Genomic DNA, 144,179 nt, shown 5'->3' with positions numbered 1-144,179 from the left:
AAGCATGCAGTTGATCAGAGTTTTTTCAGTACTGATATCTACAGTATATGCAGAAAAAGCTTATTGATATTTCTTACACTAATTATAAAAATTGTCATGTTGTTCACCACTAATGTAAAGAGCTTTTGTGAATGAAATAGTCTTTAATGATCTTTATACGGGATTTTTCAGCCACCTTTAGAATGGACATCATAATTAGGTCTTCAGTAATTGTATTACAGTTTCAAGCTGTATATGAAATTATATATGTATGTACTTTGTTTTAAGGTACCACTGCATTTGACACTTTGCATTGCGCTTGGTGATGTAAGGTTTGGATGCAGTGGCTCGACCATGGAAACCCATTCTATGAACCTCTGTACGCTGTTCTTGAGCTAAACTGAAGGCCACATGAAGTTTGGAGGTCTGTAGTGATTGTCTCTGCAGAAAGTTGGTGACCTCTGCGCACTATACGCCTCAGCATCTGCTGACCCCGCTCGGTTATTTTAAGTGCCCTACCACTTTGTGGCTGAGTTGCTGTCGTTCCCAATCACTTCCACTTTGTTTTAATGCCACTGACAGTTGACTGTGGAATATTTAGTAGTGAGGAAATTTCACGACTGGACTTGTTGCACAGGTGGTGCCCTATCACAGTACCATGCTGCATGTTTGACTCTCTTCTTAGCCTGATGCGCTCATCACTCTGGTACAGGATAAATCTGGGCTCATTAGACCACATAACCTTCTTCCATTGCTCCAGAGTCTATCATACTCCCTAGCAAATTGAAACCATTTTTGCTGGTTAGCCTCACTGGTAAGGGGTTTTCTTAAGGCTACACAGCTGTTTAGTCCCACTCCCTTGAGTTCCTTTTGCATTGGCCGTGTGGAAATGCTCTTCCACTATTAAACATATCCCTGAGTTCTACTGTTGTTTTTCTACGATTTGATTTCACCTCATTCCTTCCTCTAAGATGATGTTTCCCCACTGTGCTTCCACTTATAATAATGCATTGGACAGTTCTTAACCTGATTTTAGTAGTTTCAGCCATCTCCTTAAATGTTTTCTCTGCTTAATGCAAGCCAATAATTTGACCCTTCTGAAACAGATTAACATCATTTCCACGACCACAGGATGTGTCTTACGACGTGGTTGTTTAACAAATGAGAAGCTACTCACTGCATCAGTTAGGGTTAGGGCAGTGTATATAAAATGTGTATTTATATGCATATATATTTATATGTAACTTGCTCAAGTTGCAGTGTGAATATATATGAGAAAATACTTCCCCAGGTCAGTAAGCTATTTGTGAAGTAGCAGTCATGTGACTCAGCAGTTGGAATGTTTTCTTTTATGCAAATGAAGCTTGAATTGAAACAGATCTTTACAACAGCTCTATAAAATCTAAGATGCCAGGAAAATAGGGATGTCTTTTTCTCTCTCTCTCTCATAGCAGCTCCCAAATCATCACGGCCATATCGAATCCTTGTACACTCATTATTTTCTGGCATGGATTCAACAAGTTTTTTATTTTTAAATGTAGTCCAGCAGCAGTTCTTTGTTTGCATAGGAAAGCTTATCCTCCATTTCCTTTTTTGCTTCATTCTGTTTTGAAGGTCAGTCTATTTTTAGTCTATTTATATGTAAGCAGGCATATTATGAGGGCTGTTATCTCTAATGATGCCATTCAGAGAGAAAAGTATTAAAACTGTCAAACAACGACAAAAAAGTGCTGTAGATTTGCTGGACATGGAAAGTGGCAAATCGGCCGTGTCTTGTTTCCGTACTTTGCTGTATGTTTTTTCCTTTCTTTCCTTCCTTCTCCTTTTATTTCTGTTTTCTGCCTACCTATATGTCTTGTGGGCATTTTATAGTCCTGGGAACTAAAGATCTCTAAACAATAAACCTAAACTTTAGTTTTGGGATAATTAGGCCAAGCAGAGAACTCTCCTGAGCTGCTGCTGTTGGAGGTGGGAGGTATATTCATGACAGCAAAGATGTTTATTCTCCTCCTCATGAAATACTAATGAAGTACAGACGGTTTACTCACAGGGTGGTTTACTGTCAGTATTATTTCAATTGTGCTTGATCTATTTTGATACCAGGTTCATTGTCGTCAGTGAGAGTGGTGAAAAGCCATCACAGTCTTTAATTAATGAACTAGTGAATGTTTGGGTCAGAAAGTCTAAGCTGGTCAGGCTTTGCTTATCTGAATTTAAACATGCTGCTCATTTGACACATCTTCCAAATCTCTGCTGTCTTGGCTCAGCGATCTCCCTCGGCTTTGAGTGACACGCTGCTTAATTGACTGGACTCTTCACCCATAAGACGGCAGGTAATTCTAGAGGAGCTTACTCCGGTGATATTAAAAAGGTTTTTGTGTTTGTCCATAGGCTGGTTTTCCAGCCGCATGAACAAACTCAAAAAGAGGGTCTAAAAACGCTGCGGTAAGCTTCTCTAGAATTACCTGCCTTCTTAGCTGGAGACTTGAACCGAATAGTGCTGTCAGAGAAGATCCTCCATTCAAAATCCTCTTTAGTCTAGGCTTAATCCATGACCAGGAAAACCATCCATACATCGTTTACCTCATTGCTAGCTAATTTCTGCTAATTTAACATCCAGCTGAGGCTTTGTTGTGATACTTGGTATTGGGTGACTGTTTCTCTGGAATTTAGGCCTTGAATACGAGTTGCTTTTGCTGATGGAATCTGCTTTCTGGAAGATTCTCATACATCTCTCTCTCTCTCTCTCTCTCTCTCTCTCTCTCTCTCTCTTACTCTTGCTCTCTCTCTCTCTCTCTCTCTCTCTCTCTCTCTCTCTCTCTCTCTCTCTCTCTCTCTCTCTCTAAGTAAATAAATAAATAACTTAGTAGTGAGTACCTTCACGCAGAGCAGGGTCACTTAGCTACCGTCACTGTTAAAACAGATGGTTCTTCAGTGAAGGCGAGAGAGAATATATTCTTTATAGAAGCATTTCATGCTTAAGTGGTTCTTTGCATGGTGAAATGATTCTTCAGATTGATAAAGGTTGTATTGTGTGTGTATACAGTTCTGTATAGAGCCTTTTTGAAGATGGTTCTATATAGCACCAAAAAGAGTCTGCTTTGGTTACAATGCCAAGTTTGTGACAATAAAAAAACCTTTTTGATGCTATATAGAACCATTTTTAAAAGGGTTCTATATAGAGCCATATACAGCACAATCTCCATCAATCTGAAGAACCATTTCATCATGCAAAGGGTTCTTTGAGTCTCCATGGTGGTGGTCCATGTGGAGCCTTAATGCAGTCCCGTTGGAATTCTCCTGGATTTATGCATACAAGAAGTGTCTTTAAGGTGTCCAAATACTTTTAATAGTTTATGATTACTCTCTGTAGTAGTATTCCTTAGAATACCTGTTCTATCCAGGACCTTGTAGTTCGGTGGTGATTATTTTTCCTGCCTGCTGGTGCACAGTGATGTAATAAAATGTAAGTAAACAAATTCATTACATTTTGATGGACGATTGAAGAAAAGATCTTTTAAATGATACGAAGCATGCTTAGTGTGATGATGGACGTGAGCTAACGAGGCACAAAAGGTCAGTTTTGAATACATTGTAAGGTGGACGCTGGTGTAGGAAGCGGTTTCCGATACAAATCCTCAGGACTTCTTGCCTCTGCGCATTTTGTGCTTTTTTTTTTCTGTTCTGGAACAACTGATCTGGCTGTTAAAAAGCTGGACCATTAGCTAATGAGTTCAGGCAGTCAGAGCAGGGAAAGCATAGAAATGCACAGAGCGTGGGGTCCGGAGGATGGGGAGTGGAAGTGCTGGTGTAGAGAGCAGCATTTCTGCAACAAGACACTGACAGTGTGAGAGATTTTTGAAGAACTAATCTAGATATGAAATCTTTATGAAAGCAATCTGAATAAAATGATTGAGTCCTTTTTAGATTGATAGAAACAATTCTTTCTGCTCCATTTTAAAAGTCTTTTTTCAGAAATCTGCAGAAAGAGGGCACTTTTTGGCCGCCTGGTTGTCAGGTTTTACCAGATGTTGAGGAAAGCCATCGTTTTCTGTCGTGATGCTTTACTGTTTTCCTGTCTGACTTAACGTGGCCCTGCATTTATAGCATCCGGAGTGGAATTTTGCAGAAGTTGCCAGATTGAACTGTGTAGCTCCTGGGATGGATTAAATCTTGAAAAACTGGCTTTTTCAGTCAGGGGATTAAATCCAAATCAGAAGCCAAAATGGATAGCTTTTGAAAAACTGTCACTAGAGGAAGCAGGGGGAGGGTTAATGATTTAGAGGCTCAGGCTAGTCTGAGCTCAACGCAGTATTTAATTTGACAGGGAAATGAAATGTATTACTCGGGTCACTGTGCTCTCTGGCTCCTTTCATTCTGTTGGAGATTCGTTTTGAACTTTGTATTCATTTAGGTAAGCTTTCTGTCTTTAAGGACACTGAGGCTCTCTAGCTGTGAAGGAAGAAAGCAGGTGTGCTGAAATGATATTAAACAGTGGCCTCTATATCTGCTAGGGATGTACAGCTCAATGCACTTTCCTCCTCTTAACAAGTAGACTACAGCCTGTTATATAGCCAGAGGTCCATTAAACTTCACACTCTCCGACAATGGCACAGTAAAGCTCTTGTGTGGAACAACTTTAGCACAGCCTGCGCTTGTTTCTGGGAAACAGATAATGGCTGGTTATAGACGAAAAAAGATTCTCGATGGAGATTCAGTTGGGTGATTTGTGTTTGGAACATTAAGTCAGAAGAAAAAAGAAGAATTTTTGTCTTCATCACTTGTTCTAAACAGTTTTAAAGGTGCTTTTTAGATGGCAGTTCAGCTTTTCTATTCTAAAATGAGCCATTTTGTTATAGCCTTTTAGAGCAATGGAATTGAGGTCACTGCATTAGCCAAATTAATGAATCAGTAATAGCGTAACTCACCAATAGCCGGAACGTTGATGGTCCATGTTTGTTGAAAATACATTCCTGTGCAAAAAGTGCTCAATGTGAACCTCCTCCAGCTGCACAGACAACATCAATGCCATAGTCCGATTCATCCCAAACTCTATAGAGCCTGTCAGGTGTCACTGCACTCATGGCTCTTTCAGTGTAATTTCAGAGATCATCCAATATTGTTGGCAGTGGTGGCACATAAACAGAATCCCTGCAAAAATAGTCACACTGCATGAGATCTGGGGATGCTGTTGACCTTTTTCTTGGAACTGTTGGTACCAACGCCAAATGCTCCGAGTTTGCTGCCGTACTGACAAACTCTGTGACCCCCTCTTTCAGTTGGACTGTGATCGGTTCCTAGGTGCCTCATGGTTGTAAAAATATGGCAATTTGAATTTGGATTAATCTGTCCAATCCCATACTAAGTTACTTTAGCTTTTTTGTAATCATTTGTTAAGACCATTAAAACCTAGTTAAGTTAAACTTGGCTTATGTTAAGACTGTTAAAGCCTTTGTTTTACCATTTTGGTCTTGGCCCGTTTTTTTTGCATGGGAGTGTACATGCATAAAATGGTCAGTAACACTTTACGGCAGGGCAGCATTCATAAGGTTACATGGTGTCTATGTGAGCTCTTTGACAGCTGATGTAGACCTACATGAACATTTATAAACACTTATTTCCACTAATTATCATAAATGTTGCATTTGTCTGCTGCTTCCTGTCTTTTTTCCACTTTAGGTTGTCATATCACTTTCTGGTGTGACACAAATGACAGATTTTGTAGCTCAGTGTCACAATGCTACAACGCCTTGGAATGACAGCAGCATTATGTCACAGTATGTTTCAACATGCTGTCATTTCACCCAAAATAAGTATTCTGATAACCCAGTGTTTAAAAAAAGTTTGTCGTCTGACATCATGTGTTATGTCAGATTGACATCAGTTATCATGATGAGCTTATGCAGGTGTGATGTAGCCTTATGAATGCTTTGCTACAGTAAAGTGTTACTGATGATTCTAATATGATGCTGCTACCCCTTAAATGTAGGTTTCAACTAATCATTTGGAAGCTGTAAAGAAATATTAGATATAGCCAGACTGGTGAACAGAGCTAAAGTTATACAGCACAGAGAGTAAACTATAATTCAGTCAATATCCAGAATCCCTCATACTAAACAGTGGTGATCAAATCGTAAGGCAGATAAATAATTTCTTCATGGTGTTCCCAAAAACGTGAAATATTCAATAAAACATTGTAAAATTTGAAGTCTGGTGTCTAGTGTACAGTTTGCAGTCTACACTGTATCTTATTATTGAATAAAATAACAGAAGTTATGACAAGTGATTCTAAACTTTTGAATACTTGTGTTCTCAATGAACCTGCCTGACTGTGGTGTAGGAAACTGGGAAATACCAATCATCTGACTGCATCATACATTTGAACAGCTGAGCAAGTCATATTTTTAAGTGGGGAAATTCAGGATTCTGGTGATGCACTGGTTTACTAGATGTGACGTTATATGGATATATAAAGGGCAGCTACTGTGCTGAAATGGGGTACTGTGTATATTATATATTATAATACAAAATCGGAGCACAGCAGCTGCACTTTATATTTATATGACATCATCATGATGGGGTCAATAGAAATGCTCAAAAAGAGCTTGGAATAAAATCTCTTTACATTAACTGACAGTTTTTTTTTCTTTTGCTTTTTTTTTTTGGAGAGTGATTATATGCACAGACATTGTGTGCTTCTATGTTATGTAGGTGCTTTTTTTAATGTGACAAAGAAAAAGCAGAATATGTATTATGCAAACCTCCATACTTGCTTTTTTTGCCATATGGTGGGCTTATCTTCCAGCAAGCCCCCAAACACTTACTACTTAACCATCTACAGTATACTGCCTTCCAATGAACACAGCATGAAAGAAAATATCGACACACTTAAATAAGATGGCTCTTCAAAGGTTCCTTAGAAAAGAAAATTAGTTCTATATAGCACCAAAAATGGTTCTTCTGTTACAAACTTGGCGTGGTAATAATAGAATAACCCTTGTGTTGTATATAGAACCTTTTTGAAATTTGTTCTACATAGCACCATATTACAACATTTCCCATCAATCTGAAGATTGATTTCATGATGCGAAAACCGTTTAGGCATGAAATGGCTACTTTTGAGCAATCTTCTAGTGCCCCTGGGCAATGGGGACCTACAGTCTCACATACAGTCAATCTCTATAACACACACACACACACACACACATACACATCTTCTAAGCCGCTTCTCCTTCTGGGTCGTGGGGGGTATAACATACAGTAAAATATAATTTTATAGTAAACTAAAATAAAAGAATATTTCTGTCAGTGCACAAATATGCACAGCAAATAAAACAAAACAGAAAAATAAATAAAACAAGGCAGAAATGAGTAAGAAACATCTCTCTTCTTTTGAGTTATATTACAGTATTTTAACATATATAGCACTAAGGTGCTACTCTTTAAGTAGGCCTAGCTTCTTCTTTAGGCCAACTAGAATTCATGAGTAGACATATCTCTCAAAGAATGCATCATGCAAATTCTCAACACTGAAATAAACAGTTTGAAGATCTAATTTTTAGGTTGCATATGACTTTGATAAAGCAGAAAGGTTTTATCTTCCCTTGCTGAGCCAGCATCTCCGCTGACCTGTATAAGTCTGATCGACTTAGTGTGCACCACCGCACCTGCATACATTAGCCACTACGCTTCATTTCAACTGCGTATTTTATTTAGCGCAAGGCATGGATGTGATGGGGTTTGGTAAAGGGGAGTTCCACCATGTTTTCAAGATTTCTGCATAACTAAATGCTTAAGATGTAAACACAGTCATTCAGAGTGGTTTGATGTGAAATGTTCTGTTCTACAGAAACTTAGTGAGTCAGAATTGTTCACAGAGGTGGTGATGGAAACCAGACATCTGAAGAGTTTAATGCCTTTATAAGCTACCTCACAAAGTTATTAAATAAAGTGACTGTGAATACAGTGCTTGGTACCTGAGATGTAGTTTTAAGAAGATTTTGGCCTGAAATACAAGGCAAAATAATACCCAAAGAAAATGTTTACCATCAAGATTAAGAAAACTCAGAGGTGCATGTAGGTTCACTGGTCATGTTGTGTATTAAATAAAAAGGCTGTATTTGTCTTGTAGACATTGTGACTCCCGGTTCCATCCAGCACCACTGTACCTGGGCTAATAAGTTTCCCTCCAACGAACCTCCTTACTTGACTTTATTTACATCTCAGTGTCTGAATTATGGAGGGTTTTTTTTTAAATAGGCGTTGATTATCCTTTTAATACCTCTCTCTGTAATGAGCTACCTTAACAAACTGAACTTCACTGAATTCCAAATTTATCAGAACAATGGCTGGTTAGGTTTAAATGTCAAAGCCAATTATGAGGTTAAATAATAATTATATAGCTTTTTCCAAAAAGGCTTGTTTACTGCACAAACTCAAGAGAATCGCTGAAGTCTGGTGCTTACAATCCTTTTCCTCCACAAACGCACAGGCCAGATTCTCACAACGTGAGGTACAGAGTTCTATACTCTTCTTACCATAAATCTCGTTACCTAATTGTTTTGCTCTTTTCGGCATCCCTGATCAATGGTGGGCCAGCAGAGGTCCCACAGGAGTGGCCCAGGCTCCACCTGCTCCAGAGAGGGCCACATGTGTGTGTGTAGCTGTTCGTGCTAGCAGCCCATCGACCCAGAACACTCACTGTAAGCCAGCCAGTGCTCTTAAAGCCCAGGAAATGGAAGGCAAAAGTAATGAAATATTAATGTGGAATCACGAGGGCTCCAATGAAATCCATTAAAGAGAGGAAAAATCAATGGAACATGGCCCCCACACTCCTCCCGGCCAGACCAGAGAGGGAACCAGATCTGGAAATGAGACTGCTGTTATCTCTCCTTACCTTCACAGTGATGCTGACGAGGAACACAGCCATTAGTGTGGGCCAGGCCTCGGCAACCCACAGCGGAGGGTCTCATGTAGCTAAGACTACCACTAAAGCCACGTTAGAGCAAATGCTGTGGCTAATATAGTAAGCATGTTATGTTGACTTGGTTATTCAGCAGTAGCCCTATGTGACGATGCTGTCTGCAGTTTTGCTGAACTGCATTACAAAGCTCTAAACTAAAGGGGAATTCTACCGATTTTTCAAAATTTTTGTCATCCAGAGCGGATTGAGGTGAAATGGTTAATTGTCGAGAAAGTTGCAGACTCTTTACAGTGGTGGTGAAAAAATGTTTTCTTTGGGGACTTCTTTGAATTACAACACCATCCACCATGAAAACAAGCAATTATAGTTATTAACAATACGTTTCAGACTAAACCTTTATTGCAAAACTATCATAAAACAGGGGATGCCTGGTTCCTGTTGCCACCACTGTGAACAATTCTGGCTCAGTAAGTTTCTCTAGAATAGAGCATTTCACACTAAAGCAATCTGAATGATTTTGTTTACATAAGCATTAAATTATGTAGAAAGTTTGAAAATTTGGTGGAGGTCCCCTTTAAAGGAGTGTGTGTTTCCCTGTTGTTTTAGACTTTTCTCATCTGCATGTCAGGGTTTTTTCTGTTTCTCCCTGAGGTACCTTTCTGATGTTTTTGGTACTAAAAGAACAGTTGTAATGAATTAATTGGGACATTTACTCACCTCTGTTTATCCCTTAAAATCAAACTGCTTTTGTTACTGTGCCTTTAACAGTGACATATGTAAATGAGGTCTGTTCTGATTGACTACACTGCGTTGTGCATCATCCAAAAAGCAGTCCAGGCTAAAATGATGAATTCAAAATGGCCTGTTTTTGCTGCTGAGTCTCCATGTGTGGACGGCATGTGCTGGAGAAATCAGAATTCTTGTACGCTGCAGTTTTTCCCAGTAGTAACAAAAGCAAGGTGTAGTTTATTATTTCTCACCTGTAGCTCATGGAAACCAGTGAGCGCAGCTTCAGGGGTGTTGGAGGGCACAGCCCAACCTCTTTGCTGGTCATTAGTAGGGGCAGAAGAGTCTGCATTAAAACCAGAAAGCAGCATCTTCTGCTGAATCTTCTTTCACTTCTTTATATTCTTTCTCTTACCAGAAAAAGATTTGTCCGGTCAAACACTGTTTAAAGCTCTTTTGTTAACACTTTACTATAGAGTGCTGTTCATAAGCCTACATGACACCTACATAAGCCTTTCATGACAACTGACATAACCCTGCATAAATGTTTAAGTGCTTATTCCAAAAGGCGACATCTGTCATAAAGACTACTTTTGCCAGTTTTGAGCAAAGTTAGCTAATGTAACCTTTATAGCGAATTACACCTAATTTAATATTAAATAGCATTTATAAATATGTATGTAGGGTTATGTAGGTGTCATAAAGCCTTCTGACCAGTACCCTATAGTAAAGTGTTACCGCTCTATTTTGTGTGCTGAAGTACTGATGTTGATACTTGAGACAGTCTTATTTGCTTTGGACACTTAGCTTTATCTCTCAGTTATTCACAGTGCTCTACTTGTCTGGAAAAAGCCGCCGAATTCTTGTTCAATTGCTTGTTAATGCGAATAGCTAATCATCCAATCACATGACCTGAATGCATTTAGGAATGTAGAGGTGGTCAAGACAACTTGCTGAAGTGCAGACCGAGCATCAGAACGGGGAAGAAAGGGGATTTAAGTGACTTTGAATGTGGTGTGGTTGTTGGTGCCAGACGGGCTGGTCTGAGTATTTCAGAAACTGCTGATCTACTGGGATTTTCACGCACAACCATCTCCAGGGTTTACAGAGAACGGTCCGAAAAAGAGGAAATATCCAGTGAGCGGTCAGTTGTGTGGATGAAAATGTGTTGATGTGAGAGGTCAGAGGAGAATGGACAGACTGGTTCCAGATGATGGAAAGGCAACAGGAACTCAAACAACCAACCAAAATCTCAGAGGAACATTTCCAACACCTTGCTGAAAGTATGCCAAGAAGAATTAAAGCAGTTCTGAAGGCAAAAGGGGGTCCAACCTTTTACTAGCAAGGTACCTAATAAAGTGGCTGGTGAGTGTATTTACATAATTATTTTATGCTATATGATATATTCACAAGCTTGTGAATATAAAAGTTATTAACTGCACAAGGTCACTTTTATTTGATAATAAGATATTATTGATGTATTAAATTTAATTAGTGAGTTTTGACCATGTCTTCAACATGGTAGTTTGTGTGATTGAGGGAGGGGAGTTGGCTCTGAGAACTTGGGTTAAAGTTCTGAGAAGGCAGAACCCCTGTTTGTTAAGTGGTAGGACTGACAGACGGAACTGAGGAACAGGGAGGATTGTTGGGAATGTGAAAACTCAAAGGTAGAGATGTGAAATCATGTAGTGGTAGATTTTAAGGAAAGGGGTGTTTCAGGCTTAGTCCTTCCCCAAACTTCAGTTACTCCTCAACTCCATTCAGACTACATAGTTGCTAGCTTAACCCCTTACATGGCCAGGCTAGGATTAAAAAAAGTGATATTGCCAAACCTTGAGTTTGTAAACTAAAGTTATTAAACCCTTAAATGACAGGGTCCCGCTGGCAGGCCCAAAGTTTTATTACACACTTCTATACTGTTAGAACACCTAAGAACATCAAACCACTTGAAAAAACAACGATTTTATTTACATATAAATGATTTACTTAAGCAGTGCATATAAAATCTAAAGTATTTTACCACATTTACCGAAGTGTTTCTGCATTCCTTCTGCAAATGGATTGAGCTGTTCTTAGATTATGGTAATAAAACCTGGCCTTTTGAGGGGTTAATAATAACTTCCAAACTTTTGGTATTGCAATATCACTGTTTTTTAATCCTATCAAGTGTTATCAACCTGTATTGTCTGAATGGAGCTATGGAGTAACTGAAGTTTGGTGAAGACCCAAGCCTGAAACACCACCTCCTTCCTACCTACCATATAATTTCACATCTCTACCTTCAGTCCCCGCCCCCCCGGTTCCTCAAGGTTTCTTTGGGTGCCTTCCTTCCACCACCGCTGTGAGAGATTCCGACTTGGTAGGTTTCTCTAGAACAGAGCATTTCACACCAAACCACTCTCAATGACTTTATTTAGATCTTAATGATTTACTTAGGCAGTACATATTAGATCAACTACTTTTTACTACATTTACTGAAGTATTTCCACATTGCTTCAAGTATAGGATTTTCCTCCTTGTCCACCACTGTAGTTACATTTGAACAGCAACAGTAAAGAGTATGTGCAACCCCAAAGCTTTCCCAATACCCATCAGAAGGCCTAAAACTTAGCTGCTCTGAGTCCATCAGTGAAGGCCCTTATGGCAATTCTTTGCATGGCCCCAACAAAAGGAGCCTAAAGCCTCTTGGGCTGTGATTTAGGTGACTGACAACATGGCTTCCAGGAACGCCTGACGGAATTTAGTGCAACAGCGGCAGCAGTGAATGCAAAGCTAGGTGGATGATGTTAACAGAGGCTCTTTGGAGCCCAAGCATCACATTCTGTCTGGCAGTCAGGCAGCTGAGTGGCTTTCAGGCCACCACACGTATTTGCGACATACCTACCATAACACTCAAAGCATTGTTATGCGGCTACAAAAGAAAGCTCCTTACTGCCGCAAGCCCATGACAGTCTCGCAAAGCCAATCAAAGTCTGGGCAGAGAGAGAGAAGCATCTACCTAAAACAATAGGGGCCCATTTTATCGGCATGAGATTACAAATGTATTTTTAAACCATGAACTAAGCACAAAGGCCTAGCCAGCCTATCCCTGCGGAGTTTTATTCTTCAACAGGCCCCTTTGCTTCCATTACGGGCAATCCTCTTCAGGAATCATCACAATTACTGCTTTGTTTTTAGAGGCCATTGAAACAAATGAGAATGAATACCCCTCTCAAAATTCAAGCCTAAGGCATGGATGAGGAGATGCTTCGCAACCGCAAAATTAAACGCTTTGCAAGAGAGAGCGATAGACTGGGGAAACGAGGCCATGATGCAATTTGCAATGAGATGGTAAATTTATAAGAGGGGTCTATCACTCTTTTTTTGGACTCCCCTGAGAGAAAGCATGCACTTCTAATTAAAAATAAAAGGCTGATTAAGGACTTGCTTCACTTCTGAGAGATGGTCAGATGGGAGCGGTTTTTAACGCACATGAAACGTCGCTTAAGTAGTTATTATGGTTTTCAGTGGCTTATTCACTCCATCTCGCAGTCGTTACCTGCTCATTAAGTAATCAATGCTTGTCCAATCAACTCAGACTTCGGTCAATACCTTAAAGCCACAGGCTCAGAAACAACAAGGGAATGGAGGCAGATGGCAGTACATATTCTGAAACGCTCGAAGAAGGGGAGCCATATATTTTGTCAAATTCATAGACAAAACCCAGAAATCAATAAATAGCAAGGCTTCATTTTTTGTGCTACCTTAATACACGGTGGCATCCATTAACTGCATGGTTTATTTGGAAAATGATGCATCTAAAGCATATAGCATGTGAAAATTGATAAGAATAAACCAACTGAAACATAGAACAAATGACTTTATTACTAGTGTCAGTGGACCACCACTGGTAGTGTTATGAATGTGTATGTGTGTGTGTGTGTGTGTATGTGTGCATGTTTGTATAAAATCTTGTATCTCCAATGAAAAAAATATTCTTAAATTGTTATGGAAGTAATTTTCAAGGATTTTAAAAGAATTTCAAAATAGTAATAAGATCATTACAGTTCCTTAGTTGAATCCTAGCCTTAAAAGTCACTGATACAGGCATTTGATATTATCTTGCACAATTGACAAAATATTCTTTGGAAAGTGCAGATTCTAGATCTTCAATCCACACCACAGCTGTGTTCATGAGTAGGAGCTATTTTATCATGAAAATGGAATGTAAATTTGACTTGCTCTGAAACAAATTATATTACTGTAATTCCATTTCATTATAATACCAAAAACTCCAGTAAGAATGCTTAAATAAAGTCTGTGCAATTAACCAGTGTTGGACTTTACTGCCTCTAAAAGGCCGCTGGCTGCTGATCTTTGCCCTATTTTTCCAGCAAATTCTAACCTTAGGGCAGGGAGGCTCCTGGCTGGCAGATGGCTGCCCACCGACGACCAGAGGCACCAACCGACACTCTCTGCTCCTCTTTCAGCGCTCTGATTGATCCCATCCTGTGGTTGTCCTCCTGGACCTTTGGGGCGTGTGTCCCTGCAGATCACTGAAATGGGAAACTTCAGAGGCCTTTGATATGAGGTAAGGAGTTTTTATTGCATTGGACCAAAGGATCCACTTCTCCCAGAGACTGTGTATGTGTGAAAGTGAGTGAGAGTGGGAGAGAGAGAGAGAGAGAGAGAGAGGAAGGATGTCTCTACAAAGAAATGTCACTCAATCTTGTCCTCTGTGGTCAAAAGGGAGCTGTAGTCAGGCAGTGTTGCCTTTTGTAATTTCTTTGCGTGTGCAGTGCAGATGTGAATGTAAAGGCGGGCGGAACACGAGCTGTATGAATTATTGAAACAAGAGCATGTGCTATATGTTCACAGAGTGCCATGCATTAAAATGAAGGATGTCACGAGGCCAGTGAATGGCCTAATCACTTCTCCAGCATGACCATTAGCTCACAATGTCTGTAAAGTGGTCTACTTGCAATCTTTTTCTTTGTGGAAAGAGGCTGATGTATTTATTTTTGTACATCTCTTAGTAGGAGGTATTATAATGCTACTGGTATGTATACATAAAGGCCAGTGCACAGATCTGTAGTGAGAATAATTTTGCGTCACTAGTGATCTGGCACATATATGCAAATATAAAGCGTGTATTCACCTCTGAGATGACTAAAAGGGCATTCAGACTCGCTCCCTCTACAGATTTGGCTGACACTTTTATCCAGGGCAACTTTATGGTACACATGCAGGTGAATGTAGCATTAGGAGTCTTTCCCAAGGACTCTTATTGGTGTGCTTGACCAAGTAGGGAACTGAAAAATACAGCAAAATAACGGTACTAAAATGTAATGTTCAAATAATGATGCCTGGATGAATAAAAATAAACCTGAATGATTTCATTGATTTGAAGCTGACTTTTTAGTTCTTATTTGAGTGACCTCAATCTCATTACTGCAATACAATACGTTTTTAAAGGAAAAGTAAGGCCCAGTCCCATTTTAGCCCTCGCCCATACCATTTATCCCTTAGCCGCCCCGTTTTGCTTGTTCAAGCCTAGGGGTAGGGTGTCCTGCTTTTTGTTGAGATAAAGGGGTAGGGTGAAGTGTTAGGGCTACATGGCCCTTTTCAGAGGCACACTCCAGAGTTTTATGAGGGAAAAAAATAGGAAAGCCCACAAATGTGAGTATTTTCTTCATTAAAAAAATACGATAATCACTATTATTTTAGTTTAATGCCGTCTCAATGTACTTTGGTCTTTTTCTTCATAAAGAGCATAAAAAAACACTAGCAGTACGCTGATGTCTCGGCAGCTAGCTCGTTAAATTTCCATTTGAAAGTTTCCATTTAAAAACTGTTGCTCTATTTAAGGTGGAACGGAAGTTTTTTAACAATGAGCTGGCAAATAGCTGAACTCAGCTTTATATCACCAAAGAATTACATGTGGCTGATTTATTTTTTGTAATTTATTACAACAATGTAGATATGCAGTTTTGGGCTTATTTGTGCAGTATAATATTTAGCTGTTTTGGTTGACATCTGTAGAGTTCATGAAGAAAACAAAGTGTTTTTATAATTAAAAAAGTTGAATATCAGTAATGCAGACATTTTGCTGTAATGAAAATTTGTGTTAAGAATGCAAAAAACCCTTGAAATAGAAAAATGAATGTTAACTTTCTGCAGTACCACAGAATGTTGATCTACTCAGTTATTATTCATTTGAAATCCATTTTGTGATAGTTTTTCTCTCATTCTTAATAATTTTAATGAATTAAATGTCTGGGATGAACACAGAAAGTCAAATGAGTAAGTAAGAAGTCCTGTGCAAACGTTTGAACACACAAACTGTAATCATGCCTAAAGTGTGCAGATGACTGTTCTCTGTAGTCATGGATTAAGGTTAGTCCTGGACTACATTGAAACACCAAGTTGTGGGCTGGAGGTTAGGGAACCAGCCCTGTGACCGGAATGTTGCCAGTTTGATCCCTTTGGCTGACAGTCCATGACTGAAGTGCCCTTGAGCAAAGCACCTAACCCCCAACTGCTCCTCAGGTGCCGTGGATAGGGCTACCCACTGCTCCTGGCAAGTGTACTCATTGTCCTCTAGTGTATGTGTTCACTAGTGTGCATGTATGTGGGTGTTTCACTGCATGGATGGGTTAAATGCAGGGGTTTAATTCCACAGTGTGCAAACACAGTTGGCTGATGGTTCTGAATTCTATTCAGCTGTGATTCTCCTTATTAAATTCTTTTTAGTCTTGGTTCAAGTTTAATCGAGTTTGGAAAACTGGCCCCAAATGACCAAAAGTTTGTAGACATCTGCTTATCCAACATTTATTCTGGAATCAAGGGTACAACACTCTCTGCTCTTCTTCTGTTACATCAGCACAAGTGCTTTCTTTAAGCTAACTTCTTTTGGCAATTATTGTGTTCAAGTAATACATTTTATTAAACCGCAAACTTGAATAAAACCTGACATATTTTAATCATGTAAGTTCAAAGCACCATTTTTTTTCACTGTGTGGGGATTTGATTGCATTTGGTCTAGGCAAGGGATGGCAACATGCAACTGTTTAAAAAATAAAACAAACTGCAATTTAAAATAAAGTTCTGCTGGTCATTCTAACACCGTCTTAACTATAAAAGGTCTTAAACGTTGGAGTTAATGTACAACAGCCAAATCATCAACCTTTAACCCTGATGGTTGGTGCACAGACTGCTGTCAGCAAAGCACTGCCGACAACAATCTCGCCTCACTTGTGGCTAAAGAAACAGCAAAGAGAAAGCTTTAAGACAGACATCAATAATTTGGAGACGAGTAAACTTATTTGCAGTTATAATCACTCAAGCTGATTTCCTGATCCATTTAATCTGCAAAGAAAAACTGTCAAACACTAAAAAGTTACAACTTCTTGTTTGAATTTTCCTGTTCCACCTTAAATGGTGCAGCAGTTACATTCTGACATCTCTGGCACCATTTAAGGTGGAACTGAACAATTCAAACAAGAAGCTGGCTTGAAATAAAATTGAATGAAAATCTGACTATAGCCTTGTTAAAAATTACATTAAGAGGCATGTTATGAGAAGCTCTTCTACGTTTCCTGCTGGAGTTTAATCTAACTTCTCATATCAATAAACTTGGTCATTTTAGGGTCCGTAATAATTTTAAAGATCATAAACTAGATACCAAATGGGTAGTTTTAAACGTTTTATTCAGTATTTCAAATCGGCAGCAACAAAATTTACTCGATATTAAGTAACATACTGTAATTGTGTCTACAATATTTGTCAAATTATTGGAATTGAGATTTAATCAACACTTGAAATTACATTCTGAATATTCATTTAATAATTATATTTCCATTCTTGATGCTATAGACATTTTTTAATCATCCAAATATACTGTACAGCTTTGTACTAATTATATGCAACCTGTGAAGCTGAACATGACTAGTATATTACAGTGCTCACTTTACTTGAACCCATTGTCCAGCTACATATACAGACATATTACATATACCATTGGCATAACCATGCCATAAACATGTTATGCAAGATTTCATGACAGCCTTTGCTCATTAGTATTACACAGTCATGTTACCACTGCTGCAAATTGCCATGACACTTGCCAGAATATGTAATATGTGTAACAGATGCTCAGCGTAGAAAGCCATCATAATATTAAACATTGACATTTGTTTGACAATTAATAGTAATGGTTGTATGACATTGTTATGTTACTGAACATAATATAATGTCTATCATGACATGTTTATGTCTGAGGTGCAACCTCTGGGCCTTCCAGGCCTTCAGAAAATGGCCAATCAGGAATTTTATTTTAGTATCTACTAGTTAGATCCAGCTCTACTATTGGTTAGGACTTCAACTTTAGGACTGGGACACCTGGAGAGGCGTTATTGGGAAGAACGGCCTGACCAATCTAAACCCGAATGGTGAATTGTTATTGGACTTCTGTGCCAGGCATGGATTGTCCATGATGAACACCAAGTTCGAACACAAGGATATTCATAAGTGTACATGGTACCAGAGCTCCTTGGGTCAAAGGTCAATGATCAACTTTTTTGTTGTTTCATCTGTCTTGGGATCATATGTTCTGGACACTCAGAGAGGTGCTGAGCTGTCAACTGATCACCATCTGGTGGTGAGTTGGGTCAGATGGCAGGAAAGATTGATGATCAGACCAGGTAGGCCCAAACGAATAGTGAGGAGGCCTATCGGGAGACTGTCGGAGGCCCCTGTTCGGAATTATTTGAACACCCCCCTCCGGGAGAGCTTTTCTCATGTCCTGAAGGAGGTAAGGGACATGGAGTTGGAATGGACCCTGTTCAAAACCTCCATTGTGGAAGCTGCCAGGCATAGATGTGGCCAAAAGCTTGTGGGTGCCTGTCGGCAACCCAAGAACCTCCTGGTGGACACCAGTGGTGAGGGAGGCCATCAAGCTGAAGAATGTGGCCTTTAGGGGCTGGATGGCCCGAAGGACTCCCGACTCAGCAGACTCACAGACATTCGTTCGGCCTCAAGGAGGTTCTGGACAACTGTCTGATGACTCATGAGCGGTTGGGGTGGCTGTGCCCAAGCTGTATTTGGCAAGGGTGGAGAAACTCTGACTTCGAATGAGGATATTGTCAGTCGGAAGAAGGAGCACTTTGAGGAACTCCTTAATCCGGGAGACATGCCTCCCTCACGGGAGTGAGGACCAGAGGCTTCTGTTGTGTCAAGTTCCATTTCCCTGGTGGAGGTCACTGAGGTTGTTGGCAAGCTCCTCTGTGGCAAGGCTCCGGGGGTGGATGAGATTCATCCAGAAATGCTTAAGGCTCTGGATATTGTGGGGCGATTGTGGCTAACATGCCTCTGCAATATTACATGGACCTCAGGAACAGTACCCTTGGACTGGCAGACCAGGATGGTGGTCCCTACGTTTAAAAAGGGGGTCTGAAGGGTGTGTGCCAACTGTCATGGTATCACACTGCTCAGCCTCCCTGGGAAAGTCTATGCCAAGGTGCTGGAAAGGGGACTTCCACTGATAGCTAAACCTCAGATTGAGGAGGAACAATGCGGATTCCATCCCAGCCGTGGAACAATGGACCAGCTTTTCACTCTCTCATAGATTGTTGAGGGGGCATGAGAGTTTACCAACCCAATCTACATGTGTTTTGTGGAGGAGGCTTACGACCGTGTTCCCCTGAGATATCTTGTGGGAGGTCCTCTGGGAGTATGGGGTACCGGTGCTACTACTCCGGGCCATTCAATCTCCGGAAGTGAGAGCGATGTTCATATACTTGGCATTAAGTCAGACTCTTTCAGTGTTAGCATTGGACTCAGGATTGTGCCCTGTCTCCACACTTGTTCATTATATACATGGACAGAGTGTCAGGGCGTAGCTGGGGTCAGGAGGGCATTATGTATGGAGGCTGGAGGGTGGCAGATGATGTTGTTCTTTTGGCTGAATCACATGGACTCACTGGAGAGGTGTGCAGCTGAGTGTGAGGCAGTTGGTATGCGGATCAGCACCTCTGAGTCTGAGTCGATGGTCTTAGCCTGGTGGAGGATGGCACGCCCACTCCAGGTAAGGGGAAAGGACTTACCCCAGTTGGAGGAGTTTAAGTATCTTGGGGTCTTGTTCACGAATGATGGGAAGAAGGATCGTGAGATTGACCACAGGCTGGGACAGGCGGTAGCAGTAATGTGGTCACTGTACCGGACTGTAGTGGTGAAGAGGGAGCTGAGACATAAGGTTTCTGTTTACCAGTCGGGCTACATCCTGACCCTCACCTGTGGTCATGAGCTGTGGGTAATGACTGAAAGAACAAGATTGCAAGGATTTGCAGGGTGGCAGGCTACACTCTATTTGATAGGGTGAGGAGCTCGGTCATCCGGGAGAAGCTCAGAGTAGAGCCGCTACTCCTCCGCATTGAGAGGAGCCAGCTGAAGTGGTTTGGGCATCTGATCGGGATGCCCCCTGGATGCCTCTTGGTGGGTGTGTACCAGGCACGGCCTACTGGAACAAGACCCCGGGGTTGCCCTAGGACCCACTGGAGGGATCATATCTCCAAGTTGGCCTGGGAGCGGCTTGGGGTCCCCAGGAATGAGCTGGAGGAAGTTGCCAGGGACAGGGTCATCTGGGATCCTCTGCTCGTTCAACTGCTACTCTGAACCTATCTGGATTAAGCGGTTAACGTTGATGATGATAATGATGATGGCGATTTTTTGAGAAAGTCACTGTAGGCCTTCTGAAAGTTCTAGGTATATCACTAACTGTGAGCGACAACTTAATAAGGGGGTTAAAAAACGGAAAATATCGGCAACAACTCTTAAACAGACCTTTCTCTGTGTCACTGTGAAACTTCTACAAGGTAAAATATATGCTAATATGGCTGGAACAAGCTTCAAATAAAACTTGGAATGTTTTTTGAAGCCTAAAATGCTGTGTTTAATCTATAACAGCCAAAAAATGAACATGATACTAGAATACCATAAGAATGCTAGCAGAAGTTAGTATTATTATTGCATTTTTAACTGAGTTTTGACATTTATGGCCATAATAGTCACCTGCTTTATGGCATAGTTGAGTGTTAACAAAGGTACTAATATGTATATAATCCTATTTGTATATACAATCTTTATCATAAATATAATATATAATCCCACAGTGTTATTGAATAAAACAGGATTTATTTAATTCTGTGCATCAGATGCAGCATTTATTCCATATTCATACAGCAACACTGATGGTTCATTCATTAGTAATCACTGGCTAGCAGATCCAAACAGAAGCTTATGTATTAAAAATTTCTTTTTATTGACTGAAATATGTATGTGTACTGTAGGCCTTTGGTCAAGCTAACACTGAAACATGGATGTTTTGAGTCGAACATGATTTGTAAGACTCGCAGGCTTCTTGTAGAAGATTTTATTCCATTTTCCAAACTCTTAGGGACAGGAAATTATTTGTGTCCAATGAAATAAAAATCAGTGCTATATGTAGTGGATACAAAAAACTTTGTTTCTGACATCTGTAAAGCAGATGCTCTCCAAAACAGTTTGCTCTTGCATGCTCATGTAAAGTTCACTTTGCAGTGCTCAGATTAGTATTGGCTTCACAGGCTCATCTTTATTGACTCAACATATCCTGAATTTATCTGGTATTTATAACATTTCTAATGTGTCATGAATATTTTCTGTTTATAACTAATTGAAATGTCTCAAACATATTGAGCCGAATCATCAGTCAGACGTATGCACTGTTCAAAACAGAAGAGGAGATATTGGTTGAAGTGCAGATATACGCAGTCATGTGCAAAAGTTTGGGCACCTCTGGTCAAATTGTTTTTTGTTGGTTTTGTAAATAAAAATAAGTTCACACATCCTCTACAGTGAACACACTCTGCATATTTTAATACACAATTACTGTTTATTTGCTGAATTTAAATGACTATAAAATGTGCCATAACTTTTGCACATTTTCCCAATATGGTCGGCATATATATACAGCGAGGAGGGCCTGGGTTCGATTCCCCGGCCGGGCGACCAGGGTCCTCTCTGTGTGGAGTTTGCATGTTCTCCCTGTGTTTGCGTGGGTTTCCTCCGGGTTCTCCGGTTTCCTCCCACAGTCCAAAGACGTGCAGACATGCTAAATTGCCCCTAGGTGTGAGTGAATGACTGTCTGTGTCTGTCTGTCTGCCCTGCGATGGACCTGTCCAGGGTGTATCCTGCCTTCCGCCCGAAGACTGCTGGGATAGGCTCCAGCACCCCCCCCTGAGGGAGAAGCGGCTTAGAAAATGGATGGATGGATAATTAGCCTAATTGAGTTACTGCTAAGATTAATTAAGGAATGATAAAAAATAAATGAGTTACTTACACAACTAATAACCAGTTTGCTGCACTGCTAATTAGCAGCCTACAATATAAAAATGACAAAGCAATTTAGAAAGGCAGCAGCTGCAGTGGGTGGAATTTTTTGATCATAGTTGGTCAACTTACCTTCATTCATCTCTGCAGGCTGAAGGCTGAGGTGTTTTTTTAGGAGCTTTTGTCAGCAGCCACTTCCAAGGTCATTATATAGCTCAGGCAAAGGCCTGCAGTCCCCAGCATGATGACAGTGTTGCCTCACCTTGCTTGAGCTGCAGTAGTTACATGTCTTTTTCTTAACCATCTGATAGTCATCCAGTTCTATATGAAATTGGATGTTGAAGAATTTTATGACTATAAAAGGCCTATTTTTGTAGTGTTTCTTAAGCCAGGCCCAAACTGCTACAGATTAAACAAACTAAACAAAGAGCACAATAAGGAATTTCTGACCTGAATCTGCAATCAAGGAATGATCTTTGAAGCAACAATGATTTGTATTGATGATCCAGTTGATCCAGTGACCTGCAAAATGGAACTAATACTAACTCTTAAGAAGTCAGCGCTAACTTGTGCTGCAGTGCCCTAAGTTGCAGGTATTAACCAGGTAAGTGTACGGTAAGTACTGGGTAAACATTTAGGGTAATGATGGTTTCTTAGTTAAATTAAATTGAAACGCCAAACAGATTGTAGCTACACCTTAAAAAAAAAAAAAAAAAAAAAAAAAAAATATATATATATATATATAAGGACCAAACTGCGGACCATAATTGAGATTGTAATAAGCTAAATATCACTGCTGTTGAAACAAAACTTTGCATCTCCAAAATGATAACTTTATAGGTAACTTTCTGTTGGTGGCTGTCCTAAACTCCAATGTACCCTTGTGGAAATAATACTGTATATATTTAGCTTATTACTCTCTCAGTTAATACCTTGAGTTTAAGCCTCACAGGTCAATGATATTGCAATGTCAGAGGATATTGAACATAAAAGAATTACTCTCGGGAACACTGCATGGTAGAGACTTTTCCCCAGAAGGGTAGTGCTGTGTCATTCCAGTGAGGGCTCCGCTGTGATCGTTTCCCTTTCAGTAGCTTTGTAATCCAGCCTTGACCTGCACTTCTTTTTGGAGACTGTAAAATAAATTCATTATGATAATCAACACAATGTCTTTCATGATTATTTATTATTTATCTGTGCTGAAAAGAGTTATTGTTGTTAGCATGGCTGTTAGCCTTGGGTTGGGTCTGTTGACCTGTGTACCTGACATGTTGACCTATCAGAGGCTGTATTTCTGACTTATTGATGGCACAACGCTGCTCTTCCAGGCAAAATAACATTAAAAAAATGTTGGTTTGCAGTGTTCCTAAGATTTATTCTTTTATGTATGACATTCTTTGGTGTGTGTGTGTGTTTCAGTAGTGTTATGATTGTTTTGGTAGTGTCAAAACAATATTCAGTCCTTTCTTTTAATTGACATATATTTATATGTTTACTTTAGAACTTACCAACAGTACTTTGGAGCTTGGTTGTACCTCACACTTACCTAGAACCCTAGGGCTGTAGAATGTACTAACAATAGTATGGAAAAATACACGGAAAAGGTACTTATTTACAGTTATGAAAGTTATGAAAGCACATTCATGACGGAAATGCTATTTATTTCCTCAGTCTGCATGAATTCATTGCTGTATTTCTGCCGTTTGCATGCCTATATTGAGTATACTCATGACAAAGCAGAAGACTCGAGCGTTTCCAGCTTCCTCTTAGTCATCAGGGATCGGAATACATGAATGGAAAAGACAGAAAATGGAGGAACTCGGTTCTTCATGGAATTCCAGGTAAACAGAGTCAGTAGAAGTGCAATCAGCTAAAACATGTCTAAAACCTAATCAGGTCTAAACATGTACTGGAACAATGAAATGGAAACGTGCAGAACACCAGCCCATCCATCCATCAACAATGAATGAGATCACCACTTTATCAGAACATCATTTCAAACAGGACAGAGCAGCGTGCCTGTTCTCTGATCACCTTCCCCATCCACAGCATCCTCCCCTCGATCCTGTAGCCGTGAACTGTGCGCCTGTGGTTCCGTCCCAAAAGGAATCTCTGAATCATGCTAACATGCTTGCATAAAATCGCATATTCGCTAACAAGCCGACCATACCAAACGCCTAGCCTGCCTTTGATCCCTCCTTTCTTATCTCAGTGAATGCACTTCATGGATTCTTTTAATCTTGCATTGAATTTCAAAGCACGAACTTATGTATCTCACAAAATAGCATGTCTTTGCACCCCGGTTCTGTGTGAGGAATGAAAATGTCCATGCCACTTAAGGTAATCGCCGCTCCATAAAGGCTCAATGGCACATTTCGAGGCAGTTAGTAATGTCTGATGATGAACCAAATGATATCCTGTATGAAAGACAAAGCTAATATAAATGTAGGCAAGAAACAAGAAATGCTTCACTTTCATTTGTACGTTTTAGTAAACATTGTTAAAATTTCAAAACATACTGTTCATCACACACTCCATACATGAAAACTAAGGTGCAAAGACAGCCTGCGTTGACTTCACTGTTTTTGTGACCAATACATTTACAAATAGTTGCTTTTTACAATAGTTGCCTTTAGCTCCACCCATTCACGCTAAGGTTATAAGGAGTGTTTCAGCTCTGACTGCTGTCTGCTTGCACAATACAGGACAGCCAATCAGAACATATCTCAGTCCTAAAAGCACAATAGCAATACTAGCCTGCTTTATTCTAAGGGAGAATGGTTCATAAAACCATACAAACATCGTATGTGAACTTCAATGGAAAGTAAAATGTAGGATATAGACCCTTTAAACACCTCATTATAAGGAAGCTCTATTTTACAAAACTTTTCAATTAAGAACATAATTCAGCTATTTAATTGAACATAATGCAGCTATTTCAAAATCATTCAAGTATATTTAGCAGCAGTCAGCTTCATCAGTGTCCTCCTAAGATCACGTGGTGCCTAAATAATGATTTGACAGTGTTTATTTACAAACTATTGTTATAAGCACATATTGGTCAAAGCTAAACCAGTTTGTATTGAAGTCCCTGTAGTTACTGAATAATTACTTTAGCATGTAGTAAGCCTGAGATGTTAAGGGATTAAATGTGCAGCAAATTTTACATTTATAGAATATTCTTTTATAGAGGTCACACTTCTATAGCTGGTCTTATTAACTTGCTACTTTATAAACAATAATATTCTCAGGTAAGGGTGGCACAACATTACAATGTGTAATACACAAACATTCTCACATAAAGCAATGACTATTATTATTAATTAGCAGTTACTAACCTGATAAGTTAGTCACTACATTCTGATTTGAAAAGGCTTAATATGAGCATATGGACATCTAAAATTTTACATAAAAGATAATGATGTATGAAACAAAAATAATTAATCTACTTAAGTCTGACTAGTTAATGGCTTTATAAGTTACAAACTATTCGCTTAAAAAGGCTCTATAAAAGCATATTGCTTGATAAAATTGTGCTGAACAGCCACTGGATGGTTGTTAAGGCTTAATAAAAGATTTACAGGGCATTATAATGTCCCCCTATATGTCTTCCCCTGAAGTGCTCCCTCATTCTATAAATGTAAAATTTGCCACACATTTCCATTCATTCATATAGAGTTATGTCAGCATATACAATCCATTTACATATTTTTTGAGTGCACACTGTTTACTATTTAATATAAAGACGTGCTGTTATACCGCGGCATCATGAACATTATTTTGTTTGTTTTGTTGCTGTGATGGCATGCTAACTGAACTTTTTCTTACCAACGCTTTACAGTACACTGCTGTTACATCTGCTGCTCATTGTTCTGCCCTGTGTGGGTAGACAGCGCCTCCTCCTTAACTTCTGAACTGAACTCCAGCGCGTGGCTCTGTGTTCTTTTTAGCTGGCGGCCCCACCAGCGTGCTTTTTTAAACGCGTGCCAGAGCCCCACTCAAGTTCAGCAGAGCTCTCGACAGCCAAGTGGCCGTCACTATGTAATTACCGGCTTCCATTTCGGGCCTCTTTTGTCTGTGGCTCTTCTTTAATTGTTGGTAAATTGTAATTATTATTCCAAACATCGCCTGGAAGAGGTTATCAGTGGCGTAATGACTCAGTGACTTCTCGGGCCTTTTGTCTTAGGATGTTCTCTAATGTGAAACGGAGGCTGGTGGGAGAATCAGCATGGGTGGAGGTTCAGATAAAGTGGTCTTCTGCAAGATGCTTCGGTTGATTGTATGTGTGGGCAACTACAGTGTCTTTTGTGTGACACGGGGACTGTGCTAGGGTTATCATTACATCCCCTGCCACCCCCCTCCACATGCGAGCACACACACTTCACACGCATACACACGTACACACCCAGGATAACCCCGTCTTGCCGCCTGAAAGAATTTGTTTGTATTTGAGCAGCTGTTGAAGTGTAAGCTTATTCATAGCAGGCTTTCATCTCGGGGGTTGTAGTCTTTGTTTCTTTCGTGTGGTGATGGCAGCAGGCCAGTTGGGTGGTGCCGTCCGACTGGGCTCAATGGAAGGACAGTGAGATGAAAGGCTGGCTGATTTGTCAGGGTAGCATTATAGATGAATAAGTTTGTTATACTGGCATTTACGTTAGCAGCAATTCCTAGAAAGACGTGTCTCCAGAGCTATTCCTATCAAATGAAAATGCACTGTCAGTAATGAATGATCTGGTAAAGCTGAGTCAAAACAAAGAGGTGTGTCTAAGTATAGAGGTGTGTCTGTTGTGTTTTTTTAATCGTAGGTTCTAACATAGACCTGAAATAATACTGTGATGCTCTGAAGTCACCTAGCATTTGGATCATTTAAAGGCAAACATCACGACTGTACTGCAGTTCGAAATTCATATATATAAAATATGTAATATATATAAAATACAAAGATATTTGAACTCCTCTTATTATCCATTACAGTTTATCCGGCTGATTTTTCCACTATCACTGGATGAGATGTAATCCATTCACTCCATTCAGAGTGGTTTGATGTGAAGTGGTTCATTGTATCAGCTCTGAAATCTTTTCAGTGGTAGTGATAGGAACCAGGGGTCACAATGTCTACAACACACATTTCCATTCAAAACCTACACATATTTCCTGAGCTTTACAGAATGTAATGTTGATATTGGTAAAATACAACCTTTAAATACAAGTTTCCTTTGGGGACAACACCACCGTGCAGGTATCTCTCCACCATTAACTGGTTTTAAAAAATACATTGTAAACAATGTCTCTGCACTGCATTCAGACTCTTTTTGTGTAATAACTTTCTCTGAACTCATTTTTTCGAAGCACTTCAGATGTCTCGTTCTTATCACCATCACCGTGAACCATTCTTAAACCACTCTAAACGACTTATTTATATCTTAAGGCAGGGCAGTTGTGCAAAGTATTTAGGTATGAAAATTATATAGTATCTACTTAAATGTGCATAAACGTGCATATTTAAAGAAAAAGATCTAGCATTTGGATGATATTATAATTACAATGTTTATTTCATTGTAAAGACACACATAATCTCATGTTTTATTGTTTGGATTGTTATTATAAAATGTTTTTAGGTCATTTTGTAGCATGAGGTCCAGCACACATCCAGCTGTGAGCAGCATATTAGGAAATCCTTCTGTAATAACATTCAGAATATTGTAAAGAATTCATATGTAAAGTTTCAAGAAAGCAGGTGTTCTAGAAACACATTTTTGAATGGAGAGCTGTATTTGGGAAACATGTATGAACATTTGTATTTGTATGAACGCTGTCATCAGTACAAAGGAAGCAGACATATTTGGATAGTATATTTAGATTCTACAGGAAAAAGCTTTACAGTGACATATGGCGTAACATGGTTGTGCCGTGTGGGCGGAGCTAAACATTTATTACTGACTTTAAACGTTAACCTTCAGTTTGCTGTTGGAAAATTGGTTTGACACAACTGGATATGCATTAACAAAAGTGCTGAAATAAATATTTCTTTTATATTTTAGACACGTTTTTGAGTTCAGGTTCAGGCAAAGACTTAACCAAAAAGATTTATCCAAAGGTCTAAAATTGATGGGACTAAAATAGTCCAAAAAAAAAAAATCAGAGCAACTCCCTCTCGTAAGTTTTAAGAAGTTTTTCATAGACAATGTGATGTAAAAATTACAAGACAAAAGCAGCTGATGTTGCATCTCACATTAAGGGAAGTGGTGACTAAGCAAAGCTACATATGGATGCATTTCAAAGAAAAAGGTGACAGTCTAATCTGAGTGATAGTTCCAGAGGTCAGTCGGTAGTTTGTTAAACGACAAAGATAAATGACTAAGTTAACAGAACATGCAGTTCATTTCTTATGCTTGCAGTGCGAAATAAAATCACTCAAAAGTTGTATCCCCTTTTTTTTCCTTCCATAATTTGAAACTATTTATTCTTTATTGCCCTGCGATAGACTGGTGACCTGTCCAGGGTGTATCCCCTCCACCCAATGACCGCTGGGACAGGCTCCAGACCCAGTCACCTCCCCCCTCGTGACACAGAAGGATAAGCGGCATAGGACGTGTGTGTGTGTGTGTTCTTTACACTCAAAAATGTCAAAATACCAATAGAAATGATCCAAAATGGTCCAAAGTCAGGGATATGAGATTTTGTTCTGAATGTGAATCCTCATGTTAATTTTGTGTTCATAATAATGTAAATATTTTCTTGCTGATATGTTTGAACTGTTTAAATATGTGGATATTTGAACAGTAAAAAGACATTAACCTCTTATGGTCCAGGCTATATTTTGGTGTGTCCATCTGAATTTACATGACCAACTCTTAAGGCAAATTATTCAGTAACTGCATGAAATAAATGCAAATTATTTAATTTTATTTATTTTTTGTAAAAGCTCCCCTCAAACTAACCAAACATGTTTTATGATCACACATATTGCTATACGCTTGACTTTCAGTAGAAAACAAAGATTGTGAGTTCAGCTTCTTTTATTATAAGGGTTTAAAATGACATCACCATCTATCTGACCGGAAATGTACAGCCTCATATGACACCCTTTTGAATGTAGCTTATGAAATATGATAGTTATGAAGAATTTGAGTCAGTGCGTTTTTGGAACCACCTGTGGTTTTAAGGAGCATAAAAAAGCTACAAGGGCCGCCCCCTAACTAGCCTGCATAAAAAAGAAAGAATCAGTTCACAGAGCAGTCATTGCATTTTCAGTGAACACGTATTTCTGAGTAGAACCGGCTACTGCCGGTCAAAAACGCTCATGTTGGTTGCATGTAGATGAATGACGAGAATCACCAGGATAAAGTTAATACAGTAGTTTTATTTTTTTTTTCTATGGCATTGATGAATGGAGCGAAATCAAGAGTCACACATGTGCCAAGTCGACACGACGTGAAATCCGGGTGCAAATCAAAACAGACCGTTCTGAAGAAAGTAGTCAAGCAGTTGAACATTTCACACTCGATTCTCGTTTGGCCATAGTGGAATTATCATGTTCAAGTGCAATATCGCATGGCATATAGTAACGCTGTGGCATTTTATACAGTATACGTGGTGGTTACGTGTTAAGGTTTGGAATGAGAATACAACAAATATCATATAGTATATATCACATGTTTTCATCAAGTTCAGGGCACCGTTGCCCTTGCCTGTGCTGCACCTCATTGTTCTGTGTAGCCCTTACCCAACTGTGGACTTCGAGGGGCTGCCAATGATGCGTGGCACAGGATGCTTCGTTACACCATCAAGAGATGTTTTGCATAGACGCCAAGTTGAATTCATGCAAATGAGTATGTGAGACATGTTAGTGAAAAGAAAAAAACAAAAACAAACAAGCACGAACACAGGGTCAAAGTTAACCACATCTAAATGTATGAATCAGTGAGTCATCATGGCCACATTCAATTCATAACATCTGGCTTTACAAAAATAAGTGAGTTATATTCGTATATTTATAAAAAGAAGGAACAAAAATAGAACAGAACTAAAGTCTACGTAATATACCCTCGTGGATGAAAACAGTCATGATTACAGTAGCTACAGTTGATGCACGTTTATGTCTAGGTCTGCAGTGTTGGTTTGTATGTGTATGATCAGCACGTTTAGTCCAGTATTGCTTTGCTGTTACACTGCCCGTTTCCTAGGCTGCTGTTTGTTTTAGCTAGTGTATGTGAGAGAGTGGGCCGAGTCAACATGCAGCTTCAGGTTCTGACAAGGGCGTTCACCATGCATAGTAGCCTTTGTAAGCCATCAGTAGACGTAACTAGCCTCTATCCACAGTTCTCTCCATTTAGCCTGTATTAGCTATGTTTCAAAACCAAAAAAGTCCTAGCTTTTAGGAAGTTCAGTGTGTAATTAGGTTATAATACCACATCATGGAAACATTTTCCATTCGACAGTAATCTCTGCGAGTCCGTCTCTGTGAGCGACAGGCTGTATCCCATACCGTGAAAGGGCGGAGTGTCGTTATGGCAAACAAACATTGATCGCAAAAGAAAATGCTCGTAATAAATAAAATAAATAACTCGTTTTCAAATAAACGCGACAAAACACATAAAAAGTAACACAAAGCGAGGTTTAAATATGTTGTCTTCTTTAAAAACGTCTTTTTTTTTATACATCGTTTAAAGATTCTTAAAAAAATGAGAAAGTTGTATACAGAAGCATACACAGACATCGTTGTATAAAAGCTGATACATAAATGTTTAGCATCAGTCACCAGTGTCTTACTTTATAAACTCTTCTGTGGGAATATTTCGTAATCATTAATAAATAAGAGCAGACAATAGATGAATATAATAAGAGTTGGGAGGGAAAAACATAGGGTTAAGAATAGGCTATGGCTTTCGAGGCTACTGCAGCCAGAAAACATAAATAGAACTATCTAAACAGGCTATAGTGTCTTAGTAGTTTTTCGGACAAGTTACGTAACTGAAAAAAAGGAAAAGAAAAACAAACAAAAAAGAAGATAAGGTTTCGTGACTAGACGGCTACAATGGGCAACAGGGGAGGCCCGCTGAAGGAATTCCTCACCAGTTCTTGTCTCGGAACAAGAAGTGCGTTGCTTTTCTCTGGCGATGTCAGTAGGGGGCGAACTTCTGGCGCTCTGGCTTCTTGATGCCGTTGGCTGAGGAGATTTTGGCCGTATAGGAGGCCAGCGTGCCATGGGCCGGGGCTGCGGCGGCGGCGGCGGCGGCGGCAGCAGCTGTGGCAGCGGGGGCGGAGAGTGCCAGGAAGGGGACGGATTTCATTCCCAGGAGGCTGGAGAGGGGGAGGGCATAGGGGGCGCCCAGGATGGGAGCGTGGGGCAGACCGCCCATCGCTGCCAGGGCTGCGGCGGAGGACGAGGCAGGGGAGGCGGGCTGGGTGAAGCTCATGTTCAGGTCTACAGGGGTCGACATGGAGGAGGACTGGGCGGTGGATTTGGCGGTCTCTAAACTGTACAAGGTAGGAAGGAAGGAAGGAAGGGAGGGAAGGAAGGAGGGAGGTACAGGAAGAGGAAGGAGGAGAGGTGTGGGGAAGGAGGGTGGAGGGAAAGGGACACGGATGGAGAAGGGTTAGAAGGTTAAATAAAAGACATGTTAAAGAAAGAAATTGAGAGAAAAGATGAAAATAAAATCAAAACAAACAAAAGGAAACAAAAGAAAAGAAAAAAATCATAAGAGAGGTGTGTTTTGCTGGAGGTTGCAACAGATTATTTGAGGGGGGACCTTGGCACTCATGGGGGAGGTGCTGTTTAATTTGGGGTGATGGCTCGGGTAGGGGCTTAGGGAAAAGAAACAAAATGGTTTTAAATTCATTAGGATTTTTTCCTTAACCTGTACTCGGTGGTAAAGAGAGAAGAAAATGCATTTGGCAATATGGTGTCCATTGCAAATGCAGGTGAAAATACGCACTACCACCTTGATGTTTGTGTTTTTGCTTTCAGGGCACACGCTGACCTCGTGACTTTGAGGTCAATGGACAATATGAAACAATGCGGTGTGTTCAATATGCAGAGCTTTCTGATGCAATGTTCTGTAATGCAGCGTCTGGTGAAGGAAGCGTTCTTTGACAGCAGTGCCAATTGGGGGTGATGCTCGTAGACTGGAGCTCCAAGACATGAATAAACACTTTGAGATGAAAGAGTCTGATTGAATCAACTTGTTAATGAAACATTGTGAAAGTGCCGTGGCTTCACTGTCCCGAAACTACCTTACAAACCAAATTAACAGCATTCCAACTCATGACAAACTGCTAAATCAGACACAAGTGAAAGAAAACTTGCAGAAAGCAAAATATGTTCAAAACCAACACGTGCTCTGGTTTTCTCGCAGAATACTGGAGACTATAACACATTTTGAACTGCATAATAAGGTGCTTATTAGGAAGACTCTGACACTCTGCACCAGTCTGCTTGTTGAACACACCTGGGACAAGAATACATTTTTTATTCATGACTTGCTCTGTGAACCTGCTGAATCAGAATGGAGGCCAATAAACATGACTCTGACATCTGACTGTCTTCAGGAATAATATGGTCTCCAGCTATAAAAGCAAATATCTGAAAACATCCGGAAATACCGCAACACATACATTCAGTTGTTAATCATAAGGAATTGAGCACAGCAATAAGGGATGGATTATAATATCAGAATGTCGGTCAGATAATTGCTTTAGAAATTAAATAGGACAGATGTTTAGGTTTGACCGATACTTCAAAGAGACATTTGATTAGGTATTTAATGTTCAGTTATGGATGCTACATTTACCTGTCATGCTAATCCAGGTGGATTTAGTCCCAGTTTTGAAATTTTAATTATAATCATTTATGCATTAGTATTTATTAGTACATAATTGGAGGTTTGTTATCTGAACAATAAGTAATAATTGCATTGTGTTGTAAAAATACACAAACACAGTGAACATCTTGTTATGCAAAGTACAGAGCATAATCATCTGACGTTACATCTAATTAGTGTAAAGTTAGGCAACATTTAATTCCTGTAAGTTCTAAGTAATGTCAAGTGACTTCTGGGGTTTATTATTAAGAGCAATACGAGTTGAATAAGTTCCATATTCTAAAACAGACTTTAAGTCAGCACTAATTAGAGGTTAAAGCACTAAACAAGTTTTCAGAAAGTCGATTTGCACCAGTTCGTAGCCTTTTACTAGCCAAAATGTACAAGCTGGGAATATTTGCAGTTTAACTGATAAACCTTTTTTTTTTAAAAATATGTATTAAATTTGTAAGGCAATTTTTAAAAATTTTAAATCAGGTGAAAGAAAGACAGCAGAATGCCTCCAAAGACATATTGAAAAACGAATGTGCTACTAAAGTAAAAAAAAAAGAAATATTATAAAAATGTTAAATATTGACTTACTGAGAACTTTTCAGTCTTAAAATAAATGTCTACTTTAGAATATAAAATAAATCTTGAAATGTTAGTAACTTATGAAACTCTGTGTCCCTAATCCAAATTACAGAACACATGACTACCTAATTATTAATGATTTTTGCACAACAGACCTCCAGTTATGCGTTAATACAGTTCCTATTATGCTTAATGCTTAGGGAATAAACCAGTTAGAAGTGTGTAATTTGGGCTTTACTGGATAAAAGAAAAAAAAACGTAATAAATGCCTAATGTGTTCCTTAAAATAGTGTAACAAGTCCCTTTTATTAGCTGAAACGCATGTAGAAGCAAATGACAGGCATCGCCATTGAACGGACTCAGTTTCATTAAATCATCACATTAAATCTTCACTGGGAAACACTCAGAAGCTGCCTGGAATGTACGCCTTTCTTGTCTGACAAAAAAATTGATCAAATTGTGACTGCTGAGATCTCGAGGGACAGCATTACAGTCTGACTACGAGGCAGCCCAAATACTCCTCCTTTATCTCTAACAAGCTGCTGGCTTGAAACACAGCCAATTAATTCTTCGGTTGGGCATATTCTTGCCACCTTTCCCCCACTTTGTTGTTGCACAGTGCTTCTGACTTGGCTATGGAAGCTACTGTAGCCCAGCCTATTTCGCAACAAGAGCTATTGATTGGTGAAGGCCTCAAGTAGCAGATGGCCTGAGGTTGTAATCTAGAATCAGCTTTCCCCAACTGGATCCTTATCTTAAGGCATTATGGGTAAGATGAGACATTGATCCTGGATTAGCATATGGGGTCAGACAACTGCAAAAGCCACATTATAATGGCCAGGCTAGGGGTGCTTACCAGGATGTGATGAGGTATTGGGCCAGGTTGATGCTGATGGGAGAGCCAGTGATGGTGACGTGTCGGTCACTGGTGCTGTCCAGCTGACTGCCGATCTTGATTTGGGCCCCAGACACCTGGCGGATCTCGTTGATTTTTGTACCTTGTCTGCCGATGATGGAACCAATCAGCTGCAAGGAGAGAAAGGAAATGAAGAGAATGGATAAAGTAAAAAGAACCACACACAAATGTGGTTAAAAAGTTGAAAAGTAACACTGAAGTTCATTGCCTGTCATTGCCTCGTCAGTGTTTGGCATGTTACTAAGAGTGAACTGAGTGTTTTTTTCATCTAAAAAGGACCGCTCAAAATGAAGTGCCACCCAGTGGGTACGTATGTTGCTCAACGTGGCCTTTCATAGACAGATAAAGACAAAGCAGACAAAAATTTGACTTACTTAAAACAGCTATTTACTAATACTACGTGTATATCTTGCAACACTGAGCTTCATGTCTTGGTATAAAGACAAAGGGATGAAGGTTTTTAACAAGAATCTGCATTTTTTTTCTTTTTCTACATCATTTAAGCCCAGCAGCTGCTCTTTACATTGTGTGAAAACTTCTTGGACCAACAGAAATGCTCCAAAATCGCTTGGAATAAAAAGCCTTAGGCATTAACATTTACATTAAAAGTAGAGAATACTTTTGCCTTTTCCTGTAAAGACACCGTTTAAGTGATACTTTTTTCTTCTTCTATATTTAGGAAATTTCTACTGTATATTTCTACTGATTATCCTATTTTACTGCAAACCTAATGAAAAATATCCATATTCTTTGAAAATGTAACACAATAAAAAATAATAAGAAAAAAACTGAGTTTCTAAAAGAATATGCCAATTGCACCTATCATACACAATAGAACCCTTTATTTTGGAAAATCTGTATTATTCTGCAATTTCCCTCTGGGGTTAATAAAGGATTCTGATTTTTTCTGAATTTTTTTTTGTATAATTGTAACTGTCAATATAGCCCTGTACCATGTAACCAGACGCAGTCATGAGTGTATGCTTTTACATAACCTCTGGAACTCATCTTTTTTGGAGCAATGTTAAGGGGAAGCTTCAGTCCATCCTTTAATCCAAACGGTCTCACTGTGTGAAATGCATCACCTGTCAGATGTAGTCTATAATCTCTCCAATCCTTTGTCAACTGCAGTCCTGTCAAAATGTGTAAAGCAAGATGACCATGCTGGACCATCTGTGCTGCTAAGTGGCTATTGATTTTCAAACTCTAGTTCGAGGACAAGCTCACAGACCATATCTCGTGCATCTAAGCACATATTAGGAGCGCGATCTCAGTGGTTACGCAATTTCTCCATTTAGCTCTCTGCTACACTAACATCTGCTGTGCTGTGTTACAGTCCCTAATTCAGTGTGCTGTTCCTGAGTCTAGTCATTACCAGCACCCGAAATGGAAAGGCGACAGCAGTGGGGAGCATTGTCTCTGTGATGAGCATTTGTTAATAGCGGTGTTTGCTCTGCAGATCCAGGCGGTTGGTGTGAACCCACAACAGGTGGTGAACTCTGACTCATCCAGTCTTCTTCTTCTTTTTTTTTTTAACTGAGCGCAGCAGGAAAAGTGGCACATTACTCAGAACTTAGACTGCGGAATATATATTTAATAGTTGGGGCCAGAACCACCTTTTGTTCCTTACATCACCTTCTGAGGCATGATAGATTCTCAGTGTTGTTTTCCAGTCATCTGTTTGATTTGAAGGAACTGGTTAGTGCTAAACAGCACTTTATTCTTTTGTTTCATGGTAGTCACTCAGGCCCAATCCCATTTCACCCCTTGCTGCTACCACTTAGCCCTTACCCCTGTTTGCGTGTTCAAGCCTAAGGGTAGGGTGTCCTGATGTTTGATGAGATGGACGGGTAGACAAAAACAAAACAGCAGGACGGCTGCGCAAGCGACCAAAGAAATATTTGAATATATTGTGATCCTTTTCTTCAAAACATGCATAAAAATTGCTAGTAGTATGCTGATGTCTTAGTTAACTAACTAGCTAAATTTTCCTGTTCTACTGTAAATGGTGGAGCAGTTCTGATGCCTCTTTAAAGGCATAGGGTGCTCTTAATTCAACTAAAGCCCAGCAATGAGGTTGCTGAACAGTACCCTCCTCTGCTTTCACTGCAGATGGGCAAGATCGCCTGCAGAGCGCACACAGCAGCCTGTTAATGAAGTAATATTTATTAACCCTTATTTGAGGGTTGTCCCATTTCATGGGGAGGATTTCAACCACTACCCCTTGCAAGTTTCAAGAGGCAATTAAGAAAACATATTAAGGCCATACAGTGTATTTAATACGCTTCTAGAATGGTATAGTAGTTTGTAACTGTGGCCTGATTAGTTAAATCAACATAGATCTGTCATAAAAAAAGAACTCGTTTTTTTTTTTTGCATTCAACATAAAAGAAGGTGGATGCATCTATTTTTCTTCAAAAAAATGGCTGGGATGATAAATTTGCACCATCTGTGTGCAACACATTTGGGTTTTATACAGTAATATGCCACTGAAAAGCCTTCAGCCCACGCTGAAAAGATAGGTTGGATGGCACACCCCATTCCTCAGCGCATGGCTCAGTCCGAATGGATTGTGGTTGAATTCGTAGAAGCCCTGCGGTTTCACTGACAGTTTGCTTCTGCTTGTGGCCTGGGAGCAAAATGGGTTATTGCGTGATGGAGGGGGCTGGGTGCTGAGACCTTGATCCTTAGGGCCTGGTGTCAGGCCTGGACAATGATAAAGCGACCCCGGTGCAGATGCGCTGGCAGTTTGGCATTCGTCTGACAGACAGCTCCCTCTTTTTTTTTTGCTCCCCCTCCCTGCCCCTGCACTCCTCCCTCACATTGAGAGCATTCAAGTGAGTGTGTGTGTCTGTTTCACCCACAGAGCATTCCTTTCCTCACAAGTCATATGGCCGCTGCAGCTCCTGATTTGTCACACTGCTCTCCCTGGTGCCTGAGGCTATTAATGGCTCAGCTGATTATGTCGGTGTCTAAGTGCTTGGCAGAAGATCGCCAGGTCCCGCTACCACCCAGGCGTAGCCCCTTAGCACCGTCCATCCACAGTCATGCATTTATGAAACTAAATTATTCATCCATCTTTAACACACACAGGATGGCACAATAGCGGGTCCCACAAACTCATATTTCACATTATGCAGAGCTGAGACTTGAAACCGCGTAACTTTTTTGACGTCAGCCGTTCTAAGCCGTTCAAAGATTTTCCCCCTGGAAATAACATCAGCTAGGGTAAATCCCCTCGGTTCTAAGGTAGTGGTGGGTCTATTGTCGGGTGAATCCCTGCTGCATTTTGTAATTCAAAAAAAGGCAGGGAGCTGAAGGAAGACACAGCCTGGCGAAGATGAGGCCACTCTCCTGGCTTCTCGCTGCCTCTCTGAGTCGGCTCACTGGGCAGTCGTCAGACTTATAGACCCGACAACTTGTCTCTGTCGCTGTGTTCTCGAGCACCGGGTCTGATCCCAATCTAATTGCAACATGTTCCCGAAGACTTAGAGGGGTGGGCTGCCGTGGAGAAGCAGCTCCTCCAGAGAGTGAGACCTGATTGCGAGTGATAAACAACTTAGTCTGCCAGCCGTTTGATGTCTGTTTGATGTCGCCTAGCTGTGGAATCGCTATGCTGCAAGGGCATTTCAATAATAAATGCCACGTTAGTTCCCTGTTTATAGTCTTTTTGTGGGCATATGAATGTGGATGCGTAGGAAATTTGGCCCTTTGTGGAGGAACATTATATATATATATATATATATATATTTTTTTTTAACCTATTTGCAAATGTTCATAACTGTAGTAATATTTCATAACAAATGCATTAGGCAGATTTGAAATAACATGACCATCAAGATATTCATATATTCATGAATTGTTAGGATGATCTTGCCTAGAAGTCATGAATATTGAAGACTGATGAGTCAAGCAGTCTCAGTACCTTAATGTGCTTGTTTCTTCTTTAGTCAAGATTTTTATTGTTTCTATTTATATGCATGGAAAGAGTCAGTCAGACATTCCAACTATACTCAAATTATTCATTGTGGCGTATCCTTTTTACTGAATCCTTGGTGTTTTATAAATTTATGATTGGGTACGGCGTACATTTTTTATATTATTGTACTGTTAATATTTCTAATGCTGTTTATAGAATAATTAGGTCTATTGAATTCCAGCATTTAACTGGAAGTCAGTGTTTCATTATCAGTTGTTTACAAAAAAAAGAGAATCTAGGTTACAAACACAAAAAACACAAAAAACAAGTGATGCACTTGTTCACTTGTCTGAAATATTCAAAACAACTCCTCTACTATGCATCGCAACTAATAAAAACCCAATACCCCCAAAGCATTGTTTACACTGTCCAAGAACAGGGCCCTTAAAAAAAACAAAGCATGCAGTACACCATTGCGGATCATTGGTCCAACAAGTGTGGTCAGAGCCTTTGGCTGGGCCCAGCGCCAGCAGATTAATCCAGTGATCTCAGAGAGACATAAGGGCAGGGGGGAGTCCCAGTCTGTAGGCATGACAGGTATGTTGAGCTATCCTCCAGAGTGGCGGGCTGCTGTATTGTGAGATGGGGGCTTCGATGAAAGGCTCTGAGGTTGCTTTATTTACTGCTCTGTTTTGACAGCAGAGGAGCTCGAAGTATGTCAGCCACCATGACAGGACTGAACCCGAACCTTCTGATGCTCCTCTGGGGGAGCCAGGCAGTGGGACAGGCACAGATCGACGGATGGATGGATGGCTGTTTGTGTTGACGCTTTGATGAATCTAGGTTATACGCAAGGAAATATGGAAAGCTCGAAGAAGAATGTGCTCTGAGGCCTAACAGGGCTGTGTTGCGCTCTCAGTAATATTATGAACACTCCCAAACCCTCTTCAATGACAAGCCCACAGGTGTATTCCGATGGACCATTGTTGTTAATATATTAAATTTACCTCCACACAGAAGATTTTGTGCCTGTAGGAATTGGCATCGCCTTTGTTTGTGTTGTGTCCTACTTATAATTCTTATCTATGTGCTGTTCACGTAATGTGCCAGAAATCTGCTACAAATCCTGCAAAACCAAGTTATAACACAAAGCTACTGGAACAGATGTTTCATGTTGGACTACATTTACTCAGACTACATCTCCAGCTCAGACTCTATATTATAAGTAAATAAAAATCTAGCTTTAACACCATGAGACTGCAGTTTCAAAAGCATTAAAGCATGAAAATAGAGGAAAAAAAGGGCTTAATGTGGGGCTCTTACGTCATTTGGAATGAGGAGCTCCTGCGATGCCGTCTGGGAATTGGAGTCCATGCCTGCTGAGAGAGAGGAGGGTTACTGAGTTAATGAAGCCCAAGAGAAATTCTGCAAAAGCTGCAAACAATTGCAACTGCATTATGCATCCCAAATTTATACCCTTTCTTTCCCTCATGTTAAATGTTCCCTCCTCAGTCTAGACATGGGGCATGATATTTTGGAGCTTTGAAATCCCCTGATGGAACTTGATGGATGCCAGGTCCTTTTAGTTTCTGTCTGACTGTTTGAGAGAAGAGTTTGCCACTGGCTGTGGCAGATCATTTGAAGATGTTTGGAGGGGTTTATTGGGAACTGTTTTACATTGTGTTAATATATACACTGCCTCTCCAAAGCTTGGAAGCTATGGTCTCGATATGAAAAGTAAAAATGTATTGTGGACACAGTGTGTGTGCCTCACCTCAATTATATGTATTGTATTTGAAGTAAAAAAAGAACATCTGAAGTAAACAAATAATACTTGTTTCTAATTTGATTAACAAATTAGTAACTGTGTTGTGCAAAACATGTGGACACCCTACTAAGTCAGTGCTTACTTCCGCTTTGGCTAATATGGCCACTTGCAAACACCTTTCACCCTTTCTTGCAGAACACATCTAGCTCTGCAATATTCTTAGACCATCTTGCATGTACAGCATTTTTAAGATCTACCCTGCAAAATATTTTGTGAAGTAGCTCATGGTGGATTTTTATGTGTTTTGGATCATTGTCTTTTTGTAGAAGCCAACCTCTTTTCAGCTTCACTTGCTTGTGCAAAGTGTTCTTTTCATCTAATGCTGCTCCTTTTTTCTATTTTCATTCTGGTGATTATGGCCAGAGAGTTAAATTTTTACTTCATCTGTCCACAGCACTTGTTTCCAAAATGCCTCTGGCTTATCGAGATGTTGTTATGCATACTTCAGGCGATGGCCAGGGGCCACGACCAGGCGATGATGCATTGCATGCAATCTCACTAGCCTAGAGCTAGGACTGAGCATCAATGGGTTAGTTTTATACTTAATGAAAGACTTCTATAGTTTGGTATCTTTCAGCAGCACTGTCCAGTACTGATAGTGTAACTCCTTACCATGATGCACGCTTGCTATCTTCTCCAGCCGCCTGGATGCTATCACTTACTGTTTAACAATATCTGCTGCACTTCCTGTCTAGGCCCAAGGCCTGAGCCTATGCTCCCTGCTTGCCCATCAGGAGCCCTTTTTAATAGACTGAAACACTGACTTGACAGATGAGCTTTTACCTCCAACATAATCGAATTCCCCAGCCCTATCATAAGAGGGATATGCTCCCCTAGCTTCGGCAGGAGGAAGAGGCTGCTATTGTGCTCATTTTTGATGCACGGAAATTGCACAGACGCACCCCCCCCCACCCCCCTCTCTGAGCCAAAGTGCTTATTTACCTTAATGTTTACCAATCGCTTGACTATGAAAGAGCCTGCTTGGAAGAGCTTGTATCTAAACAAATACAAGGGATCGGTAGACATGGTGAGAGATGTCTTGGAATGATGTAGGGGTAATATCCCGTGTCTGCGAGTCTTGGGAGGGTGAGAAGATCCCATCCTTTGGCTTGGCTGGAAATTGGTCTTGAAAAGCCTCTGGTGCTTACTGTGAAATCCCTGCTAGGGCTGGACCTATTTTTCCTGGATCTAATCTACGCGTACCATATGCTCCGTGGAGTGCAGGTGCATTAGCTAGACTGGCACAGACACTGTTGAGAGGTCCATTTCATCTACATTTATGCACCCAAGTGCTTTACCCTAAGATGTACTCTAATGTTATGGGATGCAGGGTCAGAAAGAAGTTCCATTAGACTTTTCACCATTAGAAAGTCACAGAGTTCTGTTCCAGTAAACTTCACAGGGATGAGATTGTGAAGCTTACTCCCAACCATTTCCTATTCATGGTTCATGCCAAATAAAGAACCTCAGAGGCATCATAAAGGAGAAGCGCAGGCATTTAAGCACAATCTGGCAACCAGACAAAGGGAAATTCCACCATTTTTCCAAGATTTCTGCACAATTAAATTATTAAAATATAAAAAGTCATTCAGAATGCGAAATGTTCCAGTCTTGAGAAACTTTACAGACTCAGAATTGTTCACAGTGGTGGTGACAGGAACCAGATGTCTAATACCTCTGAAATGGTTGTGCCTGATGTGGGAGACATAGTTTTAGAAAGTAAGATTTTGGCCTAAAATGTGTTTTTAATATCCATTTATGATGTAGACAGCAGGCCACTGTTAGGCTTAAGAGTCCTCTAAAAAACATACGGTCAGTGTCAAATTTTCCAATGTTTTCCCACTAACCATGTTACATTTAAAACCTCAGTGGTTTTGAATAATAAATGAAATGACTATGTTTGTATTGTAGACATTGTGATGCCTGGTTCCCATCACTACCACTGGAAGAAACCTGAGTTGGTATGTTTCTCTATAATGCAGCATTTCATCAATTCATTCTGAATGACTTTATGCAGAAATGTATGCATAAAAATAAGAAGAATTCCTCTTTAAGATTTTTCTGTCTTATGTGACTCTGTGCAAAAGGCAGCAAGCTGGGCAGACATACCAGGCAGGACAGGGGTAGCTGCTGGCTGGGCAATTGGTGCAAGACCCTGTTGCATGGACAACTGGTGTAGCTTGGCCAGCTGAGAGAGAGATATACAGAAAGAGAATGAATGCATGACTGAATGAATGCATGACTGCTACTGTACCAGTCAGAAGTTTGAACACATCTACTTATTTATTTACTTATTATGTTTGTATTTTTATTACAGTTTACAATAATACCAAAGACGTCAATACTAGAAAACACATACTGAATGACGCAGTCACCGCATTAGTGGTGTATTTTAGATGCTTCTGAAATATAGTCGCCCTTTGCTTTGATGCTGCTTGGCATACTCTTGGCATTCTCTCAAGCAGCTACATGAAGAGCCACCTGGGATGCTTTTCCAGCAGGACAGAAGAAGATCCACACCTGTTTCCGTCGTACTTGTAAGGGGATTTCAAATTTCATATTTTTGCTTTGGAAGTGATACACAGACATCAACTCCATTACTTACAATTGTATGCAAGTCAAATTCCATATTTTGTTCAATGTCTGAGTGAAAATGAATACACATCTTCTACAGAAAAGACACTGAAATATGGGATATTTCTGCAAATATTAGTGCATCATTTACATATAACTCAATATATTAACATATCAGAAAAAAATAACAAAATATAAAATGTGCCATAACAGGCCACGTCATATTTTTTCCCTATTTTGTTAAATGCAGCAAAATAAACAGTACCTGCGCATTAAAATGTGCAGTAATGTGTTCCCAGCAGAGGATGTGTTCACTTAGAAAATCAACAAAATGTGTCATTTGAACAGGGCCGCCCAAACGTTTGCATACGACTGCATATTTGTCTTATAAATAAATTTTGAGCACTTAAGCATAAGCCTTTGCATGAAAATGCCTTTAAGTTCATGAAAAACCATCTATTCAGTCAGATGTGTCCAAACCTTTGACAGGTACTATAAATCCTGTAGACTGGATATGAACCACAGCTTAACAGCATATTGTTTCTAAACACAGTATGAAGAAAAATAGATTTGCAATGGTGTTCGTTTAGAATGTAGATCAGAACAGCTGAGTCATGTCTCACTGTAAACTGATCTGTTGTTTGGAGCAAGGATGAGCAATTAATCTTCACAGGCCTTACCTCTGAATGTGGAATGCCATATTGGTTCTGTACAGTGTATGCCTGAAAAACAGAAAACGACAGTGAGGACATGTTTTTTTGGGGTTTGTTATGTTTATGTTTTAGTGACCCCTTTATTTTGAACATAGAGCATCGAACAATGCCATATCTTTTCAGGAGACTTGCTTTCAGTTCTTGAAAGAAATCTGCAATTTTTCCACACTTCCAGAGTTCAGTCAAGGTTCTGGGGCCAGTTCATTGTTCTGAGAACACCAGCAGCTTCTTTGTTTGATGTGTCTGTCTCCTTTTCTTAGTAAGGGCTTTTTATGAGCTACACATCCTTTCAGACCCACAGCGCAGAGTCATCTTCTTTCGGTGCAAGGATGGACAGAAACCCCTGTGGATGTTTTCAGATCTGAAGCATCTTGATTTTCTCCTCTCTCTCAAAGATGAAAGCTTTACATGTTCTTTATCTAATGGGTGCAGTTTCGGTGTCTACTAGGTCTTACATGGTAGTAAGGAGTGCCATTTTCTCTTTAAATAAGTTTTTAAACTGCAGTTTTGGAACGTACAGGATGTTTTATTCATTATTCTTTGACTGTCCCCTTCCTGACACAAGTGGATTATCTCCTATCTAAGCTCCTCAGAAATATCTTCTGAAAATGAATCTTTACCTAAATTTGACTTGGAATGAAATAAATGAAGGGTGGTCTCAGACTTTTGCACAGTCCTGTACACGTCTGAGAAACGTAACCAAAACGGAAGAGTGCAGCCAGATTCAAATTCAAAGTCGCTTTAGCTGAGCTTCAGATCCATTCAGGGCAGAGATGTGTTCACACTACCAACAGTCAATCATTTACAAACCCAAACATGAACCACCAGTGGACAGATCAAATCTGAGCAAAAAATCAGAGTGGAGGAATAAGGTGTAACGCAAACGGAGCCTTTGAGTTTCTGGAGTCCAGTTTCTGTTAGTTGAGCTTTGCCCACAGCTGTGGAACACAAACCTCTTCACAAAACTGGAACAGGTTTTGTGGAGTCAACCTGTGTCGGTTGTGCCCGCTTTGGAGCTTTCCAGACGCCACTGCAGGCTCTCATGAGGCTCACTTTCGTATCGAAGAACTTTTGAGTTCGGGGCCTCGGCATCAAAGAGAATACGAAGCTCAGCGAGCAGACGCAGCGGCTAAAGGGAGCACTACGTGCTATTCCCAGAGGCGCTCTTGTATAAGCCTGTTTAAAAGTTTAAACACACTGCAGAGAGAGAGAGTGTGAGAAAAAAAGAGACAGAGACAGAAAGAGAGCAAGGAAAAGAGATGGAGAGAGAGTGGGATGGAGAGCAGGATAAAGAAAAAGAGACAGCAGGAGAGATGAGAAGGGGAAAGAGAGCTATAGAGACTGAGCGATGCACAAATTACAAGCCACATTGTGGAGGAAGCCCAGTCTGCTCTCCTCAACGCTTCAGTTAATGAGTACGATTGGTCACAGATTTTAAGGAGAAAGTTAGAAGAAGAGGCTTTTTTTCAATATGAATTGAGCATGTTCCCTCTGGGGGGTGGGGGGCTCAGACACCCACGGGAGATTGAGAGAAGCTTGTGTGTATGTGGGGGGGGGCTACCATCTCAGCCCATCATATCTTCTTCTTTTCATCCCAAACATCTCCTTCTTTCTTCACTGGTTCTTTTCATTGTTTCTGTATGTAGGAATGAGTGTGTTTAAATATCTGGATATTAGACCTGGTCATTTCATCCATCTTGACTATCAGAATTATGATGAATTATGATTTACCAATATTTACCACCGCAAATCTTGCTTTGGTGTTAAAAAGTGGTCTTGATTTGCTAAAAGGGGTAACAGCTCTTTAGTGTCTGTAATAAGACCAAAGGGGAGGAGCTGCTCCTTTGTGCTTTGGCCTTATTGCATATTCATTTATAAGAGCTTCCTTCTCAAAGCACAAAACACATGAATGAAAAAGCTGCACCAAATCCTAACACTGTGGGTGTATTTCACACTCAGCAAAGAGTCGAAACGTCTGGGTGTTTAAATGATCTTTCGCAAACTATTGTAACTCTTTTGCCATTGAAATTGCTAAATCACTAGCTACTTTGTTACTTAACACTGTGGCCTCTATTACAGAAACATCACAGGCACTGATTGATGCCGTGCACAGAGCTAAATGGAAGCACTCAATCATACAGTTCTCAACTGAGCAGGAAGCTCTCAGGTATTTTTAAACAGGTATTTTACAATAATGCATGAATTCTAAATGCACAAAGCTTCAGCTCAAACCTCTAAACAAACCCTCTAAAAAGATAACAAGCCCTCTAAAAAAGAAAACCAACCCTCTAAAAAATGTTCAAAGCAAAGTCAAACTAATTATTTATTGTCTCAATTTTTCTACATAATGTCAAAATAATAGCTTATATCCTGAAATAATTACTTATTATGTCAGAATAATCACAAACTTCCCCAAAGAGTAATAACTTGATCATTTTGGCCTACTAGGTCAAAATCTCAAGAAAAAGTAATTGTTTCAGCCTCACGAGTAAATTTAAACCAGCATCAGAAGAAACGTTTTGGCTGCATCCTGAAGCACTTCTGTACTCCACATACCACCCTAAAGAAAGGGCTTCTCCAACCTGCTGAAACCAGGCTTCCATACAACAAGCATGTGAGTCAAACACAGTTAAATTGCACTGCCCGTATGCTATTACGAAGTTATGCCTGTGTTCCTTCACTTGGAAGTTTTTAGTGGATAAGCTGCTAAATTAGCCACACAGGAGCAAAATGTCAGTAGACAGTTGGACTTTAGAGCCTCTTTTAGTAAATCTGAACATATTTCTGAAGTTATCCACATTGTAATGCAGGTGTAAATGTCCCCAAGACCCATGTATAATATATTTAAATCTCACTCTGAATACTTCAGGAGGTGGCCTGAGACAATTGTAAATGCACTTGTCTCTGCAAGCCACATTTATAAACCAAAACCCCTCCCAACACTGACAGCGCCTCCCAAGTTGTTATCAATATGAGGGAAAACGTCCACTGGCTTGACTTAACAGACGTTTGCTGCTTCTTAAGTTCGGCTCATGTTGTGAGTTTCTCCTCGGAGTTCAATTCAGTAGCATTTAAAGGCCTGAGCTAGTTAAAATATAGCTGTAGTTTCTTTAGATCTTCATTGTTTTCCCCTGTCATTGTGTTTTAATGCATGTTTCATGATTTTAATGACTAATACAAGAGGCTAATCACTCTAAACAGGCTCTTTCTTATAAACACTGATGTACCAGCAAGTTTACCAACAAGTAACCTTGTGATTTGGAGGTGGCAACCTTCTATAATTTGAATGCAACTAGAAAAACAAAGAAGCCACACACATGATTAGTGTTTGTTTATGAGCTGATTTTGCATATTATGTGCCGTACAGCAATCTAATTCTAATCTAACTAACCGGAAACGTTTCCTTTTATTAGCGTATTATTTTCCTCTGTTTATCACTACCTGTCTCAGTCAAAGTAGGTTAGGGAGTAGAAAGGAAGGGGGTACTCCATTTAAACGACTTCATTTATTTACTGCCGTTATTTCTCTCTTTCTTTTTCTTCTCTTGCTGTCTAAGCACGGCACCCTCGTAAATAATGTGTAAAAGCATTAATCGCCTTACTGAGGCACTTAGCACAGTGTAATCCCCCCCACCCCCCCACACCCACACATACACACACTCAATGCACTCATGCAGTGCCTTCATTAGCGAGAGCCACTGTGATGCTGACAGTCCCCAGGTTCTTGCCAGGCAGCACTTATCTGAACTCATTTTGGACGCTGCCAAAAGCTTTGGCCCACCTCGCGTCATGTCCCCGCATCAGTCAGTGTGTGTGTGTGTGAGTGAGTGTGTTAGTCTGTGCGGGTCAGATGCCTCCCCTGTTTTAGCTGTAGTCAGATAAGAGCATCACCAGCATCAGTGAGAGCAAGGGCCAAGTACACATACATACACTCATACAAGCAAACTTGTCCTTTATGTTCTGTGCCCCCCCAGGTTGCTCCCATGTGCTTAGCTGCTAACTGTGGAATGGCTGATTTTATCACTAACCACTCCTATAACACTCCCTCCATTAGTCCCAGCAGCCCGGTTCACACTCACATGTACAGTCCCATGATTTCAGAGCTTTACACAATGGCCCATATTTATCAGAATTCTTGTGAAATGCTTAATGAATATGGGTTAATGTGCACAACCTCTACCTCAACTGGAAGGTTATCTCAATTGTCTTTAATAGTGAAGTTAACTTCTTTTTTCCAGCGGCCGACTGTTTTGGAGATCCCTCAGCTGAACTAGGTGCTTTCATCAATGTGACTGATTGAATATATAAATGTAGATTTTGATGAAAATGTTTGATTTTAAAAAAGGAAGTGAACTGGATTTTAAGACTTATTATTTCATACCAAGAAAGCTATGGTCTGTTTCATCTCGACATGGCAGTCTTTGTGGAGAGATGTGCATTGTTTTTACAGCAGGGGTCCCCTTTCACCCCTCATTGCTCATTAGCAGCCCAACAGAGTCATAGCATTTCACACGCAGGGAGCCAACAGTGTCCTTATTAAACAGATTTTTAAAAGATAAAATATTTAAATGTTACATTAATTAAAAATATCCAATGCAATTTCCTTTAAACCAGTGGAGTGGCCACTAGGGGGCCTGCAGAAAGAGGATACTTGTTTGTTGTAGTTCACAGCAGCTACGAGACCTGCTGCACTGAGGGGGACCTTTCCCTGTGCCCATGGAGTCTTTCTAGGCTACAGGGATTCCCAGGCCAGCCGCTTCAGCTATTATTATTATTATTATTATTATTGTTTAGTTTAGATTAGCAACTGTTTTTTAACTAACTCTACAGCCTGAATGCTGAACAGGGGGTGTGTTAGCCTGTAATGGTACATTATGGCCTCCATAATTTGTTTTTATTAGAAACAGACCAGATTGACAGCATATGTTCTGGTCAGCAAAATGCCCAGACAGATACAGACCAAGCTCACAAACACGTCATATAATGTCTGTTACATGATATTTCACACCACGCGCTTGTCCTCTAACTTTTCATGCATAATATATGAGAACACAAATGTCAGAACTTGGAGCAGTAGTTCAAACAAAAACAGAGCATGACCCATTTTAATCCTTCAAAAAAATCAAAGCACGTATGAAAATGCAACAAGTTCTAAAGAGAAGACAAAATGAATGTGAAATAACTCAATATGTTTTCCCACAGGGAAAAAGATACTGAAAGCAGCCTGAAATACCTGCTGTAAAACACATCCTTCTCAAGGACTTTAATTAAATTAGGAACACGCACAGCTCTAATAAACAGAGAAGCCAGGAACAGGAGGGTGAAAAAGCCATGCGCTAACTCAAAGCAAAATGCCAGTCTGCAAACAAAAGCTTTTCTGTGCAGAGTTTCTCTCTGGCTCAAGAGACTGGTTGCAACATGCAGCGAGAAGCATTACAGGAGAATGAAGGTTCGCCTCCTTATTCAGAGGCAGCTGTGTTAGAAAATAAATATGCAGAGCAAAGTGTGCTTAAGGGCCCAACCAATAGGAGAACATCACAGTGGTTTTAATCAGCTAAAAATCCCTTTTAACTGATAATATTAGCTGATATAATTTTTCATGGACAAAAATTACAAATAGTATAACAATATACGGTTTAATCTAAGTTAAGTAGTGCTTTACTGGCTGGTATGATTATGAGTTCTAAATTGACAAATTTCTTAAACTCAATCAGCAGAAACTCCAAAGGAAATATTGCAAAGTCGAGGGTGGAGCTTCCTGGCATTGTCCTCACTTTTGTTCCTTTATGTGAATTAAAAATAACTAATCTTATTTCTTAGTGCATTTGACATTTTTGGGATAATGGCTTTTTGTGTTCATGTTTACGAGTAAATTCTCTAATTCAGAAATAAATGTATCCACACTAAACAAAGTAATGTCTGAGTAAGTCAACGTATCTAATATTTTAATAAGTAAGTAAGAAGAGTATGATGTTATGTAACCTATTTCTATACATGTATTAAGGGGAAATTCCACAGATTTTCAGGTTAAGATGTAAACATCCAGTGGTTTGATGTGAGATGCACTGTTCTAGAGAAACGTCCAGTGGTGGTGATGGGAACAAGATATCCGCTCCTACCAGGCCTGTCACAGAAAGTTTTTACATGACATAGTTATGAATACACTGACACACTGTTTTACAATACCTTTAAGAAAATATTTTGGTTCAAAATGTACTTCTTAAATCAATTCATGGTGGAAAACATTTTTTTTCAGATTTAGCAATTATAAAACTTGTAGGTTCACTGGTGGTTTTGGATGGTAAAAAAGGGCTATATCTGTGTTGTGGACATCATGACCCCGGTTCACCACCACCGTTAAGAAATCTGAGATAGTAACTCCGTCTACAATGAACCATTTCACATCAAACCACTCTGAATGACTTTTTTACAGCTCAACCACTGAAATATAAAGAAATTCTGAAAAGTAGGTGGCATTCCCCTTCAAGTCATTTTATCTGGTGAAAGTGTTTTTTTTACTGGCAAATGTTACTTGTTATTACTTGTTTCAAATAATCTTACAAAGAACAAAACTGTCTGTATTATTTCTCAAAACATGTCAAATTAGTTAAAACAAGTAAAAATGTATAGAAATAGGTTAAATAATATCCCAGGCCTTCTAATAATGAGAAATATTAGGTATACTGGCCAGGTTTAAGATGTTTAGTCTTAGATATCAACTTTTATAGTGTAGTAACTGTCAAACTGTCTCTTTTTTAAAGTGTGTTTGAGGTTTTTGCTGACGCCAAAGCTTCCTCTAGCACATAACTCCTACAGAATTATGCAATATATTGGTCAGGTCCAAGCGTGGTCCTTTTATGACATTTCTATTATGGTGATACTCACTTGTTGCAGATCCAGAGCTCCTTGAGCCACTGAGAAAAGAGGGTGAGAGCCAAACTCAGAAGCTTCGAAAACCTTAAGAAGGTAAAATGGGGAGAGAAAAACACATATTGAGGCTTTCATTTGTCACATCAATGCTGTAACCGTTATTATCATCATCAGTGCCAGCCTGTTATCATTTTCACAAATGTGCCATGAATGCCAACATGTCCATACTAAAACAACCCCCCCAACAGGAAAGACCCCGAACATTCATTTTCTCTGATAGACGTTAATCTCTCGCTTGTCATGATAGGGCGACGTATCAAAGTTAGGCATTATCACAGCTGCATGCGCTCAAACTCGCAGCCTCTCTTTTTTTCCAGCCAGAGAACAGCTCGAAAGCGGTTGTAATGATGATGAATATTCACGAGCCTGATTGATCTTAATGTTACTGTTGTTTCATGCATAGGCGTGCTGGTAATGAATAGCCGTGCCAGGATGAATAAACATTAGAGTCATTCCACTTTAGTCTAGGGGGTGAGTTATTGAGTGGAGATGGCCAGATAATTCAGCGAGTAAAACAGTTACTCGAGACAATGTGTACAAACAGGATGAGTCAAGAGTCAGGAACCACCTAAATATCTGTAAGACGGTTAATGTTAGAACGCTAAATTAGCGGCTTTCAAGATGCCAGAGCAGTACGGTGTACATCAGAGGTACACCCACTGGTCAAGTACATAATGATAATGATCAGTCTAACATTAAATGTCTTACAGTATAGTATATTGTGAGCTTGTTTCCAAGTGCTTCACGATGATTTCTGCTTGCGCTTGTACAGTTTAAACCCTTTCTGCACGCCTCCTTGTGGTCATGCCGGCAGAATAGAAATCGACTTGATTTGTATAAATATAATTAAATAAAATGCCTCAAAATCTAATTAGATGTAAAAATATATTTTGAATAAAAAATATTAAAAGGCCCCTCAAACACGCTGAAGTTGCATTTTATGGCTGCTGTGAAAAACGGCTAAAATCGGCTGAAATAGCGGTTTGCATAAAGAAGAAATCAATGTTATCGCTATCTACAGTGCTTCATGTTCATGAATTTTGTTCAAATTTGACAACTTCTTCTTAAAAAGAATTATTACTGTTGTTCTAGTGTACTATTTAAATGTATTCATGTTATTACAATTCATATTCTGTATTAAAAGATGTGAGACTGCATATCTGACCTTTCCTGTTTATTCTGATATCAAGAGCTAACAAAAACCTGAACGACCAAAGGATGACAATTCTGGACATTACATCACAAACCATGAAAATAAAATAATATTTCCATTCTATAACTGATTCCTGAATGGAACTTGATGTACCAGAACAGAAAAATGATTAAATTAATCAAAACTCCATGACTAGGATTAAAAAACAGTGATACTGCAGAAACTAAAGTTATTACCCACTGAAATGGCCAGGTCCTGGTGGCAGGTCGGTTTGCACTGAAGTCCCTGTAGTTACTAAATATGATTAAATGATAATAATAATAAGTATGTAATAAGCGAGTTGAGATTTTAAGGGGTTAAAACTTATCATTTGAGTTTTCTTTATTTTTTCCTATTTTCAACATTTTACAACAACAGTGAAAACTGCGAACTAACTCTTGACCTTCCACCAAAGTTATTTACCTCACAAGAGAGCTGAGTGAACGAAAAATACATTTAAGTGTACTTTTCAAAAGTGTATTTAACATGAAAAGTACATAATGTAATGTTTCCACTTTAAACATACATTACTTATTTAAAATGGAATTAATTACTCAATTTGTTATTTTGGAACTTATGAAAACTTATATTTAAATGTATTTATACTATAATTAAGCTGTGAGTGCAACTATATTGAATGCTTCTTTTGAACAACTTAGCACTTAAGTGAATTCAAGTGTGTAATTTGTAGAAATAACTAATACACTTAGAATGCATTACATTACACTTAGAATATACTAAAATATACTACTGGAAGCAATGATGCCCTTCAGTGCTACCTCTGGAGTTATACTGCAACTGAAATGCACTTAAATGCTTTTTAAATTGGATTTCAATATCACTAAATACAATTAAATATATTCAACAAATAAAACATGTGTTTGAGTGTACTTACACACTTACATAAATTATTAGCAATAACCAAACTCAGCTTATTCATACTTAAATTCTTACTTAAAATACTTTCTAAATTGGAACAACTCATGTTGCAATGAAGACAAGTTCTACTACACATGAAATATATTTTAAATGTTTTGGGTGTAGCGTATTTGGAATTTCGTATTTAGTGTGACTTATACTGCAACTAATATGTACTGAAGTATACTAAAAAGGTCATTGCTTTAAAATAAACTTTTAAGTAATATACTCATGTTATGAAAATTTAATATACTTTCATTTAAGTGTGCTTAAGTATTGTAATATATATATTAATTTCCTTATATCGTAATGAAGTATAATTTAAAAGGTAACTTGAAAAATGGTTTAAAAATGCAGAAAAAGTACTATTAGATGCATTTCCATAAAATATGAATACATGAAGTAATATAATGTACTTTTAACCTCTATGTGCTTCAAGTACACTACTGACATACTTAAGCATGTTTCTATCTCACAAGGGACATACACTATTCAAATGAGTTTTTAATAAGGCAGATGCAAGATTATCATATATTTAATTATTTCTTGTAAAAATCATATTAGCATGATATGGCATTGATTTAATGCCCTCTATATAAAATAAAGGGGTCACTAAAACATAAATAAAACATAGTTTGGCTTTTTCATGTAAAAAAGTTGTGCAAAATAAAAGAGAAAACAAAAGACCTAATAATCCAAAAGATGGTGGAATTATTAATATATCATCGCTGTCCAATGAAAACCAAGTATCTCCAATACAGTTACTTTACAGGAGAAGTCAAAAACTCTTACCTTTCAATGTAAGTCAATCTAAAAAGGTTTTGTTCCAAGTGATTCTAGAGCATTTCTATTGGTCCACTGTAAAGGACAGCTGGTGTGTTGAAATGATGTAGAAAACAAAAAATCTACAAAAATGGAGATACATGGTTTTCATTGGAGAGCGACGATGTGTTTTTAATTGGAGGCTTAATTAACTTTTTCAGCTCTAAATAAAAACTAGTTGGCTTGTTTAATTCATAGAATTCCCTCAGCACTGATATTTGTCCTAGAAGAAATTTTCATTTAAGCGTCAGAATGTCTACGATTATAAAATATATAATCAGGTGTGTCCAAACTATTGACGAGTGCTGTAAGACGTGGTAGGTTATGACTGAGTGAGACAGTGGGATGGGTGTGACATGGCAGAGATGCATTGTAGGTTTTGAAGTCCTCACCTGATTTCCAGTGAGCAGCACGGCTCCCGGTGAGGGACTGGGGCGGTACGGAATCGTGGCGCCCTTTGGAGGTGACTGCGCAAGATAGAGAAGAAGACAGAGAATTGAATCGTGTTTGCCAAAGTGAGGCGTGACATTCTGTGATGAAATTTTCAGACTGCACTGAATTGAAAGTGATTTGGAAGCATGAGGAGCCACTTCGTTTACAGGCTGTGATTTCAAGGTTTATTTGCCGTAGCCTGTGTATCCAGCGTAAATACAGATGCAACTGAATTCCTGTTCGCAAGGGTTCTCCAATTAGGATCCAAGCAACAGAGCACACATGCTGTATATTGTTCCTAATAAACCTTACACCTTCAAAACTGTCAGCATACCATTATGACCACCTCCTTGTTTCTACGCTCATAGTCCATTTTATCAGCTTATCCATCTGTTTCTCTGATACTTTGTTAGCCCCCTTTTACCCTGTTTTTAAGTGGTCAGGACCTCCATGGACCCTCACAGAGCAAGTACTATTTGGGTGGTAGATCATTCAATTAACTACATCTACAGTCTGTAACTGTAGAACTACAAAGTGCACCTATACAGGAAGTGGAGATGATAAAATGGACAATGAGCGTAGAAACAAGGAGGTGGTCATGATGTTATGCCTGATCGGTGTAAATGTGTGACATGGTTTAAAACAATTAAAAAGGAAAAAAGAGGTTCAATATAACAGCGACGATATGCAATTTTAGAACACAAAGAAACCAAATGCTTAAAAAAAACGTATCTATTATAGTGACTGTGGAAAGTCCCGGATAACTGCGCATTCATTTTAGTAGCTGACGCTGGAGACTGATGTGCTTGTATTACCTTAATGAGTAGAAATGCTGACAAGCTGAACACAAATGTAATGTGCTTATCGATCAGCTCTTCGGCACATTACTTAAGAGTGGCCCATTATCTTTAAACAGGAAGCCATTTGCTCAGATTATTTTCTGTATATTGTTGAGATTGATGATGCTTTCTCGTGCTAGTGCTTGGACAGGGCATTCTCAATTAAGCTTAAGCGGACTGGACAGATCAACATAAAGGCACGACCCAAAAAATGGCACTCATCTCAGACCGTCATCCATTCCTATGCATGATGGCATGTTTTAGTCTGTACTCTGACTAATGGTGTTGATCTACGAGCCGTTTTAGTCTACAAATTTAAACTGTAATAATTATTAACCAATAATTTTACTTTATATTTGTTTTATATATCAGCCTTCTCCCTCAACTCACATCTACCGTGAAGAGAAGATGCTCAGCTATGTCAGAGGTTCTCTCTGAAACCGTTTAACTAAGATATGTTTCACGCTATGCAGGAAAAAATGTGCCATGGTTTTCCATTCACATTAACATTGGGTGTATTTACTGTATTAGAGTTTAGTGAAGTGCTGCACTGTCTTGTGCAGTTCCATGTAATCCGTGTGTTCATTGGTTCATTTTTCACTTGTTCAACTGTACTGGGTGGTCCTGTTAGGTCCTGTTGTACTTGGAGGCTTGGAGGAACATTGTTTTATTCTACTATTTTATTCTACATTTATAGTATAAATTTACTTTATTTTCATTTAGCTAGTTCGTTACTTTTATTAGATTAGTTTGGTTGATATGTTCCACAAATGAGCGGTTTGTTTAGTTTTTACTTCGTTTCAGTTTCATCAGGAATATTTTGTCAGATACCACGGAATACGATGAAACTCAAAATAGGTCTTTATTATTTCTGTCTGACAAGCTTCACGATGAAAAGTTAGAACAGCAGTACACTATGCTCAGCAAGGATGCTCACAGAAGGTTTTGAGCATTTTCTCTGTAATACGAGCAGCACTACTGTGTCTGATCCACTCAGACCAGCACAACACACACTAACACACCACCATCATGTCAGTTACTGCAGTGCTGAGAATGATCCACCACCCAAATAGTACCTGCTCTGTGTCCATGGCGGTTCTGACCACTGAAGAACAGGGTAAAAGGGGGTAACAAAGTATCAGAGAAACAGATGGACTACAGTCTGGAACTGTAGAAAAAGTGCACCTATATAGTAAATGTGTGTGTGTGTGTGTGTGTGTATATATATATATATTATTGTCCCAGTGAACATTAATGTTTTAACTTAGTTTTGTCTTTGAAAGCATTTTTTTTTTGTTTTGTACATTTTTGAACTTCCAATTTCTGTTTTCTTTACTTCTTTAACAATAATAACCTGGATTAACAAAGTTCTTATTGATTTATTTTATTCCTGTTATAAAACACACTGCATACAAACCTACAAACATGTACTATTTGCTTTGATTTGTATTGTTAGCATCATTGTACCATTTGCTGTAATAATATCTAACAGATAAAGCTGATATTGAATAATATAATGGGCCCAAAGAAGAGCGATGTTAACAGAGCTTAAGAGCCAATGAAGCACAGTCTCATCTCTGCTTGGCTGGGCGAAAAGAATCTTTTTAATCATTCATTGGGTCACTTTGCATAATTTGCATCCCCCAGCAGGTGACAACAGCCGCTGAGGAGCATTCCTAAAGCAAGGCCTACAGCTTTCAGTGCTGGGCTTGGTATTAAAAAAAAAAAAAAAAAAGGGCTCCAGCAAGACATCCTGTCTTCCGGTCCTTTAACACTGAAAGGAGCAGAGCGTGTACAAAGCCGGCTGATTAAAAAGTAAAACCTTCCTCCCCGTTTGAGTAAATGGACAATGATTTGAAAGCGAATTCATTTTGGATCTGAGGGAATAAACTCAGTGATCATACCTCAGTGACGGATCTTTTCTGCTCATTTAGAAGCGGCCCCTCAGAAGTGGATGGAAAGTGCATAAAAAAATAACAAATCACTGCATGCACTGCAGGAGATTACTATAACGGTCTTGTAAGCACTGCTCAGAGAAGGAGCAGCAAATACTGTGCAATATTTTAGAGAAGCCTTTTAAAGCTTTGTCAAGCTTTACCGAGTGTATATTGGTGTTTAAAGCCCCAAAGAGCATTGCAAAAGGCCAGCTGTGGCTTAACCTAAAATGACTAGAAAGACTACCACTGACACCAACGAGTACAATATGCAAAAGTTTCTGAACCCCTGGCCAAACTATACGTCTTGTTGAAATAAAAAAATAAAATAAAATGATGTCTTAGCAAGTTAAAGCATCTGAGACGAAGTTCATATATAAAGTTTTTCATTATGAGATTGTTGTAAGAATATCTGTAATGTAAGAAAAGATTTTTAGCCTATTTAATTTTTGATATATTTTTCATTATTTAAAGTAATTTTATCTACTGAAAGTGTCTTATTCTCTTGGCAGAACATCATGCTCGTTTGAAACATTATTTCTTAAAATAGGCAAAATTCTCTCAAAAAAAGTCAAATTATCTGCCAATGGAAAAACTTTCATCAGACAAAAAAAATAAATATGTACAGAAATAGGCTAAATAATCCTAAAATATTCAATATAACAACCTGATAATGAGACATACTGGACTGAAAACATTTAAAATTGTTTTCACTTGCTAACCAATAGATTTTAATAACCAATTACCGGATTTTATTTACTGGATTTAACATTTGTGGCCTCTGCAGAAGATTTACAGAAAAATGCAACACTTAAGTGTCTTCCCTGTAGAGGATGCGTCAACTTAATTTCACTTAGAAAATCAATAAAACATATTTGACATGTTCTTACACAGGCTAAAAGGACTCTGTTATTTTGTTAACAGAATCTGAAATAGTGATTCATGTGAGTCAGTGTGAGTGAATTGTTCTTCTTGAACAACTTTGCTAAAATGCATGTGTGTGCAAAAAACTAAACACAATCTTGCTAAGCTAGCATATCTTAATATTAGATAAAAACCTCCAGCATCTGAATATACAGTGGGGTCCAAAACTCTGAGACCACAGTGAAAATCTGGGATTTTGTTTATTTAAACCTGAAAATAAACAACAGAAAGTCTCAGAATTTTGAGTAAAATGAAGAAAAAAAAGGTCACTACTCAAATTTAGGCAGAATTGTGACTGAAAAGTAACAGAATACATTATGGCGTATGCTGGGATTGTAGCCCACACAACCCACAGTGGATATGATTCATTGAATTGGCACATTTAATTCACTGAAAAAGGCAATCGGTACACTGGATCAAATTTCCCTTCCATAAACTTAGAGTAGCCTTTTTTTCTTTTCCTTTTATTTTGGGGAAAAATCGATTCACTTTTGTGCAGATTCTTTATGTGCAGTAGCTCTTGCTATTGATGCACTAGGCAATGAAATCTGAGGTTTAAATTAAAGTTCAGAATGACCAGCAGTACCTCGAGTATGACAGTGCAGATGAGTTTGACACACTGGATGATGGCCTCTTGGCTTCCAGATATCGTCACTCCTCGTTCTGTGGAGTTGGGAAGCAGGTCTCCTGCTACCTGCACTTGTGCCCCTGTGCTCTGTCAATCATACAAAAATACACACATTTTAACACACAAATCATGCGTTCACCTGGTGGGCTGTACTTCTGTATTAGTCATGACCAAGACGTCTGTCAAGATAATCTGCAAATATTTTGATCAATCTGCATTGACACTGCTGCATAATAAGCATTAGTGATTTTGCAGACACACTACGTCATTGGGTTTCAGTCCCAGCTGTATGGACGATCGCTACAGCATGAAAAACACAGAAATGTGCATAGCAACTTGCAGGATTAAGCAGGGAACCAATATTAGCTGGTTGCCAATAAAATAGCAAATATACATTTGAGATCTTGTTAGAGGTCTTTTCTGTCTACCTTTACTCCCCACTTAAAGACCTGGTGAACCCAAATCCATGCTGACCTTCTTATTAGGTGTTAAGGCTAGTCTTGTGGACACACATATGTAGGTACAACCTAGACATGAAGGACTTCTTCAGTGTCCACATGAGGGGTACCCAATCTATATGTTTTGGGGGGCAAACCTGCAACATTTGGTGGTCCAAAAGCCAAAAAACAGTACATACATATATAAAAATAAATAAACACTCTTTCTTCTAAAGCTATATATATATATATATATATATATATATATATATATATATATATATATATATATATATATATATAATGATAACTTTACAGGAGAAGGAAAAAAACTACTTTACTTTTAATGTAAGTCAATGGAATCAGATTTTTTTTCCAAGTCATTCCTCTTTTAGTTTATTCATCATGAAATTTACACACAATTTAATGGGCAACAGTTATTAGAAAAACAACAAAAATGGACATATGTTTTCCATTGGGCTGCGCATGGGGAAACTTCTTAGCGTGTTAAATCAAATGTCCTCACAGCCCAACTTTGGCCTACGGTCCACACTTTGTGCAGCCCTGATCTATGTGCACTCCCTTTTCAATGCAAATAAAGTACTTCTCATATTTGTATAGAGTTCATGAGCTTTACCCTCACCAAGCACAAGGCTGATGTCACTCATCCTCCTCACATACCTTTTTTAGAATGATGTGTCCTGATATATGTCTTGGTTCTTATTCAGACCATTTAGTATAAACAATTTTTATATTTTACAACACAAATACACCTTCTCAGGGTCTGCTTTTGGCTTTGTTGAGGACTGGAGACCAGTATCTAGTGAAATTGTGTCAAGACAACAATAAAGCCAGGTTAATTAAACAAAGACCCACACCATTTGGCTAGTCTTAGCCAGGGATTCCAAAGCAGCCTCAACAGACTGCAAAGATGGTTCCCAATATGGTTGTTTTGGACAGCAGGAAATGTCACTAATGCCTCAACATAAGCTCGACCTCTCTAAACCAACTCCCCTCTTCGATTAGCTTAACACATTTCCTGCCATCCACCTCCCTTCATTTCCTGCATTAGTGACCACTCTGAAGTTAGCATGACCCAACATTCAGCATTACCTCATTCCCAGGCCGGCAGCGAGGAGACCATAAACGTGAAATAAATGGGTTTTTACTGGCATCCAGAGCCATGAAATATGCAATGGAGCAGGCAGTTTTAACATAGAGCACTGCTCCTAAGACGTCTTCTAGAGTAGGCAGAGGGTGCAGACAGAGATTCACGTCTATTTTTGTGGCACTTACCTCTCTTATCTCTTTGATTTTTGAGCCACCCTTGCCGATGAGAGAGCCGCACTGGCTGGCAGGGATAACCAGCCGCAACGTGACTGGAGGCTTGCTGGTGACTGTACCGTTAGCCACAAGAGCAGTCAGGTCCTGGAATACAAATATGGGTTTAACTAGGGATAAATAAAAATAGAGAGATGTGATATTTCTAACAGTGTTGGGTTGTCTGTGAGAACACGTAATAAATATGCTTGGATCCTATGTGAAAGATCACTGCTGGTGTGGTGTGCTCAAGCATCTTCAGTGGAAGGAGAAATTGACAGTTATTCAGTGATAGAACATGGGCTGTAAGGTACAGTACAGATGCAAAGCTTGTACTGTTGTTTTGACAAGGTCAGTTCACCCTAAAGGCCTTTACACATCAAACTGATTTATTCTGATGTCAACAAATTAATACAAACACGTGTATAACTGATATCTCTCACACCAACTCAATTTTTCTAATGCTGAAAATACAATCAATTTTTTTTTAAATGTTTCACAAACTTTCAGCAGCTCAATCATTCACTGCTGTGAATATTTACTATGTTGTCAAGGTAACAACCAAGCTGACAAATAGGCTGTGTTTTAGCAACTAGACCTCAAATTAGTCTTCCTTTGTCACATGTGGTACTCCATCTCTAAAAGCAGTTAAAAATGAGTTATAGACACACAGACCATTTGTAAAGCCTTATATCATTTTTTAAATATTTTTTGTCATTTCACTTTTCCAAAATTTTTCAGAACTGCTCTGTGGCTGATTCATGGAAATTTCCTATGACATGAAAACAGATTTGGGCACCAAATTTCAATCAGCATCAAAGCGTGAAATCAAGTGCAAACCAGCACCCCATTTATATATTATTGAATAATTCCAATTATTTTCTTATTAATTTGCATTATTCATATCTTACAGTTAACTGTCAATCAAGCATTTTTTTGAGGTGGTAAAACTGTTGCACTCAAGTTTACACACAAGTATACTAGGCATGAGTTTGATTGTACAGATGTGTACACCACATGAAACCAATGAATAACAACAGTTGGTGAAATTTGCACACACTCATTTGATCAGATTTGACCATACACAGCTTTGAAGAATAAGGGCCTGTACAACTGTTTTGGGAAAGGTAAAATGCAGTGTGCACCTGAAGACATGCCTGTTTGTAGAGTTTTGATGCCAAAAAAAAGACATTATTTCATTTATTCGTGCCACATTCAGTGTGTACCAGCACAGTGCACAGTGTCTTCTTTAATGCATTAAAGAGTTCAGAAATCAATCATGGCCCAGTTGAACCCTGATCCCGATTCGTACCTTTTGAAACTAGAACATTACAGAAGACTTTAATTAATTTTGTATGCAACTGATTCTATGCTTGCAAAGAGCCTTTTTCACAGCCTTGCAAATGAATCAATCCCCCTATTCACAGTTTACAAATCGATGCAACCCACCAGCTAAAGGTTACCAGTGATTGAACCAAGTTGAGCTCACATCGATTTCCACCACCACCAGATTATGGACAAATATTTACATCTTAAGCATTCTTTGTGAGCACCAGCTTCTGAACAATTCTAAAGAGTCCTGGCATCTTCCACACATACAATTTCTGACTGACCTGGAACCAGTGACCCTTATCTTAAGCCTAGCCTTAGGCATGACAGGAGGAACTGCAGACGTGGCCTGAGATCAGCAGCCAAGGGCAGTTTTCACTGACATTCTCCGTGCACCGGGAGGAATGGGTCTGAATGACCATTAGTCAGCCGACGCAATTTCGGAGGCTCTTTCTTTAATTAAGCCAGGCAATAAATATCAGTCTGAGTCGTGGCCTACCATCGCGGCAATCAATTAGCGGAGAGCAGGACTCTTGCTGGGGTTTGAAATGTAAATAGCGGCCGCTGTCTTGCTGCCCATCAACTCCCGCTCTCGCTACGTGAATGGAATTATCATGACTTGAGTGGGCGCCTCCGAATGGCGCCCGACAAAGGATTTATTCCTGCGTTTACTGTTTGCATTTGTGCCAGGGGTTTGTTTGGGAGATATTGCCTTTTGCAATTTCTCCGACAGCTACTTCTGAAACCTCCTGAGAATGGACGGGAGGAGAGGAAAAAATTGAGACGTGCATCTGTTCCCAAAAATATAGTGGCATTTTGGAAATAAACAGGTGATGAATACTCAAATGTGTGACTGAGAGATAAATGATTTCCCCTCCCTCCCCACCTCTGCATCTCTCTCTAGTTCTTCGCTGGAGGATTTGCACTTTCACCCCCGCTGCAGCCTCTCCTCATCTGAGTCAGGGAGATATAGGAGTCACCTTCTGGATTTAATTTCACAATATGCTTTGTGTCTTAACAGGCGTGAACAGTACGTGTCTTCCCTCCGCGTCCCCTGGTGTAATTTGAAGTGCTAGCAAGATGTCCAAGCCCACCTTTTCACCTTCCTCCTCCTAATCTACTTTCACAGCCTGGTGAATGACAAATCATGGCATCAATACAGTGCTATGCATTTGCTTATGAGGTGCACTGGTGGTCAGAGAAGCTCAGAATTTACTCTGTGGTGCACTTTACAGCCCTAATCTGGAATCTCCCTAACAGTGTTGCATCCATTACAGGGGTTATTAATAGAAATCACTGTAAATATTCCTAATTATATGTTATGTGTTGCTATTATTTGAAAGTCTGTATTGTTAACGACGCTATATGACCTATAAACTCCTAAAAGAGAGCGAGAACGAAGAGCTTCTCAAACATAAGCTCAGTCCTTTACAGAATTTCTTGACTTTTTGTCTTGAGGCATGCACAAATTGACTGTGCAAAGATCACAAGATCGCTCCCATAACAAGTTTTAGTGCTCAATATCCCAAATCTCAGACAACCAAAGCTGACTGGACTGAACTTGTTTGAGCTTTTAGCACAGAAATGTAGCAAAAGTGCAAACTGTGGTTAAATATGGTGCAGTGAAATCTGGAGGAGCATTTTAGTATGAACTGATAAGCTGACGTTAAACTGTCAAGAGATTTGAACTTGGTTATTAAGGCACTGACACAGAGGGATTCTCAAATATACCAGCATTCAACAAGCAGCTTCACCCTCACCTAATTCATTACCAGCTCTCTTACTGGCTGTAGCCTTAATCACTTGTTTACTTTGCTGACCATCTCACACTTTAGACTCATTTGGAGTCATAAAAATCAAACATCACTGTAGAGTTTACTCCTTTCCTGGTAATTCACTTTAGATTGTGAAAATTCCTTGGATAGAGCAAAAATATGGTGGTTAAAATTAGGCTAAATATCGTGCAGTGTGTGCTTGGGTTATACGTGGTGTATGTTTACATTCTTTAATATAATTTGTACACTATATTATCAGCAAGACATACATCCTCTATTCAGTACAAACTCTGTGTTTCATTATTGTCGGTTATTAAACAAAATTGTTCAAAGTGAAACGTGTGTAAAATACAGAAGCTCAAAGAAATGAATGTCCTTGCTGTAAAGTTTTTCAGGTTTAAAGGCCCTTATCATCAATGAGATCATCAATGAGTCGGATCCTAAAAGGAGCCCCTAAAATTTTACCAACAGTTGTATTATTCATCTCTACTTCATCTGTTGTGTATCTGTGCTCATGCATATAAATTTGAGTGTAACATCTTTAAAAAATGCTTGATTTACGGCTAACTAATCAAATTTATTATCAACATCATTTGTAATAATGCAATAATACAAATAAAAACAGACAACAACAATAATACTAATAATTTGTGCACATGGCAATCCAGAACAAAAGTTGATGCACTTAATTGTATTGTATTTGTTTATAACAAAGTGTATGTATTTTACATATATATTTCCATGTCCCATGTAAACAAGGCACGAGTAGGCCAGTGCTTTCACACATTGAAGCTGATTCATCGTTAGCCCTCAAATCTTGGCTTGCTTGCATCATTACAGACGCTCATGCTCGAATCTGCCCTCCTTTTTATGCATCTTTGTGTCATGAATGTGTAGGCATCAGTTTTAAAGGACACGTTTTATGTAGATTTTCCATCCTGAAATTACATGACCAAATTATAAGGCAAATTATTCAGTAACTGCATGAAATAAATGATTTTTTTATCTATTTATTTTTGTAAAAGCTCCCCTCAAATGAACAGAAAGTGTTTTATCATCACATGTATTGCTTTACGCTTACAATTTACTGCTGAAAGCCAAAAATCTCAGATGCTCTTTGTATCATTTTATAAAAATCATTTTTACAGAGCAGATCACTGAAGAGATGCCATCCATTTATAGTTTATAGCCCAGATTTGTGAATTTTGCGACTTTCAGTAGAAAAAAAAAATTGTGAGTTCAGCTTCTTCTATTATAAGGTTAAAATGACATCATCTATTTGACTGGAAAGAAGACAGTTACGGTCTCATATGACGCCCTTTTGAATGTAGCTTATGAAATATGAAAGTTATGAAGAATACGACAAAGTGTGTTTTGGAACCACTGGTGGTTGCCAAAAAAACTAACCAAGGAGTTAGAAAACCTTCACAAATTCTACTGCCTTTTCACCTCACTCATAAGTGTAGATAATTCAAGTTTGTCACTGGGCTTTTGCTTTTGGAGTTTCAACATAGCGACAGATCCGTCTTATAATAGGACCGAGTTGGGCCATATACAGCAGTTTCCCTTATAAACTTCCATTAGGTGATGAATGTGAGGGTCAGGACACTTCGTTCCACCGAGAAGAACCTCACACTCTCTCATGGATCAGTTTCAGGGCAGGTAACCCTGCAAATGCTTTGGAACTACAGCAGCTCAGAGAAGAACTTCAGTTCTCACAAAATGTTGTTTTGGACATCAAGGTCTTCTGCATGCACTCCACATTTTTTTGACTCCTCCTGTGGGAATGTAACCCACCAGCAGCTTTTGGTTGTGAAACACTGTTCCAATCCTTCCTCTGTGTTCTCTACATCCAAAAAAACAGTCAGCTTCTGAGGCCGGACAAGCCTCTGAATAGAGCTCCTTGTAAAAGCAGTAATGTGCATCATGTGCTCAGCGTGAGCCAAACCTTGGCCACCACCTCGAGGGTTTCTATGACAACTCCTTCCTTTTTGGGTGAGGGGGAACAAGACAGGATCGAAGCAGGGAGGGGCAAAGGGGGGAGATTCCCAAACAGCTGTTTAATGAGCAGCGCCCTGCCTGGTGCAACACGATGTAAAGGAAATAATGGGTTTGTTTTAAGCATTGAGGCAGAAAGGCAAGGTTCTTCTTAGAGGCATTGAGGAAGAGGAGTCATTAGGGCCCATCAGGGAGACTCATTCTTGATATTTGGCCAGCAGGAGAAATGCATGGCACGTTGAGTGGCAGCTGAGGATGATTTGAGAAGAGTGTGTGTGTGTGTGTGTGTACTTAAAAGAGATCAGTCTGTAATAATGTAATACTAAGTGTAATTTGAGTTACTTTGTGCTTATAGTGATTTGAGATTAAATGTCCCTGCAAATGCACCCTCAGTAAAGGGATACGGTCACTGGGCTGGTACCTCTCATCACTAGGGTGGCACCCTAAAGGTTATGTCCTCAGTAGCTTTAGTTCGGGAACGTAATAGTAACATATGCCATTAAAAAGAAAATTTCAATGCTGTTAACACCACATAACCTTCCTTAACTCCAGTCTTTTCATTTTAATGTTTTAAAATATTATGTACAAATATGTACCTTTTTCCTGGAAAAAATCATTTAAGATACACAGGTGGAGCGGATGGTGCACATTTGAGAGTATATTTACATTGTTTATCCCTTTTTAAACAAAAAATGCCTGCACAGTGTTTAAACTCAGGATGGCCCTCTTTGTGGAAAGGTGTGAACGGTTTTCGCTGCAGGTGGTCCTCAGCCCTCCCCTTTTAGTCCTCATTGCGCACCAGCAGCCCAACATGTGAGCTACTTACAAATGGCTCCTCCAGCTGTTTATTAGTACCACTTACATTTCCACTCCCGTCTCAACTTTTTTGAGATGCACTGCTGCCAGCAAGTTCTGAATGAGTTAATGTCTTTCATGAAATGGTAAAATGTCTCACTTTCAACATCAGATATGTATTCCATGTTCTATTGTGAATAAATTATGGTTCTATGAGATTTGCAAATCATTGCAAATCTGTTTTTATTTACATTTTACACAGTGTAAAATGTAATTAGTGTGGTGTGTGTGTGTGTGTGTGTGTGTGTGTATATCGTGTGTGCGCTCTCACCTCCTCTAGCTTTATTGTGATCATAGTGAAGGCTCGGAACACACACTCCGTGGGGCCAGTGATGGTGATGATCCGCTCTGGGCAGGAGCCCTCTGAGATATTGATGCGTGCACTGCTCTGTTAGGACAGACAGATTTAGAGAAAGAGAATTAAGCGACAGCAGTAGACAGACCCGACTAAACAACAGCAAGAGAGAGTGAGAGACAATGTCGATTGCTTCTGCTGCTAGATCTCTGTCTGTCTGTCTCTCTCTCTCTCCCTCATTCTCCATGTCTCTCACCCTATCACCTTCTTCCTCTTGCATTCCCCCTCTCTCTCTCATTCTTTCTAATCTTTCTCCTTCTTTCCTCTCTTCTTTTTCTGCTTCTCTCTCTCTCTCTCTCTCTCTCTCTCTCTTTCCCTCTCTCCTTCTCTCAGCCTGTCTCTCTCCCTCACTCTGCGTCTTTCACCCCCCCCACACCCCTTCAAAGTATTGGTGTGGTAATCACACGGCTGGCTGAGACAGCTTCCTGTGTTCCTTTTGCTTTGTTTAGCAGCTCAACTGAAATATGCATGGGGAAGAAGGGATGTGATCTGGATGTGTGCGTGAAGGGGGGCTGCAGACTAAAGCGATATCTGGTCAAATATGTTTGGGGTGATTTATGTTGTGTATTGTATAATAATATGTTTTTGTGTGTGTGTGTGTGTGTGTGTGTGTGTGTAGGGATGGGCAATATGACGATACATTACTGTTATAATAAATTTGTTGCAATGTGCTTTTGTGAATATATTGTGAATATCATAAGTGCTTAAAGAACACAGACAGACTGCATGTTTCATCGCAAAGTGAGCATAAATAGGCCTGTTTAATTGCATTGGCGGTGCAGTTAGTAAAACACTCAATAAAATTAGTTTTAGGTTTATTGTCATTATTAACATATACATGTGACACTACAGGATTGATTTGTCTTTTCCAACTTGAATCTCAGAAAAACAAAATATTGTGATGCATATTGTATATAATGAAAATGTCTTAAAGTACTGTTGTGTTTTTAGCTATATTGTCTAAAATTAAGAGAAAAAACTGAAGTAACACAAGTTTTATTACTATTGCATATATTACTATATATTACTACATTACATATAGGTACTTATGTATATGAGGCTTTGTGCTATTATATATAACTACCGACATACATATATACACACATAGGGTATATTATTATTACATATAGGTACTGTGACCAAATGCAAACAACAAAGATTGATTAATCTAAAAAATAAAAAATAAAAGCAAGTCTTGAATGAATGGAAGGTATTTCAAAGGTAAAGAGTACTAAGTACTGACAAATGTGATGTTATATTTAGTTGTTGAGGCTATTGTGTAATTTTCTTATTTCTTATATAGTTAAATACATATTTTCTGCGTTTTTACAGAATTAATTTTTTTTTGACTGTAAATGAAATAAATGAAGGGTGGTTTCTGACTGTTGCACAGTACTGTAGGTATTTACATATATACATATGGGACATTAGTATTACATACTGGCATTTACATATCGTCAAAAATTGTACATTTACAGAAGGAGAAAAAATAAATTCTTAACTTGTAATAGAAGTTAATGTAACAAGATTTTATTCAAAGTCATTCTGGATCATTTCTACTACTCCATCATGTTAAACACACATATATTTTATGTTTGTATGCTTTTGTGCTTTGTTCCTGACTTTGCAGGACTACCAGAGAAAAAACAGGTCTGACTTACAGGACCAATAAAATAGTCCTGACCTTGTACATCCTCACATTAACATGTGTTTCACGTCCAGATTGTATCTGGATAAACACTGTCCAGATTCCATTTACACCTTTCAAGAAAATGTATCCCCAGACTGACCAGATGAGATCAGATTGTCCTGTTCTCTTGTAAACAGCACATCAACATGTGCATAGTTTGTGTTTTACTTATATTCAGATTTCCCCCTGTTACTATACAGGTGGACAGACTTGGCTCAGACACTTTCATCTGTCCAGAGTGCAAAAAGGCCTTTGATTTGTTGAACTCCAGCCCTTCATTTTTCATTTGACTTTTTATTCTGTCCTGGTAGTCGAAGCCCAGTGGACACATTCCCGCTCACGTAATTGGGTACAAGTATCAAAAATGCATTCCGTTTACACTTGTGTTAAATGTAGACAAGAGCCGTCTATCTATATTGGACATATTACATATAAAAAGGAAAAGGGCTCAGGTGTGTATGTGTACATTTCAAACCTATATATACACCCATCAGGCATAACATCACAACCACCTCCTTGTTTCTACACTCATTGTCCATTTTATCAGCTCCATTTACTGTATAGGTGCACTTTGTAGTTCTACAGTTACAAACTGTAGTCCATCTGTTTCTCTGGTACGAGTGGATCAGACGCTGCAGTGCTGCTAGAGTTTTTAAACACTGTGTCCACTCACTGTCCACTCTGTTAGACACTCCTGCCTTGTCAGTCCTTGTAAATGTAAAGTCAGAGACGATAGCTCATCTGCTGCTGCACAGTTTGTGTTGGTCATCCTATAGTCTTTCATCAGTGGTCACAGGACGCTGTTGGCTGGATATTTTTGATTGGTGGACTACTCTCAGTCCAGCAGTGACACTGAGGTGTTTAGAAACTCCAGCAGCGCTGCTGTGTCTGATCCACTCAGACCACCGCAACACACCCTAACACAACAGTGTTACTGCAGCGCTGAGAATGACCCAGCACCCAAATAGTACCTGCTCTGTGAGGGTCCATGGGGGTCCTGACCACTGAAAAACAGGGTAAATAGGGGCTAACAAAATATGCAGAGAAACTACAAAGTGCACCTATATAGTAAGCGGAGCTGATAAAATGGACAATGAGTGTAGAATCAAGGAGGTGGCAATAATGTTATGCCTGATGTGTCTAGATATTAGATATTACATATTACTATTGTATCCAGTACATATAATAGCTATGGGTGTGTACAGCTGCACGCCTTAATGAGGAATAAAAGCAAGTGTTTGCATGTGAGTAAGCGCTATCTGATAAAAGGTGTTTGTATGTGTGTGTGATAGACACTGAAACAGACGTGCGTGTACTAATATTTTTATAAATAGCTGTCAGCGCGAGCGACTATAAATATGCATTAATGTGTGCGTGTGTGTTTCCTTCCACTCGTGTGCTCACTGACTCATTCTCCAGTGTTAACTCTGTGAATGTGTGTGTGCTTGTGTGTGAGGATGACTAAAGAGGCTGGGCTGGAGTGTGTGAATCATTGTCCTTTAGGCCCCCCCACTGTCTCTCTACATTAACACCCGTCTCTCCATCACTCAGCATCTCTCACGCATGCACACACACATGTACATGAGCACTCAACCCAGACCCCATCCGTTACGTCAGACAGTTACACACCGCAGGATAATTCTGTCATAATTTCAGTCACAGCTCCAAATTTCAAAACATGAAAGCAGCAGCACTGACGCTGCACTTCCTAAAGCACTGAAGGGAGATGTAGCTGCCTGTCCACTGCGTTAGCCAACCAATGACATGAGAGCCAACATTTCAAGGCTTTAAATCACTACTGGTACGACTAGGCCTGTCACAATCATCAGATTTTAGCTGATGATTAATTGCCATAAAAATCAGGGCTAAATTAAGTGATTCATTGTTTTGGATTGAAATCTGAATTTTTTTTATTTTGAAATTGCGACTCCTGCAATTTTAGTTTATCCAACATTATTCAAATATGTCAAGTTTTTTTGGGTAAATTTAATGCAAGACTGAGTGACGTTATGAACTGGACTTCAGACCATCACGTTCAGCGTTCAAGCCTCTGAAAACCTAAAAAGTAAAATTCTTAGGCTTTTTTCAGGTGAACCCCCCCCCCCCGAAAAAAAGCCTGGTTCATGTGTTTTGATGTACTAATTTTTGGTGCATCAAAATGATCAAATCAAGCTCTCATAGTCAGGATACCCTGATGCACTGAATAATTTCTGAAAGAACTAAAAATAAATCAAAATATTCTGTGGTCAGATATTTACACCCATAATCCTTTAAAATATGACAGATGAAAGTAGGCCACACAGCTATCTGTATTAGCATAAATACTCGTCATACAGCATGTAGCAAAAACAACTCATTAGAGTTATGACAGCTTTAGGGCCCAAGAAATATGAAAAAAAGCCCCAAAACACACACACACATATATTATATCAGCACATATAACCCGTCAGACTGTAATAGTTGTAGGTAATCTCTAATGATTGTCAATTCTCAATGATCAAATTTCTGTTGCCGAGGAGTCCAAGAGAGCACAGGCACCCTCGCTCACTCTGGGTGGGTGAGATGGACCCCCTCATATAGAAGTCCAGACAGGCCATGAGGTAGTTAGAATTTTTTGGACTGTTGTTTTGAGATAACAAGTTAATTATTCAACTGTTATCTTGAAATAAGTTACTGATCTCGAGATAACGAGATATCTCGAGTATCTTGTGATCTCAATATACAAAGATATATATAACGTATTATCTCAAGATAACGAAATTGTTATAAAATAACGAGTTACTTCTATCAAGATCACAATCCATAAAATTATAGCAACAGCTCTCCGGACTTCCGTACCCTCATCACTCAGCGTGATTTAAAGAAAAAAAATACTCAAATAAAAAGAGTTTCCTGAATGTCATTGTCTTATATAACATTTCCAGGGAATTCTGAAGGGCCTGTATCATGGAAAACCAAACTTTTCTTAGTTTTGAAGAGGTTTGATGTAGTATGTGCACATTAAAGTTTCAAAGTCTCTTACATTCTAAGCTACACAGCCCTCATATGGAAACTAAGCTCCAAGAAAAGTTTTTTTGTGAGGTCATGAAAACCAATATTCCACATATAGGTCTGCTCAACCTGCAGCAGTCTAGCTCCACCCATTCACACTGAAGTTATAAGGAATGTTTCACCCAAGCCTTTAGAATGAGTTTCATTACAGGCCAGCCAATCAAAACAGAGCTTATTTACATACATCAGTCTTCAAGGCACAGACTGTCTAATTCTAGAGGAGAAAAGAAGGTGAAAAATGGTCAAATTAATTATTACTGTTTTTGGTACATAAAATCACACAAATATTATTTCCCTCAATGGGGAAAAATGAAATACAACATAAATTAAAAGATACGGGCCCCTTAATATTGGCCAGTTTTATCAGTCAAATGATATTGGTCGAGCCAGTGAGTTGAAACAAATACATCTACCACTGTGGAAACATGTGGATACATGCAGCAAATGAGGCAGTGAAAGTGTTTATCTTCCAGAGCCTATACATAGATTTGACAGTGGCTTTACAAATAAATAGCTTAATTCAGGGGTCTGGGAATGAGGCTATTTTCTGAGAAGCCCACTCCACACACGCGAATGGGTTTCTGTGTCCTCAACGTGATTACTTTTATGTCTCAGAGCTCGAACACTGATTTCTTGCTTATTGCCTACTGGTTGTGAAAATGTTTTTTACTCGTCTAATCTGCGATGCTTGCTTCAAAGAGACATAAAAGAGACAGAGATGTTCTTTCCCATTTCCAGGCCATGAGGTGTTGATATGTCATGGCAGCTGATTGGGGGCGAAGAACGATGCACTGAAATAGCTGTGTGTTCATGACTTGCTTTTTGATGTTGATGCTGACCCCCCCTCGACCCCATGGTGCCCTCCTACTGGCAAATGATGCCTGGACTTCGTCAGATGGCCCACAAGATGCTAATTAGGAGCAAGTCAGACAGCGAGAGGACTGTTTTATGTCTTCATATATTAAGCAGGCAAAAAAACATTAGTCTTCATTTTGCAGTGGCAGGGAGCATATGTCTGTCAGAGGCATTGTAATGCTGTGTGTGTGTGTGTGTGTGTGTGTGAGTGTACGTGAGAGATGGAGCGTGGGAGAAGGAAGCGTCTTATAAGGAGCTACAGCTTCACATCAGTGTCTTTATAGGTGGAAAAGACATTTTATGTGTAGAGCCAGGATAAGGTCACACTCACACACACACACACACACACACACACACACACACACACACACACACACACAAGCACCTGTATGTAAGGATAAGTCTTGTAAGTATTTTATAAATGTGTGTACCTATATGTAATATTAAAAATGGCCTATAAGTGTTCTATGTATGTAAGTACCTATATGTAGGGATAATAGGTATCATGTATTATATAAATGTAAATACCCCTATGTAATAAAAGTATCATACCCCATGTGTGTTATATAAACATAAATACTTATATGTAGGGATGATATGCCCTGTGTGTTGTATAAACGTAAATACCTATATGTAAAAGTAAAAAAATTATACCCCATGTGTGTTATATGAACATAAATACCTATATGTAAGGATGATATGCCCTGTGTTATATAAACGTGAATACCTATATCTAAAAATAAAAATATTATACCCCATGTGTGTTATATAAACAAACACATATATATATAGGGATGATATGCCCCATGTGTTATATAAACATAAATACCTATATGTAGGGTTGATATGCCCTGTGTGTTATATAAACATAAATTCCTATATGTAGGGTTGATATGCCCTGTGTGTTATATAAACATAAATTCCTATATGTAGGGTTGATATGCCCTGTGTGTTATATAAACATAAATTCCTATATGTACGGAGATGTCTTGTATGTATTACGTGTCACATAAGTATTTTATATACTGCTACTGTGGGAACAAAACATTAAATCTCCATTTTTCATTTTTTGACATGATTTGAAAATGCCCATTGCCCTTCACATTCAGTGAACAATTCACATTAAATAGACCAACAGAAATGTTCCAAAATGGACTGGAATCATTTTTTTTCCTTTCACTTCCATTAAAAGTTAACAATGTTTTTCCTTCTCCTGTAAATTTTTTTTTAAATTAGTATGTCCCAAAGGTATTGTATATATCGCTGTTGTCGGAAGAAATGCTCATACCTCCAAAATGGTAACTTCACAGGAGAAGGAAAAAACCTACTTTACTTTTAATGTAAGTCAATGGAACCAGACATTTTTCCAAGTCATCCATCTTGGTTTTTTTTGTTTTTTACTCCATTCATCATGAAATTTACATACAATCTAAAGGGTCACAGGGATTTTCAAATTATGTCAAAAAGTGAAAAACGTCAAAAATGGTTTTCTTCTGACAGCAGCGATATGTTAATGCCTATATGTAAAGATACTAATATGTATTATTTATATGTAAATACTTAAATGTAGGTGCTCTAAACCTCAGCCCAGCCCCATTTTTCTTCATCTTTGTCCTGAAAATGTATGAAAACAAGTACACACATGAACACACACAAGCACAGCTGAGCCCTTTTCCTTTCTAAGCTCTCCTCAATCTGTCTCGGGATGTCATGTTTTTAATGGCAGAGGCCTTGAAATACCAACATTGCCATTTAGCAGGAGTTAATGAATTTATATTGTGTTCAGTGTGACTGTGTGTGTGTATGTGTGTGTCTATGTATAAGAAAAGCCCTTGAGATGAAAACCTTCATTTAAATATTCATGCTCCTCTCTTGCCTCTCCTCACGCTCAAGCACAGAGTGGTCTTGTCTGTGTGGATGTGGAACAAGGTTAGTTTGGAGTCTTTTTTCTTTCTGTTCAGGACCACCATTGTTAAGATTTAATGTGCTGGTGTGCAAAGCCAGCTTCAAAAATGTAACATTTCCTGTTTTGTATGGATGAAGTGTAATGCAGGCCATACACACTCAGGAACACAATTGGGGAACACACACACACACACACACACACACACACACACACACACACACACACACACACACACACACACACACACACACAGGGGGAGGGTGATAGTGGAAATATGTCAAGATTTTTTTTTACAACATACAAAATGTAGCAACATATTTTTCAGTTTTCAAACACGTCCGAAAAGAAAAATTGCACCAGTAAAACAGCACAGCCTCAACAAATACATGAAAAACTATGAGGAGACAAAGTATCGAGGAACGAGCAAAAAATCAAACAAGCATATTTTAACGGATTGGGATAATAAACTGTAATAAACCCATCTAGTTCAGATTATTCATTACATTTTTAAAAATTTTATTGCATTCTACCAGTGTCACTTTCACGGAAGTGCCATAAACCATTTTATCCACACATACGTTCACCAAGCTTTGACTGAGTTCTCTTCTAATACACTTTGAACATACTCATAATAATGAGATCAGATTAGATTACATGACCCTTATTAGTCCCGCAATGGGGAAATGTCACCTCTGCATTTAACCCATCCATGCAGTGAAACACCACATACACACTAGTGAACACACACACTAGGGGGCAGTGGGCACACTTGCCCAGAGCGGTGGGCAGCCCTAGCTCTGACGGCCAATCAGATGCATCTTACTATGCAGTTTAAATTTGAGTTCTACAGATAATGCTGATGCCTATGATACACTCAGAAAGGTGCATCACGCTATTAATTAAGATAATAATAGCCATAAAACGCAGTCATACACAAAAGTTTAAACACCTCTGGTCAAATTTCATGTTTTGCTGATTTTTTTGAAAACAAGTTAGCACATCCTCTACAGAGATTACTTAAATATTTTAATGCACAATCACTGCTTATTTGCATATATCTATCTTGCATATAACATGTATCTGCCATCTTTTACATAGGCCACATTTTATGTTTTATTTTTCTCCAATGTGTTAAGTTCAGCACATAAACATTAACTATGCAGAAATGTGTTCTCTATAGAGAATCCGTTCACTTATTTTGACTCATACCTTTGCAAACAACTGTACACACACAAATATATTTGTGTATTAGTGCTGCAAAGTTAATGTGCTAATATTATATTAACACCACTGTTTTCCTAGTTTGATCTGTAGTTCCAGGCTGAAGCCCAGCTGCATTGTGCTCTATGTTACTGTAACTGTAGCCATATCTTCTAAATGTAAGTTTTAAATGGCAAATTCCACTGCTGGCTCTCTTGGTAATACGTATTTCCAGCTACTGCCACTCTGAATTTGTTCAAGACTAAGGTACACTGGATCTGAAATATCATTTACAAGCAAAACACACCACTGACACCAGCAATGGCAGTAATTTGGCAGACTATGCTGGACAGCGTTTGAGGGAGGACAGTGGATAAATCAACAACCTGCAAACTAACAAAAGCAGCAACAAAGCTCCAGCTCCCCTGAGAACCTTAGTGTAACAAACCCGAAAGCTTTATAAACGTGAGCAAGAGGCTACAATCACAGAACAGTTGAAACATTGACTGTGTTGATGATATATATGATATATTAGGACGGCTCATTAGTCAGAACCTGAAGCCACTGTTGCTGGATGTCACTGTCTGTGTTTACATGTAAAGATCTTTGCCAATCGGACTGAATACATTCTGATTATAGATTAAGACTGAGATGTTTATATTCATTATATCTACTCAACAATCTGATGGAAAATCTCTGTTTACATGTGCACTACAAGATCCAATTTGACACACATGCATAGATACATACCAATTAGTGTAGACATTACCATGACAACCAGGATCAGGTGAGTCCAGTCAAAGTGAGATGAGCAGCAGTGAGCAGTGCTTGTTGAAGGTTATAAACTTTCACTATGACGTGACGCACTTGCTCAGAACATACTTAAACTTTCTGATTGGGAATGTAATCAGGTACAGGCGTTTACAAGGTTATTATTCTTCTATTTAACTAATTATTTACATGATTACTCACCTCGTTCAGTCGGACAGAAATTGTATTCTGAATGGCCTCAATCAGACAAGTCTATTCCGACATGCGCGTGTTCTATTCTGATTGGGCTATTAGTCGGATTATTAATGGATTATCAGGCTGCATGTAATCGTGGCTGGTGATAAAAATTGTAAACTGCGTTCACTTTGTGGAAACGGCATGCTTTTTCTGTTCAGGTTCATGTAAATGGTGCATTCACAGGATAATAATAATGTTATTGAATTACTGAAAGAGATAAATGTATTCTGACGAAGCCTATTTTGTCAGCTTCCTCATCTGCTACTGGCTGCCCCCTTTTGCTCTGCTCTCCACTCGCTTTTAGTTTTCAGTACTTTTTCCTGAAATATTTCCTTATTTTCTAAGTTAAGGAGCCCAAACTGCACACACTGACTTCCTTTAAACAACAGATCTTCTGGAAAGGCACATATTTTATGTCAAATCAGACAACTGTCTCATATTTTGACTGATGCTTTGAACAAAAAGACATCAAGATCATGATGAATCACATTAGAAAGTATATATTAGAGGTGGGAATACAATATGACATTGTTACTAAATATGTGATTCCCTGTTGTGTAATTGTGTGTATAGCTTGAATTCAGCACATACATAAAGACAGATTCAACATGTCTTACCTCTTCTCGTATCCTCTTCACAGTCTCTCCTTTCTGTGAGAAAGAAAGAACAAAAAAAAGTCATTTTAAATTCCTCTCTCGCTCCATCCAGCTACCTGCCACGCTGTTCTTGGCGATGTCCTTCTACCTGACGAATAAATGAGCTTCACTAGTTGAACAGATAGCCCAAATTAATATCAATTCTGCTTCACTACCCAGCAATATGGCTTTTGCATGAATAGGTCCCACAGGAGCCGCTTCTCCGATTGAGGCCCCACTGACTGCTATGACTAAGGGAATCAATAGCTCTTAAATCACTTAGCCTGACGCTCCCTTTGCTGTCCCACAAACAGGGCCTGCTGGTAGGGGTGGAAGAAACGCTGGTGTAAAAGTGAATAGAGGTATGAGGTTGTCTCATGATATGGATTTTACCATATGGCTCATTCTGCCAAATTGGTTCAAAAATACATGACTTACGCTTTAGACTAAAATTCTTCAGCGTTGAATGACTCAGTTATGTTAATTTTATTAAAACAAAAAACTGAACATTCTATTTTGTCACTACTACAATGAAATATTAGCATATCGCTGCTGTTGGAAGAAAACCTTGTATCGCTATTTTTTTTTGTTTGTTTTCAGTTTTTGACATAATCTGAAAATGCCTGTTGGCCTTTACATTGTGTGTCAATTTCATGGACTAAATGGACCCAAAATGACTTGTAAAAAAGTCTGGTTCCATTGTCTTATATTAAAATTGAAGTAGATTTTTTCCTTCTCCTGTAAAGTTACCATTTTGTACATACAAAGTTTTGTTCCGACAACAGTGAAAAGTTTCAATAGTGACTTAACAATTTTAACCAATCTTCAGTAGATCCCAAAACACTAGACAGTACGTGACCATCAAACACAGCTTTGAACAGTTGTACACACATAAAATCACGATATTTTTATTAAAAATTCATTTATGTGCAGAAAGTATGTTCCAGTAGTGACAACTGACTCTCAGATTTTGGGACACATTTACTTTAAAACAATGGGTTCTAACTGCTCACCAGGTGGCCATGAGGGACAGGGATGCTAGTTTTTTATATAAAAAATATTAAGAAACTCGAGATAAATCAATCTTTCAACCTCAGTCTGTCTTTCAACAAATGTTAAGCATTATTTTCACATGTGTAAACATGTAGGGGTCAGGGTCTCAGACAGACACCTCCCAACAGAAATTGGGTGAAATTGGTGTGTATTTAGCTTATTATTATTTCAGCTGATCCATTTGGTTTAAATACATCATCACATAATCCTTGTTTTTTTTATATTTTTTACTGTTCAACTGCAGTTTTAATTAATTTGGTACAATAGTCCATACAGTGGAAACCATGTTAAGCACAAGAATGGTAAACCTTGGCCCCAAGATCAGCTTCAAGCCCATAAAAAAGTATATACAAAACCAAAGCATCACAGAAATGTTTACTTTGGTGGGCTGCATTCTGTTGATGCTGATTATTAGGCCCACTTTCCTGCTGTTTCCTTTTTAAATGTTTTGCTGCACTCTGGACAAAACAGATATGACATTACTTGCTGAGCGAGACAAAAGAGGACATAACCAATCCAACTCAGAGCGATAAATCTGGAGTAAACAAACAGGGAAAAGCAAACCTTTTTTTGTTAGCTACAGCAAAGTACTATTTTACCGATCAGCTACAGAATTAAAGATGAGTGAAGAGGCAAAAACCAAAAAGAAAGGATGAAGGAAACAACACTAAGCATTTATGCAACAAAGACATCTTTTTGTTTTAGCTGCAAACTGCCTGAGGTTGGTTTTATAAGGTTAAAAAGGATTCTGTATCATGTTAGAATGAATAAGAATTATTAGTATTAGTATTATTGCTGTTTTTATTAATCAATCTTTTTTGTATAGTCATATCATTATCATACAAATGTCTTGTACTTTACATCGGACAGGAAAATGATATAAATGAGAAGATTATATCTGACATTTACAGAGTACTGTATATGCACCCTTACCCTCTGGAAGGCAGGACAGTGCACAGTTATGGGAGGAGATCCAAATACCTGTGTGTGGTGGGGTTGACTGCTTTTTCCATTGTCTTTATACTAGGACAATGAGGGCTCTTACAACTGAGCTGAACAGAGTAACGGAAGGCTAGTTCTCAATTAATTGGAGGGCTGTAGTTCAAACCAAGCAGCCTCCTGTGAAACACCATTATTTGTACATTGCAATTAGTGCAATGTCTATGTATGGATTTATGTCCTGAACGCAATCTTTATTTTATTTTTCTGAACTGCCTCGTTTTTACTTAGCTGAAAAGTTAACTCACAATTACTCCAACAATCACTATGTGTGCCTCATGTTAATGTGTCTGAGCCAGTCAGCAGTATGCCGAGGTGGGTGGATCTAAAGAGCTTTGTTAGGTAGAAGCTCAGTACTTCTGCTTGGATTTAATCCATGTGTCAGTTCTGAGATCCTCTCTAAAAATGTGGGAAATACTAAAATGCAACTCGTAAACATTTTGACACTAAATTAACTTGCTGCTATTTTTCTAATCAACAGATCAGACGGCGAGTGCCCGCAGCTCCGAACTGCTGGGTGCCAGCTGACAGCAAGCTGTCCTGATTGACGAGCTTAAGAGTGCCAGTCCTCTAATGCATTACTAATAATCAACAAGCTGTTATATGCCGTTGAGTCGTGAACAGGCGCTCTGAAAAATAAAGCTTTTTGGAGTGATGCCATAGAAGAATCACGCTCGGTTCTCTAAAGAACCTCAGATGAGTGGTTTCAACAATAGACCTGAAAGGTTCTTCAGGGAACCAAAGGTTCTTTTTTGACATAAATCCAAAAAAACAAAGCCTCTCTGGCAGCTCTATGTTTATGTGTGTTTAATGGGTTCTGTTGTTATTTGAAGTGAAAATAAGGTAAACATCCTTTACAAACTCATTTTAGTGCTTAGTTTCTATTTATTGCCAAGTTTTAAATCTTGTTATATCCACCATGTGTTCAACTCAACAAATTGACAGTTATTGTGCATTAAACTATGAAATATTTCTTATTTTCATTTCCAAAATTAACATAACATCAATCGACTGGGGTGCCCAAACTTTTACATGTGACTGTATATCTATGCAATGGATAAATGTGGGATATCTATACTCTTAAAAACGATGGTCCTTCAAAGGTTCTTTTGTAAAGAAAATGGGTCTATATAGAACCATGAACACGAACCCCTTGCCTGATTAAGGTTTCTTTGCACCATGAAAGGGTTCTTCAGATTGATGGACAATGTGTTTTATCTGGTTCTAAAAGGAAACTTTTTATAAAGGGATTCTACACAGCACCAAAAGGGTTCTTCCATGGTTATGGTGTTGAGCCTGTAACAATAGAAGAGCCCTTTTTGGTGCTATATAGAACCCTTTTCTATACACCTATAGCCACATATAGCACATTCTCCATCAATATAAAGAACCATTTAATGATGCAAAGAACCCTTAATCAGGCAAAGGGTTCTTTGAGTGTTCATGGCTCTACACAGAACCACAGTCTTTACTAAAGAACCATCTTTAAGTGTGTACTCTTTAGTTCTCTGCTTCTAAAGGGTGACGGGTGAAGGAGAACAAGCCAACAGAGCTGCAATGAGCCCCTGATGGCCTGTCGGCAGTTAACATGGGTTACGCAGGACGTGATCGAGCATTAAAGGATCACAATTTCAGAAATGTCACTCGGCTGCCTGGAGATGGCTATATATAATTAAGAGAGCAGATTAGCCTGTTTCTCGTGGCGGCTAAGAGAAGCGAGTCGGAATGGAGATGAGATTTTTGTCTGAGAAACAAGATTTTTAGTCCTGTAATAATATATTTTAAAGGCATAAAACAACAGACGTGGAAAATGGCAGATTAGTTAGGCTTTACATAATATAACTGCTATGTAATTGAATGTAGCCAAATTCACACAATAACAATTCTTTTTGGATATCTGTGGCTGGACTATCAGGCTGAATGTTGTGTCGTGTGAATAGATTTAAAGTAAGTGGACTGTTCTCAATGGGCAGCCACCCAGGTCGCCCATGTCGTAGTCCTGGCCTTGCCCAAGGGCTCTGAAAGGTGATGCGTTTTGAAACATCAGTTCACTTTTAATCTATTCACACGCCTTGCCTTGCGCCCGATGACTGCTGGGATAGGCTCCAGACTTCCCAGCGACTCAGAACGATAAGCGGCAAAGATAATGTGTATTCACACACCATTACATTCAGCCTAATAATCCAGCCATAAATATCAGTGAAGCATCACCTTTGTGTAAATTTGGCAGACAGTCGGGTCTGCGTGGCTAAAACATAGACAGGACCATTTCAGCATCTTATAGTGATCTTCGCGAGTGAACTCTCACATGCATACCTGACCCATCTTGACAGGACTTAGCTGAGGGGTTTACTCTGGTTCAGTTTAAAGATTTTGTACGGAATCGATAGAATGCATCTTCAGCAAAACCAAGACCTCTTCGCAAACTATAACTTAGGTTATTATCAGTGGTTCCGCGGCAACACAGCACCTTAATCTGGCCCTTCCTTGGGCACTGGGGAAGTCACGAAGGTCACTCATACAGTGGGGCAAAAAAGTATTTAGTCAGCCACTGATTGTGCAAGTTCTCCTACTTAGAAAGATGAGAGAGTCTGTAATTTTCGTTATAGGTACGCTTCAACTATGAGAGACAAAATGAGAAAAAAAATCCAGAAAATCACATTGTAGGATTTTTAAAGAATTTATTTGTAAATTATGGTGAAAAATAAGTATTTGGTCAATAACCAAAGTTCAACTCAATACTCTGTAACATAACCTTTGTTGGTGATGACAGAAGTCATTTCCTGGTCCAAGGTTTCCTGTAAGTCTTCACCAGGTTTGCACACACTGTAGCTGGTATTTTGGCCCATCCCTCCATGCAGATCTCCTCTAGAGCAGTGATGTTTTGGGGCTGTCGCTAGGCAACACGGACTTTCAACTCCCTCCACAAATTTTCTATGGGGTTGAGGTCTGGAGACTGGCTAAGCCACTCCAGGACCTTGAAATGCTTTTTAGGGAGCCACTCCTTCGTTGCCCGAGTGGTGTGTTTGGGATCACTGTCATGCTGGAAGACCCAGCCACGTTCCATCTTCAATGCTCTCACTGATGGAAGGAGGTTTTGGCTTAAAATCTCATGATACACGGCCCCGTTCATTCTTCCCTCAACACGGATCAGTCGTCCTGTCCCCTTTGCAGAAAAACAGCCCCAAAGCCTGATGTTTCCACCCCCATGCTTCACAGTAGGTATGGTGTTCTTGGGAGGCAACTCAGCATTCTTCTTCCTCCAAACACGACGAGTTGAGTTTTTACCAAAAAGTTCTATTTTGATTTCATCTGACCACATGATATTCTCCCAATCCTCTTCTGGATCGTCCATATGCTCTCTGGCAAATTTCAGACGGGCTTGGACATGTACTGGCTTAAGCAGGGGGACACGCCTGGCACTGCAGGATTTGAGTCCCTCTTGGCGTAGCGTGTTACTGAGGGTAGCCTTTGTTACTTTGGTCCCAGCTCTCTGCAGGTCATTCATCAGGTCCCTCCGTGTAGTTCTGGGATTTTTGCTCACTGTTCTCATGATCATTTTGACCCCATGGGATGAGATCTTACGTGGACCCCAGATTGAGGGAGATTATCAATGGTCTTGTATGTCTTCCATTTTCTTACAATTGCTCCCACAGTTGATTTATTCACACCAACCTGCTTGCCTGTTGTAGATTCACTCCTCCCAGCCTGGTGCAGGTCTACAATTTTCTTCCTGGTGTCCTTCGACAGCTTTTTGGTCTTGGCCATGGTTGAGTTTGGAGTCTGACTGTTTGAGGCTGTGGACAGGTGTCTTTTATACAGATAACGAGGTCGAACAGGTGCCATTAATACAGGTAATGAGTGGAGGACAGAAGAGCTTCTTAAAGAAGAAGTTAAAGGTCTGTGAGAGCCAGAAATCTTACTTGTTTATGGGTGACCAAATATTTATTTTCCACCATAATTTACAAATAAATTCTTTAAAATTCCTACAATGTGATTTCCTGGATTTTTTTTCTCATTTTGTCTTTCATAGTTGAAGTGTACCTATGATGAAAATTACAGACCTCTCTCATCTTTCTAAGTAGGAGAACTTGCACAATCAGTGGCTGACAATACTTTTTTGCCCCACTGTATGGCAGATTTGGCCATGAGCCTACTTTGTAGTCGGAACCATGAAGAAATTGCCAGCTAAGCCTGGTCAGCAAACCTTTTCTCCTTAACTAGCTTGATTTTACATTTTTACCACAAAAGTACAGAAGATTACAGAAGACTACAAACATCTACAGAATCTAGATAGTAGTTACAAGTGTAATCAAACGTCTATGGCCTATTGAAAGACCACTGACCATATGAATGACCATAGCCTATTGAGTCTATTGTAAGCTGAGCATAGAAAAATAAAGAATTGCTTAACATTGATCATAAAAACTATCTCTTCCTCTGTCATGATTTAAGGATAAAGACTTGAAGGAAAGTTCATGTGCAACTGAACTGTAGACAAATGCTGGATTGGAAATAGGAGGGAAAATACTGTGTGATGTGCTGTTAGCTGTGCATTTCTTCCTGTGGGGTAGAAGAGGATTTAAGTAGTTTGAGCACGATAACCTGCTTTTTGTTAAAGATTAATGTAGCATTACTGACTCGAGAGAAGAAAACAGACTTCAGTCATGTCATATGTCACTATGTATGAACGTTACACACAGTGGCTCAAAAAGAAGGTGCGGCCCGACGTTTAGGTCTCAAAATCAACATTATACCGTTGAAGATATGATGAGCTTTCTTTGAATAGTCTTTCAATGCACAATTATCAGACGGGAGAAGGGATCCGTAACTGGCATTACAGAATGGGATCCAAATCCCGTAATCCCTCAAATTTATATAGTGTAGCTTTTAGTAACATGCTTCAATCAAAAACATTTTAAAGTTAGTATTTTTAAATAAGTATCAGAGCGGTATCAGTATTTGTCAATACTTCAAATTTCAATATTGGTATCAGATTTGGAAACAAGGAGAGGGACTGTGCCATCTCTACATGAAAGTTGCATTGGTAGGTTACCACTTCTGTCCAAATGCCCATGTACATAGCTTATTTTTTCTGTTATATTTAATTTTATGGTCTTCTTCTGGGAGCAATAGCAGTGAAGCAGCTGTTTGGATTGAACAAGCTTTTAGAAAAGACAAAAGAACATGTGTTGTGAAAATGATGCTCAGTAGCAGCAGCAGACCCTGATAAGTCAATCCATCTCAGCTGAATAGGGGTCTATCTGTCACAGACTAAATTCCATCATGCTCTGGCTCACTGTGTGTTAGCGTCTGGTTCTTCTCCTGGGGGGGATTGGGTGGTGTGTGTGTGTGTGTGTGTGTGTGTGTGTGTGTGTGTGCGTGCACGCGCGTGTGTTAGGGGAAGGCAAAACACTGGCTAAAACCCAGGGACCTATTAGCAGGCTAGTTCTGAAGAGAGAGCCTCCGTGTCGGGAGTGATTCTCCGAGAGCCAAGGACATACTAACAGTGTGTGTGTGTGTGTGTGTGTGTGTGTGTGTGTGAGTGTGAGAGTGTGCAGAAGCGCTGCAGGTCTCTGAGTGAGAGTTAGCTAACAGTGCAAAGCTCAAAGGAGCAGCACACACACACACACACGCACACAAATACATGGCATTTTCACACTGCATGTTAATGATAATGGGCCTCGCTGTTATGAAATCACCACAGACAGCTCCATTCATGCTGCCTTCAGGGATAAACAATATCAGTCAGAGTATTAAACGATATGAGATGAGAAATGTAACAAATTCACATCATTACTGCATTTACAACGAGGATTAATCGAGCGGTTTGATATCAAAAACCTTAATGGTCAATCACTGTGATTATGGTTTACATGACAGCCTTTTAAACTTTAAAAAAAGGGTCCCTCTGCTTACATGAGCTAACATCTGAAAAATAAAGAATGCAGCAACAGACAACAGGTAACGAATGATCAGCACATAACTATCATGCAAATGTATCAAAACTATCATGCAAATGTATCAAATTCGCCTTATTAGTGTATATGGTGAGGATTAATTGTGCAGTTTAGTATTACAAACTGTAAAAGTCAAACACTGTGATTTAAATGAAAGACTTCAGTCTCAGTTTCTGTCAGCAAAAGCAATTTAATGTGAATTATTTCTTACTCAAAATCTATTCAGAGCAGTCAAAAGTTTGGATTCTAAACTTTCAATCAATACCGGGAAATTTCTAGATGCACTACTTTTACAGTGATTTACTGTAGCATAATAACAGTAAAATAGCAGCTGTGTACTGTTTTCTAAAGATTACTGTGATGTAGTTGAATTCTGCTCTATGCAGTAATAAGCTTCAAATAAAATACATCAATTTTTTATTTTTATAAAGTATACAGTATTAAGTAATTTCCTGTATTTTGTTACATAATCTACTGTTTTCTGTAATGTATAATCTCCTGTATTTTTGTCAAGTAATCTCGTGTTTTTTGTAAAGTATACAGTAATCTTATTTTTGTTAATCTCCTGCTTTTTGTAAAGTATAAAGTAATCTTCCATATTTTTATAAAGTATACAGTAATCTGTATTATTGTAAAATGTATAATAATCTGTATTTTTGTAAAGTTTAAAGTAATCTGTTTTTTGTAAGGTATAAAGTAATCTTCTGTATTTTTATAAAGTATACAGTAATCTGTTATTGTAAAGTGTATAGTAATCTGTATTTTTGTAAAGTTTATAGTAATTAGTATTTCTGTAAAGTATAAAGTAATGCAACTCAGTAGACGGTAATTTACATATGAAGAAACTGATTTAAATTTTTATTTTTTGAAAAAGATAAAGATAAATGCTGTGCAGTACATCTTAATGTCAACGTCTCATCTTACAGTAAATTGCTGTGTTATTACATAAAATAGATGAGTTAATTTCACAATAGGATAATGAATACAGTATTTTACTGTGAAAAATGAGAGTAAATATTGTGAAATCCAAGCAAGAATTAACGTGAAGTGTATGTTTTATTAGGATAAAATGGTTGTAAGGTTTAATCTGAATTTAATTTGATCACAGGTTACTGCTGTGCATACAGTCCTGTTTTGTAAAATATGTAATTATATAATTCTAGGAGCTGAGCTGTTAAATGTACATGAGCACAACATTTTTTAAACACCATTAAAACATTTTGCCAATTTGACCCTTTGAACCATCTGTAGCAGCGCAGACTGAAGTCCAGTTGCAGCACAATGTATGTAGGCTTTTAAAGGGACGCCTTCAGCAGACTACCCTGGACAGTGCATGCAGGAGATCTTGGGTAAATCTACCAGCAACAAACTAGCAAAAGCAACAGCTCCAGTTCTTGTCACAGAAGAACACACAACCTGTATGAATAAAGGCGACAATCATGGAGCAGTTGGAACAATAAACTTATTTATGATATATATGATGTATAAACAGCAGAGGTCTTCAAAATCAGGACCTTGAATCCAGTTTCCAGTCCTTTATATTGTAAACTCTGGTAGTTAATGTAACTGCTGATGGAGTTCGTTGGCCATCTAGGGCTAAATCTACCAGTGTCTGTCCAGACTAGTACTGGAAACTGGATTCAAGGTCCAGATTTGAAGACCTGTGATATGCTCACTGGAACATTCAGCCACTGTTGCTCTCACTGGAGCTTGATAAAAATTTAAAACTGTGCCCACTTTATGAAAATTGTATGATTTGTATGATGTTTAGTTTCATGTGAATGCAGCATAGATTCGCTTTTTAAATAGAACACTTTATTTTGCTTCATAAGATGAAAGTTTGAATGCGATTAACTATAGAAAATAATATATTTATTTTATATGAAATATTTAAATTATCTGACAAGCCTAGTAATTACATTTGAATAGCATATCAAAAGTAACACCTCTCATCATCTAAAGGTTAACCTCAGCCAACACAAGAGACAAAAATCTATCTGGACTGCAAGAGACAATAGTAATATCATGCAAATGGCCAGCAGAAGCCCAGACAATGAGAGATTCAGAGATGCTCACCTTGCCTATGATGCTTCCGACCTCCTGCAAAAAAAGAAGACAACATGAGCCAAATGTCAGGGTATTGATTGGAGCACTTCGCCCCAGACATCTGTCTGTGGGTTTAGGCGTCTGTGTGCTGGATCTGGTCACGCTTATAACAAACCCGTCTGATCACTATCAAATGAGGCCTCGGCACCCCCCCTGAGGAAGGACCGCCATGTCCTCATCAAATCCCTTCATCGTTCCACTTGATTTTAGGGCCACCATGAGCTGGAGACTTTAGTACACACTTTAAGAAGCAGAGATGAGATGAGACGTGCTCATAAGAACACATGGAAGGAAATTCGGTTGTAGTTAATTATCTTTCCTAACTGCAAAAGAAGGATAGAAAAGCATCCATTATCAGTTTGACTTGTAAGACTGAGCAGTTGGTTTCTTCTTGTCTTTCAGAAGTCCTTCAAAATGTATGATTATTATAATTTGACAACTTTGACATCAAATCAGCAAGCAATTAACCCGGTCAAACAAAATTCTCGCTGGTTTTACATTCAGAGACTTTGGCATATCTGGTAACTCACTGAAATCTGCCGCCAGAGGAGTTAAAAAGTGTTTACTTGGCAAGAGTAAAATATAGAAGTATACAGGATCAAAGCTTTCTGTGTGCTACTGTGTTTTCTATCTTTATATAAAAGATGCATGAGGTGTCCTTTATTATTATTATTATTCCTTCATTGTTATTTTTCCACGCAAGCCTTCAAGCTCATTTTGAGTGCAATTTGGCTACAAGCGCTTATTATTGATGTGTGTTTATCAACGTAAAGATAAAATGCTTTGGTGTTCAGAAAGGTAGTTCGTGACAAAAGAAGAATCCGCAGATTTTTGGCTTTGCTAGATCACATTTTTTCCAAAACAAAGAAATGCAACAACAATAAGTGCTGAGAAATCACTTTACTTATGTCATGATTGGCCCCTCCAAGTCCTGTCCATGTGCTTGAGTTTACCTCCAAATCCTGTCCATGTGCCTTTGTTTTGTTTCTTCCCGGTCCAGCCCCCTTGTTTTCAGACCCTGCCCCTGATTGTAACCACCTGTGTTTTCCACCTGTGTCTTGTTAACCCTCGTTATACCTGTTGCAGTTAAGGCCTGTGTTTTCCCCTGTGAGTTTGCTAGTCTTTGTATTGTATTCGTTGTTTGTTTATCCTGCGTTTCTTTTGTCATGTCTGTTCCCCGTTCAATTCGTGTTGGCTCTGTGACGCTGGACTGTTTTGATCCTGATAATGGACTTGCCCTTAATAAATTTCGCCTATCTCAGCATATGCGTCCACTTCATCATCGCTCCCCAAAGTTACAACTTATGGAGAAGGGTATAAAACCACATTATTTTTCAGTAGAAAAATCAGGAAATCATCCTGGACCATTAGAAACATCTTATATATTTTTTCTCCATGCATCAAAACAAAACATGTAATGTTTCACTTCCCCATAAAGAAAGTATGAACAGTAACCCTATAAACTGCTTGGTGATTGCAATGGTTTTAAGACATATTATTACATAACTACTGTAACAGCAATGGCTATAAAGCAAATATGCATGTTACATAGTTATTAGAGTGTGAAATAAAATGGGTGTCCACAAGGCTTTTCCAGTTTAAAGGTTAATGTGCAGAGCAGTAATTTGTAATGATCCATTAATGATCCTACCGTGTATAAATATTTCAGTTGACAGCTTATTCATTCATAATTACATGCAAATGGCAAATGAAATTTTGGTATTTGCATGTAATTAAATGTATGTTTGCACATCAACCATTTGCGTCTACATACATACATTTAATTACATGCAAATGACCAGCGTGTAGGCCAGATATTTGCAGGCACAGGCTATGCTATCAACACAAGAAATCCTTAAGCAACTGTGCCAAATCTGATGCTTGGTTGATTTAATTATTACAGGCACTTAGCATGAATCAATGGTCAGTTTCCTCAAACCCAATAATTTTAAAGGAATACTTTGCTTCAGAATGCAAATATGGTGGTGACTAGTGGTGACCACTTATCCTAATCTTATTTGCATAACCTTAATGTCAGCCAGCTTTAAGTATTCATTTAAAACCCATTAGAGCTAAGCAGCTAGCTTGAGTTTCTCAAAGGCAGCGTAGTGTAAGAGACTATTATATGGTTTCCATCTGTTTTGTTTGTGGATGAGCTGTATACTATATGGAGCTACTTCTATTAGATGTTGCTATTTCAGGATGAGCTGTGAGTAATGGTGTGTATGTGTGTGTGTGTCCTACCTTGCCATGCATGAGCAACCTGAGGGTGAGAGTGACGTTCATGCCCCCGTCTCCGAAGTCCTGCTCACAGTTCATTCTGGCTGTGGAGTCTGGCCCAGGGAGTCGCATGAAAGAAGCGATGTAGATGATGGAGCTGTCAGGGGAGGGGGACGCGGGCTCACTCTTCTTCTTTTTCTTTTTCTTCTTCACAACACTGGGGGCGAGGACAACACAAGTAAGGCACCACAGCACATCAGATCATACTCAGCAGGTCTCTGTATTCCTTAAAGCCCCAAAGAACATTAATTAGTCATCATTTCTTTCTAACTTCCCATGTATATATATAAGTAAGTATAAGTATATATATATATGTATGTATATATTCTTAACCAGAATGTTTTCCTAATTTAATGTAAATTAAGCAGAGGTAGAAACGGACAGAATATTTCTTTGCAAAATCGTTGCGAAATCAAATGTTTTGTGTTGAAATATACCATAATCATAGACATTTTATACTCAAAGGTATTTAATGAATGAATAAAGGCTTTGATCTAATAGACCCCACAAATTCACCCATATAAAACTCCATACCTTAATGTTTAAATCTATTAATTTGTCTTAAAGTAATCAAATTTCCATGAAAAGCAGGACAGTTTAACGACAGTGTGGAACAGACAACATAAACTGGATTCCATTCCAACTCTGTTGTCACCAGTTAAACATACAGGGTGACGTTCTATTGAAGTATGAATGCATAATACACCAAAGATCTCCATATGGACCTAAAATAGAATTAACCACTGGTAATCCTCTCTACAGACCTTCTATGCTACCTGCAACAGACACATCTCTGACACTATCTTGCTGTTCTGAACTGGAAAATGAATTTTAGTGAGGTGCTGTAAACTACTCCATATACACAACCAACCAGACATAATGTGCCAAGTTTCTGTCATAAAAGGCTGTGCTACAGTGATTGTATTCTGCTTCTGAATGTAGGAAACCTACTGTAACGTATGGCCTCTAGTGCCTTACTGCTTTAGTATATGAGAAGAAAAACATAAACAACATCTAAATATATAAAAACTATGAGCTGAGTTAGGCCCGAGTGCAGTGTGGCTCAGTGAGATCAAATGTATATCATAAACCTGCCCAAGACTTTTTTATACATATGAATTTAACATACAACTTCTGGGTTGCAAATATGTCCATATGAACGCTAAGCAAACCAGAACTAAAATGGAACAATGTGAAATACAGACCAAGGGAACAAACCTTGTCTTATCACACTTGCTTATTCATATGAATATCAAAATAATATCTAAAATGAACTTTGCATCTGCTTACTTAATTGTGTCTTCCAATAAGCCATGTTCAGTTTGAAATAAAAAAACAAAAAATCATCTGTAAACCATATTTTTAACTGAACATGCAAGCTAAGAATAAAGGACTCCTCCATTAATACTCAGAGGTAGGCTTAATGTTGAAATACTTACAATATTGAAATACAATACTGAAAAACTGCAATGTAATGAATGTTTCATGCATATTTTACGAACTGCAAATCTCAGCTTAATTGCCTTAGTAATATTAACCCAAGTTCGGTATGTAAGTATACACCACCGCTGGACATAGCATTGCAAATCCCACAGAGTGGAAGCACTGTTCTAACAGTGCTAATCAGCTAAAGACACGTCTACATTAAATACCATATAATAAACATGTTTATGATCATATAAGATAATTAAAATGCCCATGCCAGCTCCTTTTTTATTAGATCATTGTTAGGCATGTGACTCTTTCAGGATAGCATTTTCTATTGATATCAGATCAATATATCATGTTTTGTGCTGATGCTATTTTTGGTCTGCACTATTGAGTGTCATGTTAAGTCTGCAAACTGAGAGTCTTGGACATAGTGATGTCATCAAGCATGATCATTAAAATATTAGGCCACGCCTAGAATATTTGATCAGCAAATCGAGCTGGTTTTCGTCTAATTTCTTCTTTTGTTCCACGTTTGCTGGATGTTTATTATGACACTTAGGTTTGGTGTCAAACATATTTATAGATTGTTTTGAATATTTTTTTATAACATCCTTTTTGAATATAAAAAAATATCTGCTGAACCATTTGCATAATTTATCTTTTTAACAAAATATCTTTGATCTCTGATTCAACAAAGGAAGCAAAACGGGTGATTTCCAGCTTTTACATGTGAACAGCAACTTGACCCCTTGATCTTCTATTTTAAAATCAGAAAGCATCATGTATAGCAGAAATTGGGGTTGCCAGGTGTTACCCCTTAATGCAACCCAGCAGAGAAGAAAAGGTTATCACGTGCCTTAAATAGGGCCTTAACTTCTAGCTCCTGCAACAGAGATGAAAGGTGACATATGCCAACTGTTATTTGCAGTCAGATGTTAAATGAAGACGAATATAGCACACATTTATGAGGACGTAAGGGATAGCTGACAGTATAATGAGGCATTTTGTTATACAATAACATTGTGAGCCACGGGCATCTTGAAACAAAGTATCACCATTTCAGCTGCGTTTGCCCCATAAAGTGCAATAACAGTTGGCAAAGGCTTGCCTGGGAAGCCTATTCCATACAGTATTTGTGTGCTGTCAAGCATTCTGGCACTCATAGAAGCAAGTAAGAAGATATGTCAGGTTCAGGGAATTGTCTGTGTCATAGCTGTGAGGTAATTGCAGGTTGCATCTGCATTAGCCGCTTTCTCCCCAAGACCCCTGGGGCAGACTGCAGGGATGGACTGGCTGCGTTTCAAGGCTCTGTCTAAAAAATACATCTAAATAGTGCAAAATAACCATTCAATCAGTGACAGTTTCATGGGACGTACGCCGATGCTTGGGAATGCCATGATCTCAACAGCTGTTGCAGCAGTCCAATATCTTATTTGCAAAAGAAATAGCCAGTAAAATATGAAGAGAATGAAGCTGATGTTGGAAAAGGAGAATGTAATGGATGACTATGAAAATACACAGTACAGCTTTGGAGGCGGGGTGATGAAAACAAACAGAAAGCAAAAGAAAAAAAAAGAAGAGAAAAAAGAGCTAATTTCAATCCACTTCACCTGAATAGTCCAATTCAACTCGACTAAGCACTAAAACATTTTATCCCAGCCTTCTAAAGATCCCGGAATGAGACTGGATGCAGTATAATTTAAAAATTAATTGCCAAGTCTGTTAAAAGCTTAGGGGGAATTAAATAAGCTCTTGGCTCTGATGTGCCACTTGTGCCGAATATCGGGAGAAAAGGGAAGGAAGAGAGGAAAAATAGAGGCCACTCTGGCAGACATCACACATGCTACAGACGTGGCATCTCTGCATGCTAATGAGGAGCTTGCTTGGTCTGCTTGATAAGAAACTAAGACGAACGTTCCGACATCTGTCTTGCTGCAGCGAAACCCAGATTTCAGATTTTTGTGTCAAGAAAGTCACTGGACAGGTTAATTGTGGGCTCCACTGTCGTGCCTGCTCAACAACAGGTACAGCCATTCTAGTTTTAGAATATTCGTATGGAAATTTGGGCTCACTGACAAGTGGCAAGTCTGTCAAATAGGTGAGGGTAAAGGGGAAAATATAGGTCACAAATTTGATGCTGGCTTAGAAATTAAAAGATGAGTCTGTCACGTGAGCTGCATTGATAATGAAGCCTGCTTGTCTGAGTGGGTGGGTGGCTGGGTGGTGGTGGCGGCGGCAGGGGTTAACAGCCTGTCACTCAACTTGTCAGGTCTGGAGGCGGGGGACGTTTGCATCATTAGAACACGGACATCATTCCTAGTGTCTGTGTTTGTCCCTTCTCACTGTCTCTCACAGACCAATTAAAAAGACTTAGTCCAGGAGTGATTACGTAGTGACATGTAGAGGGACATGGTGCCCAGTGGTCAAACCCAGACAGTTCTACCAATGTCTGAGCCTTAGGCAAGAAATGTCTGGTTTAGTTTCAGCATCCTTAATTGATGCGACGTTCTGGCACTGTCTACCTCGTTTGGAAGCAATAAAACACTGGACGTAATGAAGAGCAATGGGCAGCGATTAAACGACTTTTCAGTGTCCTGCATGACTTGAGGGCACTCCCTATCAGGTCCGGCAGTAATGAAAAACAGCCAAGTCCTAAGAAGCTCATGAACGCATGCCATAGGGAGAGGTCAGCGAAGCCAGGCACATTGGAAAATGTGCTGTCTTAAACATGGAATCCGGTCAAATGCAAAGTTGAATTTCTCGTTTGAATTAATAAGGAGGAGACCGGTACCTTGACTCCAAAATTCAGGACGGCTGGTCAATTTTAGATTTTTAAGAAGTGAGAAAACGTAAGATAGCGAGTAAGGATGACTGTGAAGCTATATGAGGTTGAACATGTAGTCCTTGAAGGAGGGATGGTGAAAACAAGCTGCAGTCGAAAAGGATTTACTTTCCATCCACTTCAACGAAATAGCCCAATTCAACCCGACAAAGCCCCAAAACATTCCAGCCTTCTGAGGATGCTGTCTTAGACACTGAGCACAGTCCAAAATTGAATTTCTTCTTTGAATTAATAAGGAATTAAATTTTGGACTGTACTCAATGTCTTAGACAGCACGGTAGGCAAGACTGTTTATGACAGCTGATCAGTTTCAAACTTTCAAATGAGAAAACAGAAGATAGCGAGTAAAGACAACTATAAAAATGCATGATATATCTTTTGACACATGCTCCTTGAACGAAGGATGCTGAAAACAAGCCGCAGGCACAAAAATATTCACTTCACCTGAACAGACCCAACCTGAAGAAACCCTGCAACATTTTATGCTTTCTTAGTATGTAAGTTTGGTCTTAGTAGGTATGGTCAAATGGGTCAAAAATCGAATTTCTTATGGGAACTAATTAGGAAGCGACCTATATCTTTTTCTAAAATTTATGACAGCTGATTGATTTTGGCCTTTCTAATATCTTGCTAGTCTTTTTTTGACTTGTAGGCTTAGCTGCCATGCCAGAGCTCTGAGATCGATGTGGTTTTCAGCCTTGACATGGTTCTCCGTACTCGGCATAGGTTACAAAAATGTTGGATTCATCCAGAGCATCTGCATGCAGGCAGACATGCTAGGACCACAGCTGAGTGCTACTATTTACAAGGCCCCACTGCTGCTTACGACCCAACCTTCTTCTCAAAGCACAGCTCGCATTTCATGACGTGCAGTCAAGGCTGTGCACTCTAACATGGCAGGTTTATGCATGCTTACCCCTCAACCTCCCCACCCCCGAACCCCACAATGCCGCATTCCACCCTCACTGACACTCACTGTACCACATCTAATAGGGCAGAGGTGGGAGGGGGGTGCATAAACAGGTGCCTAGATGGCCACTTGGGCATATTCTCATTTTGCATTGCAGACTATTCACACAGGCCTTCGTATTTATATTGGGCGGTGCTTTTTACAGGCAGAGGAAAAGACGCGGGATTTGCAGAGTCGAGACGGGAAAAGATTGCAATGTTTGCCGACGCGATTTTCTTCCAGGGTTTCACACTGGGGGCAGGATTAATTTCAGGGACTGGGCAGTGGGGGAGAATGTGTTGTGGGTGCCCTTCAGCACGCACAGTAGAAATTCTATCAGAAGCCTTTCATCACGGCGGAAATAAATCAGTGAATTGCTTCCAAAATGTTGCACAGAACGGGGTTAAAAATTCCTATTTAGTACCACACATCCTCCAAAACATACACAAGCGTTTCCATGCGAGCTTGGACCTTAATTTGCTGTCTCTCTGGTTATAGTGCGCTGCTGACCCCTTGCATGACTGATTCATGGCCTGTCTCTGGGGTTCAGTGCTAGCGTGGCCATCATTCCACATAATGATCAGGCCTCCTTCACTAAACAACTCTTCTGGAGTTTCAGCCTTGGCTGGCCTTGGGCTTGGCAGTGCATGCTGCGATAATGCAAACATTACCTCACAGCTATGTTGCTGTTATTGACACTCCATCTGGATAAGCAGTCTTAAAGGAGTAAAGGAGAGCAGGGCACACCGAACACGTGTGTGTATATATATATATATATATATATATATATATATATATATATATATGTACACACACACCTTACATTTAATGTAAGTCAATGGAACCAGAATTTTTTCCAAGTCATTTTGGGCCATTTCTTTTGATCCATTGATCATGAAATGTACAAACAATGTAAAGAACAACGCGCCTTTTCAAATTACGTCAAAAACTGAAAAACAACCAAAATGGAGATACAAGGTTTTCATCCAACAGCAGTGATATATGTACATAATAAACTTTGTTTCCAGCATGTACTGTTTGTGAACGGTTCAACTAAAAGCAGAGTAAGGGCAGATGTTAGAACCTACCCTGCGGATGGGGTGAGCTGTAACAGACTGAGGGGCTAGTTTTAATTATAAAAAGTCTGGGAAACTGATGCAAATACCATTCTATGGTGTTTAAACCACATGAGCGTTCTGATGTATTCATCAAATTAAATAAGATTAGAGAAAAGAAGCTGTGACAATTATGGTAAATTTCTGACGATAAAGTAGAAGAGCTAATACCAGCATGATGAAATATTTATACATTTTATTTAAATGACATCTGTAGTATGTTTTCGATGTATCTGTGTATAAAACGTGAATTTGAATTTATATATATGGCAGGTAGGGATGGGCACCATGATGATATTTTATCGTTATCATGATAAATTATGTTACAATATGCTTGTGTGGGCATAACTTGGATGTCAACATTGACTAACTACATGCTTCATTGTAAAGTGAGCATGAGTAAGTTTGTTTAAGTGGATTTTGTGCAGTGCAGTTTGTAAAAATCACTGAAGTTGTAGGTTCATCATCATCATCATCATCATTATTATTATAGTATTTTGTCTGTTTCAACTTAAATCTCAGGAAAATAACATATTGTCCCACTGGTGGCATCCTGTGTAAACAAAAAATAATGCAACTTTGCAGGGCACTGGAATGAGATCTAAATGTGTGGCCACAACTTAGTAAGGCACAATCCCGTTTCCATACCTTACTAAGTTGTTGCCACACATTAAGATGTCATTTCCATGTGTTATGTGGCCATGCATTGTTTTTATTTACATGGGATGTCACCAGCATGGGCCCATAATACTGTGATGCACATTGTGTATCATAATATAATATTCTTGCCATATCTCCCACCCCAGCGGCTTAGTTTAAACTAATCCTGCTGTATTTAGGCTGTACTTTAGCCTGGCCAACATATGGTGAGAGTAGTTCATATGCTCCTACTACAGACATCAAGGGAGTGATCACAACAAAACAGGTGTGAATTCAGTGATTTATACACAACTCAGTAATCAAAAGAAAGTTATTTTTAGGGTACCAAAACAATCTTAATGGCAAATCTTGAGAAATATCAGTCTTACTGCTGAAAAAACCTGAAGCCACTGGTATGTAGTTTCTAAGAAGATCACCAGATCACATTCTGAGTCTTTTTAGCTACATAAAAAGTCCACATTACATTTTACTCTGTCTTAGTCGGTGCCCCACTCCCCCCTACCTCAACCAAAAATAGCAATGTTGCAATGTGCTAATTGGTAGATACATAGCATTCTTGATAAAATATTCACTCTCGTAATGTTTGCAAAATTTGCATTTTTGGATGACACGTTGCTTTCAAACGTTCACAGCCATTTGAAGTCAGCGGTAGTCTTTGTTCAACAAAGCAGTGCATAGAATGATCACTGCAAAGAGCTGCCTTTGTATGACTTATAATCATTTCCGCTCTCAAAAAAGACGGTTCTTCAAGGGTTCTTCCATATAGATGATGTTATATAGAACCTTATGTAACACATTCTCCATCAATCTGAAGAACCAGTTCACCATTCAGTCATACAAAGGATTCAGTGAGTGTTCACAGTGCTAGATATAAACCATAAAGTACCATTTTTATTAAAGAACCCTTGAAAAAACATCATTTTACGTGTTTTAGAGCATGATATACAGTATTTAGCAGCACCAAAGAACATGTAAAAATGCTCTAGACTGTTATTGCTAAAAATGAGACTTTTACTATAAAGTATAAGTGTATTACTCCCCCTATATGTGCTAACTAAGACATCAAATAAATGCACTGAATAAGCTTTAATTTCACTACGACATCAGCTTTCACAGTTTGGCTGCGCTACAGTTGGTTTTAATGTAAAAGGCAATAACAGATAACAGATTTCACTGTCACAGTGAACTGACTCAACTTAATAGCATCTTGTATAACAGAAAATACTGACTGGGAAAAAAAAAATCATATATGGAAGGCCAGTTAAAATGATTCATAAGAGTCCTTTATTAGCAGCTGGCAAATGAATCTGATCATTTTAACTAAGGGACTCAGCCAGCACAAAAATGAATGTGGTCCCATAATGTCACGTTTCAAAGTTTTACTTGATGTGTTTAATTAGATAAAACCTTGGTGGACACATTTTATGTACCAAAGAAGTTGAAGTCACAAAAGGTCTTATTAATTCTTGGCACAAAGCTGACATAAACTGACGTTTCTCTAAGCATTGCCATCTTTGATCTACTAAGCAGTGGTTGTGTTGAGCACTTCTGCTCAGTCGTCGTGATGTCATGGTGACGCACGCTAGCTGAGAGGTTTTTAGACGGAACTGGCACATGTGGGCACTGCGCACGCACACACACACACGCACACACACACAGAGCAATTCGCCTATGCACTGACCAGGCCTTGACAGAGCAAATAGAGAAGAGAAAAAAAAGATGAGGCTGTTTTGTCACTCCTCCTACAGCCTTTCCCTCTTTCTCTCATGCGCTCTCTCCAGTGCTTGCAATCACTATAATTACGTTGAATATAATAGTAGGGGTGCAGCGGAGGTCTCTGTCCTGAAGATATGTGCTGGACTATACAAAGCAGTCAAACTCAATTTGCTCTTTTATGACTAAAACTCGTTCATGGCAAGTGCATCAATCTACCATATTTAACAACAATGACTGATAGAGCGGTAGGACCTATCCATTCGAGTACATTTAAGGCCATCATTGGCAGCTAAAAAGAACAGATTTGAATGAATTTCTCAGGCAGCACTGGTGATAGGTGGATTTTCTGATCACTATCTCTTCAAATCAATCTCCCTACTTACAGCCTTGGCCACTGCAACAACTTAAAAGGTCAATAAATGGGCAACATTTGGAGGGGGGGGGGGGGCGACATTTGACTGTTAAAAGCTTTCAGCCGTATTATCATAATTACGAGACTCTGGCTTCTTGGGGTTCATGGAGCTTCTGGGCCCTTTCAAGCCAGCCCGTGTGGAGAATTGCGGGCCGACTTCAGAGGGAAACTGAAGTGCCAGTACTTTTTTGTTGCTGTGGTAATATTTACTCTATCTCCCGCTCCTTCTCCCTCTCCCGCCTCTGAAAAGAGCTGAGTGCACAATGCTGGGGAGTGGAAGGAAACACTGTGGATTGAAAGAAAGTATGGGGTATGACTGACAGCCAAAACAGCACCAGTGACCTTGGCCACTTGAGGGCCTCGTGTCCAGTGGAGATCTATAAGGGAGGGGTTGGAAGCCACTCAGAGAAATGAAGGACTGGGGAGGCAGGGGGGTGGGGTGGAGGGAGGGATGTAGAGGAGGATTCAGGGGAGAATACTGCCTGGCGCTTTGGCGCCTGCCCTATAGAGCTGTGCTAAACTCACAACAGGACACCACATGCGGAGAACCCTCCGTCACACAGGACACCCAGTGCCAAGATTCGGATGCAATCGCACACGGACACATGCTCGCATGCAAACAAATAAGCGGTTGGAAGGGCAAAATGGATTTGAGTGCTAAGCAAATGTTCTCTGCTGAGGTGTTCTACGCTGGGTTTTACTGAGGGAAATAGGCCTGTGCTTGTAATTCCGCACCTGCTTCAAAGTTAGGGACTGTCTATGAACTACTAAAAGAAAAAAAAGTGGTATTCTCACTTCTCTAAGTACATTGGCAGATGCTTTCAGGAGCATCACTGATTATCTGTCCAGTAGCATTAGAAGATGTACTGACAGAAAAATGTGTGAAATACAGGGAACCTAGGGGATCCAGGTCTCCTTTATTAACCTCTTGGACCCCTTGAATTTTGGAGGGCGCCTGAAAAACGACATTATGCTGTCCATTAAAGAAACACATATGCTCAATGCAAATTCAGGGAAAGGTCATTGCTTAGCATGATTCACTAACAAAATGGCAAGCTTCTGTTGACGTTCTTAACTTGCTAGAGATGCGGCACTGGTTTGCCTCAGGGTTGCGTTGTTGTAAAGTAGTAGCTCACCCAGTTGGTCCTTCATAGCCTAGCAACTGTAACTACGCCTGGGGTACCTCTGAAAAACTTTACAATGTGCCATAGCATATTTAAGAACCTCTTTTGGAAACGAGAAAGGGGCATTTCCAAAAAGAAAACTGTTAAACCAAGTGTCCTGAAGCTAGCATCACTGCCACTATGCCACGTGAGCTAGAAGCCAGCCAATGCTGGAGTAGTCAGCTGACGTGGGACCCTCCGAATACCAGGAGGTATTTTTGCACACTGAAGATACTAACACTACCACTGCTACTGATAAGAGCAACATTTTTTTTCTGGTCATTTTTAGATGGTTCCTAACTCTTAAGCAGCTGCGCAAGTAAATATATAGTGTGAGGTTTGAAATTAATTGTTGTCCAGTAACAAAACTACAAGGATTTTACTAAAGTTTATAGTTGTAACTTAGTCATCTTTAATTTAGTAATATTACGTAATTTAGTAATAAAAATGCAATTGAGAATGCCACACAAAGTTGACCTATTATTGCTCTATTAACGTAGTACTAAAGTCAATCACTCAACATGTTTGATAGTTAAACTGTGTTCATGGGAGACAATCTCAGGGACACCTGGCATCAGTGTGCCTTCAGCGACCGGACCACGTTTCAATTTTATATGAATAGCTAGGTGCAATCACAGCAAAGACGTGATTGCAATCACTCAGACCACAATCGGAGGTGGTCAGAGACGGATCCTGAGCCCATTTAGCACAGTGTAAACGGAATGCTTTTTTGATGTCTGTATACAATTACATGAGCGGGAATACATCTACCCAGAATGAATAGCAGGTGAAAGGAAAAACACGCAAAAAAGCAGGAGTGATCCGTAACCAAGAGCTGCATTCCACTCTAGGCTGATGAAAGTGTCTAAGCCATGCTTGTAGACTTGTACTGTAATGTGGAAAAAAGTAAAAAATTAAATTGGTCATCTGGTCCAACTTAGGATTCATTTTAGTGAAACTTCTAAATGATATCCGGCCAAAGTAGATCCACACACGATTCGGAAATTAAACGCTTGTTAATGAAAGGTGTAAACAGCCTCTCAGTGTCTTGATATACATACAAACTAAATGGAGGATCTGGAGGATCTAAAATAATTCGATTAACCGTGATTAGGCACAGGCCCAGAGGGAAATATTTTGCTGAAATATATAAGAAATGTGCTCTTGAATCATCTCAAATCTCTATATATCAGGCTCAAGGCTGCTGGAGCATGCTGTTCAAAGAACATAAGCCCCCCCACCAACCCCCCTACCCCCCCCCCCCCCCCCCCCCCCCTCAGCCCGCCCCATGTTTTAGCAACTCTGCTAATCAGCAGCACGAATCAGATGGGAAGCAAAATCAATATCTTTGATGGTGAATAATTCAGGTCGAGCAAAGCCGACAGATTCTAGCGTAACTCACCAGGCCATGGCAGAGCGCCCACATAAATTCTGAGCTAGAGTCAGTTCAGTTAAGTCAAGTCCTTACTTCATACGTTTAATAAAAAAGAAGAAGAAAAAAAAAACAAGCTAGGAAACCTGGTCTGTGACCTCCATTCGTACTCAATCTGAGTCACTGTTTGTACTGAGAGAAAGCGAGAGCATTATTCAAATGTCTGACACCACAGAGCATTTGAATGTCAGCATTTGAGAATGCATCTCTGATACCATGCACTGCCATTAGGGCAGAGACGACAGGCCGGAACTGATATCATTCTAATGTAGTTTGGAGATGGCAGATTTATCCATGTCATGTTTCAAGGATATTGATCCTCTGTGACCATATTGTCCTTCACTGGAATTGATACTAAGATCTCTCATTTCAGTTACCATACATTCTACCCAATATCACTGAAGGTCAAACAGTATAATATACAAGTACATCTTAGATAATAAGCTCATCATTGTTATGGTGCCAAACGTTTTGAAAGCAATGCATTGAGACTTTGGTAACGTCTCCTTGAGCATTTCAACCAACAGCCAAAGGAGTTATTGTGTGTGCCAGTCCATTTTAGCCACAGTGAAATACATCCGTGTGTAGAATCTAAGCTTTCTCTGTGCTGTTTCTCTGTGTTTCCTATGACTGTATAAAAGATGCATGAGGCTTCCTGTACTACTGCATGCACTGTGATGTTTCTTCTGAGCGAGTGTGCAAGAGTGCAGCTCAGACCAGTAAACGCTAATACGTTTCTTCTTTAATCAGAGCAGCAAAGAAGCGTCTGAAGTGTCTCATTTTCCTATCTATGTGTTTTCTTGTCTAAAAGTTTAGTTTGTGAGACAAATTAAATAAACATCTACACATTTTGGGCTCTGTACAGAAGTCCAGAGAGCCCATGAGCTGTTGCTATAATTTTCTGGTTTGTTATCTTGAGATCACAAGATAGTTAACAGCTTTGCTATCTTGAGATAAGGAGTTAACGATCTTGCAATCTCAAGATAACTAACTCTCTTAAGGTACCGACTTTATCTTGAGATAATAAAATAATTAGCTTGTTCTCTTAAGATCACAAGATAACTCTTTCAAGATAACTACCTTGAAATCACAAAGTAATGAACTCCTTCTATTAAGATCACAAGAAAATTAACTCTACCTCAAGATAACAACTTTAACTTGAGATCACAAAATACATTAACTCATTATCTTCAGACCACAATACATTTAACTCTCTCAAGATAACGTTATCTTGAGATCACAACATTATCAACTTGTTATCTTAAGATCACAAGATAATTAACTCTCTCTCAAGATAACAGGTGTAACTTGATCACAAAATAGTTAACTCATCTTAAGATCACAAGATAATTAAATCTCTCAAGGTAACAACTTTATCTTAATCACAAAATAATGATAATAATAATAATAATAACTCGTTATCGCAAGATTACAACTTTGTTGTCTTGAGATCACATGATAAACTCTTTATCTCAAGAGAAAAACTTTGTTTTCTTGATAGCACAACAGTTAACTCATTATCTTGAGATCACAAGATAATTAACTTGTTATCTCAAGATAAACATCCAGAACATTTAAACTCCCTCATGGTGTTCTTTATCAAATAAATGCAACAGCAGTTATGAAATCATGTTATTAACAGTAAACAGCAGATTAAACAGCAACAAGGCGTGTTTTTCTTCACCCTTAAAGGCTGTTATTTCAGTCTTATTTATCTTGGGAACATCTGGATGTTTTCGATGCTCAACATAAGCTGTTGTAAAATGCTAGTCGTGCAGACGTCTAAACGACTTAACGAACTAACTCAGCCAACCAACTGCATTAGTCTGAATACCCTCCGCTGTGTGTAGCTGGAGGAGCTCTTTGATTTCCTGCACCAGATCTCCAAGAAAACAACTAAAAAAAAACCAAGCAACAGAAGCTCTTTGTAGCTAGCGCTGTCACCCTAATTAGCATTCAGACTTCAGGCTTAGGAATTACAGAGCTCCTGGTGACCCTACACAAACCATGACTCAATCAGCTTGAGGCTGGATTAAAGAGGGCAGGGGGACAGAAGGTAAAGGTGCGCCGTGTCTGCCCCAACCTCTCCGCACCTAATCCTCATTGTTTGGAGCTTGAAATGAATGCACGCCTTTGTTTGTAGGGTAATTAGGAAACATATTCATGCTCGACTTGTGCCTCAAAATTTCACTGAGGCACTCCATGACTTCTTTCTCCACGACTGTTTTTCTTTTCCTTTCTTTTTTTTATTAACCCCTAGAAGTCTAGCGTTATTATTGTTTTGCTGCAATGTTTAAATGTAACAACACAATTACATAATTATATAGTCATGCAGTTACATTCAAATGACACTGTGTTCTGATGTCAAGCAAGGACAAAAAGCATGGCTGGGTATGTTTTTTTTTTCTTTCTCCAAAACAAGACTGTACACAATAGTAGCTTGTCACTGTATTTGAATCCTAATTAAATATCTCATTAATGTTTTTGATGAGCTACAAATGAGAAATCTTTATTGTTCAGTTTTAAAATGCTTTTAACTCTGGTGTAGACTGTTGTGCTTCCTGAGTCCGAGAACGCTCTCGAGACCGTAAATTAACGGTCTCTGTCTTTTCTCAGGGTAAAGTCAACTTGAATATATAATTATAGTTACATATATAATTATTGGATATTGTATTATAATAGTTTTCTATAATAATAACAATAATCTAAATTGTAATAGTGTAAGATATCTTTTACTACATATACCATACACAAACACACACACACACACACACACAATCTAAGCCGCTTATCCTCCTGGGTTGGGGGTTGCTGGAGCCTATCCCAGTGCAGTGCTCATTGTGGAGGGCAAAGCAAACAGGGAAACACCCTGGACAGGTCGCCAGTCCATCACAGGGCTATATATTATAAACATATGATATTACTTATTAATATACATCATGGATAATAAATGATTGTGCTTGTGCACTGAATTACGGACAATTTCTATTTTTTTCCACTTTCTTCCTTTTATGTGTATATTTTGAAAAAAAAAAATCTTAACCTGGGCTCGACTTCTGCATTTGAGATCTTTGTTGCAGTTCCTCTGACGGGTGGTTTGGCGCATTGAGGGATGACCTAGTCCAGTTATTTGTAATCACTCTGGCCAGTGCTACAGGGCCACTCACAGTAAACTTTTGATTGCATAGGTTTATTACAACATATGAAGGTTCAACCAAATATTATATTGTGATAATCACTTGCAATAATAAAACACCACATTTTGGTCGAGCTCACTGACTGGCCTTCGAAATCCTTGACATGTAAAAAAAAAAAAGTAAAACATTTCCGTTTTTGAACATATGGAATATATTCCTCGTGGATAAATGGCTACAAACAGACAATGTGCAGATTTTTGAGTATGTTGCATGATCATACAGTCAAAACTCAATTGCATACATTATAGCATTACACCATTGTGTTGGATTTGTTTGCATATTAGATGCTTGGTTTGGTTAAATCTTCTTGTGGGAGGAAGACGTCGTGGTTGGCTAGGTGGGCTGGGAGTTGGGAACCCCTGACATAATCACTGTATAGGGCAGGGGTATTCAATTAAAATTCAATTAGGTCCAGTTAAAGAAAATTTCTTCAAGAAAAGGTCCAGAACATCATAATGTCTAACTTGCATCATGACTCAGTGCCATATACTGTTGACTGAAGTAGCCTAGTAGGAATATCAGCATCTTATACAGTCAACAACTGAATGTCAAATCAAATAAAGTACAATTCAGTCATATTTCAGCAACATTTGCCAGTTTTCTCTTTTTAGAGAAAGACATGTGAAATAATCTGGCTCACTTTTCCGACTGCTTTCTCGCCTCGTCCCTCCCCTGTGTGTGTGTCACTCATTCGAGTCTCAGTGCTCATCGTAATGCACAGATCTGATTGGCTGAGTAGCGCCACGTGTGATATTTACAACGCATGCGATTGGTCTGTGAGTCTCCTGGGCTGCTAAAGCTACCGTAAAGGCTAGAAAAGTTACGGCAATTAAAATAGGACCACCCTGTCGAAATGAAACAATTCTCCATAGTTTATCGGTTATAGGTCCAGGTCTGCATAGGACAGCGTCTGGGTCCGGACTCGGACCACGTCCCACCTATTAGTGATCTCTGGTATAGGGCAATGTGCATTTGCCATGTTAGTGTGAACGTACCTTAAGTTAGACTAGTATTTTAGGATTTTTATGATTTCAAAAAATAGTCTCATTGGCGAGTCTGTTAGTGCCTCCATTCTGAGATATCAACGTAACTGACATATCAATGTCCCAACGGTTATGCTCACACCTCGACTCGCCGCGGTCCCATCTTGTCTCCATTTTTCTCATTTGGTGAGAAAAGCTCCAGCTGAGAGTAGGCGCTGAATTAAATTTGTTCGGTGATCTAGCTAGGCTGGGAGTGCGAAGGCTGAGTAGGTATTTAATGAGTAGAGTCAATAACCTGGAACTGGACCCCTCCTTTTTTTCTGATTTAATTAGATGCTCCACAAAGGCAGCGCAGTTATTATCCTTCCTGGGCCCTTGCAGCAGGTCTGGTGTGCCCAGCAGGAAACTCCATTTCCACTCTTCTGCTCTGAGGTATTATTTCTCCTTGCTCAGCCGGCCAGCCCCTGCCTTGCTGGCTTCCTCCACATCAACTGCCGAGAAGGTCACCAGGCAGAGAATATAGAGGGAGGGTGAAAAAAAATCTCGTCTTGTTTTCTCGTTTGCTGTTTGTGACCCCAGAATCCAGCATGGCCCAAAGACCCAGGTGATGGAAGTGTAAATAAAGTGGAGATTGAAAAAAGGGAAAGGAAATAAGCAAAACTCGGAGTGCCTGGAAGGGGGTTGTGAGCTATGTGGGATTTTATTTGAATGTTCTCTTGCTTCCATGCTGATGAGCTGATAAGAGGTTGGGGGGGTTTCTTGTCTGGTTTTGTTGGGTGTCTATTAGAGCCTTGCTTGGCCAGAACACTTACATAAAGTTGCGATTCATTTTGTAGTGTACTTTTGAAAAAGGATGCGGCAAGATGAATAGGGCACAAGTTTTTTTTTTTTTTGGGGGGGGGGGGTGGTGAACATCTTCTAAACCTTAGTTGAAAGATTCTGTTTCTTGTTTCCTGCATTACACAGAGATTAGTGAGAAAAATCCAACACTTGATGAGCAAACTCGGGCCGGCCTGACACAAACTGACCCAAATACATAATATAGCTCCACTGCAATGCTTCTTCCATTTAAATGGAAGCCAAGCTTGGGTTTGGGAGCCTTCATTATTCTGTCTTCTGCTTTTCCGAGAGGGAGGGCTCGAGACATCTGAGCCAGAGAAGGACGGCGCTCTCCAGTGACAGATATGTGTCTCGGACACGCTTGGTTTAGGGACTTGACGCCTGGGACTATTGAAGCGTGTTGCTAAAACAACAGAGCGTGCCACCCACACCCTCAACACTGCAGTGGATTCCAGCACTGCAGCCCTGAAGCAAAAGGCGGAAGGCTTGGGTGTACTGGGGTAGGGGGTGGGGAGCACAGCGCCGTGGCAGGGTTTTGTCAGCTGCACAAGCAGAGAGGTTTGGGCGTATGCCTCTGATCTCAGGGAGGCTCCTCAGCTGTTCCAGTCTGGACAGCTGGAACCCAGCGGGGGCAGGAACGGGGTGGGGATGGGGGGGTGTGGGGGGGTTGTGGTATTGGTGGGGCACTTTAGACAAGCCACTGGAGTCAGCAGGAGACAACGAGACACTGAGCTTTTCTTAAAAGCATGCCTCGTTACATGGGTGCAACATCTCTAATCCCTGCCTATCAATGCTATTAATTCTGACCAAACTGGGAAGTAGCTTGTTACACTGCAGCAGAGCTTTCACCACTCGGATGGCACCTGCATGGTCAAAACAGCTAAACAAAAGTTGTGTGATTACTGCATTTAGTAAAGCGCTAGAATTTCAAGCCGCTTGTTTTGCGCCAAGCTTTATAATCACTTTCTCAGCCACAGATTAAAGGCGCATTTGATCCACAAATCATATCTGCCTTCATCGCCTGTCACTGATGTGCTAAAAGAAAAGATTTTTAGGTTGCTACATGTTCCTGAAAAAAAAAAAAACACAAACAAAAAAACCCCCACTTATTTTCAGGTTTTGATTTGTCAAGCTTTCATCATCTGGCGAGGCTATAAATAGACCCCACTGGATGTTTCACTTCAATACCACGGCGTTAAGTGTTCTCAGTTCAAAAAGCCTCTACTTTCTCAGCATATGATACAAGAATAAGAGAAGTAATCAGAAATTCTGCAATGATAATGTATCAGTCATAAATATTAATTTCCTAAAGCTGTTAATTTTCTAGTTTGACCCTTAGAACCATCTGTAGATCCAGCCTGAAGCCCAGCTGCTCATTGTATGTCACTCTATGCCTCTCATTCAAATAAATGCTTATAAATGGCAGGAATTTTCATTGATGGCTCTCTTGATAAAACCAGAGCTATTTCCAGATATGGCCAGTTTTTAAGATCAAATTAGAGTCAACGAGGACAAATGTGTGGCCACAAAATCACAAAAATAATGTGATTAGCTGCAACTGAATTATTGTAATTGTTCCACAACCCTAGAAATATTCCTTTCAACCTTTTTTTTAAAAAATAAGAACATGTTAGAATGTTGGTTTAGATCCAGATAAAACAACACCACAAATTTTGTTTGCTTGGGTTTGGATTTATCTGAGCCGCATACTTTAAACGAGCACTTTTAAAAGGTATGGCCGCAGTAGTTGAAAGCAGTAGCTGCTCTCCAGTGGAGTACAGTGGTCAGACACTCTCAACTTCCCCTCAAGGCCTAATGAGGTCCATAGGGAGCAAAAGCCTCTTACTCCAGCCTTTCTGACACTCTGTAAGTGCCGTGACCTCTGCCCCTCCCCCGTTTCTTTCAAGAGAACTGTGGACACAATTAAGAGCAAAGGCCCCCACCAAATAATTAAGAATCAACACAAGGTCCGCTTAAGGTTAATTATATATTACATTACAAGCTGAGGCGCTGTCTGTCCTGTGAAGCTTGTCATGCCGTCACACTAAAGGGTTTGTTAGCTGACTGGAAGTTGTGAGCATTTTTGTCCTTTTATCGATCTGAGCTGCGATTGGATTCAGTATCTGGACTCATTTTTTCCACCTCGGTCTTTTTAAACATCGGTCAGCAGCGTTAATTATTGAATCAAAGTTCTTATCACTGAAAAGCATCCATATCAAAGGTCATTAGAAGTGTGCTATTACCCAGACTGCATATTTCTAAGCTCGGTATTCAGAGCCAGTTAACTGTAGCTCACACTTTCAGGCATTTTTCCAACAAACAGGGAAAGTACAGGTTCTGACAGACAAGCTTAGTTAATAAAATGAATGGACATGACAGTAGACGCCACTCTGGGTTAACTAAAGGTTAATTCAGCCTTGCTGCATTCCTATCCAACATCTTCCAGAATGTAATTCTAGCATTTACACATTCCAAATAACATCACCAGCTATGTAACGTAAAACCGACTACAAATTAGAAAACATCTTCAGTTGCTCTGTGGTATTTACACCTCACGTCTACGCCCATTTTCACTTTCTCAAGTTTTTTAAGTGCGTTTCCAAGAATATCTATTCAAACAGACACTAAGTCTTCCTCACATAAATATGGGCCTGTGTCCATTGGTTTGAATGCTTGTTTGCCAACATCCAAACGCACATTTGCCGGCCAAAGCCATGCTGAATTGAAGCTAATTAAGTGAAGGTGACCTTCTGATTTATTTACATTCTAAACAAAGGCGCCACACAATGCCCTGGAATTCAATCACACCATATAATCCAATTCTCCTAAAAGGGGAGGAGGGGAGCATAATTCATGGAAATTATTTTACGAGGTGAAGGCTCATCCTACAGCTTTGTGTGACTCTCTCCTGAATCTTACACTGGAATCTTACATCATGGAGATGAGGTACATTTGTTTATTCATTTGTTTAAATTAGCAATATCTAACCTAATATGCACCAAATGCATTTCGCTGCTGTTGGAACAAAACCTTGTACCTCCAAAATGGTAACTTCACAGGAGGAGGAAAAAACCTACTTTACTTTTGATGTAAGTCAATGGAATTTTTCACATTTTCAAATGATGTCAAACAATGAAAAACAACAAAAGGGAGATATGAGGTTTTCTACTGACAGCAGTGATATATTAGGGCTAAAACTAACAAGCTTATGCAGATTTAAGGGGGGATATTGGTAACGAATGGTAAAGCGGGACACAAAAGCTTGGTCCACTTTATCTTCATGCGTTATAGTAACTTCAGTAACGAAGAATCATTACTGAGTTCATTCCTCTTAACATTCATAAAAATGAATGTTAAGCTCAATAATATGGCAGTATGAGGCAAATCATGTTAAGGTTATAAAGAAGTAAAACCTGGTTTAGGGTTTTTAGATTTTACACCCCAAATATATCTATGTATATTTTTCATAATGTGCATCAAATTTGTAATATATTTCCATATGTTTGACACACATGTAGACAATAAGTATCGACACTATAACTGAATATGTTGGCATATATGTGTATATCGCTGCTGTCGGAAGAAAACCTTGTATCGCCAAAATAGTAACTTTATAGGAGAAGGAAAAAACATACTTCACCTTCAATGTAAGTCAATGGAACCAGAATTTTTCCCATGCCATTTTGGGTCATTTCTTTTAGGCCTTTCATCATAAAATTTACAAGCAATGTAAAGAGTATCAGATACTTTCAAATTATATCAAAAACTGAAAAATGCCAAAAATGGAGATACAAGGTTTTCTTCCACATCTAAATAGTAAAAAATAGCACAATTTGCACATATTTTAAAAACATCACATTTTAATATGAGCAAATATATGGATATGTATCTTTTGTACATATGGGATATGTAAGTGGGATGTGAAAGTATAGCGTAAATTAATTTTAAAATGTGTCATGTTGTAAATGTAACGTGCTTTGTCCCACTTTACCAATAATAAATTGGCACAGTGGGACAGGGAGTTACTAGTGAGTTAGGACCGTTACTCGGGAGGCTTATGAGTGAATATTATTTACTTGTGCTCATTATTCATTTACAACAATAATGTCTACAATTATCGACACTAGATACTGGCTAATAGAGGTTTGGGAGGAAATCCAGAAGCTTATAATTGATTTTTCTGAAGCAAATAACATGGCGGGTTGTTGCTGGACAGTTTCACCTAGATGTTAGTCATTTTTCATACACATTACAAGGAAAATAATGATAAATAATGAACACAGTTGTATGCAAAAACATGGGCACTTCTGATAAAATTATGTTTGTTGATTTTGTGAAAAAGGTAACGAATCCTCTACAGAGAACCTCTGCCCATTTTGTTATATTATCTTGAATTTTTATGATTATGATTATTATTATTATTATTATTATGCTTGTAATGCACAAAGACTATTCATTTGCTGAACATAATGGGAAAAATTCTAAAACAAAAATATATACATGGCATGTACAAACGTTATGACATATTTAATAGTTTTTATTTTTTTCCAGCATGTTAAAAGCAAATAAATAAAAACTGCAGAAAAAGTTAGCAAAAAAGCCATATTTATGTTTAAGATTTGCTTCCAGAAGACGATCGGTTTTGTCACATGTTGTCCCACAGGAAAAAGTTGTAAAAAGTTGGGGCTCAGTCAGCAGAGGTTCTAAGAAAGATCGTCCTGTCATGTTAGATCACCTAACATGAGGAACACTTCGGTTTGGTTCCTGGAGACCGGCTATAGCCATAAAATCTCAATGTTCATTTTGTAAAATACACACATTAGACAGTCATTTGTTCTCGAATATTACACTAACAAGAAAACGTGGCACAATGGAACAAACCATGGCCAGCGCACACCAATTAGTTTGTAGTAATACAAATGATCTTACTATTAGTTACGCTGTAGTAGTTCTGTGGGTCTCTGGTATTACAGTGGGGCTGGGAGTGTAGCTTGTTAAGCCATGTCATCTTAATTGTGATTTACTGCTGTTTCCAGTCGCCAACACTTGTGGGTGTGTGTGCGTATCTGTGCGTGATGGAGTAGCCTGACAGGCTGGAAGGCTTGGCCTCATTAGTAAATGTCTCCCTTCGTCCACACGGAAGAATGGTGCGGCTGCTCGCCCCGTGCGGTGTCATTTCACTAACCATCGGCTGAAGGTTTCCGTGCCGACGTGATGCGCTGTTGATTTTGTCACCAATTATCAGCGCTAATGATGAAAGGGAATGTGAAGTCTGTCAGTCAGTTTTGCGCCCTGATTTGATGCCGTTCTGTGCTCATTAAGTCCTAGAATGTATTTAAAGGAAAGTAGAATGTTAAATATTGGGGTTTTGTATATGAAAATTTTGTATATGAAAAGTGAAAAAGTAGTGTAAGCAGTGTTTAGTGCTTGACTGTTAGTGCTAGGCCTTCAGTTACAGCCATAAATTGAAAAAGAAAAATAAAACCACCTAGTGTTTTTTTTCTAGCTCCCCTGTGGGAGTTCTAATAGTACGTTAGCATTAAATGAACACTTGTGAACATTAACATTTTCTAGATTAAACATGGATCTTTAAGGCTTATGAAAGACATTTTATATTGTTATTTGAAGCTTATAACATATACTAGTATATATTTTACTTTGTAAGTAGCAGTTTTACAGTGACTCAGTAAAGAGTCTTGGCATCCTTTCCATTTCTAACATTTGGCTAAAACCTAGTTAGACTACAGCTTGAATTCGTGGTCAAGGACATATCTAGAACCTCCAGAATGCCTACAGTGATGTTTTTCCTCACAAATGTGGTCCCATTCATTGGAATCAAACTGCGTTTGGCTGATTCCTTTGTCGCTTTCTAATCATATTGCTAGTTAATCTAATGTGTAATGCCTTCATTTTGGCTCCTGAAGTCATAACCATGAGAGAACTCGCTTGGCTGTGTCTACCTGGATACCACAAGAAAAAATCCTGATGGAACGATTTTTTATTACCCCTTTTGTTTCCAACCAAGAGTATTATTATAATACCTGTAGAGCTTAAACACAAGCATGGTTCTGATCAATAAAAATAAACTAAAACTACAGATTTTTTTAACATTAGGCCTTCTCTGAAGGTCTAAAAGGCCCTGTGGGTTTCCATCTAGATGAATGCCTTCTAGTCTTATACTGTCAAGTCTTCATTTGCAGGTCTCAATATGTGTCTAAGCTAAAACGGAGAACTCTTGAAACAGCAGCTCACATTCTGTCTAACTCAGCATTGTATATCTGCTTGCATGATAGTCGTTGCAGTCCAGCATTTGTGGCTGCTGGTCCAAGCATGTTCATCCAAGTTTCATCCACTTTGGCTCACTCCCTGGGGGGGCTGTGCTATGGGCCTGAGCTTGGATGCTGCTGCCCGAAGCCCTGCTTAGCTCCTTCCCGGTTGTCCAGACATACGTCTGCCCATTAACCCTCACAACACCTATTGATTTTCATCCTTCTATTTAAGCATCTTGCTCTGTCCACCACCACTGTGCCAATTCCTAAGTTACTGAGGTGAATGTAATGTGAGGTTTCCTGCCAGATGCAATCTTCCATTACTCATTGCTGTCTGTCAGTTATGTGTTGAGAGACCTGCGGAGTTGACATGGTTTCAGCAACGTCTAAAAGACTCAATGTAATTCGGTTAAACAGACGATTTCAGGGAGCACTATGCTGTCGAGATACCATGCCTCTTCAACAGAACCATTGTTGTAGCCCTCGGTAAAGTGGCAAAGGAACTTAGAAGTGCTTTGTAAGAATAACAATGGTCTGTTTTTTTCCTGATTCTTTTTTAAGAACTAAACAGTGACCTCCTTTCTTTTACAAGCATGCCTTCCTCAGCAAATTTGCCCATAATGTCATCACACTCATAATGATGCACTTCAAGAGCTCACAGCAAACAAAAGCACTGGCCTTGTATTAATATCAGTTTGCGTATGTGTTTTAGTCTAGCAGCTCTAGCCCCAGATAATGGCTGGATATTGCAGATGGTCACAAGAGACCCACAGTTGGTATCTCATATTTTCGCCCTAATTAAAATCATGTATTCCACCGGCTATTAAAGTAGTTTCAGCCTCAACTTTCACGGTAACTCTGGCTATTAATCAGAAAGATGATAATAAAGGACAACAGTAATTGCACAAATACAGAAATTGTAGAGCAGACCTAAGCCAAAAGTAATTATGATAATACACTTCATGCTTCATATGCCTTAAGTCAGGGCAAACTGTGTGCTTCAATTGGACATGTACTTCACAAAACACTCATTATTAAAATCTGATTCATTCGCAGGCCACTACATGACCATTACGTTGACTCAGAACAATAAGAAAACGTCCCATCAGGACTCTAATAAGAAATGAACACTAGCAATCACAGTGGGCTTAAATAAACACTCATGGATTACTGTAAACAGACACAAAGCTTCTCGGAAGAGTAGTGCTGATGTAGGATGGGGTCCTGCACTCCTACTCTGAGAAACTTTGTGAACACGGACCCCGATGAGCTGTACCTGGGAATACTTTAAATATGTCATTGTGTCTGTGGTGCAGCTGGCTTTGGGTGGATCAGGTATCTGAGCTCAGTGTCTCCAGCGCCCAGACGGGGGTAAGAACATCACCACCACATTTAAAAATACCTCTTTGTCCTCCTGAATGACAACAGGACGAAGCCAACCACTACCACGAGCCAGCATGGCTAAGCCTCCCTAATAACATGTGACCATCATGCCCGTACACTAATCTGACCACACAACTGCCATGACAGCTAGTCCCCACAAGCCGAGTTAAACATGTTTGGTGCTGGGTGGGTGCGGGGTTTCAGTGGTGGACTGGGGCGCGTGGGTTTTATGGGGAGAGAGGACGTTAACGCTTAGGCAGGAAGGCTGCAATCTTATTACCACCTAGAACGGAGATAAAGCCTGGTCAGTCCGCCAGGCTTCTTGGCTCCTCATCCCCGCTCTGGCCCGGCATCCTTCTTTCCAGAAGTTTCCCACCAGTCTGCTGTTCCTACATTCAATTAAGCTAATGGACATCTGGACGGCAATCAGTGCCATGCTTCCGCCTCGACTCACAAACATACACAAAAGGATCTCTGAGATGAGGCTCTGGACAAAGCTTTTTAATCGAGGGGATGGCCAAGACAAACTGACAAATGTTTGTGATTCACAATCCGGTTCCAAACCAAATCATCATTTCCGAGCAGTGAAATAGCTGCCATTTGCTGTGTTGATGTATTTGAAGAATGAACAATGAGAATTTCCTTTTCTTCTATGATACCCGACTTCTTATTTTATCGGTCAAACAGAAACATCATATCGTCGCTGTCCAGAGAAAAACAACGGTAACTTTATAGGAGAGGGCAGAAACGCACTTAGCTTTTAATGTTCATGCAAAGAGATTTTATTCTAATTGATTTTGAGGCATTTCTTTTTGTCCAATAGACAAAATACAACTTGACAGTAACACTTTATTTGGATGGTCCACTGTTGATGCTTTGTAGTTACTCGGCATATCCTTAACTAACATTCAAATAAATATCAGTGAAATGCAACTTATAGCTGAATGTGAAAGATTATTAAATCAAATTCGAAACCTAAACCTAACCTTAACTTCTATCCTACACCTAAACCTACTCCTACGACTAAACCTAATCCTAACCTCAATGTGGTTGATACTCAACTGAACGTCACCAGAACGTTTGTTAGAAATTAAAGTATCTGTAGAGCATCTATAGGGGACTGTCCAAATAAAGTGCACTTGGAATGCCTTAATCACAAATTCCATTTCAGATTTTTCACTGCCAAATTGACCAATCGACACTTTTTGGGGTGATTTTTTTTATTAGCCTTTTTAAAAAACTCACACTGTGTGGAACAAATGAAACACCATATCCCGCACTTTCTTTTAGCCAATGTTTAGCCAAATATTACTTGCTCTTTAATGGCCCAAACAAACATTTTAAATTTGTACTTGAAAAATGAGTTGGCTATTTAAATGACATAAATCAAAAAAGTGTTGCATAATGGTGACAATGAATCTGAATTGAATTTGGTATAAGTAGAGTACAGTAGTACAGTGAGAGTGCACTTCCCACCCAGTTAATGTTACTGACATCATAAAATTGCAATAGAGCTCGGTCAAAACAAAAACAATAAATTGGCTATTTACCAACTGATTGTTCAGAGCAAAAATCTGCCAATTCCAAACTAGGCCGATTCCAATCACCCATCCCTAATATGCATCTGTAGAAGCTGTTTGCTACCAAGAAATACAAAAGCCTAAAGTCCTGCAATTGTAATACTTAAACAGACTTTCTTTGACCCTTAAAAAAACCTTTAGCTTGGCAGCTCCCATCAAGAATAAAAAGATGCAGTGTATATATATATATATATGTGTATATTTTTCAACAGTATGGAATTTAAACCTTACTGCCATGGTCACTTTCTTGTTCGTGGACAGGAAAAAAACAAATGTTTGTCATTTTTTGCATCAAGAAAAACAGAAAAGAATCAGAAGACATCATAATGTAAATGTTAATTATTTAGATAAACAAATTTGTAATTAATTATGTAAAATATAGCAAACAGTAAGGATTTTACACTCTTAAGGGTTAAATATCCTCAGGGAAGATAATGCACTACATCTTGCCTTACACTATATATCCAGCCTGACCTGTGGCAGGGATCACAAAGCAAAGACTGAGTACCAGAGCAAGTCTCCTTGGAGAGCCACAGTCTCGTGGCTGGCTAATGACATGCACTCTTCTTCACATTGAGTAATCATGTGATAAAAGGCTCTTCGCATAAGAATAAATGGGCTCAGAGGCACAGGGGACCACAGAGCACTCTGAGGACAACTCCAGCCCTCAGGCTCCATTTGTGTCCTGTGTCGTCTGCATATTTGCAGTAGCTTTGTCCAGATTACGCATTCAATTTGGGCAGATTTTGGAACACAAGTGTTCCAGCTCAGCTTTCATTTCTGTGCACTGTATACACTACCATAAGTCTGCAATCACTTCATAGAGTTCATATGAATGAGTTTTGCTATTATATATTAAATAACTGAAATGCAATTTTTGACCATTTTCAGATTCAACATTAAAATTTCGACTGGAAAAAAACAACAATGGTTGCTTAAACAAGGTGTCAAAATCAAAGACTTACTAGGGACAACCAATTTATGGTCTTGGTTCATGGTTATTAAGAGAGGAGAAAGTGGACATTTTCCACTACAGGTCTGATTCCGCTTTAAATAAATAAGCCACAGTTTTTGAAATGAAAAAAATTCACAAAACATAACAAAAAAACTGAATTCCTTGCTTTGCATGACCAATTTACCTGTTATTGAGGACGCAGGATGTCATAGGACACACTGTAGCCTGCATACTGTTATAATATTAGTAAATTCATTTGAATTCAACTTTTTTTTCAGTTTTGTTGTTTCTGTCTAGTGTGGCCTGAATTTCAGTTTCAGTTTTGGCCAAGAACTTTGGTTTCACTAATAACAACCTATACAACATAGACTTACCCCAAAGGTATTTTCAGATGTTTATTTGTTTTAATTTTAAGCATGTTGAGAAGAAACTAATTAGAATCATTTTCTATCAATTTCACCCTGAGATTTGGTCACCAATTTTGAATCACAAACGATTATGAATATTTATTGTAGAACTTCACTCTTGATATTCTACAGCTCTTGCTTTTTAAATTTGATATTAGAATCATATACAGCTCTGATTCTCATTCTGGAATCATCTCAGATTTTTTTCTTTTATTTTAAATTCTCAGTTATAAAGGACTCTCATATTAGAATCATATTCATTTTATTTATCTACAGCTCAACTGGACATGCTACTGAAAACTGATTCCAAATGTTGGATCAGCCGTCTATAAACACTTCATTCAAAAATACGTTTCTACACATTTGGCTCGAGACCATTCTCCATCTTCGCTCAAGACTAATTCTGCCACCAACACAGTTGAGTCCCATCTGCTGACATTCCATATAGACCTGACCCTAATTAATCAGGCCTTGGTTAAGGCATAAGATGACAACTGTAGTGCTTGGCTAAAAAGCCTATCCAGCCCCTTTGACCTCCTCCTATGGTGAAGGTCGTGTCGCCTGTCTGTTACCCTACTCCACTTCCCTGCTAGCTGATGATGATGCTCGCAACCTGAGAGCCCACAAGAGATGGGGGGACTGAAGAAGGGGGGGTTAATAATCGATAGCCTCCTAACAGCAAGGCAGGGCGGGTTGCGGATATCTGTGTGGCCCCCGATTACAGGAATTCTTCCTCTTTCATAACGCACCGTTGAAATGTATACGGCGTATCAGCCGATCGATTCCTGAGTTTTTGTTACAGGAAACATCAAAACAGACCGACAACAGAGAAAATGAGATTTTGAAATGGTAAATAAATACATATTTGCATTTTATATTTGGGTAAACAAAACATTGAGGTATCCTACAAGAGATTTTGACAGCTGCGGACGTTTTGTTACCCGGGTTAGGGTTAGACTTGATTTGAGAAGAGCATGTATAAATTAGCATTTGAATTTTGAGGTTCTTTTGGAGGAAGGTAAATGCATAAATTAGCATAATAAATCAGCATACATTTCCCCATCCTAGGACTTATCCTATAGCTCTGTCAAGATACTGTCTGTGCTGCTGAGAGCCTAAAGGAGCCTGCCTGAACAGGCCAAAAGGTTAAGACGGGGATAAGCACAGATAAAGAACTTCAGCGGATCAAGACAGAAGTTCCAAAAAAAAAAAAAAAAAATCTTCAGTTACAACAGAGTAACTGACCATATAGTCTGCAATACACTGGTAAAGGTACTGAAAAGTCACTAGGGTGGTTCCCTCAAGGGTTCATCTCAGTACCTTTAGTCAGGGAACATAACTGTACCACAATAGAAATACAAACTTTTCACCTGGAAAAACGTATTTAAGGTTCATAATTAGAAATGTTGTACCTTTGAGAGAACATTTACACCTTGATGAAGGAAAAATCTGCCTTCAGAGAACCTTTATTTCTAAGTGTGGGAATGTCCATGTGTTCGTTTTTCTGGTCCAAATATCACAAAGTAGAACTAAGCGGTATTACGTACGAGCATCGAAGACAAAATTGAAATTGCTATTTCTGCTCATCATCTGATGTCCAGCTAGTCCTCTTGACCAGAAAATGTTATGAGAACAAATTGCAGAGACATACATTTTGTCCTTGTGCCTGAATTGGTGGTAATTCGAGCTGAGCTATTCTTAATTTGATTACGTGCACACAGATCTCGTTTTTTCCCCCCACTCGGCTCCTGCGCTGTGCCTCTTTAGCCTTTCTAGTCATTCCAGTATCCCTGAGCTTTTCAGAGGACTGCAACAACTAAAAAAATGATCATTACATTAGCATTCAGACAACCACGTCAAGCTATTTTTACATTTCATGCCTTCCCTCTTGGCCCAGAAGCTCTGTGAAAGTGAATACGGGAAGCAAAAAAGAAAGAAGTTCCTCAGCAAAGTGCTTTTCTTCATGTCGGGGAGAAGCAGAGGAACGAAGACTAATATATGACTTGCGGGAGGGATGACTCCATCTGGCTTTGACTGATCTCACATGAAGGGAACAGGTCTAGCCAAATGGCCAGAGTGCAGATTAAAAATGCAGATGAACGAGACCCAGGAAGGTTGGAGGTCTCTTCTTCAGAGCAAGAGCAGCCTAAAGCCTTGCTAAAGAGTAGCTCCCCTCGACTCAGTACAGAGTGCTCTAGATAAAGATGTTCACCTCATATCTGATGAATACTGCAGTGCCTTTTCAGCTACATGTAATGTTCTGCGAACAAGAGTTTTATCTGTCAATAGTTGCTTTAAACTACTGGAATGTGTTACATTACGTTCAGATACCAGCGTCCAATTTCAAGATGACAGTTTAGATGATGGCGTCTTCCTGGACCGGGGGAATGTGAATTTTTCATGTATTCTGTTATATATCTAGAAGACATGCTGGTATAACAGACGGTGCAAAATACAGAAGCTTTCCTTGCTTGGGATGGATGTGTAAACACTGGCGCGCTTAAACAGGTGCTGTGATTTGCAAATTGCTCTATTTGAGGGTGTCAGACAAAACACAGAACAGAAATAATTTAAACGCACAACAATTTAAACGACAGTGTACATGTTTAAAGGAACTGCACTGTCCTTTTAAAATGTGGATTTATCTCTGCATCAAAGAAATGACCAAACTGGATTTATAGCCTGAAAATGAATACTTGACCAAAAGCAGTGCAGGAAAAGATCATAACTGATTATGCACACTTTTACTGTTTGGATGTTTGCATTCTGCTAGAAATAACCTCTATAAAGTGCCCAATTCCTGCATTTTCTTATATTTAATTGGTTTCCCATTGGTCCATTTAAAATATATGTGTTTTTATGTACTAAAATGTACTAAAAACAGCAATTTTTTGTATTCTTTCTTTATCCTATCCCTGTTTATCCCAAATATATATGTGTGTGTGTGTGTATATATATATACATACATATATATATATATATATATATATATATATATATATATATATATATATATATATATATATATATATATATATATATATATATATACACACATATACACACAATGTAAAAACCAACAGGCACTTTCAAACACTTAAAAAAAAAGAAATACAAGGTTAACGTATATAATATATTGTGTGTGTATACACACACACACACACACACACACACACACACACACACACACACACATGCATACAACCACATGCAGAATGACAAAAATAGATATAATTTCAAAAGAGGCAGAAGCTAGGTTATGATCTGATATTTGCATTGCACCATAAAACCTTCTTTTTGATGCCTTCTAGAACAGAAATCATGACACTGACCAATATATATATATATATATGACCTGATGTGGCTGCCCTGTATTGTGCCTTATTCAAAAAGCAGACTGAAACACTCCTTATAACTTTAGCCTGTATGGGCGGGGCTAACCTGCTGCATACTGAATAGGTGGATATGTGAATATCCTCGTCTTTATGACGTCACAAAAAACGTTTTGCCGCTGTCCATGCGTGGATTGTGCGGACGGGGGAGTGAACCATGCATTCTGAAACTGTAACTCATTTATGTCCTACAACACATAAAAAAGCAAGGAAAACTCAGCTTTCCATATCATGGGCTTCTTCAGATGGCTTTTCCCAATGGTTTCCAGCATAATCGCTAAAGCACTCAGGATTCAAAAAGCTCTTCTCAGCCTAATCTGTTTACCAGTAAACAAATGATGAACCAAAAAGGATATCCACCCACACCCACCGTCGATTTTAGAATTCATTTTCCACCCCAATAATAATCTGGGACTTCAGCAGAATGTAATCCAAAATGTCTAGACCGCCATCTGGATAATCTAGCATTGTGCTACAGTCCAAAACTCACATATTACATGAAGCGCTCACCACGACTTCCCAGTTCTAGAATGGGAAAGATCGATAACAGCCCTCCGATGATAAACTGCTCTCCAAACAGCATGAGTTCTGTCACAGGCTGCAGCCGACAGTGTGGGGAAAACATTCTTAATTCAAACTCGCTTGTATATTTGCAGAACAGGGATAGTCCTATACGCTGCGCTCGGCATGAGAAAGACCTGTCAAGGCAGTTACTGAAAGCCATCACTCAGTCTCTTCTACTTTCAAACAACCAAGCAGTTCCGAAAAATATCTGACCTTTATATCTAGTCCAAGACAGCGGGTGCAGGCCTAGTTCGAGATCCCACAGAACCCCCAACTTCTGCTGGAGGATCGCTTTGTTTGAGCAGCATCTGTAATCTGAAAGCATTCCGGCGTAGGCCACAGCAGCAGTAGAAGCTGTCCAGAAATGGCAAATAAAGACTTCATCATCTTCTTTATCATATTCCTAAAGGAAATGTTTCCTGATTGCTTTGCTTTCGAGTGTTACACTGGTTTAAATGAATGCCACAATGCGGTGTGAATTATTCAATCATGCAGATGTATGTTGACTTAAAGGGAGCAGAGATCCTAGATCATATTTGCTAAACTGTTCTTACATTATCCTCCTATATTGCATTGTCAAAGGATGATTACGGCAGCCGTTGTTTGTTTACTTAGCAAGATTGCTTAGCCATACCATATCTATTAAGCAGAGTAATAGTTAATGACATTACGCTTGAGACTATTCTAAATACAGGTTTCTGGCCCCTGGGTCTGAGATAACAGCAGATTTTCATGCAGATTCTCTACCCCATCTGTCTGTCACATTGATCGACAGGCGCAGGGCATGCTGGGGAGGAGGTTGAAACAACAAGGATGAGACAGGAAAAAAATAAAAACGGGGGAAAAAGATCTGGGATGCTCCTAAATCTGATTAACATGCACGCCACTAGGCTGTGAGCCCTGACTGAACAGTGCGCGTGACTAGTGCACTATTTGCATTCCGTCAATCTTCAGCCTCGCACGCGACCGGCCGCCGTCTGATTAGAGGTTACCGATGCATGTTTGGGCCACAGCATAGTCACCACCACCTCCACTGCCCTCCCTGTCCTGGGCAGAGTCGTCGATCCCTCCCAGAGTGAAAGTCACTGCCATGGCATCATGGACTGGATAAGGGTAGTGACGGTGGGCGGGGAGGGGGGGGACCACACGCACATACAGAGGAGGAGAGAGCAGCAGCAAACCAAAAATAGCACAAGCCTTGTTAAATATTTTAGGCACTCGGCTGGCAGAAGGGAGTGAAAAAAAAAGTGCCCCCTCCCGCCCCACGAAAAACTGCAAACAAAAACATGCCGGTGCGAAATGCTGAAGCTCTCTGACCTGCATTGAAACACATAAATATATTTATTGTCCCTGCATTGCTTTTCTGACAAACCTCTGGAGATTTAGCCACCGTGGCAAAAAAAAAAGTGGAGTCTCTCCTTTAACTTTCAACCCCCCACCTAATTGCCACAGTCCCAGGCACCGCACAGCAAAGCCTGAGCGGTTATTTAGGTGCTGGCTTTGCGACTAGCCAAAACGCAGGGAAAAAGCAGAGTGAGATTAGCCAGTGCTAGGAAAAGCCAGCCGCTTTTAGCAGCCGTTAGCAGTGGCTGCTGTCACGGTGCCGGCAAACCGGATATAGTGGCAGGAAGGGGGTTGGAGGGGAGATCGAGGGAGGAGAAACCTCGGCAATTCTAGACCATGTGCATAGCAACCCGTGATGCCTTCTTGAAACCCTGCGCAGACCATTAAAGAGAAAGTGACTGGGCTTTTTCTGGGAGGGAGGGAAGTCTGTCAGATGCTTAGGTAACCTGTAGCAATCTCCCTCGAATTGGGGGGTGAGCGTGATGCGAGAGCGCCTGGGTTCAGGACTTGATCAAAGCGTGCGAGAGGCATCCAGCCGTGCTGTATGAGCCCACTAGCATGACAAGTGGGCTCGATGCCGTCTCCTCCACAGCCACCGCTGTTACCTAGCATGCATGGCCACCCACAATAGAGCACAGAGGAAACTTGAGCCCTAATGCAGATCTGAACTACGGGTACAAAAGTAAACAGGCGAATATGGGCCTGTACACACACACACACACACACACACACACACACACACACACACACATATATATATATATATATATATATATATATATATATATATATATATATATATATATTACACTTTGTGCTGTTATTCTCCGCTCTGCTGCCTCAAGAGGAGATCGAGGTTTGTTGAAAAGCCAGAGCCAAGAGCACACGCATCTCCCTACCTGCCGTCTTTGTTATCTTCTTCTTTCTTCTATCATCTGCTGTAATGTATTGCATTTTGTCACTGTACACTGGTGCTACCTTTCTGCCTCACAAACACAAAGCACAGTCTTCTCAGTCCCAAAAGACGATGGCCAGATCGTCGGGGTCATTTATTTTTAGAGAGCGAACTGATAAGTATGACAAGCTGGAGTGTTTCAATGGGCTGGCAAAGAGAATGAAAGCAAGTAGGAAAACAGTATGAGAACACTGTTGAAATCCATCTTTCTGAGTTTGAATTCATGCTTGTGGCACAATCCTTAAGACTACACTAGGATTAGAGCTTAGTGGCAACCACAGAAGATCTCACACTCCTCGTTCAGTCTTTCATCATTTCCAACAGACATTTGTGCGCAGACGATTCTGTATGTAGCCTTTGTTTGCTTATAAACCCATAACAGGAAGTAGGTCAGCATAATCGATTCATTTTGGAGAAACCTGCCGAGATAATGGCAGCGATGGGGTTGCATTAGGATGCAAAGAGTGGGGGAAGAAGGGTGTGCGTAGCATGGCGTAGAGCCGGTGCCATGAGGGAAGATGATTATATCTTCAAAAATGAGCACAGCCATCAGCTTCAGGGCTGTCTCATCCCTAATTCATACTGACACCACATCCTCTGTGCTTAATAACAAAGAGATCTGCTGGGTAATTACCGGCACAGACATGTATACACAAGGAGAGAGGACCACAAGGCCATCAAACCGAGAGAGAGATTGAGAGAGTTTTGCCTGCAATGGACAGATATGAGTGACAGTGTAAGACAAGTAAGAAAGAAGGCAGATTAGAAACGGACCTATACGCATAAGTTTTCCATGTAGACAACAAAGAACTTCTGTATGTGGCTCTGAACAACTTCTTCCAAATGCTGTAAATGTACAGGTAAATGAACTCAGTAGGACAAGATGAGAAGACCCTACATGGGGCAACGCAAAAAACACGGATGAAATCGCGGAACTGACACGTAAAAACAGATTTCAGATATAAACATGGAAATCTTTGAAAACTAGGCAGCGGTACTGTGGCTCAGTTTGTGATTCATGTGATCCTGCTGGTGTGGGTTCATGCTAGTTTCCTCTCTTTCAGTAAATTAAAACAAACAACTATGTTAATCATCTCTTATGAAAAATCTTTAAACTTGCTTAACACGAGCGAGTCTGTTAATGAAATTCAACTTAAATGTATAAATACATGTATGAACATTTCTTACTATTAGGGTTAAAAATTAAGATTTTTTTTTGTATATATTGTATATAGATTTTTTTTAGATATACATTGTTGGAAGTGGCTTTACATATCCAATAAATATTGATGCCATATTATGATTAAGAGCATCTTTATTACATAAAACAATGTGTTTTCTATTATATATCAGATGTTGTTCTTTTTTAAAACCTCTGTATATCCAAAACTGCTAGAAATTGATATTAATTCTTAGAATAATAGATATCTTATTTTGGCAGTTTTAGGGGAAAGCATGGAAGGAGCAAGTTCTCTAATGTTTATGTTACTGCCATGTTTCCACATTTATGTGCAGTAAAAATGAGTGAAAAAAGCAAAATGAGTGAAAAATAAATCCAAGAGAACCACATATGGGAAAAAAATAAAAAAAAAGAAGAAAGATGATGAAATCTGGAATCTGAAGGCCTACTTAATGAAAGTCTCACAAAGATGATCTCAGGTGTCGTATATTAAAAAGTATGCTTATGTTGTCTAGCAGGATCTGTTTTTTTAAAACAGCACAAACTGATGTCTGTAGTCTCACAGAGGTTGAGTTTCCAACAGGGCAGATCACGGCTCTAAGTCAGCAGTACTTCAGTGTAGAGATTTCCACCCAGCAAAGCCCTTTTGCCTGCAACTGCTGCATCTTTGCTGTACAAACGAGCCCAGTTATTGGCATTTCTAATAGCCTTTGGAGATGCATGTGTCACTCTAGGCTGGGTAATTTATGTAGGGCCTCGCCCCTCCCTACCCAATCCCCCATCTCTCTGGTTGCTTGAGAGATCACTGGCCAGTTTTCATTATTGAAAAAGGCCTCCCACTCTCTCTCTCTCTCTCTCTCTCTCTCTCTCTCTTTCTCTCTCTCTCTCTCTCTCTCTCTCTCTCTCTCTCTCCTTCCTTCCTTATTAGATCTGCGATTCCAAGAGCACATTAGGATATTAAATCCAGGACGGGGATGGATGCTGCCTGCCGACTTGGCAGGATCACCTGCCTTTCCCTGTTCTTCTTCTCTTTCTCTCTCTCGCTCTCTCTCTCTCCCCCCCCCCCCCTCTGCTGTCCCCCATCTCTATCCCTCTCTCAATCACTCTACTCTTGCTTGAAACGAATGGATCCAGGAGCCAGTGGTAAAAGAGAGGTACAGAAAGAGTCATCTCTCTCCGTCCTGGGCCCTCGATCGCCTCATCTCCGCCTTTGTGCTATGCCATGCCGGGGCTGACATGCACACAAAGCTGCCCCTTGTGAGCTGGGGAATGACGGGCGGGGGCTAGCACAGTGGCCGTACTGTCATCGCACGGATCCCACTGACGCGCCAGTGAATAAAGATGTGCATGCAAGCACCCACGCAATCCCAACCCCCGCCACTGCTCAGGGCCGTAGGAGCATTCTTCATGACATGTAAGCATCCATTATTGCCAAGACTTTAGCCATGGTCATTCGTTTGGCTATGCAGCTGAGCAAAAAAATGAAGAATGTCTTTCTTGTGCAAGCTGTTCACAGGGTCCTATTACCGAGTCTACTTCCGTGACAAAGAGAGACAAGACGAGATGTTGAGTTCACTCGGCTGTCTCATGAAAAGGTTGGAGCAGCTGCTTTGTCTCTTAAGAAAGATTAAGATTTCAAATGGGACTATCACCTCCCAAAGGAAGGAGCCAGGGAAGTGGGTTTTAGACGTGCCCGAGGATTAATTTGTACCTTTTGATAAGCTCAGGGAAATTTCCAGAAGCGCCACTTTGCCATGCACGGCGCTGCTCTTTCAGATTGGCTCAGCTCATTGAATATTCCGCCACACAAAAACTTAATTAAAGATGGAATCAATGGGGAAGCAACTCCCGCCCCACACCTCATCCCTGCTTCAGGTAGTAAGAAAACCTTGTTCACACTTCTGTCAGCATTCCCCACTAGTAAAAAAACAAAAATGTTGGACATTTGTCTGTGTCACCCGTGGTCCCTTGATTGAGAAGCAGAGATGGATGGGGAAGGCGATGCATTGGTAGTGCTCGTAGGTCATACTTGTCCAGATGCCTCTATGTCAGCCAATTTAAGAGCCCTGGGGCTATGGCTTGGATTCTTCATACAAGTCGCTACCACCAGTGTTTGGGAGACAGTCTTGACTCTTGAGACGCTGCACATGAATGAGAAAACAAGCTCTGTCTGGGAAACAGTCTCTAGTTCTCCCACAATCTCCCACATGGCTCCATAAAGCCAGAACTTGCTCGTTCCAGTCTTGGCTTGGCTTGACATAATTGTGCGGCCATGCCTGAATGGGGCATAATGGATAAGGGAACAAGGCGAGTTTTTGTTTGGGGAGACGGTATAACCCAATTTCAGAAAAGGGGAGGACTAACAATGATGGTTGTCTTGACTGGACCCCTTAACATTACGCACCATTTGACCTAGATACTCCTGCACAGTTGTACATCAGAGATAAGAACAACACACATGTTCAACTCGATTATGCAGATGATTGGAGGCCTATTGGGCTCCAGGCTTGTTTTTGCTCACTAACTTGTTTCATTCACTTCAGTAATTATGACCCACAATGAACACTTTTGGACTGTTACAGATGTTTTTATCCATTAGCTGAAAAACTGGGTGAAAGAAATCTAATTTTCTATGTATTTATGTATGTATGTATCTATCTATCTTATTATCCATCTATCTGAATTTGTGTGTTACTATTACATACAATATATTATAGTAATACCAGGTTGTAACAATTTAGAAAATTCTTAATATGATTCCACACAAAACATATACACTCGACACAATAAATTATTTCATTTCTGATTTGCCTTATGTTGGTTTTTTTCCATTTTCAGTTTATTAGGGCATTCAGCACTATAAAAGTACAATAATATTTCATTTTCATTTTATCTCATGCAAGAAAATCAGTATTAAAATGAGCATGTTATTTGCTCCAGCCTGTTGAATGTATCGTTCAGTGTCCATGCGAAGTAAATCGAAGTGTCCGCTGTATTGGGACACTCCTTTGTACTGTGACGTTGGCGTAAAAGGAGATGTGGGACATAAGCAGTGCTCTTTTATTTCCACAAGCAGAAAAGGCACATAAAAATACAGCCAAGGAGCGAAAGGTCACTTCTAGCCATACGTTTCCGCCTTATGGTAGATACACTAATAACACAGTCAATACATAGACATAACCTAACCACTGACAACACTAACATAAAAACAACAAACGTCTCTTTCAGTAGAGGGGGTGGCACGCAGGACGCAGCTTTGCACTCCACGCCCCAAAAGCACCTTCTGAAAACTGGACTGTGGTGGACGCCACAATACTTTCCCTTATATTGTCTGCTGTTTAGCATACAGTTATCAGAATGATGAGAAAGTAGCAACACAGGCAAAACTGATTACCCAACTGGAGGCTAGAAGCACAGATTCCACTAATTACAAACACTCTCTGATGACTGATTATGAGTGTTTAATATATATGCACCTACTACATATCATCAATCATGCTCAAACTGACAAGAGCTTAAAGGGTAAAAGCACCAGCATAATGAATTTGCACAAACCCTTGTATCCATGTCCCATTCTGTGCTACCAGCTGACCATGTATGAGGATCCGAATGCTCTCCTGGACCCACCAGTTACAGGACAAGACAAAAGAGCTCGAGTTCTCTCCCCACCCATGTTCCCTCTAGTCAGTTATTAACCTGTAACCCCCTCACCCCCACAATCTGATGGCGGATTTCAGCTCTCTTCCAGTGCACTCCTCTGTCCCTCTGAGAATACTGAGTGCTTTGAAATGAGTCCTCCTTTTTCCTTCTTCTCACTGCTTCTTTCATTTGCCTCCAGCAGCGAAAAGCCCAGAGGTCCATGCTATCCCCCTCCCCACCACTTACTCTCTCAAGCGCTAATATGGAAAGGAAAAAGCACTACAAGGGGCGAGCTCTCAAAGCTAGGGACAATGTGCCATAGCCAATCTTCAAAGCACAGACAGCAGTCATGTATGAGCAAATATTGTTGTAAAGGACATAGAGGGGCTGTGAGGTGAACACTGGGATTTCTAAATGTGATCACTGGAAAATTCACCAAAGAGCTTTCGGAAAATGAGCGTGTGGCTTCTGAATGCAGGAAATAGGTGTCACACTAGTCAGACACACCATGACAGCTCCCTGGTACCGGATTGCAATCGAGAATGGCAGCCATACTGTTTGGCAGAACAGGTGTTTTACACACGTGTCAGATCAATTATATCATAAAAAGCTCCCAGCCTCGCTTACTTACTTGCATGGCTCTTGATTAGTCGTCACTATAGAGGCTTTAGGTGCACCGATGATAGATTTTTATGGCTGATGCTGATACAGATTTCTTTACAGCAGGGGTGCTCAATCCTGGGCCTAGAGGTCTACCACCCTGTAGAGTTTAGCACCAGTGCTAATCTAGCACACTGATCCAGGTAATGAAAGCTCGTCTGAATTTTAGAGGCAGGTATGAATTCTCCAAGGTGGCAGTGGTGGATCAGGATTGGACATCCACACTGGCTCATGACCAATTTTATACCAGTACTTTTATAAGCTTTTATTAACTTTATTAAGTGATAATTTTTTAATCCCACAAACAGGGAAATTCCACCTCCGCATTTAACCCATCCGTGAAGCGAAACACCACATACACACTAGTGAATAGACACACACACTAGGGGGCAGTGAGCACACTTGCCCGGAGTGGTGGGCAGCCCTATCCACGGCACCCGGGGAGCAATTCGGGGTTAGGTGTCTTGCTCAAGGACACCTCAGTCATGCGCTGTCAGACCTGGGGATTGAACCAGCAACCTTCCAGTCACAGGGCCAGTTCCCTAACCTCCAGCCCACGATCAGCTAAAGTTACAAAATAAACAACATTATTTGGTCTTTAAGAGACCAAATTCATATTTTAACTCATATTTTTGCCTGTTTCAATAGCATAAATCAAATATTTAATACTATGAGTTACACATAAGTATGCAACAGCATCTTGGCATAGGCACAGCAGCAGCATCCAAATATTTCATTTATGTCCTAAAACTTGCAATGCTGGCTTGTTTGGAGCAAAAACGTCTTTGATGTGATTTGTTTGGCTGATCCTGAAGGTAATTGGTAAATAGGTAAATAAATGAGACAAAACAACCTATAAATAAAAATGGTAGGCAGGTTTTAAAATCAAGTTTTTCAAGTAATAATGTTATAGTATTATATGTTATATAGCATTTATAACATTTCTCTACACTAAAACACTTGAAAAAACACAAACTGAAAAGGGAAATTATTTAAAAAGCTTTATATTTTAAAAATATGTACGTTCTTTCACTGGATGAGGGGGGTGGAGTCAGAATAACTTTCAGGTGGGCCAAACTGAACGATACTGGCTTGTATTTGGCAAGACAGACTCAAGACAGACGCGAAATTAAAATTACAGCCGGAATAAAATGATCAAATATGTCTTCACACAAAACGGTAAGTTTTCTTCCATGAAGATCCTGTTGTAATCTATCCTGTTGTAATCTATCCTGTTGCAATCTATCCAAATAATATGAAAGAATGAGCAATTAGAATGAAGCAAATCAATCGTGCCCAACAACACATCCTCACATCATTAGCTGAACATCTATTTTGGAGTCTGTCTTAAAATTAAGGATCCTTTAAACTCATTTTTAGTCAAGTACATAGCTCGCACCCATTGCAATGAAAAGAATATGATTTAATGAAGGACAGTGGTGATTAGGGAGATTCAAGGGAGGAAAAAAAAAATCTCACTAATTAACATGTGTCTGAGTTTCAATTAACAATGACCTCAATCTCTCACACAGCAAAGAAGAAGCTGTTTGTTTAAAATGGTAGATTGTCTTCTATGCACTCTGGCACTAGCTCACCAAGAACAATATACATTTTGACTCTCTCTATATAAAGGCCAGCTCTGTTGAACGAAGGCTTATACAGACTAAGCGAAATATTACACAAGCCCTGCTAACACCACCAGTCAACAATTGTACAAGCCCACAAATAACTGTGTCTCTTTTCTTCTGACAACAGTATGTCTGTCATTCTCGTGCTTGTTTCAAAGCAGGTCAAAAGCCTTATTCATGTTTTCAAAACATATCTTCATCTTTTTAGATTATGACTACGGCCTGCTTCCAAACAGGGGTGCGACACAAAAGAACGGGGATGCGTCACGCTGCAGCACGAACGCTTTCCAAGCCCTAAATTGCTACACCTTCTTGCAAAGCAACATATCAAAGAGGCTTGGGGAAAGTTTGAAGCAAAGGCAGCAACACTGACAGCGTGTGTGCGAGAGAGAAGAGTGGGTGCGGAGGGGGAGCTTTGACACTGATGGGGAAAGAATTCCAATTGAAGTGGATATGAGTGGCAAACAACAAGCGCGAGAGAGAACAAGCTCTAAGTTTAGACCTGGTCTCCAGACAAAAGCAACCACCTCACCGTTAAATTAGGAGCTGGCTGATAAGCTGATGAAATAAAGCCGCGCTGCGTTCCCGAAGACGGCTTTTAAATCGAGGCGCTCATTGGCTTGGGTGAAAAACGGAATTTAGTTCATCTTTTTCCAGGTTATGCTCAGGTGGCCTAGCATTAAAATGTTAGTTCGCTTGTAGCGCAGTGCGTCAGCCGTTTGATCAAACAACAGTTCGCGATGTCCAGCATTTACACAATGGCCCCATGAGCAAGGTGCATGACAGGCCTGCCAGAAAAAGCCTCTTTAAATCTGGAATGTTCCGTCTGCCAGCCAAATTTAAAATATGGAACCAGACCTATAAATGAACCATGTAGGAAAACACACCCGTGAGTCAGCTGGCAGAAGTTGTGTTTGAGGAAGAACTGGTGGAAAACTAGTGGTCATTTTGTATTGAGGGTCTGATTCAATTTGTCGTCCATGTACTTCGCAAACAGTAGCAGTGTCAGCGGTGACTAAGTGCTCATATCCTACATTTTTACATTTTAAGGCATTCTTATCCAGAGCGACTTACAATTTGACCATTTTACATAGGCAGGCCAAGGCGGTGTTAGGAGTCTTGCCCAAGGACTCTTATTGGTATAGTGTAGGGTGCTTGCCTTGGTGGGGGACTGAACCCCAGTCTACAGTGTAGAAGGCAGAGGTGTTAACCACTACACTATCCCAACCCCTATTTTTAAGTATCATAATTCATGCCTACATGACAGTATGCCAACCTCTCTTTATCCCTTACAATTAAACAGGCTGTTTTGGTTACTGCACCTTTAAGACATATGTAAATGAGCTGTGTTCTGACTGGCTTGGTTGTATTGTACCTCATTCAGAAAGCAGCCTGAGCTGAAACACTCCTTATAACTTCAGAGTGAATGTGCGGGGCTAAACTTGTGTAGGCCGAAAGGGTGGAAAGAGGTAAATGCAGGAAATGTTTTCTCAGCTTATTTTCCGTATATGTGCTGTACGGACAGTAGGTTTTAATACTTTAACACTACAAACCACATCAAACTCCTTCGTTCCAAAAAGGGTGAAGAAATGAGGTTGTCTGTGATTTGGGTCCTATAAATGAGGCACATACAATGACAACAAGACACACTAGAGACTCAAGAACGAGCTTCCTAAGTGGTTTTAGTCCATCTTCATGCTCCAAAGCTTTTAAGCAACTCACTGTCGTGCATTAATCAAGTAAAAGATCATTTCTTCTGGAATATTATTACAGGACTTTTAGTAAAAGCTTAATAAAAATGAAAGAGGATTTCCAGTCAAACTCTGTACGCTTTTAGTTTTCTAATCCTGGAAGTCACATTGCGAACCTGAGGCACTGGCTACTGATGCCACTGTACAGGCAAATGATCGATATCTCCACTGAACTCTCTTTGATAAAGCACCACTTACAGATGATCAACTCTGCCTCCACTACTGCCCGCCTTAGGCCTCTGTGATGTGCCAAGCTTAGCTTTGAACTACAAACACCGGAGGAGAAAATAAACAAGGGAAAAAAAAGCAGTGAATTTGCATTAATCACATGCATTTATGCCGTGCATATACTCTCAAAATCTAGATCTGCTGCTATGTGAAACCACATCCAGAAATCACAGGATTACTGATAACTGCTGCCTGCAATTCCGTTTCACCAGAAACAGTACTTTGGTTTAAGATTTTGAGGAAATGAGGCACAGACCTCGACCTCAGCCCAGCACAGACTCAATAAAGCTCAGTTAGTGTCATCTTCCTTGATGACGCGCTACATGTTCCCTTACAGGCACAACTGCAACAAGCAGCAGTGCTGCAATAGCTAAAATACATGGCATGAAATCAGAACGTTAATACAGAATCTGATCGCATGAAGCCAAAGTTATCAATCTGTCACTATAAGGATTCAAGTGCCTGAACCACATATTATTTCATGAGAACATGCATCAGCAAATATTCAGGAGGAATTAAGAAGAATTACAACTGGGAGTATGAATATTTTCACGTTTAGCAGACAGGGAAGAGTTGCAGCGCAGGAATGCAGTCCGTGAGGTGTCTTCTGAGCAAAGCTGGACGGGGCCTGCTCTCAGAATCTCAATCGAGTCGGGTAGTGCGAGATTATCAAGGATTCCGGGCTCAGTGATTAGCCCTGCTGCAGCCGTGGCTCTGTTAGGGCCTTTTAATAAGAAAACCAAAGCACAGGAATGAGATCTACTAAATTAACTTACATCTCAGAACGCTTTGGCCCTCCAGCTCCCCATCTTCTCTACATGACTCAGTATGCAAGCCCGATGCCCCATGCGCCAATGCAAAACAATTATTTTTCATGAGGGAAAAAAATGTACATATATGCTCTGGAAGAATATTCTTAAGTGGGGTCTTATGCTGACAAGGGGTTTAATCTGAGACCAGAGCTAATGTGATTTGCTCCAGTTCCGCCATGCATCTAGCAGGGACAATTACTTGAATGCAACTGCGCATTTCTCCAAAAAAAGACACTTAGTCAGAGCTTGGGTTGATCCAAATATCAAGCAGGGACGTTCAAAGGGCCTCGCTGCTCGGTGGACATTTTGAGGCTACTTTCATGTTTCGCTTTCAGCGCAGCTGTAAGCACTGAGAGGGTGCTGTATAATGGAGTTCTAAGGAAAGGACTTAAAAACACAAAAATAAACCTAGCCCTAATCCTGACCCCCCCCCTCCCCCCCTCCCCCCGGCCAGTTTCACCCATCATTTCATGCCTGCTGCGTCACCCGTGATGCATCTCCACTCGAAGCATTCGCTTCAAAAACAGTCGGTTTCCACTAAAAGTCAAAGCAACATCAAACACTTATCTTTTAAATAAGGGCATTTGCTGTTCACGTGTCCTTTAGTCCAGCAGACAAAACGGCCTTCGCACAAAGTCTCTTTTCTTCTCCAAACGCAGACGGGGTTTCACACAGCCTCTTGAATGGCTCCATTATAAATACATACTGCACCTCTTGATTCGTTTAGGCACATACGGAATATGATTAGGCTCGTTCAGATACATCCTGAATAAAAGTGTTTGGTGTTTTTAAGAAAAATTGCATTATTATGGAAACCCAGTCCATACAACACATCAATTCAGGGGAATTCCACCCATTTTTCACCCAATTTTCTGATCAGTTCAGTCTGAGGCAGTGCTATTTAGGTCACACCGGTTTACTTATGTCAAATGCATTACTGTTCCTATTAGGTTTACGCCTGAAGCTGTGGCCTAAGTTAAACACTGTGCTACTAACACTGTGTCTATGCTATGCTATTCTTATAATCAACACAATGTATGCACTGTTTCCCATAATGATTCATCACAAATAGATTTATCATTCCACCTGGTGCCCAAAAATGTGATCCATTTGCTTTTTATAGGTGCATTTTTAAAATGCTAATATTTAACTACAATTATTCCCCAACAGCAGTTCGACAACATTATAACCTGTAAGTGGTACAAACATTAAACTGTAATAATAATGAAGCAATGATACAAAATATGTAAACGGGCTCATTTCACCTCCGTCTCCATTATACAGTATAAATCCATGTATACAGCCACCCAGAACGGTTTGACATGAAATGGTTCATTCTAGAGAATCGTGTAGACTCTTTTTATCTTTATATGTCGTGTGGATGATGGTAAAATAATCAGAAATCAGAAAAACTTTGTTTTCTTTTGGGGACTATTTTGCCTTACAACGCTCTACCTGTACCCTTCCACCAGCAATAGGATTAAAATAAATGGATTATTTGTCATAACTTTCCGTAAGGGAGCTTTAAGAGGTCGGACGTCTGGTTCCTATCACCACCCCTGTGAACTATTTTGACTTGGCGAGTTTCTCTAGAACAAAGCATTTCAGACCAAACTACTCTGAATGGCTTCGTTCACATCTCAATCATTTAATTGTAGAACTGTTGACAAATCAGTAAAAGGCCAGTATTTTTCTCAATCTAGGCAAACGTGCAAAGACCACCCAGCAAACTCGAAAGGTGAATATCAGCAAGGATAAAAAATACTGAGTAAAACTATTCTCAGCTAAATCAGGCCTGGTCAGTGCAATCTGTTAAAGGCTTCGTGATCAAATTAGATGGCCAAATGTAACGTCTGTCACGCATGCACTTCCACCCCATGGGACAATCTTTGAACATTTGCTGTGTCAGTTTTTCTTCCCATTTCCCTCCTCCTTCGCATCTTCAGCTAACAATGGAGATGAGTGGTTGCCCCATTCTCACCAAACTACTGTCAAAATGTAGGAACATCTGTCAGGCCCACGGCCATCTGCCACCCAAAGCCCCGAGCCGTGACTGCGATCAAGCGCTGCACACTCGCCGGCTCCAGGCTGCTCTGCCTCGGCTAACCACGGTCCGCATGACGGTGTAACAAATCGGAGCTCACTGCCTGCCATAAATCCAGCTTGCAGCCTCAAATAAGGGGGCTTCTGTTCAAATCCGATAACCTGTTAGCAGGATCCAAAAGAAGCTCAAATGTTCCTTAACGCTGAACATCTCAACGTTTAGGACTGGTTCTTAAAAGTTGGGTTGTGCAAACGAGACATTTTTATGTGTTGTAACACTGGGCCGGACGATAAATCAGACTTTATATTCAATTCCCGATTTTGGCTTCCAACGATTATAAAAACAAGACAATCGAGATGAAACGATTATGCGCCACGTTCTATTTCGCAATGTTGTCTTGAGCTATAAAACCGGCGCACCCCTTTCCTTTACAGTGGTGCGCTTTCGCCCCTCCCTAAAACCCCAAACTCATTAATATCGGTCAAATGTATTTTTATTTATTTATTTATTTGCATACGCTTAGCGGTTCACAGACCGTTGTGGACGTGCACATTTATTTCTGTTGATATTACTTATTTTTTATCGATCATTTTCGCGTTATTTATTTAAATATTTTTATATCGTATTATTTTTCATTTATTTATTTATTACCTTTTTTTTCGTTTTTCTATTGATTTATATGGAAAGTGCAAGGAAATGCAGTTTAAAAAAAAGCCACAAACTTTTTTAAGATTCAAAAATGCGGGATTTAGCATTTTAACGATTAATCGTGTGAAACAATCGTGATTTCAATGCTGAGCAAAATAATCGTGATTCGGATTTTTGCCATAATCGAGCAGCCCTACTGCATTGCCCACTATGGGACATCTCTTGGAAGTCAGACAGCGTCGTTCGTGCACACTTCTGCTCGCGGCGAATTAGACAGAAGATTAAAACTACATTTATTATCAGGAGACGGGAGAATGTGAGGGAGGCGAGAGAGGGTCCTACCTTTCTGGTCACGGAGGTGAATGCGCAGATAGAAAAACAAAACTCTCCAGTGGAAATGTGTTATATATTCCCGGCTGATGTCCACATTGTCAGTGCGAGGCTCTTACTGTAAGGGGAGAAAAAAAATCCTGATGTGAACAATGAGAGAGAGGGAGAGAGAGAGAGAGAGAGAGAGAGAGAGAGAGAGAGAGAGAGAGAGATCCAGTTACACCAGACAAATGAGAGGCTAACTGAAAAACAATGGGTGAAGCTTCACGCTGAACACAGTGTGCCAACTCCTCCACGCTGAATTCATTTCTGCTTTTAATTCTTAACCAGGTCCTCTGTAGACCCAATATTCCCCAGCACACTACCTCGGCCGTCCAGAATTAATCCCAGGCTCGGTGCGCGACGGCTGGCCAAAAGGAGCATCCTTAAACCTGCCGTAGCCTCAGAGTTAACAAACCCACATGGAGCGCCAAGCCGTACCGAGACGAGTTGGGCTTTTCTCCACCCGCATTCAGACAAACCCCGCCCTCCTACGCTTGCTATTGGCTAGTACGGCACCAACATCTTTGCCTGCATTGGTGGACTGCTTATAAGAACGAACTACTAACCAATAGTAGTCCAGTATGTCGGAGAACGGGTGGGTAAAAGAAAACACGGCTCTTGTGGCATTTGAACGTGCTTATTACTGAGAGAAAAACGACACAGAGTTGTTTTATTATGCCTGTTCTTAGCGTAAAGAGTATTTTCTTCCCGTTTAAAATCCCTATTGGATGCCTTATTTGATACATGCCTTAACTATGTATTTGTACGCAATCACTTGGAACGTACTGCCCCCTAGCGTAGGTGTCTGAACACACGCTTGTGTGAGATTTCTCTCACGGCTTAATTAAAACGTTTCAAATATTTCAAAGCAACGTAAGGCGATATTTTCAGTGCTGTCGCAAGAAACGAACGAACAAACAAAAAAAAACCACAAAAATAAAAATAAAATCTGAGCACGATTTAACATGATAGGCCTATGGATGCATCTATGTAGCCGTATTGTATTTAAACATGATATGTTTAGATGTATAACTGAGTAACATAACTCGTTTCTACACCACAGTTATTGCCTTCAATTATTCATGCATTGCGCTCAACTAGACGGTACTGCACTGTGTCCATCTGTACAGGTCTGCCTCCCCCTAGTGGCCGGTTTGTGCAATGACTCCCTTTCATATTCTTTGCTGCCTCTCAGTTCCACACTAGCAAACAGCACGCTCTCCGCCCTCAGTGTGCAAGTGCCAGTCACTCTTCCTCTCTGGATGTTTTAATTAATCCTCCCCCACTGTAAAAATGACACAGAACCAGCAGGAGCTCTGTTCTACTCTTTCCAATATCTGGCATCTCAAGCAGCGGTCAAGTGGCAGAGGCCAGTCAGTGAAGGATGTGCAGGACGATGGAGTCTGTCTCCTGTCGGCTCGTAATGACCTGCTCTGCCGGTCTCATGCTGGCCAGACTGTCCCAGTGGTCAGCTGCAACTGCTGGACAAGAGGACGGACGATGGGCCTATTCATAGTGCCTGAATTAGGCCTAGGTGGGGGCATAAGTCCTTGCCACTGTCCATTGCTGTCAAAAGTCAGTGTGTATTTATTTTACTTAAAGGGCCCATATCAAAGAAAAACAAATGTTCTTCCATTTTTTTTGAAGGAAACAGTTTGATTTAGTGCTTAAACACTTTTAATATTCCAAAATGCCCCATTCAGTCCCCACTCCAGAGTTCACCTATTCAGCTTACAGCAGCTCAGCCCCACCTATTTACACTACAGAGTGTTTCAACCTGGTCTGGTTTCAGCAGAGCTCATTTGCATATATCAATAACAACAACAGGCGGATAAAGAGAGGTCGATCATGTAGAAAAGAATTGTGGCCCTTTTTGGTGCATAAAACCTCACAAATGATCAAAGTTGACCTGAAATACAAGAAGAGTGTAAGGCAAAGGCCCTTTAGTCACTGTTCTTTTAGCATGGATGAAGAATTACTGTGATTGTATTATAACAACATTCGTCCTTCTGAGGGAAACACTACCACCAGCATGTATTAGACCAGATCCTCCGTCATCCAAATGAAACCCTTTACTTAATGTCATTGCCATAAAGCAACAGTGGCTTTTTCATTCTTTCTTTCTTTCTTTTTTCCTTACTAGACGAGAACATAGGTCATTTTCCCCCTTTGCTTTGGTTCTCTGAAGGCTTATTGAATCACATGATGTGCTTTTATCTGATCACGTGCCTTTTAGCCTGTATTTCTTTTTTCACATACACACCACATGGTGCAGCCAGGCTTCTGAAGGTTAGGGAACCAGTCCTGTGACCAGAAGGTCACTGGTTCAATCCCCTCGGCTGACCGAAGTGCCCTTGAGCGAGGCACCTAACTCCCAGTTGCTCCCCAGGCACTGTGGATAGGGCTGCCCGCTGCTCTGGGTAAGTGTGCTCACTGTGTGTGTTCAGTAGTGTGCATGCATGTGGGTGTTTCACTGCACGGATGGGTCAGATGCAGAGGTCTAATTCCACAGTTGGCAAAAATGGTTCTAAAATGTGACAATAGAACCGCAGTCCATAAAGCATGCAAAGGGAATAAGTTAGTGCGCTACCATTGGAAAGCCTGGACATGTTCATATCATTTTACCTTTTATGTTGGTGGCTTTATTATATACACTCATTTTCATAATCCTTTCTGTTCTTAAAACATTTCGGCGTATTTGGCTGTTATGCAAATTCGTTTTTCCAGGCCTGGCTGATGAACGTGGCTGCGTCTAAGGGCAGCGAAGAGGGTTACTCTGATTGTGTGCATTGCAGATGCACAGTCACGTTGTCTTATGCTGTTGCCATGTGGCAACAAAATGCAAAGTATCCCCAAAAGATCGCGGTTGGTTAGTGTAGTGGTTAACACCTCTGCCTTCTACGCTGTAGACTGGGGTTCAATCCCTGACCAGGGCAAGCACCCTACACTATACCAATAAGAGTCCTTGGGCAAGACTCCTAACACCACCTTGGCCTACCTGTGTAAAATGATCAAATTGTAATTTGCTCTGGATAAGAGACTCAGCCAAATGCCGTAAATGTAAAAGAAGATTCGTTTTGTTATTATGTCATTTTCAACAAGAAAACTAAGCGTTTAGCTGAGCTGTTTCCATGTCTGAGAACCTCGGCATCAAATAAGCAGCAGTATTAAGTTCAAAAGTTTTAGATTAATAATTACTGTTGTAGTATTTAAGATTAATGTATCAAATGTAGATCAAAGCATTTCCAAAAAGAAGCATGCTTAAGTACATCAATAGCATATTAAAGTATGTACAGAATACTACAGTCAATTTTTATTTCATGTATTTTATATATCTAACATATATTAGAATATAACTATATCAGTATATTTTAAACAACACATTTACTTGGAAATGCACTTAAATATAAATAAATGCACACTTAAACAGAAGTATATTCAACTTAAGTGTACAATTTAGAACATAATACCTAATTATGCTTAACAGAGTTATGCTTAAATATACTTTATTTATTGAAGGTATTTAGTATAAATATAGTTTATTGCATTTAAATGCATAATAGCTAGAGTAATAGCTATGTAGCTAGAGTATAATAACACTAAAGTGTATCAGCACATCCAGTAGTGCAACTTAAGTCTATTTACATTGTAATTAAGTATTAAATATATATTAAATGCATTTAATTATGCTTTTGAGTGCTTTTTTAAACTTATGTTTCTCTTAAGTTGCTGTAAGGATGTAATTTGTAGACAGAACTGTTATCACATACTTAAATCTACTTAGTAAAAAGCGCTCAGACGCACAGCTCATTTAACATATTTTATATTTGATATATATTTAACCATTTAAATTCACAATTTAAACAAATTTGCGCTGTCATAAGTACAGTAAGTGTGTATTAAAGTATGTTTAAAGTGTAAATATTAAAACTATGTGCTTTTCATATTAAACACTTTTGAAAAGTACACTTAAGTGCAGATTGAGGGAAATACTGTAAGCTAGACAGTTTTTTCAAGATGTTTATTGTAGATTTCAGGCTGTGGGAACATCAGTACCTTATTAAATGATAAATATACACTGCAATGAACTATTTACAGTAATTTACTGATAGGTTGTCTGTCAAACATGAGGCATTGTGGATGATAATATCATTCTAACCTTATTCTCAATGTTCTGCAGCCTTTCCAGTTGTTAAAAAAACATCTGTACAGCTGTGTTTTTTAGTCTGGACACCTGACATCTCTTCACTTTCTTACAGCTTTCTGCAAATTGGCTGAAAGCTATGAAATTGTGTAACTGCAGCCTCATAATAGAATCGTTCCGTACTTGTATCTTCAACAATTTCGTTTTATATGACTGAACACGGTGTATTGTATCTATCATATAACGTGATATAATATATGTCATTTATTATTCACCGTGTGCTTCTGCTTCTTACTGCACTCTATTATAGTAGGCAGCTCTCTTTTTTTGCCAGAACATTCACTGACATTTAAACGTTCATCGTGCATGAACATCCATAATTGGCTTTTGTGAGTTTTTGCAGATGATTTACTGTACCTGGCCGCAGTTACTTGGTACGAGTGAACACCTGTGATGCATCGATCACTGTCATGGTTTGAGTATGTTTAGCCTCTGCTACAATTAGACATCCAGACCTTCCTCTGGACTTGTCAGTGAGCTTGTTGTGTAAGACTAAAGGACTGTTTTGTTTTGGGCAAAACTATTTAGTCACAACCAGTTCACATTTATAATATATATATATCTCATAGAAAGCCAGTCTACACACACATATATTTATCTACTTTTAATGTAAGTCAATGGAACCAGACTTTTTTCCAAGTAACTGTAGGTCATTTCTTTTGGTCCACTCATCATGGAATGTACATACAAGATACAGGACAATGGGGATTTTCAAATTATGTCAAAAACTGAAAAATGGCAAAAATGGAGAGGTTTTGTTCCAACAGCAGCGATATATATAATATTATAATGTAATATACACACACATACATAGATGTCTGAAGTCATGTCGTCATTCTGTAGTTAGTTAGGAGCTTAGCTGGATCTAAAATATTCCAAAGCTGATGTATTTTGTCTTGTGGGCATTTCCCCTCAAAATGTTGCCAAATATTCTGAATTTCGTGGTTGTTAAGGGTCTGAGATCTGACTATTACACATGTGAGCTAACAGGACATGATGACCAGCAACCTCAGGTAAATCCCCCACAATCAGTAGGTTTTCGCAAATATGGTAGTTTAAAGCAAGGTTTCTCAACCTATGGGCCACAGACCACCAGTGGCAGTAAAGCACCCTCTAGTGGTCCATGGGCTTGTACTCAGGGGTAGGCAGTAATTCATAGTGGGCCGGTAAAGTCACTGTAAGTCATAAAAACATAGGTGAAAAAAAGATTAAGTAAATAATTAAAAATCTATGCATTAAACATTCATAATTCAACCATAATCAGATTTCTTCAGTTATCTGAGTATGCAAGTAATCATAGAAACAGTATACTCCAATTTTTTGGATTGAAGTAAGGCCTAGAAATCTGATTCTAGAATAGTCCACATTGGTCAGTTACTCTCTTGAACTGCTAACAGATGCTTTTAAAAGCCCTCTGGATCTGCTTTGTTGTGCTTTGAGAGTCTGTGCTTGTCTTAAGTGATCCTCTTTGCTGACTGTAAGTGAGAGCAGTCACGCCCGAGTTAGTGAAGAGTTGGGTTTGTTGACGGACAGGCAGACAGGTGTTCCAAGTGCGGACAGCGGTGAGAAACGGCCCTGCCCCGTGGGGAGGATTAGCGAGTGAAGAGCGTGCAGATGGGAACCATTTGTGCCGCCCTTCAGAGTTACATTGTGGACACGAGCGAGCCTGAGCTGCTGTGACACTCTGAAAGCTTGAAGAGGCTGAGGGAGAATGCCAAACAGGTGCAGAAGTGCAGAGTGGTGTTCACACAGCGGGGGAGGTGGAATGTGCCCACTATAGGTACGATGACAATGCAGGCTTTGGAACTCTGAGGTATGACAATGGCAGAAGTGGAGGACGATTTGTGGTGCTCATAGCTGATGTAGGGGATGAAGCAGGACTAAAGGTTTGAATCAGAACCAGCAGATATGGTTGGAGAGAACGTTAGGCCAAAATTAAGATGACTTTATAATTCAGTTAAAAATGTAGCTTTAGCACTCCCAAGCAGTGCAACTGTCGAGAGTTGCCTCTGTTATTCGGAGGTACTATCTCTGACAATGCCACAGCCATCCGTCCCTCTCTGTTTCTGTCCATCCTCCTCCGTGAGAAGACAAGTTAACGCCTGTTAACACTTGAAAGAATGTGTAGCTATTAACGAGCCTCACTTAGAAAAGATAATAGACAAAATGTGTATCCATGCTGTATTAACCTGTGGGAACAAGATCCTCAATGCATGGTCATGACTTAGAAAGGTGTGGGAATAAGTTTGGGCTATGATTTAGTACGTTGTGAGAATGAGATCACACCTTACTGACATGTGGTCAAGGCCATACTAATTCATGGCCATGCATAAGGATGCCTAATTAAATTGGTGACCACAACTTAATGATCTTGTTCCCATGCCTTAGAAGTTGTAGCCACATATTATTTTTATTTACATGTGATGCCACCAGCAGGGCTCCATAGAAAGTGCAACCAATTTCTACGACTGAACTTTGGAGGTGTGGAAACATATGCCTGCAGATTTCTCTTCATTAGCCATGCAAGACTTGGTAGACCACCCAAACTGCCCCACCAGATAAACAGTAAAACGTTCATCTTCAACAGAGAGAAGAACACTTTCTCTTAAAGCCAACTCAATGTGATGCATCTAAAAGGATGTGTAGCTGTCAAGAGGATCTTACTGAGGAAAGGAAATAGACAATTTGCCTATCAAACAAATAAACTGCTGGTGGTCTCAGAACAATGGACTGGCAATAGACTAACGAGAGTCCAGATCTCAACATCAGTGAATGTCTTTGGGATTACATGGATTATGAAAGGCACAAAATGTAACCAACTTCTGTGACTGAACTTTGGAGGTGTGAAAAAACATCCCAGCAGATTTGATCTCCTTAGCTGCAAGTGGTGAGCTAGAGAGTGCCATCAAAATAGAGGCTATAAATGAAGACCAGTGATGGGGCCCGTGCGAGACAGTTTGTGCTCCAGGTAAAATGTGGAGCAGGCTGGAGAGCTGACATGTCAGCTGGCACAGTGCTATTTAGGTCACAGCAGTTTACTTATGTCAAATGCATTAACGTTCCTATTAGGTTTACGCCTGAAGCTGTGGCCTAAGTTAAACACTGTGCTACCGACAGTTCATCCATGCTGTTTTCTTCCATGCTTGTTTCCTACAGTTAACACAATGTACGCATCATTTTCATAATGATTTATCATGAATAGACAATGTTTCCATCTTGATTGAACATGTCCCTAGAACAGTGAACCACTTACTCCTCACCTGAGGTTACCCCAAATGACCACTTTTTCTATGTACTTATGTTAAAATGTAAAGTTGAACTAGAATTATTTTCTACCAGTAGGTTAACAACATCATAACCTGTAAGTGATATAAACATAAACTGTAATAATGATGTAGTAAACTGCTGGTCCTGCCCATCCATGCCCGTCACCCCACAACTAGTATATTTTCCAATGAGGATTTTTTCCTGTTGGCTGTTTCTTCCACCATCACCTCTAGTTTTTATTTGCCAAAATTCATGAAACGCTTGGTTTGATTTACTCCATTTTGCTCATATCAGTGAATTAAACTAAATAAGGGAAATAACAGTTAATACAAATTCAAAGCAGGAGCAGGAGGGACAGACATGACAAAAATGAACACAGGGATAAACAAACAATTGAGACATCAAACAAAGCATATCAAACAATACTTCAAACAAATCAAACAGTACAAGAATACAATACAAATGCCAACAAACAACTAGGAACAATGCAGGGCTTAAACACAAGAGGGTTAACAAGGAATAACACAGGTGGAAAACACAGGTGGCAACAATCAGGGGCAGAGTCAGAAAACAAGGGGGCTGGACTGGGAAGGAGTCAAAACAAAGAAAGCACATGGACTAGATGGGCCAAACATGACACTTAGAAAGGATAAATACATTATAACATCACATAACCAGGCATTCTTAATACTTTGTATGAAGTTGTTATTAACATACATTCCAAATTGAAATTATATTAATTTCCAATATTTGTAAATATTGGGTCATATATTTCCCTAAGTATAAGTTGGATTTGTTTAGTCTTGCTTGCAATAAAGGGATGTTTTTATAGAAAAAGTAGATGTTCTGGTGCTCTTTTTTCCCCCAGATTTTATGGTCCTATGATATGATTGCACATTATTGCCAACAATTTTCCAAATACCCCATTTAAAAATAATAATGAAAAAAAATCCATTATTTAAGCAGTTTAACATATCACATTAAACATTTTTTAGCAAGTTTAAGTAATAATAAGTAACGGGTTAAGAAGTTAATTAAGGTTGTCTAAAGAGAATATTTAAGAACTTCTTATATTTTTTCCAAGAATTGCATTTAAGAACATTTCGTGTTTGTCTTAAGAACCTTTGCAGTTTTTTCTTAAGAAAGCTTTTGTGAATTTGGCTCCTGGTTTTTGGCTATAATTTTGATTTGGTCAATTTCTCTAGAATTAATGACTTAATTTATATCAGAACTATTTAATTATGCGGAAACCTGGACAATCACTGGAACAAAGTGTCTCTTTCAGCCATGCAGTTCATTACATGACCAATAGATGGTGCTAATAAAGTCTCAATAAGTAAACAGATTTGCCAAAGCTGTACTGTCATATTTAGCTCTTCTTTAGAAAAACATCTCTAAAAGTTGCCAT

The 144,179-nt window shown here is 39.5% G+C and overlaps 1 protein-coding gene across 3 annotated transcripts; it reads right to left on the bottom strand.

The window, feature by feature from the left end:
- Positions 1-29,316: 29,316 nt before the first annotated feature.
- pcbp4 (poly(rC) binding protein 4) lies at positions 29,317-135,747 on the bottom strand. Of its 3 annotated transcripts, none has more exons than XM_017713314.2 (15): positions 135,624-135,747; positions 135,271-135,376; positions 88,714-88,906; positions 86,440-86,463; positions 76,334-76,366; positions 65,923-66,039; positions 59,671-59,802; positions 57,896-58,024; positions 53,573-53,647; positions 50,204-50,275; positions 43,287-43,328; positions 42,142-42,220; positions 39,528-39,583; positions 34,226-34,395; positions 29,317-31,453 (listed from the first exon to the last, which is right to left on the bottom strand). In XM_017713314.2, exons 3-15 carry the CDS (start codon positions 88,819-88,821, stop codon positions 31,096-31,098), a joined length of 1,395 nt encoding a protein of 464 aa, XP_017568803.1. In that variant the 5' UTR covers positions 88,822-88,906; positions 135,271-135,376; positions 135,624-135,747; the 3' UTR covers positions 29,317-31,095. The 3 variants fall into 3 exon arrangements, with proteins under 3 accessions (XP_017568803.1, XP_017568804.1, XP_017568805.1); XM_017713315.2 differs by having other exon boundaries at positions 39,528-39,580; XM_017713316.2 differs by having other exon boundaries at positions 31,318-31,780.
- Between the last annotated feature and the right edge of the window lie 8,432 nt (positions 135,748-144,179).

This window comes from Pygocentrus nattereri, chromosome 21 (genome assembly GCF_015220715.1).
Source record: "Pygocentrus nattereri isolate fPygNat1 chromosome 21, fPygNat1.pri, whole genome shotgun sequence".
NCBI lineage: Eukaryota > Metazoa > Chordata > Actinopteri > Characiformes > Serrasalmidae > Pygocentrus > Pygocentrus nattereri.
This window is presented reverse-complemented; position numbering and strand designations above follow the sequence as displayed.

Coding starts and splice junctions, on each gene's coding strand:
- pcbp4 (XM_017713314.2), bottom strand. CDS start 88,821: ATGCGACTCCCTGGGCCAGACTCCACAGCCAGAATGAACTGTGAGCAG. Junction 50,276..53,572: donor TGCTGCTCACTGGAAATCAG/GTGAGGACTTCA, acceptor TACCTTCTTAAG/GTTTTCGAAGCTTCTGAGTT. Junction 34,396..39,527: donor AGCTCCTCATTCCAAATGAC/GTAAGAGCCCCA, acceptor CTCTCCTTGCAG/CTGATTGGTTCCATCATCGG.